The sequence below is a fragment of the Peromyscus maniculatus genome, chromosome 4 (assembly GCF_049852395.1).
Source record: "Peromyscus maniculatus bairdii isolate BWxNUB_F1_BW_parent chromosome 4, HU_Pman_BW_mat_3.1, whole genome shotgun sequence".
NCBI lineage: Eukaryota > Metazoa > Chordata > Mammalia > Rodentia > Cricetidae > Peromyscus > Peromyscus maniculatus.
This window is the reverse complement of record NC_134855.1, coordinates 65,082,087-65,226,265: the sequence shown is the minus strand read 5'-3', so window position 1 is coordinate 65,226,265 and position 144,179 is coordinate 65,082,087. Positions and strand designations below refer to the sequence as shown.

Below are 144,179 nucleotides of genomic sequence, written 5' to 3'. Positions count from 1 at the left end.
TTCCAAACCAAGAAGCCTGTTTTGTAAATCTTTAATACTATCTTGTAAATCCTAGTTATTAGATTCCAGACAAAGTATCTTTTTTATGAAAGCCTTCATTGCTGTCTTTTAAAGCCTCTATCAGTCACAATAATGACTCACCTTTGTTATTATTATGAAACCAGTATTTGAACGCTGTGTGAATAATTATGGTAAATGCCAAAATAGTACAGGCCAGATGCATCTTAAGAAGGTCGTATATTTCCAGGAAAATGTTGTTCATTATACAGGCAAAAAAGTTTTTAAATTCTTGTGAAGTAATGTTTTCAGCCATATTATAAGAATTACTCAAAATTTGTTAGTCATTTTCAAGGTGCAAAATTATAAAGTACTTTTACCTGAAATAAAACACTACCTTGCTCATCTTATTGTCCTTGCTATGTTTTTTTTTTTTTTTGGGGGGGGGTGTAGTAGTGCTTTTCAGCCAGCAGATGTCACCAGTGTAGATCTAAAGCAGGTCCTGCTGAAGGCCTTGGCTGGTGGCAGCTGCAGGCAGGAGTGGAGTGTCCCAAGTGCAAGTGGAGGAGCTGTGGGAGGCAGCAGCAAGGCAGAGTATACAGGTCCTCCTGTGACTCCCTGGGTCTTCAGGGCCTGGCTAGCTCAGTAGAGCATGGGACTCTTAATCCCAGGGTTGTGGGTTCATGCCCCACGATGGGCACCATATATTGTGGGAATTTATTAAGGAAACTCCATGTAGTTAAAAAAGGAGGTTTATTATGGGCTAACTTACAGCCAGAAAAGGGGTTGGTTACAGGATCCAGGAGAGGTGAGGTTTAGTCCAGTGGTGTTTTCTGGAGAACTCTGCTTAGTTTACCATCCAGCATCCAGGATTACAAGGAACCAAAGAGGCAGCACATCTGAATCCCAGATCTTAAGGGTTTCTGTCTTGGCCCCGCCCCAGTGGCAAGTCATAGGTAGAGGCAGCAGTTAGCAGAAGCCTCACTAGGGATAGTACTTCCAGGTCAAAGCTGGAACAGCTATCCACTACACTGCAGCTTTGAGTCTGCAGGACCAGCCCCTTCATGCACTCCATCAGATCACAAATGGGATAGCAGGTGGGGTGGGCCAACTCATAGTCCTTGTTCTGGGCCTAGGTGGTTGCATGATTGATCAGGCCACCAGCTGTCCCCTATCCTCACCTCCAGGGTGAGCTCTCCTTTATTGCTCTAGCTAGTTTCCTCTAGACTTCAAGGATCAGGGAGTAGGGCCATTTCTCCTGCTTTCCTGATCTCAGGGCAGGGGCACCCACACCTACACCACCAGGGCCAGCTCAACTGTGTTGCCAGCCAAGGTGCAGGGGCCGCTCTCTGGAGTGCTGCAACTGGTGAGGGCCATTGGCAGGGGCAGGGATAGCTCTCCAGCTCTCACAACCTAAGGACCAGCTCTCCCATCTGCTACAGGTAATGAGGAGTGGGGGAGGGGGAGGGGTGCTCTTTTCCTCACCCATGCCACAACATGGCAGAGAAGGGAAGCCGGACCAGCTCTCCCACTCTCACACCCTCAGTGCATCAAGCAGGGTCAGCTCAATTGTGCTAACCAGACGAATTACAGGACCCATTCTCCTGAGTGTTGTAGCTGGTGAGAGGCAAGGCCAGTTCTGTCTAGTGTTGCAGCCAGTGAGGGGTAGGGCCAATTCTGTGCAGCCCTATCCTGCCTGTCCTCAGTAGTAATAGAAACCACGGACATCAACAGAGACTACAGCTGCAAGCAGAGCCATGGACCCAGCCATGGGCTTTGGCAGTAGCCTAGGCCCAGACATCACCTTGGCCCCGGGTGGCAAGTTAAGTCACCTACCTCATCCCGCTCCTCATCACCTTCACCTCTTCAGAACTGCCTCTCTGTCTCACTCTCTCTCCCTTACCCCACAGTATTTGTTCACCATAAGAGTGCTCTAATGTCTGGCACAAAAAGGCACTGGGCATTTTCTCCTTCCTACTGGAGCATCAGCCCACGAAGGCAGATAGGTCTCCTCCATCTCAGTCTTACTATGGCCTGGAAGCATATTTTCAATGGCAACAATTTATCATAAAGTGGAAGAATTTTAGTAATTTTAGAAAGAGCCATATATAAAGATGTTACATTGTTATAATTAAGTTTTGAATTTAGTGTTTTACTGAATTGACCTGAAGGTACATGACCATTAGGACATGGGTTAGGCACCTGAAATTCTCAGTTGAAACACAGCAATGTTTAGTTTTCTTCTTTTTTCAGAGCAAAATAAAAAGACAGTGAGTGTTGAAGATGAGTCTTGTGGAATTTTCAACCAAATGAATGACCACTTTTACTTAAAATCTGCCACCTTAAATTCTATAAGAACTGTTACCACCCCACAAAAGAACAGGGAAATACATATCCTCTGTCTAACTTGTATCTTTTGTCTTATATCATCTATCTCCTCCTTTCCAGCCTGCTTCACTCGCTGAAGATTTTGGAAGCCAACATTCTATTCTTTGCTTCTATAAATTATATTTTTTAAATGTAAGAATAAGGGTGAAATAAAACAGTTATGAGCAAAGTTGACATTCACATTTTGCAATAGGGAAATTTTTAGTTTTATTACCATGATTTATTCCCCAATTTTCATTTTAGAATATTTTATGAAAATGGCTGATCTGGGCATTGGTGGCACACACCTTTAGTTCCAGCACTAGGGATGCAGAGGCAGATGGATCTCAGTGAGTTCAAGGCCAATCTAACCTACAAAGTGAGTTCCAGGACAGACAGGGCTACACAGAAAAACCTTGTCTCAAAAAAAGCAAAAAACCAACCAACTGAACAACAACAAAAGTAAGTAGCCATACCTATAGACCTTCTATGACCAGAAATTTAAGTGTTTTGGTCAAGCCTGGTTTTCATGTACAGTTATTGAAGATAATGTCTCATGTAACTCACAGTAACCTTAAACGATATAACTGCGTTTAATTCTCAGTCCTTCTAACTTCACCACCCAAGTGCTAGGACTGAAGACCTGTTTTTATCATTCTTTGGGGGTAATGGTGAAATTTTAATTGACACTTCTTTATTCTGACAGTTTATTTCTTTTTTTTTTCCTTTTATTTTATTTTACAATACCATTCAGTTCTACATATCAACCACGGATTCCCTTGTTCTCCCCCCTCCTGTCCCTCTCCCCTTCCCCCCAGCCCACCCCCCATTTCCACCTCTTCCAGGGCAAAGCCTCCCCCAGGACTGAGATCAACCTAGCAGACTCAGTCCAGGCAGGTCCAGTCCCCTCCTCCCAGACTGAGCCAAGCGTCCCTGCATAAGCCCCAGGTTTCAAACAGCCAACTCATGCAATGAGCACAGGACCCTGTACCACTGCCTAGATGCCTCCCAAACAGATCAAGCCAATCAGCTGTCTCACCTGTTCAGAGGGCCTGATCCAGCTGGGGGCCCCTCAGCCTTTGGTTCATAGTTCATGTGTTTCCATTCATTTGGCTATTTGTCCCTGTGCTTTATCCAACCTTGGTCTCCTCTTTCTCGCTATTTAGACTCCTGGAGCTCCACCTGGGGCCTAGCCGTGGATCTCTGCATGCAGATCCCTCAGTCCTTGGATGGGGTTTCTGGTATGACTATTAAGGTGTTTGGCCATTCCATCACCAGAGTAGGTCAGTTCCGGCTGTCTCTCGACCATTGCCAGTAGTCTATTGTGGGGGTATCTCTGTGGATTTCCGTGCTGACAGTTTATTTCTAAAATCTGCAGCTGAGAACCAGAACTCCTCTTGTAGAAAAATTGTGTGTGTCCTTATAGCTCTTGTTACTTATATATTCAATTCAATTTATTACTGTAAATAAGCTGCTCTGAGAATCCTGACCAGAAAGAATGTTGTTATGTGGTATACAGGTATACGTGTGTGTGTGTGTGTGTGTGTGTGTGTGTGTGTGTGTGTGTGTGTGTTTGTGTAACATACACAATGAGGAAATAAAAAATTATACAAGAGAAGAAATATTACTCTGAATGATTATGGTGTCCATGAGAGGCTGTAGAGAAGTCAATAAGCATCAGGATTGGATAGTGAACAATATAAGACAGTCTGGAAGCCATTTGCTAAAGATACTGGGATTTATTCCTCAATGTTCCCTACATGCATGCAGTTTGGCTATTTCAAAACTAAAGCCCCATGAATAAAGAGCAAACTTATTTACAAGCTTTGTTATGGTCATTGTGTCTTGCCATGGTATCATGTGTGCGGTGTGTTGCACTGTGGAATAATTAAAGAAAAAGCTGGGCGTATTAGAAATGAGCCATGCTAGTTACACAGGGAATCATACAAATTTAAAATAATTTATGATTTAAACACAGTAAACCATTACTTCAATATGCATGTTGTAGAAATTGAAAATAATTTCAGCATAATTTGAACCTAGGTGAATTTTTTTCTGATTCTAGGAGGAATTTTCTGGTCTCAAAATGTCTCTTGCTGAGAAACTGAATCTACAGATTAACTTTGACTCAGTTTGCTAGAAGTTCATATATTCTAATTCCTGTAAATTTGATGATATCAGGTATTTGAGGCTCAAATGATAAAGAAGGAAAAATACAGTAGATGATTATTACGAAGGTTTAGTCTGCTGGGGAAAAGCATATTGTTTTGGCCCCAGGGAAGTTCTCAACAATATCCCACACCCTGTAGCCCCACAACCGTGGAGAATACACTCTTACTGGAATTGGTGAATGGAAAAGTTTTGCATTCTGAATTAGCACCTTCATAAGTGTGTAGCAATGCTCAAGAGATCCACCTGGATGCAGCAAGTCTAGGTCTCATGTGAATACATTGTGTGCTTGCTTTCCTGGGCAGACACAGGAGGAGAATATAAATTTATGACATTCCTCTAGTTAAACAAAACCATTCCACCAACACAATCAATGGGAAATAGAAAAGGAACATGAAATGAATTGGTAAGTCTCCATTTGGATACTTCTTTAGCAATTGTTCTTAATTAGAGTGAATATAGATCCCCTAGTGACATAGGTAGGTTATTTACTATTAGACCCATTGAATCATGAAATATGTTAAATATTTTGTTCTAGTATTTATGTCTATGAACTTGACCAGGATTCATTAACTGGGTGACTTCAGATCTTAAAGTCTTCCCACACACTTAATAACAATAATCTGTAAACATTTCACTGGTGTTTGAACACTGTGAACAAGCTTATTTCATGGGACTGAAAGTTTGAAATTACAAAATGAAATTTAAAAAAGAAAGAAAAACGAAATAATCACACTTTAAATGGGGCATATCTGAGAACCTTTATTCATTCTTTTCTGAAAACATCTGCAGAAAGAATGCTTAATGAGCAATTTTTTATTTGGATGAGTATTTCATGAGAGAGCATACAGTTATTTTATTTCTGAGATTGGGTGATCTCACTTAATAATATACATTTGAAGTCCACCCATTTTTCTTACAAATTTTGTGATTTCAGATTTCTTTAGAATGAAATAATGTTCTATTTTATATTTGTTCTATATTTCAGTTATACACTCACATGTTCATGGACAGCTATGTTGGGCAGTCCCTAATGTGATTCCATAATGTATGGTTGCCTTACTGGGAGATCAAAATTTTAAACTGTTTTCCAATGTTTGAATATTCCTGTAAGCTGTAGTTCTCTATAGAACTACTCAATGAGTATATTTTACTTTTTGAAGATGAATCATATTTACCCAAATAATAGGTTCTAAAAAACTGTTAGAAATATATTTAAACCTTTCATAATTTTGAAGCTTCTAAAAATTACTAGGCATGCTGATTTATTGTTCCAAAATTTCAAAGAATAGCATGCCAGGAATTTGAAAATACAGATAAATTTGCTCCCAGCCTCAAACTCTGTTACAGATGTTTAAGTACAGAATTCTGCTCATTCTTTCATTCCACTCTGGATTTGATCAAGCTTCCTGAGTTGATGTATTTGTGCCATTTAGACTACTTTAAGAAATGAGCCAGATTCAGAGAAGTAAATGCTGATAAGGCTGCCCCTAAGAAATGCACCAGTGGCTTGGACTTTTTCTGATTTCATTTAATCTTTCTTTCCTTCCTCAGTCTCTGTCTTCCAACAGCTCCTCTCCTAGATAGTGTTCCCTTCTCTCTTACCTTGTTCATGTTTGTGTTTCTTCCTGTTTTTTACCCTCTCGTTTTATATTCTTTCATTTTTATTTTAGGTGTACATTTTCTGAGCCAGGTCTTATTATGTAGGCCAGGTTAGCATTAGGTGGATCTGTCTCATTCACCCCAGTGCTGGTATCACAGATGTGTGCCAGCTTTTTCACAATTTTAGGCCTCCTGGGTCACTTTTTCTTTTTCTCATTATTGCCTTTTAATAACAGAAAACATGGGATATGTTATTACCTTTGACATTTTTAATACTTACTAAATACTATGTAAGACTAGGTTTTTTCATTTAGAAATTATTTCATTTGTGAAATTCGTATGTTGAAAAAAACGCAGCTACTAAATGTAATAGTTTCTACTTGTGAGAATTACTACAGTGCCTGTGATGATGAAGGTTGCTATGGTAGATTGAGTAAAACTGAGCTTCAGCCATTTGATGATTGCAGTGATGCAGCAGCTGCTTTGGATGGCAATGTTCGTTTTCCTTTAAATTGGTTTTATACATTATAATTTCATGATCCCTTTAACCCTAATGAAGTTACTTTTGCTTCTAATAAAAATTCCTTAGTTTCATGAAACAAAAAAGGAATTGATAGAATATTTATTATATAATAATTATATTACATATAATTATTTATTATATATAGACATTTATTACAGGGATATAGAAATTTAGCTGTGATCTTGAATGATCACAGTGTCTCATAGAATGTGTAGACTCTAAAATTGTATCTAGAGAAAAAAATAACTCACTTACACACACACACACACACACACACACACACACACACACACACACACACACTGTTAGAATTGAGAAAGCAATGCCATCCACAGCTAGGTTTCCTATAATTCAAATGCTAGGGCATAGCACATTACTGACTCTGTTGCCCTGAAGATGGTACAATCAACTCACAACTAGAAATGCATGCTCACTATGTGGTTGTTTCTGAGGCTGTTAATGAGCTTACTTACAGAAAACACAATAGATACAGGCTTTACTACATGAAATGTTTTTAGGAATGTGTTTTGTAATATACAATGATATTAAAGATTAAAATGGTATAATTTATAAACTAAAAGGCTATAAAGAACAACAGGAAATACAGAAAGAGCAGCTGTTTACTGTATTAGTGATAGCAATACTGTTTTAGAAGTAGACTAGGTTAAAATTGACTCACAGGTGATTATTCATAGAATTAATTCTAAAATTCTATTTTAAGATTTTCTTTCAGGACTACTGAAGTCAAATTCATTAATCTGTGTGTTTGTACACCTACACACGTACACTAATTAACAAAGATATTAAAGTATTATTGAAATAACCGATAATTAAAATCGCAAATTCTCATATAGTCATAGTGACTGCAATTTGAACAAATATTAAGACTTTTTAAATCCATGTTATTAATCAGCAATTCAGTATTTCTAGATAAATTGCACAGCTAAAAGAATAAAACAGTGCTAATAAATTATACATCCAAGAGCTACTGAAGAAAACAACACTTACATCCTGGTGTTAATGACTAGAAATCCTTGTTTTTTAATCTGTGCTACAAACTGTCCCTTTGTCCCACCTGGGGACCATTGTTCATGTTGCTCACCTCATGGGGATAGTCCCTCATTTCTCTTCCCCACAGTCTTGCATGGAGCCTTAAGTCTTTTTTTTTCCTTTATATTTCTTTATTTTAGTTATTAATGTTGACATGAAGCTTATGAGTTTTCTCTCTTCTAAAGAAACAGGTCACAGCTAAAAAGATTATGAAGCACTTATCTTCATAAATCTTCAAGGAAAGTTAGGATAGAAATAGATGGCAAAGAAAACATTAAAAAAAACGTGAATTGAAATTATCCTCAACTTCATTAAAATAGTCATGTTAAGTGCTACTTTGAAGCTGAAGAGATTTCTTAGCAGTTAAGAGCATTTGCTGATCTTGCAGAAGTCCCAGGTTCAGGTGGTTAATCATAATCTTCTGTGACTCCAGTCTGGGCTTCTCACTCCCTCTTTGGGCTTCTGAAGTCATTGAACACATGTAGAGGACATATACTGATGCAGGTAAAACACTCACACTCATACAATAAAATAAAATGAAAATGTATTACCTCAGTGACACACACTGAAGGAAATAGCACAAAGTACTGCTAGAGCTGTCAGTGAGAACTAAATTGGAAATTCATGGTATCGTTTATTTCTCAATTTGTCTAAAATTTCTAAATATGTCTAAATATTCATATTTCTAAATATACTTAGGCATGTCTCAAAAGACCTTAGGGAAATGATCATGGACATTTGAAGATGGGCCAGTATGAGCATTGCATAGGCCATACAACTTGTAATTTTCTTTGAATGTATAAAATGTATTGAAGTATATTTCAAACTATTGTTTTCATACTAATTTCTTAGAAATTATGAGAAATGTGAAAAAGTAACAACCTTTAAGAATTTCTCTTTGAAGGCCATGTGTGGTGGTACATATCTTTAATCCCAATGCTCAGGAGAAAAAAGGAAGGGTTTTGAGGACAACCTGGTCTACATAGTGAGTTCCAGGCCAACTAGAGATGCATAGTGAAACACTGTCTCAAAAATAAATAAATTTTTTTCAAGAGATATGAAAGATAATGTAGTACATATTGATAAAACTACAAAACTGTAAAGCAATTCAGTGGGTAAAGTATTCAAGCTGCTGAAGGTGATGACAATCTCTTCACATAGCCAATGTCCAATCCTTAACACTGTGAGTGCTAAATGATAAGCTGACAAAAAAGACCTAGAGAAGCATTATTGATAGAAAGTATTCCATTTCAAGCTATAAATCCTGCCCTTACATTAGGGCTTTACATTGGGTGACATTACATTAGGGCCTTACATTGGCCTTATGTTACATTTGCTATTATGTCTAGGTGTCCTAGCTGTGGGTCCTCAATGTCTTTATCTGTCTCAGAGAAATCCAGTAATCTTGCTAGAAAAGAAATGTGTCACAAAACATTACATCATAATAACATCCAAAATGGTGGGAGATGGAGAAATGGATCGAGTTTATTAAAACTGGAGAAAAGTCACCAGGAAAACATGAACTAAGTAACTTTTAAATAATACTTTATATTGTACAATTTTTGACACCTAAAGCTTCGAGGAAGAATAAATGAATTAAAACAAATATGTTCTCTTGGTGGCTAGAAACACAAAATTGCAAACAACAACTAATTACAAACATATGGGTTTTTTGGTTTTTTTTTTTTTTAGGATTTAAGAGTTTCAGTTGGAATTCACCTAAAACAAGATAAATGGGAAATCACAACGTGACAGAGTTCATTCTTTTGGGTCTTACAAAGAACCCAGAGCTTCGGAAGCTGCTTGCTGCTGTGTTTCTCATCATGTATGTGGTCATGGTGTTGGGAAATGTGCTCATCATAGTGACGATGATCACAAGTCAGAGTCTGAGATCACCAATGTACTTTTTCCTCACATTCTTGTCCCTAGTAGATGTCACCTTTTCTTCTGTCATTGCCCCAAAGCTGATTGTAGACTCTCTTTCTGAGAAGACTATCGTTTCTTTTGAAGGATGCATGACCCAGCTCTTCGCAGCACATTTTTTTGGAGGTGTGGGGATTATCATCCTCATTGTGATGGCCTATGATCGATATGTAGCCATCTGTAAACCTCTGCACTACATGACCATCATGAGTCCTCATATGTGTTGCATGTTGTTGGGAGGAGCTTGGGTAGGAGGATTTGCACATGCAACCATTCAGCTTCTTTTCATGTATCAGATACCTTTCTGTGGCCCCAATATCATAGATCACTTTTTATGTGATTTGTTTCAGTTACTGATGCTAGCCTGCATGGACACCCATACCCTGGGTCTCATTGTCATCTTCAACAGTGGAGTCATGTGTGTGGCCATCTTCCTTATTCTAATTGCCTCTTACATAACCATCCTGTGTTCTCTGAAAACTCATACCTCTGAAGGAAGAAGGAAAGCCTTATCTACCTGTGGCTCTCACTTTACAGTGGTTGTATTGTTTTTTGTGCCATGCATTTTCTTGTATGTGAGGCCTGTGTCAACGTACTCCATAGATAAGGCAATGATTGTATCTGAGTCAATTGTCACACCCATGTTGAACCCCTTGATCTACACATTGAGGAATTCAGAGGTAAAAAATGCCATGAAGAAACTTTGCATGAGACAGTAGCTTCTGTTGCCATCATGTCAAAATTACATATGCTTTCCATAAGTATTCTTTCTTTCAAGAACTTATGAAAAGTATCACTGTCCATTCTCTACTGCCAACCACAGGGATTACTCATGTAGAAAATTGTTTTGAACATTTATAGAAACAAATAATGGAAAAACAGTATAGTCATATCTAGGTTATAGATGGTAAAAATAAAACAAAGTAAAGTGAATCTATAGTAGACATTGGGTCATTCAATTATGTGAAGAACTTTCAAAGTAATTCCAAAACATTTTTGTGGTGATATTTTATTTGTGCTGAAATGTGGTGATTTTTATTTGTATGTTAATAAATAGAGTTTGCCTGGAGCTCAGAGGAAATAGCAAGCCTTTATCACAAAAGTCAGGCAGTGGTAGCACACACCCTTAATCCTATCACTTAGTAGACAGGTTCTCTGTATATTCAAGGCTACAGTGGAAACAGAGCCAAGTATGGTGACACATGCCTTTAATCCTAGTACCAACCATAGAGACCTGCAGGTCTTTACAGAAGGAAAAGCAAGGCAACAAAGGCTCAGGTTAGACAGGAAGTAGCTCACATTTTGGAAGATACAGAGCTGATGTGGTAAGGTGGTTTGTGGTTCTCACTATTTCCCTGATCTCTAAGGCTTTCACCCCTATATATGGCTCCATGTTCTCTATTTAATAAGACTGCTTAGAAATTCATCTACATTTGGCACACAACATAGGGCACAAATTCACTAAAAAACCATTGGTGGCCTTACAGGCCATGGGTTACAGGCCCCCAGATCGGCTGGAGCTACAAGTGATCTGGGCTACATGCAGCCAAACCTGCACTGCAAGTGTCCATAGCTGCAAGCAGCCAGACTGCTTGTGGGGATAGAGAGCCCCTGGCTCAGGCCCAGTACATCTCAGGCCAGAAAACATGGTTGGACTTTCTTTCTCCTGGTGGCTAGTAGGCTCTCTCCTCTCCTCTCTCCTCTCCTCTCCTCTCCTCTCCTCTCCTCTCCTCTCCTCTCCTCTCCTCTCCTCTCCTCTCCTCTCCTCTCCTCCTCCTCCTCCTCCTCCTCCTCCTCTTCTTCTTCTTCTCTCTCTCTTTCTCTCTCTCTCTTTCTCTCTCTCTCTCTCTCTCTCTCTCTCTCTCTCTCTCTCTCTCTCTCTCCCCCCATTTTGGATTGCTACCACACTAGATAGCTGCTCCGAAATTCCCTTGGACTTTTACTGTTCTACACAGACTTGATAAGTCAAGTGGTAAGATTAAAAGGAGAAACTAGTTAAAAGAAATGAGAAATATTTTTACATTGGAATGAAATTGGTCCTTGTTTGATAACACATTAGGCAGTCTAAAAATGGAACAATTAAATGTGAGGACAATTAATGTTGATGGGATGTATGTAACATCAATTATGAATATTACTTGTTTAATTATCCTTATTTTAGTATTGAAAAGGTTGGTCAATTTAAGTATCAAGATAAAAGCTTTAGAAAAACATGTTAAAATGAATTATAGAGAAATTCAGACCCAGACAGAAGAATTTAAAGGTGAAATTATTTTAGGACTGAATTATACAGTTACAGAGAGACAGCCTGTTTTCAAACAATCAAACTAAATTTATCCTGTAGCCTTACAGAAACTACCTGCTCAAGGGCATGTACAAGCTAATTGAACTTCAGTGGAAATGTTAGATTTAAGAAGATATAAGGAAGCTATAGTATCATATGTCATGCATTCTACATTCATAAAGCAAATGTTAAACACGTGGTCAACTTGTAATAGGATTATTCCTCAGGACTGGAAAGAATTGATTAAAGCTGTCCTGGATGAATTACAATGAAGAACCTGGCTTAAGGAGGAGGCTAAGACAATAGAAAACCAATGTAAAACTAGAGGTGTGGAAGTTTCCCAGGATCAGCTTCTGGGAGAAGGCAAATATGCTGATATACAAAGACAATATTTATATGACAACCAACCCTTAATTCTATGCTACATGGCAGCCATGAATGCATGGGACATAATTGAGGAAGCAGGGGGAAAAATTGAATCATTCACAAAAGTTATACAGAGCCCCAGAGAATCCTTCATGGATTTCTTACAAAGGCTGTCTTCAGCAGAAAATAGAATGATACCAAATTCAGAAGCTAGACAGATAATAATTGCATCTTTGGCTTTTGAGAACGTGAATGCAGCATGTAAAAGAATAATCAGGCCATTAAAGGCAAGATCAACACCCTTGGACGATTGGAACCAGGACACAATTGAGTCTCATGGCCATGATGATATGTGGATAGGAAAAGTAATTTCAAAAATTTTGAGGAAAAATGTCAGATGTTTTGGGTGTGGTAAACAAGGTCATTTGAAAGGGAGTGTTAACAGGGCATTCCTAGAAAGAATGTTTATTCAAGGAGCAACAGCAACAGAATGCCCCTCCCTTCTGGATTATGCAGAACATAATTGTTGTTGTTGGTAAACATTGGACCAACTAATGTACATCAACAAGGGACAGACAAGGTAATCCTTTGCCTCTGTCCTCCGGAAACTCCCAGAGGGGCCTCATGCAGGCCCCCACAGCAAATTCAGTTTAGACCTTTCCTTCCATCATAGAAGAAACCCCTTCTCAGAGCAATTAAATAACCAAATGCCTGTTGGAATAAACCAGGCTGCTTAGGGTGACAGAGCAGCTGTAGCAGAGAGAACAGAAAAATCGGGAGAAACCATAAAGCAAATTTTTTGGCAAACTTCTACAAATGAACAAAGACCAAAATTAAAAATACTAATAAATGACCTTTTCTTGGAAGGTTTCGTAGACATAGGTGTGAATGTGACAATAATTGCATCAATTCAGACACACCACAACCATGTGAGGTGACCAGGCACTTGGCTACGCTGGTGTTCTAGAGCAGTGATTTTCAACCTTCCTCATGCTATGACCCTTTAATACAGTTCCTCATGTTGTGGTGACCTCTAACTGTAAAATTATTTCATCATTACTTCATAACAGTAATTTTGCTATCATAATGAATTGCGATGGAAATATCCGTGTTTTCTGATCGTATTAGGTGCATGTGAGGCAAATTGAGTGCTAATTGTATTTATAATGATAAATTATATGTAAATAAAAATGTGTTGATGTCACATTAAAGGATATTAATAACTTTAAGAACAGCCTATGCTATACCTCTTATAGCAAGTTTTGTTAATTTGCATCAAATTTTTAATTTTCACCTATAATCTACTGAAGAAGACATTTTTATGTTATCACTTTAGATAATTATAGAAAGTGAGTTACAAACTGAAAAAGAATTGGAAAAAGATTGTTATATTTAGTAATAATTATTGCTGAATTTGTATGAAGAAATTATTTTTAATTATTAATTTTATTTTTAATTATGCATATGTATGTATGTCTGTGTGTATGTATGACACTTGTGTACATGTGTACTCAGAGGTCAGAGGAGAGTATCAGATACTCTAGAGCTGGAATCACAGGCAGCTGTGAGCTTCCTAATGTGCGTGCTGGCAACCAAACTCTGAACCACTGAGCCATCTCTTCAACCCCAAGAAACACTTGCCAAGGAATTGCTCTATATTTGTGTATAGTAAATTAGCTTTCCCTGGGGTGAGCAATTTGAAGGAAAATTATTTTTCTTCTGTTTCAATGACATTTTAGAAATAGCAATACACAAAAATAGCAAACAATAGCTTATGATCAAGACTTCAGTGTGAATTTTTCAAAAATTGAAAAGTTGGTTTTGACATTGGGAATGGGATACAATAGGCCTAGAATTGTCAAAACCATTTAAAATCAAGAATGTATACTATTTGATGTCAAGATTTATCATCAAGAAAATGTCATGTTACTTTAATTCAGACATACCAATTGATTACAGAAAATGAAGAGTTCATATACTACTGTTGTCCTTACAGAACTGATAACAGCATTGAGAAAACTCAGGGTAAAATGACAGTATTTTTTTAATGAAAACATTATGGGAAAGTTAAACATATGAGGTAAACACTGAACACAAAAATCTTCATTTGTACCATTTATTATACACCATTCTCGATTGAAATTTAATTCTAAAAAAATAAAGCTATGAAGTTTGCAGAAGAAAATAATGATACATCCTTGTATTTTTGGGTTAGCTAAAGATGTTTAAGATTGTACCTAAAAGGCATAAGCCATAAAACATGAAAAATGATAAATGAGACTGTCATGATTCAAATAATTGTGCTTTTCAACAGACACTATAAGGAAATACAAAGGCAAGTTTCAGGATGGAATAAAAATGTAAAAACCTTTGTTATAAGAAGACTTGTATACAAATACAAAGAGCACACTGACACCTCCATTAGAAGAACATTAGTCAATAAGAAAGTGAAGAAATGTTTTGATCTTTTCTTTAGCCAAAGTTAAGTGAACTATAAACAAGTGAATGAAAGGATACAATGTCAATAGTACCTATCCAGTTAAAACATAAAAACATATCACTTGAAACTTTTGAGAGTGATTAAAATACATAAAGACTGTCTATATCAATAGTGGTGAGGATTGGAGTAAGGGGAATTCCTGTATTATTGGTAAGTATGAATGCATTATTAGAGGGTAATAATGTGGAAAGTGGTATTAGAGGGTAAGACTGTGGAAAGTGGGGCCTAGTCAGAGAATTGGGTCAGGGGATGTGTGTCCTTGAGGATATGCCTTGTCTTGGGCTTTTCTGATTAATGGCCCTCTGCTTTCTGTACATCAGGAGATGAGCAGTCTTTTTCTGCACATATTTCTCTTACCATAATGTTCTGCCTCTCCAGAGATGGTAATAAGAACTACAGAATAAAAATTTCAGGAACCAGAAGCCAAAATTAGTCCTCCTCACAAGGTTTTGACCAAATGTGTTGTCATAGCAGCCATAGGACTAACTTACATGGTAGAAGTTTTAAAGTATTCAGACATTTTGGAAAATATTTTAAATATTTTCTATTAAAGATAAATGTAAACTTATACTATATAATAATTTTATCCCTAGGTAATTTAAATGAGTTATGAAAAAAATGTATTTTCCAAAGTCATTTATATGAGTTTGCACAGTATTTTTTGCAATAGTTAAATCCATTTGATGAGAGGATAGAATGGAATATTTGTGGAAGAAAAATCATAGATATAAAAAGTAATTTTCAAAAATGCATGTTAGGTAAAAGAATGCACACAAACATATGGTATATTTTATGATTTCACAGACAGAAGAAGAGGAAAGTAGAAATGTTTCTATAACCAATATTTTTTGAGGCCTGTCAATAGAAGAGTTGTCTATAAGGATGACAATTTGCATCAAGATTAGATCATGGATATAGGTCATATTTCATTGTTAACTTACATTAAACATATTTTAATCAATGCATTGTATTGCTTATAGATGATAACTTCAAAAACTGAGAAGGTAAAAATATTTTTGCATTTTATCAGAATTACATTAATTTTCTTAGTTTAAAAGTAATATAATTAGCATATTGTTTCTGTTTGTATGGATAGTATATTTATTTCTTTGCTAGGTTGATTTATTAGACAGTGTTATAATGCATGGTATCTTTTAAAAATTATACTTGCTATTGGTGGCATACCATGATGTTATTTCAATTAATGTTTAGTAAATTAATTACATAGAGAAAAACTTAATTTCCATGAGTCTTTAATTTTGATAAACCACCTCACTTGTTATTGGTTTATTTAGTGTTATTGTTGTGATTGCTTTATTTATTCATCTTGTGACATAGCCCCCAGATATACAAATAATAATTGGTACAATTATATGGAGAGTACAAATCAACATAAATAGGTATTCATTTTGATATACTTTTATCAACTGATGGTCCCATCAGACGAAATTTAGCTACAGAAAAAATAAAAATAACATTCATTGTGTGACATGCCAGATTCAGTTCCACATCCAGTATCTGTATCTCATAATGGAATTTTCTGGGTCCAAAGACTCTGTATACTCACTAATTCAACATTACAACACATCATTGCTCATAATAGCTCATTATAATTGTTTTTTGCTCCCGAGGCCTCTATTCTAATTCTCTTACTTCATTTGAATCTTCTTTCCTTTCTTAGGTTAAGTAGGAGTCTTTGAACTTGTTTTTTTTTTTTTTAAAGAAACTTTATTTGCTGAATTTTGTTCTCTATGTTACTTATTTCTGTTTGATATCTATATTTCATTTCTTGTGATAATTTTAGATTCATTTGTTCTTATTTTAATGAATAATTGAGAGAGATTATTTTTTCAGATTTTTCTTCATTTTTTTTCCTTTTTTATTATTATTATTATTATTATTATTATTATTATTATTTTACAACACCATTCAGTTCAACATAATAGCCACAGAATCCCCTGTTCTCCCCCTCTCGCCCACCCCTCCCCCTAGCCCACCCCCCATTCCCACCTCCTCCAGATCAAGGTCTCCCCCGAGGACCGGGGTTGACCTGGTAGACTCAGTCCAGGCAGGTCCATTCCCCCCTCCCAGACCGAGCCAAGTGTCCCTGCATAAGTCCCAGGATTCAAACAGCCAACTTATGCAACGAGCCCAGGACCTGGCACCAATGCACAGCTGCCTCCCAAACAGATCAAGCCAAATGACTGTCTCACCCGTTCAGGGGGCCTGACCCAGTTGGGGGCCCCTCAGCTTTTGGTTCATAGATCCTGTGCTTCCATTCATTTGGTTATTTGTCCCGGTGCTTTATCCAACCTTGGTTTCAACAATTCTCGCTCATATAAACCCTCTTCTTACTCACTAATTAGACTCCCAGTGCTCCACCAGGGGCCCAGCCGTGGATGTCTGCCTTCAGATTCCTCAGTCCTTGGATGGGGTTTATGGCACCACTATCTGGGTGTCTGGCCATCCCATCACCAGAGTAGGTCAGTTCCTGCCGTCTCGCGACCATTGCCAGCAGTCTTTTGAGGGGGTATCTTTGTGGATCTCCGTGGGCCTCCCTAGCTCTCTGCTTCCTCCCCTTCTCACCTTCTCATGTGGTCTTCATTTACCATGGTCTCCTATTCCTTGTTCTCCCTCTCTTTTCTTGATCCAGTTAGGATCTCCCACTCTTTCCCTCGACTGTCGCCCTTCATTGTTCCCACTCATGACCAGTCTATTCATGTAGATCTCGTCCATTTCTCCGTGTCTTTTTTTGGGGTCCCGTTTTCCAGGTAGCCTCACTGGTGATGTGGGTAGCAGTCTAGTCATCCTTGTTCCACATCTAGCATCTTCCTATGAGTGAGTACATACCATATTTGTCTTTCTGAGTCTGGGTTACCTCACTCAGGATGATTTTTTCTAGATCCATCCATTTGCCTGCAAACCGTGTGATGTCATTGTTTTTCTCTGCTGAGTAGTATTCCATTGTGTATATGTGCCACAATTTATTTATCCATTCTTCAGTTGAAGGGCATCTAGGTTGTTTCCAGGTTTTGGCTATTACAAACAATGCTGATATGAACATAGCTGAGCAAGTGCTCTTGTGGTATGATTGAGCATTTCTTGGGTATATGCCCAGGAGTGGTATAGCTGGATCTTGGGGGAGATTGATTCCCAATTTTCTAAGAAAGCGCCATATTGATTTCCAGAGTGGTTGTACAAGCTTGCATTCCCACCAGCAGTGGAGGAGAGTTCCCCTAGTTCCACATCCTCTCCAGCATAAAGTGTCTTCAGTGTTTTTGATCTTAGCCACTCTGACAGGCGTAAGGTGGTATCTCAGAGTTGTCTTGATTTGCATTTCCCTGATGATTAGGGAAGTTGAGCAATTCCTTAAATGTCTTTCAGCCATTTGGGATTCCTCTGTTGAGAATTCTCTGTTTAGTTCTAAAGCCCATTTCTCAATTGGACTATTGGTCCTTTTGATGTCTAATTCCTTGAGTTCCTTATATATTCTGGATATCAGTCCTCTGTCAGATGTGGGGTTGGTGAAGATCTTTTCCCATTCTGTAGGCTGTCGCTTTGCCTTGTTGACCGTATCCTTTGCTCTACAAAAGCTTCTCAGTTTCAAGAGGTCCCATTGATTGATTGTTTGTCTCAGTGTCTGTGCTACTGGTGTTATATTTAGGAAGTGATCTCCTATGCCAAGGCGTTCAAGACTATTTCCTACTTTCTCTTCTAGGAGGTTCAGAGTAGCTGGATTTATGTTGAGGTCTTTGATCCACTTGGACTTAAGTTTTGTGCACGGTGACAGATATGGATCTATTTGCATCCTTCTACACGCTGATATCCAGTTATGCCAGCACCATTTGTTGAAGATGCTTTCTTTTTTCCATTGTACACTTTTGGCTTCTTTGTCAAAAATTATATGTCCATAGGTGTGTGGGTTAATGTCAGGGTCTTCAATTCGATTCCATTGGTCCACATGTCGGTTTTTATGCCAATACCAGGCTGTTTTTATTACTGTAGCTCTATAGTAGAGCTTGAAGTCGGGGATTGTGATGCCTCCAGAAGTTGTTTTATTGTACAGGTTTCTTTTAGCTATCCTGGGTTTTTTGTTTTTCCATATGAAGTTGAGTATTGTTCTTTCCAGATCTGTGAAGAATTGTGTTGGTATTTTGATGGGGATTGCATTGAATCTGTAAATTGCTTTTGGTAAGATTGCCATTTTTACTATGTTAACCCTGCCTATCCATGAGCATGGGAGATCTTTCCATTTTCTGAGATCTTCTTCAATTTCTTTTTTCAGGGACTTAAAGTTCTTGTCATATAGGTCCTTCACTTGCTTGGTTAGTGTTACCCCAAGGTATTTTATGTCATTTTTGGCTATTGTAAAGGGTGATGTATCTCTAATTGCCTTCTCAGCTTCTTTGTCCATTGTATATAGGAGGGCTACTGATTTTTTTGAGTTGATCTTGTATCCTGCTATGTTGCTGAAGGTGTTTATAAGCTTTATCAATTCCTGGGTGGAATCTTTGGGGTCACTCAAGTATACTATCATGTCGTCTGCAAATAGGGAAAGCTTGACTTCTTCCTTTCCAATTTGAATCCCCTTAATCTCCTTATGTTGTCTTATTGCTCTGGCTAGAACTTCAAGTACTATATTGAATAAGTATGGGGAGAGTGGACAGCCTTGTCTCGTTCCTGATTTTAGTGGAATTGCTTTGAGTTTCTCTCCATTTAATTTGATGTTGGCTGTTGGTTTGCTATATATTGCCTTTATTATGTTTAGGTATGTTCCCTGTATTCCTGATCGCTCCAAGACTTTTATCATGAAGGGGTGTTGGATTTTGTCAAATGCCTTTTCTGCATCTAGTGAGATGATCATGTGGTTTTTTTTCTTTGAGTTTGTTTATATGGTGTATTACATTGATGGACTTTCGTATGTTGAACCACCCTTGCATCCCTGGGATGAAGCCTACTTGATCATGGTGGATAATTGTTCTGATGTGTTCTTGGAGTCTGTTTGCCAGTATTTTATTGAGTATTTTTGCATCGATGTTCATGAGGGAGATCGGTCTGTAGTTCTCTTTCTTTGTTGCATCCTTGTTAGGTTTAGGAATCAGGGTAATTGTAGCCTCATAGAAGGAGTTTGGTAATGTTCCTTCTGTTTCTATTATGTGGAACAATTTAGAGAGTATTGGTATTAACTCTTCTTTGAAGATCTGGTAGAATTCTGTGCTGAAACCATCTGGTCCTGGGCTTTTTTTGGTTGGGAGACCTTTAATGACTGTTTCTATTTCCTTAGGGGTTATTGGACTATTTAAATAGTTTATCTGGTCTTGATTGAACTTAGGTATGTGGTATCTATCCAGAAAAATGTCCATTTCTTTTAGGTTTTCCAGTTTTGTGGAGTAGAGGTTTTTGAAATATGACCTTATAATTCTCTGGATTTCCTCAATGTCTGTTGTTATGTCCCCCTTTTCATTTCTGATTTTGTTGATTTGGATTCTCTCTCTCTGTCTTTTGGTTAGTTTGGATAAGGGCTTGTCTATCTTGTTGATTTTCTCAAAGAACCAACTCTTTGTTTCATTAATTTTTTGTATTATTCTCTTAGTTTCTAATTTATTAATTTCACCTCTCACTTTGATAATTTCCTGGCGTCTATTCTTCCTGGGAGACTTTGCTTCTTCTTGTTCTAGAGCTTTCAGATGTGCTGTTAAGTCACTAGTGTGCGATTTCTCCAACTTCTTTATGTGGGCATTTAGTGCTATGAATTTCCCTCTTAACACTGCTTTCATAGTGTCCCATAAATTTGGGTATGTGGTGTCTTCATTTTCATTGATCTCTAGGAAGTCTTTAATTTCTTTCTTTATTTCTTCCTTAACCCATTGGTGATTCAGTTGAGCATTATTCAGTTTCCATGAGGTTGTAGGTTTTCTGTAGTTTTTGTTGTTGTTGAAATCTAGCTTTAAACCATGGTGATCTGATAGAACACAGGAGGTTATTCTGATTGTTTTGTATCTGTTGAGATTTGCTTTGTGGCCAAGTATGTGGTCGATTTTAGAGAAAGTTCCATGGGGTGCTGAGAAGAAAGTATATTCTTTCTTGTTAGGATGGAATGTTCTGTAGATATCTATTAGGTCCAATTGGGTCATGACATCGGTTAAGTCCTTTATTTCTCTGTTAAGTTTCGATTTGGGAGATCTGTCCAGTGGTGAAAGTGGGGTGTTGAGATCTCCCACTATTAATGTGTGGGGTTTTATATGTGGTTTAAGCTTTAGTAATGTTTCTTTTACATATGTGGGTGCCCTTGTGTTTGGGGCATATATGTTCAGAATTGAAACTTCATCTTGGTCGATCTTTCCTGTGACGAGGATGTAATGTCCTTCTTGATCTCTTTTGATTGATTTTAGTTTGAAGTCTATTTTGTTGGATATCAGGATGGCTACCCCTGCTTGTTTCTTAAGACCATTTGATTGAAAAGTCTTTTCCCAGCCTTTTATTCTTAGGTAGTGTCTATCTTTGAATTTGAGATGTGTTTCTTGTATGCAGCAGAAAGATGGGTCCTGCTTTCGTATCCATTCTGTAAGTCTATGTCTTTTTATAGGTGAATTAAGTCCGTTGATATTAAGGGATATTAATGACCAGTGATTCTTCATCCCTGTTATTTTTGGTGGTAGAGTGTATGTACTTCTCTTCTTTGGGGTTTACTGTTGTGGCTTTATCTATTGCCTGTGTTTTCAAGTGTGTATCTGACTTCCCTCGGTTGGAATTTTCCTTCTAGTGCTTTCTGTAGGGCTGGGTTTGTGGATAGGTATTGTTTAAATCTGGCTTTGTCTTCGAATGTCTTGTTCCTTCCGTCTATGATGATTGAAAGTTTTGCTGGCTATATTAGTCTGGGCTGACATCCATGGTCTCTTAGTGTCTGCATTACATCTGTCCAGGTCCTTCTGGCTTTCAAAGTCTCCATTGAGAAATCGGGTGTTATTCTGATGGGTTTACCTTTATAGGTCACTTGGCCTTTTTCCTTGGCTGCTCTTAATATTCTTTCTTTATTCTGTACATTTAGTTGTTTAATTATTATGTGTCGAGGGGACTTTTTTTGGGGGTCTAGTCTGTTTGGTGTTCTATAGGCTTCTTGTATCTTCATAGGCATTTCCTTCTTTAAGTTGGGAAAGTTTTCTTCTATAATTTTGTTGAATATATTTTCTGTGCCTTTGAGTTGGTATTCTTCACCTTCTTCTATCCCTATAATTCGTAAGTTTGGTCTTTTAATGGTGTCCCAGATTTCTTGGACATTTTGGTTCATGACTTTGTTGGCTTTAGTGTTTCCTTCGACTGATGGAACTATTTCTTCTACTGTATCTTCAATGCCAGAAATCCTCTCTTCCATCTCTTGCATTCTGTTGGTTATACTTACATCCGAAGTTCCTGATCTTTTACTCAGGTTTTCTATTTCCAGCATTCCCTCTGTTTGTGTCTTTTTTATTTTTTCAATTTCCCTTTTCAGTTCTTGGACTGTTTCCTTTGTTTGTTTCATTGCTTTTTCATGATTTTCTTTCAGTGCTTTATTGTTTTCTTCCAGGACTTTAATGTTTTCTTCCAGGACTTTATTGTTTTCTTGGAGGGCTTTATTGTTTTCTTCTAATTTGTTTGCCCTTTCCTCTAGTTGTTTACATCGTTCTTCCAATTTTCTTGTCTTTTCCTCTACACAAGCCTCTACCTTCTTCATGAAGTTACTCATAAGGCTACTTTCTTCTGCTTCTTCCAATTTTTGGTGTTCAGGTCTAGATGTTGGAGGCGAGCTAGGTTCTGGTGATGCTGTATTGCTCTTCATTTTGCTGTATGTACTTCTGCCTTGATGTCTGCCCATCTCCTTGTGGTTCCTTCTTGGTCTTATCAGTGTACTTGTTTCACAAAGAGCTGACAGACTCAGGAAGACTCTCTTGTCCAAAAGGGAGTTCTCTTGTCCAACTCTTTGGTCCAGAAGGGAAGTCAGGGGCAAGCTCTGGTCCAGAATGGCAGTCGGGGACAGGCTGGGAGCTGGGGGCCGGTCTCTAAGTCTCAGGAAGTGGCTGGGGTCTTGGGCAGATGGGCGTGGGAGCAGGGCGCGGAGATTGCCGGGGCTTCCGGGGGGGCTGGAAAAGGGGATCCCTCCCGGTGGGGCTAGAAGGGGAGCTGCCCAGTGGCCAGAACCCGGCGCCAAGCTGTGCAGGCCTCCCCGCAGTGGCTGGTGCCCAGGGATGGGGTCCGGGCTGGACCCGGGTACTCACCTCTGGTCCAGAAGGGAAGTCGGGGGCAGGCTGGGAGCTGGGGGCCGGTCTCTAAGTCTCAGGAAGTGGCTAGAGTTTCGGGCAGATGGGCGTGGGGGCAGGGCGCGGAGACTGCAGGGGCTGCTGGGGGCTTGGAAAAGGGGATCCCTCCCGGTGGGGCTAGAAGGGGAGCTGCCCGGTGGCCAGAACCCGGTGCCAAGCTGTGCAGGCCTCCCCGCGGTGGCTGGTGCCCAGGGATGGGGTCCGGGCTGGACCCGGGGACTCACCTCTGGTCCAGAAGGGAAGTCGGGGGCCAGATTTTTCTTCATTTTTTAATGGTGACATTTATCTTTGTAAAATTTCCCTTTAGTGCTCTTTCTTTGAATCCTATCAGGTCTGATTTATTAAATTTTGATTTTCATTTTTCTCAAGACATGCATTTTTGATTTCTTCTTTGGCTCAGTCATTGTTGAAGAGAATTTCATTTAGTTTTTATGTGTTTGTGGATTTACCAGAGTACTTCTTGTTATTGGTTTCTTCACATTTCAATACACTGTGTTCAGCAAAAATACTTTAAAACACCAGTCCATGTCATCCACAAATACTGGTGAAAAGATCCTCAAAAAATAATCAGAAGATTCCAGGAGAGTTCCTGATTTTGGGTCCATATTGGAAGCCCAAAGCTGAGCCCTAATGTCAAAAAACAAATGCATCAGTGGCCAGGATGGGACAGTTGAACTTGCCAGCCAGAGTAATTAATGGTAAGCAGGCAAAAGCAGAGCTTCCTTCTAGCTTTTATCTGGTCTGCCCAAAGTTTAGAGGCTCTTCCTCTTCAAATAATCCCACAAAGAAAATGCCTAACAATTTGCCTTTGATTACAGAACTCATACAATTCTTGTGTATATTTTCCTCATTATATTTTCTTTCTCCAAATCCCTTCTTTCACTTATTATTAATATATCTAGTGTCAACATTTTTAAAGTTCAATTAATAATTTTAATATATGTGCTAGTAAATTTCTTCCAACATAAACCCAGACATATCTGGGAAGAGGGAATGTTAGTTGAAAAAATGTCTATGTAAGACTGGTCTGTAGGTATGTCTTGATTATTGATTGATATGGATGGACCCAGAACACTGTGGACAGTGCCACTGCTGGGCAAGGTGATCCTGGGTTGTATAACAAAGTGGGTTAAGCAAATCCCAAGGAGCAAGGCAGTAAGAAGGATTCCCCCATGGATTTTGTTGTAGTTCCTGTTTCTGTGTTCTTGCATGTCTCAATGACAGACTGTTAGCCTGAGAGTTACAAGCTATAATAAACACTTTCCTTCCCAAGTTGTTCTTGGTGGTAATGTTTATCAAAACAAAAGAAGCTTAGCTATGGAAGTATCTTAGTTTCTTTTCTAACCTTACTAGTAATTAAAAATAAAAGTTCAGAAATAACACTTCATAGATTGTGGGAGCCCGTTCTTGGGTTCCTCATGGCTTTACCCAGCAGGTGCGCATAGAGGATGATTAGGACCATGGGCCTGAGTGCAGATGTCTGAAGTGATCTGCACTTGGCTGTGCTGGGGGAGAAGGTCTTTTGCTCCACCCCTTTGCATCTCTATAAAAACCCTGGGACAAAGACAGTTGGGGCCCCTTGGAAAATGTTCCAGGCCCTCTCGAGGCTATCCTTTATTTTCTATCTGTTTATCTTCACAATAAATCCTTCTAATATTTCCTGCTTCTCACACTCAAAAAAACTCTGGGGAGCTGTGGGGTTGGTGGGTAAACGCCCCATAGAATGGCGCCCAAGCAAGGACTAAAGAAAAAAGAAAAAAAGGGGACTAAAGAAAAAGGGGGGACAAAAGGGGGGGGACTAAAGACAAATGAACAGGGACTGAAGACAAAGTAATAGGGACTAAAGATAAAGGAAAATAATAGTTTTAGTACAGATTTTTTTGCGAAAGTGTGAGTCAGCCCTACCAGTGGAAAGGCATGCTGGTGTTATGGAAAATATATATGGAAAAAATAGATGGAAAAAATATATGGAATATATATATATATATTGAGAGGCAGGGGTTTTATCCTCGAGAGAAAAGGAAAGCAGACTGGAAGGATGTCCGATGCTGCAGCGAAATTCTCTTCTGTCAAAATTTTCTATCTTCTATCCCTTTCTCAATTTCTATCTGTGAAAAATAAGTATAAGGTATAGGGTAGTAATATAGTATAGGAAAAACTTAGACACATAAGATCGTGTAGGAAAAAATAAGTAAGGCAACTAGAGAGAAAAACTCTTCAATTTTCTAACTTTGGGGGCTATGAACGCAAACTGGGGGAAAAAATTTTTCTTTGGGCTTTATGAGTAGTAAAAAAGCTATTCTCTGAGCTTATGGTGAAGAAAAAGTTTCCTATGGAAGCTTTTGTCTTGGGGATAGCTGAAATGCTAAATCCAAGTGGCAAGAGAAAGTGATTTCTCCCTGAGGCAAAAATGGGCGTGTAAAAAGCCAAAAAGTTTAAAGTTCAGAAGTTGTGGGAAAAGTTGGCCTTTCTCTTAAATTAAAAAGCTTTTCTTGGAAAATTTGGGGGGAAAAACTTTCTCAAAAGCTCTCTTAAAAAACTAAAGCCTTTAACTTTCTCTCTCAGAAGGGCAAATTAGAATCACCTGAAGATATTAGTATGGGGACCACCTGTGATTAGCTCTAAGGGAAAACAACAAACATCTTAAGACAGCAAAACCTCTAAGTTCTCTTTCAAGCTTTAAAAATCCCCCCTGCAATGCAGGAGGGAAGGACAAGTTCCTAAAAACCTCTTCTAAGCTCTTTTCAGATAGTAACAGCAGGTCAGAGTACCCTGAGGGAAATGCTTTGGAGAGTGTGGGTAAAGAGCTACAGAGAGCCCAAAAGGTCAGGAAACTTTACCTGAGAAAAGCAAAAAAGCCAAGTTTTTCAGTTACAACCTAGCAGAGGCATCAAGGGCTTTGTTTGAGTGAGCGTTTCAGAATGAAAAGGTGCTCCTAATCGTCCTAATGCAAAGATCCCCTGAAGCAATGCAAACTGTTAGCATTGTATCCTAGCTTCTGAACAAAAACCCAGAGGCGACTGGCCAGTGTCTCTGAGTTGGAGTGCATTCGGGGATACTAGGGTTCCTGCAGTTGTAAACTTTCTGAAGCACAGAGCTGAGGCAGGAAGGTGCAGGTAAGATTGCTAATGAACTACCAAAGCTAAAGCTGGTGGGAACGGCACAGTTGTCTGCTTTCCTACATGTCCGGGATTTATAGGTCCAGAGCTGAGACAAGAAATCTGAGAAAAGCTTTCCTATCAGAGTAAGGACCTTTCTGGGAAAACAGTAAAGCTGAACTGTGTCTGAAGCAGTTGTGCTGCTGAGTCAGAACGCTGTCTGGGGAAAGAGCCCAACCAGGGCAAAACAGAACTATCCAGGAGTAAAGCTTTCTTTTCTATGGGAGAAAGCATCTCTTTGAGAAAAGCTTTGTTTCAACTGACTCCCTGAGATGAGGGAGTGTAGCCCTAAGGGGTTATTGCCTCTGGCATGAGCTCTGTCCTTGAGTACCCAGACAAACAAACAACCCACTGGGGGACTGGGCCAGGTGAAGGCCTAATGAGGCAAAATACCTGTCCTAATGGAAGTTTAGAAATGGCAAAAACCTCCCTTGTTAGATTTTCAGTCTGTACGCAAACCACACAGATCCCCAAAACAGAAACGGACAAAAAGCCCTACCTTCAGTAGCAGGGAAAGCCACCACTGTAGTGTCAGAAACTGTTTCTTGGGTAGAGGGGATAAACTGAGACCAAACTGGGAACTGTCTGGGAGAAAGACTCTGAAGAAACAGAGGGGACAGAATTCTCCCAAGAAAATATATGACCTGAAAAAGCTGCTAGAATTTGAGGCAGATTTGCAGGGAGAAAAAAAAGCTCCTGCCTCCAAAGGCAGCTAGCAGGGGAACAGAGCAGCCTGAGATATCTGAAGCTCTGCATCTGGGGGGAAAGGAACAAGCAAAATGAGAATAAAATCAGTGGGAGAAAATCTCTCTGAAGGAGCTACGGAAAAGCTCTATTGTAAATGCTTTTGTTTTTCACTGACTGGCTAAGGCAAGCACAAGCCCTGAGGAAAGTTGCAATCAGAAATTGCCCACCTCCGTGCTTGCTAACGAAGCAGGTGCAGTTCTGATTTGGGGGCCAGTGTCAAATGAAGGAGAGACACCTGTTAAAGCCAGCAGAGGTACCAGAAACCTCCCAATGTCTCATAGCTGAAAATGTAAAATGCTTATTCAAATCTCCTGTTGCAAAAGCAAAAAACTTTGTTCAAACCTTCCGGGCAAGAATTTGTAAGCAAGTCTGGTAAAAGAGAACCAGTTGACTCTCAGACTCGAAAAGAACTATAGGAAATGACTGATATAAGGGAAATGATATAAGGGACTGATATAAGGGACTGGTATTATTATGGACTGATATAAGGGAAATGCATTCTGGGAAAGGTAGTTTTTCCGCTAAAGATGGCGACATTGCCCTGAAACACTTTTGTCAGCTCGAAAATATGTTCATAGTAAACTTAAAATACAGCTTTTAAAAGATTAAGGAGGAAAATAGTCTAAGAGTTTAAGTGTCAGTTCCAATGAAAAATTGAAAGGATACAGAACTAGGTGCTTCCCGGTTTGGGGCTCCATTGGTAAAATGCCTTATTTACCCTAATAGCTGTGCAAAGATTTTATGGTAGTTGGAAGACAAAAAGCTACCTATAAGAGCAAACAAGCCACTTTAAAATCCTTAAAACAAGGGAAAGCAGTTTATACACTGAACGTTGTCTTAGATATGAAGAAACTTATGTTGAAATTAAAGTTCTTTGCCTTTTGAACAAACTGCCTGCAATTAGTAATTCCTTTGCAAATCTAATAAGGATACAAAGGAAACAGGCATTCAAAAAGAAATTACTGCTTTATAGATGGGAAACAAACTTCAGAAAATCTATCTGTCTTACAAAAGAGTTGCTTTACCTGAAAGTTCCTTATAAGAAATCAATGCTAAATATCACAGCTGCTAATAACATCAGAAGTTAAAGCTAATGAAATGAAAATACTAAATCCTGAAAATGCTTTTTCTCAAAGTAAGCTAACCTTTCATGAAAGAACATCTATGTTTTTGACTCCTTTGAATAGTAACAGTTTTGGTGAAAATATTGGAACTAACAACAACCAAGTCAAAATGTTTCAACAAATTCAAGACTCTGTTCCACAAAAGGAAGCTGCCATGCTTTGTGGGCCATATTAGAGCTCACTCCAATCTTCCTGGTCCTTTAGCTAAGGGTAATGTAATGGTTGAGCATTATCCCAAGTGGAAATGGCTCAACAGTCACATGCTCTTCATCAAAATAGCAAAAGTTTAAGATGGAAAGATGCCTGCTTGGAATTATGGAAGTGTCCCGATCCTATGTTAATATGGGGTCAAGTACATGTTTGTGTGTGTGTGTGTGTGTGTGTGTGTGTGTGTGTGTGTGTGTGTGTTTTTACAAGAGGAGAATGAAGCTGGGGTGGTTACCGGAGCATCTGGTAAGAAGCGTGGAACTAAGGAAGGGTCAGCTCTAATGACATTTCCTATAAAGGAACCAGAATGAAAGTGGCTCAATTTGTATTTCTGAGGTTTTGTCACTGGTGAATGCAAACAGTGAGGAAATAGAGTTCGGAGCTGTGCCGCTTTTAGTTTTACTGGCTCCTTTAGAAAATACTTTATATCACCTAATAGCTGTGCAGTATTTGGCAAAAAGCTTTACAGCAGCTAAATACGGTAATTTCACGCTCAGCGTGAAGTGAAGTTTTTCTGTAGAACAAACCAAAAGTACTGCTGTAATAGAAACATTTGTCTGAATTGAAGTACTTAGGGGAGCTATTATGAATTTGGATGAAGGGCCAGCCTCTAGTTAAAAACCGTTTACCACTGACAGTGCATCTCTGCCGGTTCCGGAAAGGTTGAGAGAACTGGCAACTTTGGGGTGTGGCTTTGTCCTGAGAATGTTACAGTCCTCTAGCAACAAGTAACACAATTCTATAATGACAACACTCACTAAATCCCAGTATTGTATAGCAAAACTGACTATAAACTCTATACTTCAGAAATAATGTACATACTTCCTGTCTAGTTAAGAGAATCTTTCTAATAGAGATAGTGATAATAATTAAGAGTAAGAAGTAGAAAAAGATGAAAATAAGATAGGTGAGTTTGTAAAAATTCTGTCTTGTTAGATCTCTGTTAAGCCTTTAGGTGTTTTCTAAGTTAAATATATGCTAATGGTAGCCCTATATAAGTTTGTAAAATAGATCTATAGAGTTCCTCTAAGAATATAAGCTTGCAAGAAGTATCTAATGTAGTCTTAAGACATGTAGTAATAAGTTTGTAAGATGCTAGTTGTAAATGTAAGTTTAAATAAGAATAAGATGGAATAAATAATAAGAAATATATTTGCTAAAGTAGTTCTATAATTTCCTTAAGGAGTATAAATAAGTAGATGTCAATACATTATATGTGAGTTTGTATAATGTAAATGTTGAATGTGAATCTAAATGCTTTGCAAGGCAAAAAATGTTAAGTGTGAGTCTATTTTTAATGTATATGGTTGAAAGAACCTGAGACACAGAAGGAAGTGTCCTAGTAGACTGCAAAGTAGTCAGTCTGAGCGGTTTTCAAAAGTTCCAGAAGCCGCTAAGAAGCTAAGAATGGTGGATGCCAGAACCAGCACAGCAAGGAATCCGCAGCTGAGATCCGTGAAAAATCAATGCAACACAGAAAAACCTGAGCTAACATCAAAAACAGTGTGGTTTAGAATACTACTGCACATAAAAGGGTCTCTGGCTTGAGAATAAAAGTTCAGAGATGCTTGTTTGAACAAAAATTGTTAATTGCAAAAAGTTTTGGTTGTAAAATGTCTCTTCATATTTGGAAGTAAAAGTCTGTTGCCAGAATTTACTATTTTGAACTTTTTGAAAAAACTACAGAAAGATGTTGGTTATGAATTTCTTCATATTTGGAAGGCTAGTAACAGAATTTATCATTTGAATTTTGAGACTTAATAAACTGAACAATAGAGATTTCATTGCAATGGGACAATTTTGAGTTTATTTATAATAATGACCTAGGAACTGTTTGCTGGAGTTGGGTTAAAAATGGAACTGTTTAAATGAAGAAATTGATTGTTTCTACCTAGACTAAAGATGCAATTTTATGTATGCATATTTGCTTTATTAACTGGTGATTCATGAATTGTTTTGTGGAATTATTTATGTAAAAATGGAATTACTTATGGAACTGGTTTTGTGTTACAAATGGAACTGTTTAAACAAAGAAGTTTGGGTTTTATAACTAGGATTGAGATTTTGCTTAAAAAATCATAAAAGGGAGAGTTAATATTCCTTAGTCTATTTAATTTAAAAAATATTTTCTTTGAGAGGATTAATGTCATGTTTTGTTAGTAAGAAATGCAAATGGGGTATACTAAGAGACTACTTTTAAAGTGTGTAAAGAGTTTTATTAAGAAACTGCTTTTGGATGTTTTGCTAAAAGTTTTCAAAGTGTTAATGGTTAGATTGAAAATATTGCTTTTCAATATGGGTTTTTAGGAATTGTTTAAGTTTGGGTTCCTCTAACTAGGTTTGAGATTTTATTTAAAAAATTATAAAGAAAGGAGGAGTTGTGAGATTGAGTTATGTTTGCAGAAACCTATTAATATTAATGCACCCTGGTTTTGTGGAGGTAAGGAAATATTTAAGTTTGATGTGAATACATCAAAGTTTTTCCTATGTTCTGTTAGAAAGAAAATTCAAATGATTGAGTTAAAGTTGTAAGACGGAGAAAATTGTTAACTATATATAGCACCATATATGCTAATTCAAATGGTTCTGTTAAGAGTTTGCTTTGTGTTGTAAGATTGGGAGAATTGTGAGTATGTATAGCAATATTTATGTTAGCCTGTTAATGGTAATGATGAAGCTAAGGGATTCTTTAAGTTTGTAGTTGCTTTAAGAGTTTTTGGTTTAGAAAGGGCTTGAGGCAGCTAAGACTGTTATAGTCACCTTGGACCTAATTCAAAAGAGAAATGCCATCTTTATCATCCTCTACTCCCATACTGGGAGGTGTAACAGCTATGGAGATTGCTGTAAGCCATTAATAGTTATTTTTTATGTATTAAGAAAGGGGGACCGGTGGGAGCCCGTTCTTGGGTTCCTTATGGCTTTACCCAGCAGGTGTGCATAGAGGATGATTAGGACCACTGGCCTGAGTGCAGGTGTCTGAGATGGTCTGCACTTGGCTGTACTGGGGGAGGAGGTCTTTTGCTCCACCCCTTGGCATCTCTATAAAAACCCTGGGGCAGAGATAGTTGGGGCCCCTTGGAAAAGGTTCCAGGCCCTCTCGAGGCTACCCTTTATTTTCTATCTGTTTATCTCCTCAAGATTCTCCGCAACAAATCCTTCTATCTAATATTTCCTGCTTCTCACACTCAAGAAAACTCTGGGGAGCTGTGGGGTTGGTGGGTAAACGCCCCACAATAGATGATGAGACTATATGAACTGCTGAGACATGAGCTATCTGAATGTGCCTTAGACAGTGGACAATCTGGTTCATAATTTTGTTTTATAACTCATAATGGCTTTGTTATCTACTTGATAACCATCATAATGATATGTCTCCTAAAAAATTTAAAGGAAAAAAAAATCACATTTAGTTCTATCAGGTACTTTGGGTTGCTTGTTTTATTAATTAAAATTTTAGTCACTTGCTGTCACAGCACAGAGATAATTACTAAGTTTAAAGTCTTATTGAAATTTCTATAGAAAAGACTTATTATACCCAGAAGTTGAATCATTGATACTTATGGTGTATATATAAAATGGCTATAAAGATAGCTCAAATTAATTTTGAAGTTTACAATAAAGAAATGATAACTTCTTTAAGACACAAATAGTTTTACCCTAATTTAAACACAATACTATATATATACATACATACATATACCTTCAGCTGTATGTATTAACCAATACAGTGCTGCATTATATAAATTTTATGTTTCTATGTATTAATTAAAATCAGTCCCAAATGGACCATTAATTAAAAACAACTGCTGCACCTAAGTTTCAAGGAACACTGTTGAAAAGAGGGCAGAAAGACTGTAGGAGCCAAAGGAATTTGCTGTGAGACTGAGTCTTCTGGTCATTTCAGAAGTTAAACCCATAAAGTTTCATCAACATGGTTGCCCAAACCTGAGCTGAACAGGAACAACAATAGACATGCTAACGTGGAAGGGAGAAAGAATTCAAGGCTTCAACCCTTCACCAAGAACCACAGTGACTAAGGAATGCTAAGAGCAGGAGACACAGACTTCCTCAGGAAAGAGCACAGCACACTAATTGGTTATTCAATATCAAGTGATCAGCCCTGAAATTATTCATATAAGTAACATTGTATAGAAAGGACAGGTTATATGTATGAATACATATTTATACCTATATGCATGTAACAATATGGGAGGGTTTAGAAGGAGAAAAGGGAAGGGGACAATGATGTGATTATAATCTAAAAAATAAAATATTGAAAAAATAATTTTATTAAAATGCAAGCTGTAGCACGACTCTTAACAGGTCTTATTTAAAAAAATCAAACCTGAAGCCAGGTATTGGGGTGAATATTGGAAGATCAAAGAAGCAGAACAAGCCAGCTTCCTCACCTCGCCAATTTCTCAGCTGATGCTGTTTCCTCAGACTGGAAGCTTCTGTGTCCTTATCCAAATGGATCTCTGCTGAACTGTGGCTCAAAAGCCTAAAAGCTTAATCAGCTCTAGTTCCTGGTTTTCATGCCTTATATACCTTTCTGCTTTTTGCCATCACTTCCTGGGATTAAAGGCATGAGTTACCATGCCTGGCTGTTTCCAGTGTGGCTTTGAACTCACAGAGATCTAGATCAATCTCTGCCTCCCAAGTGATAGGATTAAAGGTGTGTGTGCCACCATTTTCTGGCCTCTATGTCTATCTAGTGGCTGTTCTGTCCTCTGACCCCAGATAAGTTTATTAGGATGCACGATATATTGGGTGACACAATATATCACCATAGCAAGCCTTTACTATACCTTTAATTAAAGTATTTTAAGTTGAAGTAGTATAATAATTGGACAGCATGTTCTACTTTAAAAATCATTTTATTTTATAGGGAATCACAATTTTATCAAGTGGAGAAGCTCTAGTGCTTATCCTGGTGGGTTGGTGAGGATGATTTTGGAATACTGCCGCTTGATCGGGAGAATACCTTTGACAGAGTTGAAGATACCTTTGCCAGCACTTTAGATCCTTGCTTGGAAATAGTGCTCTTGGAAGTTTCTGTGGGAAAAAGATAATATTAATGAACTGAGAGATAATTGAAGTACTTATATTACAGCAATGATTTAGAATTCAGAAGTTGGCATTTGTATATTAATCTGTGCAAGCACAGTTATGGTGTTTTCTCTTGACTTCTTCTCCCCAAAGGAAACGTGCAGAGTAATGTCCTCATTTATGGACTATGAATTCTGGTGAGGTCAAAGACATTGCTTGAGACCACACAGGCATATTGAGTCTAAGCTAGGAACATGCTTCAGTAATTTTATCTCTCATGGTGCAGTAGTACCCACTTGACCTTGAGGCATCTCCAGGTAAGTGTGCAAAGTCCACTTTTCGTCCCTCCTGAAAACTATTTGGAAATACTTAATGAGCTGAACATGGAGATACATTTCAGTGCTCTGTGTAGGTTTTATTTTATAGTGCTCAAGTGTAAGAAGAAATAATATTAAAATGCTGTAGTTCCTCTATTTTGTGTAAATTTCCTGTTGAAAGTCCCTAGGTATATTTCTTTGCTAAGTAAGATATGATGTATAGATAAAGAAACTGTCAGCATTTGGATTCAGTTTTCTGTATCAACTATTAATTGCCCGAGTCTTTTAGCAAATATCTCAATTTATAATAACTTGTAATAGAACTTGAAAACACATAAGACGTCAAAACTCAACATTTTTCTAACTGCAATATATAATTTCAAAAGTTAGGAATCTTTCCTTAAATATCTATATTTAGTTTCTCTTTTTTAAAAAAGAAAGAAAGAATGCTCTGAAAAGGCTGCTAGGAATCTAGCATTTAGTGACCACAGTCCTTATTCCACTTCTATTATATCATCCATCTTGCTCAGGAAGCCATACTTTCTTATGAACCATGCTGCTTCTGAATGACCATAGGCCCTAAAAATCCTGGGGTTCTATGTAGCTCAGCAGCTATGTGACTTTGGAGAACTCATTATGGTTTTTCTTCTCAATTATTCCCATTTCATTCTTTAATAACAAATGGATAATTGCAGCCTAACAAATGTTAGTTATACCATCTGTTACCCCTTGGTGTCCAACATTAAAGACAATTATGTAATAATCTATAGATTTTTATACAAATAGTATCATTATTGTATCAATCCCATATTAATAATGTACAAGACAAGGGCCACTCATCCTGGAAAGATCAATGATAAAAATGTCTACATTCACAATAATAAGAGTTTTATTTCATTTGTGTTTAAAAGTTACTGCATTTTGTACCTGAAATGTGTTCCTTTGAGGTACGTACACTGCTGGTCACTCTTTTTGATCCTTCAAAGATGGTGACAAACTGCCAAGACAAATTGGCATAGTTAGATATTTAGACAGTCAAGATTACATATGCCAAGAAATACCCAAATATATATCTACCATTACACAATTTCATACAAGTGAAATCTGTATTCTTCTGCTTCAAATAAGCCTTCTCTAAGACTCAGGCAGGTGAACTTTTTCATTTATAGTATTGAGGATTTGTCTTTGTGATAAGTGATGACCTTGGCTATAACCACATGACAAAGGTGAGCCCTGTTGACTCTTAGAAAATGTCTACCTCTTCTTTCGCATTCACTGCAATACCTTGCAAACATGTTTCTGAGACCGGATAAAATGATAAGGGAGAATCCAAAATGCTTCACTTTGCAATTCTCAATTTCTTCTGTGTAAAGTTTAGCAATTTATAGGTTCTGAAACAATAGAGTCACTTGTTTTGATATTTCTAGGACCATGCCAGATGCTAGTTTTTTTGTTTGTTTGTTTGTTTGTTTTTAAACATGTGTCATTTCTCTGAATAAATAAGAGTAACTGTTCCTGAAAGTCAAGATATGGCCACTACCAAGACTCAAGTTCTCAAAATCTTTTGTCTATATAACTTCAACTACTAAAGAGAAACTTCAGTCAGACATGTAGGTACTGCCTTGCTAAGTTTCTCTTTCTATAAATAATTTCCCTTAGCTTTTGACCCTTAACAGACCCTCTTCCTTTAATCAGCTGGATATAATGCCCTAGGGCTCTTGTCTCCCTGTGTGTTATGTTTCATACTCCTTAGGATTGTATCCACTTCCAAAGAACAGAAACAAAACAACAGGTCTACTCAACAGTTTTCATCAGCTTGGAAGCTTTATGTCCTCTGGTAAGAAAGAATAATTCTCTTTCAGAATTTTAGGTGGAATCTTATTTTCATGACTGACACTGTCATGGTAGAAGAAAAAAACAACCATTCCCTACCACTATGGGACAAGTATCAAGGCCTTCTAAGCAAACTTCATTCTATCTTTTCTTTCTATGAAGTTTCAGAATTGTGCCAGGAAATTGTGAAAGAATGTTTAAGAAATGGTATTGACTACTCTTTGAGATTTGATTTCCTATTCTGAACTTCTATTATTTATTTTCAAATCCTCACTATTGTCCACAGTTTCAGTTGTAATCAACTAGTGGATATGTGTGAGTGAAGGGTACTTATACAACTTTATTTAGAAATGCACCGAGTAACAATTTTAACAATAGTTTGGGTGTGGAAAAGTAACAAACAAGGAAAGTACAACAGTGGAAGAGTGTAGACTAGCTGGGAATTCAGCATCAGTCAAAGTCATGCTAATGACTTTCAGACTAGAACTTCATGGCCTCTCTTCCATTGACACATGATTTTATTTTTGCAATGTATAAATTAAATAAGGTTGGAGATTGCTAAATAGATGCTTACATTCATAAATAAAGATTATGTTGACTATAGAAGGGACTGGTTTCTTTGGAAAATTGGCAAAAATATCTTTATGTGTGATATAGGATTTTATGAATTGGGTCTGAAAATTGTACTATATTGTAATACTGGAAAGTTGCTGAGTGGCTGGAAAGTTTGTAATTCTGTATTAGTGAACATACTGTAAATAATGAAACTGGATTAAAATAAACCAGGAAGACACCGTGAAAAAGAATGAAACAAGAAGAATTATATCAGGATCTATTAAAAGAGTTCAGGAAAAGGAATGTTCCTCAGTCTACACCATGTAGTAGTTAGCTGTATGTGAAGAGTCAGTCTGAGTGGAAGCCCATGAACTGTGGACTGGTTTCTGTGGAGCCCCCATGGGACTGGACTAGGCCCTCTGGATATGTAAGATGGTTGTTTGGCTCCAACTGTTTGGGGGGCACCCAGGCAGGGGATTGTTATCTGTCCCTGGTCTATGTGCACGCTTCTGGAACCTGGTGCCTGTGGTGTGACACTTTGCACAGCCTTGGTGCAGTGGGAAGGGACTTGGACTTGCTTAGGCTCAGTGTGCTGGGCTCTGCTGACTCCCCATGGGAGACCTCGATTTGGGGGATGTAGAGATGTGGGGTGGCTGGGGAAAGAGAGCTGGGGGGTGGGAAGAGGGAGAGGGGGGGGATCCGTGAATAGTATGTGGAGTGAGTAGAAAATTTCTTAATAAAGAAAAATGAAAGAAAAAAAAGTGAGTCTGTAGAAACGTGGAAACATGGGTGAAACTAGGCATTCATTGCTTTCTTGACTCATCTTTGAAGTTACCCTAAATGTCCTGTCTCCATCTCCCACATCATCACTGGACTCTTAGCCCTAGGCAGAATCAAGTAACTCACCCTTTTAGGCTTTTCTTCAGAATCAGAACAAGCTATTAATGGAATTGTAGTTAGGTGTTGAGAATCAGTGGCTTACTCTACTCACCCAAACAATGACTTCTTATTAAAATCCAATGATCAAACACTTTCATGAGGGGTTTTTCAGATATTAAGGACAGGTCTCATTCAGATGAGGAGATCTGAGTGTGAAGTGATTGTGAACAAGGCAGTGTTTTCTGATGTTCCTCAATAATGCCACTCAGGCTCTGATAGAATTTAAAAATTGAGCTATTTTACAACTGAACCCCACTGTACAGAAACAAGAAGATATTGAAGAATATTTACCTGAACACAGCTTGAGTTTCCTGCTTGTGGTTGCTGAGAACGTTCTGGAAAAAATGGGAAGAAATATTTTTTTTCTTATACACACACACACATACATTCATAAACATGTACATACATATATTGTTGATACAAATCCAATATTTTTGCCTCAATTGATATAATTTAGACATACAATTATTATTATTTTTAATGGATAGACAGTTGGAACAAATTTGAAACAAAAAGAACCCTAAAATGTTAGAAGATGTATTTGCTTTCCACTTGGAAATTATGAAAGATGAGTATGATGTGTCAGGAGAAGCAAACTCTGTGCTTCAATAGCTATACATCTATGCAATGCCACTCAATCCCAGTGCCTATTTTTTTAACCTATAAAAGAGAGATTACTTTAATGATAGTCCCTAAGTGCCTTTCCAACTTTAACATGCTTTACATTTATCTAACTACAAAATGGTAAGTGAGTCAGACATGGTGGCACACACTTTTAATCTCAGCAGAGGCAGTCTGATCTCTGTGAGTTTAAGGCCAGCCTGGTCTCTATAACGAGTTCCAGTCCAGCTAGAACTACATAGTAAGACTCTGTCTCAAAAACAAAACACATAACAGAAATAAATAAGAAAGTGATGATGTTTTAAAACAGGGCATCTTTGTTGTAATACTCAGATAAAATCTAGTGGAACCGTTTCAGATCAGAAAGCTGCTGAAGGTTCCAAGGGAGATCAACAGCATCAAACACAAGGAAGCAGAAATAAATTGACAAGCAACATTTCTCAGAGACCCATTTTTAGTGAGGCAACTAATCTGCTAACACAGGATCTCTGTTGAGTCTTAGCTTCATTGTTTAGAAGTGGGTGACAAATTAAATGTAACTTTTCTGACTCATTATCCTCATACATAAAATGGGAATGAAACTATTTACTTCGACACTATCATAAGAAGACATGAGGAAATACAGCACATTCAAGTATTATGTACTCTATAAATATGAAGTCATCAAAAGCCATCACAAGTGAGTATTATGAATTATCATTTAGGAGCAATACAGATTCTGGAAAAATAATAAAGGAAAAACTTCAAGTAAATAAGAATGATAGAGCAATCTGACAAAACTAGTAACTTCATGATTAATTTATTGTATTCCTGAAGGATCTGATTCTACTTTAGATTGCACATGACTGCACTTACTTTTTCTTTAACATTATCGAGAATATTTGAATTCAATATGAGGACCAAAACTGTAAACACCAGTTTTTTTTTTTAATGTTTCTATAGTACATAGGCTTTGTACTTCCAGGACTATCTAGAAAGCTGTTTTGATTAAGAGGAATATAAAAATTCCAGTTATTTTAGTGGCTCAGCTATTCACACTTACTTGAAGTTTTGTTATATATTGTATGAAACAAGGAATAAATGTGTTCAGCCAGCCCTCCATTGAAATCTATATTGAAATATCCAATGGCTCACATGTTATCTCAGCTTAAATATCTAATGGATACCTTATTATCATAACCCAAACTGTTTTCACATGCTTCCTCCCCACTCCTTTAGCTACTTCTATATCCTATATAAGTCAATATTTTTAACATCTATATGCCAATATAGATGTTTTAGGCTTCAGTGGACATCAATTTAGGAGGCTTGCATTTGATAAAAAACAGTCATGATCAAATAATTAAAACATACCATCTTTTAGAAAACTGCAGAAGAGAAAAAGAAAGTGAATATGTGGCCTATGTAAGATCACAGAAGGCAATTAATTTCCATTTCGTGGTCTCTGATCACTAGAGAGCTCTCTGGGAAAGTGAAGTGGAAAAAATCTACAGGTGAGGGAAGAATAAGACAGACTAAAGGGAAAGAAAACTCCAGAAATCATGGCAAGTGAAAGCCTTTGTAGGATTGAAGGACAGCAAAGGTGTCAGGAATAAGAGTTTGCTGCAGTAGAGGAAGCCACAAGGAAAATAGAGGAAGAGTTAAGAAAGACAAAAGGGGCGGTATGAGCTAATGATGGAGGGTCTTGTAACCACTGCAATGTCTTGAAATTCTGTCATTAGTAAAATTGGAAGGGACTTAACAACCTCTAGATTTATCTTATATTCTGATCATTGGATTCTTTAACTCAAGTTACCATGTAAATTCCATAAGAACAAACTTTGTCAATATTGTTTACACATGGAATATTATAAAAACAAAAATGAACTGTTTGTTGAATCTTCAGATGAATGACTGAATAAATGAGTTGGTCAGTGACAATATCAGTTAAAAATATAAGAAATTTGCATAATCCAAAAATCAAAGTTAGACAAAACAAAAGAATACACAAAATTTAATCACAGGGAATGAGGCCTTATGTGGACTCTTAGACAAAGAGTTCGACATGTTGGACACTAATGTCCTCATCTCCTGCTTGACTGTCTTCAATAATGAAATCAAAGAATTGCATTAAGTAGTTCCTGGCTGCATATTACAACCCATGATTCATAACTCGGGAATCTTAGTGGTGAGTACCATTATACATACAAATTATGATATGTTGATGCTGTTCAAACAGAATTATTGCTAACAATGAAACTTATTTCTACATCCAAGTAAAGAGAAGTTGTTTCATGAGTAGGTTGCAGAGCAATAGTTGGGATAAAGTTGTGGCTTGAATTCAAGGGCCTGCTATAGTAAAAACAATCTCTATAACTCATGTATATTTGTTTATTATTTAATCAGACTGATCTCCTGAGGTCTGAACAATATTGAAGTAAAACATCCTAAAAATGTGGGAAGCACTTCATACAAGCTGATATTTAAAAACAAAACAAAACAGTCAGGCTAGCCAAATTTTGTTGTGAACAACTAAATTTTGTGTTTAAAAGGCCTTTTGCAACTTAGTAGGGGTAAGCTCTAATACAAGGAAAGCATTACTTTTCAATGAGCTAATTAATTCCAGTTCAAGTCCAGATATAATTTAGCATAACAATACATGCTTCTTTATTTATTAGAGGATTATCAATGTAAATTTATAATATCAGACTAAATTCCTATAAGCATTTGGCTTATTTTAAAGCTGGATGAAATGGTAACGAATCACTTCTTTAAAGTAGATATACTTAATGGATAAGTAAATTATCATCACTTTCAAGGTTAATGATTAACATTTCTAAGTAGGAAATAAGTTATCAAAATAGTAAAAAAAAGTTACTTTTTCATCAATTTCTAAAAGTTAAGAAAAATATCCAACCTTCTAGTGCATTAGCCTTTGGATCTGGTTTAAACTCTTCTGCTTCACTAAAATAAAATAAAAAGAATAATTTTTAATGTGTATATTTAACAAATGAAGAAGCTACTTGTTAACAACAGTCTGTCATTCTCTACATGGAAGCACACTTGGAATAGCATGTTGCTAAAATTCAAAATGGAATGAGAATGATTTATGAATTACTTTTCCCCACTTTTAAATTTATTATTAATTATACATAAAATTGGCAACCTTGGAAAGTTGTAATGTTTGATTTTGTGTCATTAAGCACATTTTCATTGCTATTCAGACATCACCATCTCCCACTTTTAGACATGTTTTGCGCTTAAACACTAACACCCATTTTCCTCCTGAAAAATCACTATTTTACTTTTTATCTTTAGGATTTTGAATACTCCAAGTAGAGTTGTAATTTTATTTGTTACTTTGTGACTTTCTCTAATTAGTTCAATGTCACCCATATTCATGCATGTTTTAGTATGTGAGGATTTTCTTTAAATAGTAGATAATATTCAAAAGAACGAGACATTTTTTCCTCCTGATTTAATCCAATGATGAACAATAATGAAAGGTTGCCTTTCTCATTGGTTTATTCTGAATCATGTTGGTATTGCACATTCACTACTATCTATGGTAGTACCTGCTTTCAATTCTTTGAGGAATATATTCAGAATTGCTGGGTCACACACTAATTCCATGTTAAATTCCTTAGGAAAGTGCCACACTGCTTTTCATAATGATTTCACAATTTTATAATTTACTATCAGTGCATAAAGGTTCCAGTTTCTCTCCATCCTTAATACTTCTTTTCTTTTCCTTTCCTTGATCTCTTTTCATGCTCCTTTCCTTTCAGTGACTGTCATCGTTTCAAATGGCATCTTCTGAGATTTTGATTCACATTTCCTTAGGGATTAATGATGTGGAGCACCTTTCACGTGCTTTTTGTGCAATCTTTTAGAGGATTTTTCTGTTCAAATAATTTGTATTTTTTTAAATTGTTTTTTGTTGTTTTATTATGAAGTATAGGGAGTGGTTTATATAGTGACCCCATGTATCTGTAAATGTGTGTGTGTGTGTGTGTGTGTGTGTGTGTGTGATGTATATAATCTGCAAATATTTTCCATTTCTAGTATTGACTTTTTTTCATTCTGTTTGTATTGCTCACATTGTCACAAAACAGTATATTTCTTAATGTATTTAATAATTTACAGTTTAACTTTATGTTTTTATATTACTACAGTTAGTTTGTGCTTTTAAAATTAATCTCTGAGTACTACAATTTAATATTTTTCTATGTTACTTTACAAAACTGAGCAGGAGTCTTTCTGTGATGACTGAACACTTTCTGCTGCTGACTCTGTGCCCATTCTTCAGGTTATAATAACAACCGCAAGCAACAACAGCACCCTATCACATTAGCAAATATCTGATCCATGACATTTACATGAGAGAGCAGGTATCTGAAAAATATGTAGAGGCTAGGTAACTAGAAATTCAGCATTGTATGGTAAGAGAAAACTTAAGACTTAGAGTCAAGGGATGAGAATCAGAAGTGAAGAAGGATTTGATACTGGACACTTTCTCATTTGCTAACAGAACCATTCTTTCATCTCAGATTTCTAGATTGGTTCTGCATTAAGTTTATTGTACCTAGAAAGGAGGTCTTCTTGGTTGTATGATGAAGTACTCATAATTCTGTGTATGAAGTAATGCGTTGGTTCAGTAGCAAGTCTTTCTTCTTTCTGTAAAATTATAAATCAGGTATTACACACACAGAACTTGATATGGACTTTCTCCCCCATTGATATTTTTGTATTCCAATCAATACTTTAATGAAAGAAAAGTTTTATAGAATACTTAAAAATATTATTTTAAAAGGTAAAAATAGAGATGGTCCCTATAATTCTAATTAAAATGTCTCTTCTAGTGTAAGTTTCTTGGAAATGGTTATGTAAAAATATTCTAAATTGTGGTACTAGATTTTGAACACATTTTAAATGTAAAGTACAGATACTGAAGAATGTAATATTCGATTTTAAACTTTAAAATATTTTAATTACAGTTTATTTAATTAAATGGAAGAGCAGAGATACAACTCTAAGCATCTCATAAGCTTGTATGATCAGACATTTTATCACATACTCTGATCTACTTGTTGGGAAATCTTGTGTTTCTGATTTAACTGAAATTAGATGTGTTTATTTTCTGAGGTTTACTGCAGATTTCATGTTAGTCTAAACACAGAAGTACAAAAACTGTGGTAGGATGTTTAATTAAGGCAATTGTCTCACTAGGAAATCTCACATTATATGTTTTCCAAAAATATGAATAGTACTGACTTTTGGACAGGGCAAAACCAGAAGAGTCATTGAGTCTCTTATCACCATTGGATGTACCTCATCATTGAACTGTACCTCATCACTATTAAGTAGTTTAATGGATGAATATATGTGATGTTTAAAATACTAGATATAACTTGTTACATTTAGGTAAGATGTCAAAAACTATGTAAGAAAAATATTCACCATATAATTTATGAAGGTAACATATCTACTAAGAGCAAGAAAGTCTAGATTCAGACCTGTTGCAGGATATTTGATCACATTGTGAACCCAATATTGCATTATTTATTGGAAAATCCTGTTTCTAGTTGTGATGTGGCTGAGGCCTAGCCCACACCTTTAATCCAAGAACTTTCTGCTTGAATATTGTGAACAGGATTAAATAAAGTCAACCATAGGTCAAGAGGCAGAGCTAGCAACTTGTTGATTGGAAGTGAACATAGGATTATTAAGAAAAAAAAGCCACAGAGAGTAAGAGGGAGTCACGGGATGGATAGAGAGATGCACAGGAAGTAGAAGGCAAGGACATTGAGTTTGAAGTTTTTGTTTGAGATGGCATGGGAAAAAAGTCTTTTTCTGGGATGTCAGAGGAAGAGGAAGGTCAGCCATGTGCTTTCTCTGCCTCTCTGAGCTAGTGGGATTTCACCCCAGCATATAGCTCCTGAGTATTTATTGATAAAACAAGGATTTGAGATTTAGTTAGTAAAGCAACATTTGGTGCCCAATGTGAGAGATGACCACAAGGACAGAGAAATCATGCCAGCTATGAAATAAACTGAGAAGACATATTTGGTAAGATACTTTGGAAGTCCTCAATGAGAGAGTTAAGTAACATTAAAAGGAAAAATATTTCCCATGTTAAGGATGGGAAATATCATAATATAAGGACATTAGGATCCTCAATAATGCTATTTTAGGTGACATGAAAACAGAACAGAAAATGAAAAGATAATTTACTTAACTGAGATTGACATAATATCTATTATAATTACTATCAGTCTGGTAATTCATAAATTAGCCTTAATGGTCATAGTGGGGTTTTGAGACAAATATGAGAAGTGGATTGATATCATACAAGCCTTAGAAAGACTTATAAATAAAAATAAGAAAAATATTCAGACACAGAAAGAGGAATTTATACAAGAGCCTATTGCACCACCACATGATGAAACTGAAAAAGCAGCAGCCCAAGGATGTCAGAAAATCAAACCTAGCTTACCCAGTTACTATACAAGAACTACCAGAAGATGATAGTCATCCCCAAAGTTATCAAGAAGTTAAAGGAATTCTGTAAAAATATTAGATTTGAGGAGATTTAAGGAAGTGATTGTTTCATATGGTATGCATTTACTCTATGTAAAACAGATATTAAATTCATGGTCTACTCAGACAAGAATTATCCCCTAAGACCGGAAAGGTTTGGCAAAAGCAATATTGGGATCTAGTCCTCAGCTACAATGGTAAACATGGTGAAAAGAGGAAGCTAGGGCCATAGAACAACAAAATAGAGCTGGGGGTATTAATATTTCCCAAGATAAGTTTTGAGGTAAAGGTCAATATGCTGAGTTACAAAGACAGCTTGATGAGTTACAAAGACAGCTTGAATTTGATGATCATGCTTTGGTATTAAGCTTTTTAGCAACTTTAACTGCTTGGGACAAGGTTGAAGAATCAGCAAAGAGGCCTGAATCATTTACTAAAATTATACAAGGCCCCAAAGAAGCTTTCATTAAATTTTTGTGAAGATAGGCTTCAGCTGCAAATAGAATAGTATCAGACCCAGAAGTTAGAGAAATGTTAATTAAATCTCTGTTCAGAATGCAAAAGGGCGATTAGGCCTTTAAAGGCAAGATCAGCACCAATAGATGAATGGATTAGAAATACAACTAATATTGGATCTCATGTTTATGATGTTACACTTATAAGAGAAATAATTTCTGAAAATTTTAAGAAAAGTCAAAATGTCAGATGTTTTAATTGTGGTAAGCGAGGTCATCTGAATAGGGATTGTAGGCAAGGCATTCCAAGAAACAATGATTATTCTGTAGATAATCCAAACAGAAGGCCCCAGCTTTCTGGGGTATGCAGAAGATATGACAAAGGTTGGTATTGTACTAATGAATTCAGATCAACAAGGGGCAGGCAAGTTAACCCTTTGCCATCAAAATGTCCTAAAGGGCCTCCCACAGGCCTTGATATCAAATTTGGCTTAATGATTCCCTGACAGCATTGGAAAAACTCATAAATAAAACAATTAAGTCTTAATACCTGTTGTTAAAGACAACACTGATCTATATGTAGATCATATAAGTAAGTAAAACAAAAATTTCAGGAGAGAGAAGAAAACAAGTATTTTGGCAAACTGCTACAAATAATAAGAGACCAAACTTAAAAATACAAATAAATGGCATTGTAATTGAAGGTTTACTAGACACAGGAGTTATATATAAATGATTCCACCAAAATGTTGGCATCAAAATTGGCCTCTTCAGGAAGTAAATATTCTGCTTTAGGGACTGGAACTTTACCTCAAGTGAAACAAAGTGCAAGATGAGGGGAGAGTATAGGGCTAGAAGGACAAATAGGAAAATTAAAGCCATATGTGGCTAACATAGCAATGAATTTATGGGGAAGTGAATTATTACAGCAATGGAAAACACAGGTTAACATTCTTCCAATCTCATAAACAAACCATAAAATAAAAGACACTTTGAAGAAAAATGTTAAAAGGTATTATCATGAGGAGTCACAGACCATTCAGGTTGTACATAAATAGGACACAGTAGCTGTTGGTCTTTTAAAAGTACCAACTACCCTATTTTTAAAATGGTTAAATGGCAAATATGTGTGGATGGAACAGTGGCCTTTGACAGAAAAACTTCAGGCAGTAGAACAGCTGGTACAGGAGCAGCTAAGTGCTCAACACATTGAAGAACTGGCTAGTCCTTGGAATTCTCCTTTCTCATTAAAAATAAATCTGTATATGGAAAATATTAACAGATTTAAGAGCCACAAATAAGGTGATTTAATTAAAGAATTTCCTTGTCTTCTTTATTACCTAAGGGAAGGTATTATAGTGATTGATTTGAAAAACTGCTTTTTTTAAAAATTTGCTATAACTTTACAAGAACAGGATAAAGAGAAATGTACCTTCACAGTGCCTACTTATAGTAATGCTCAGCCTGTTAAAAGTTATCAGCAGAACGTTCTTCCATAAGGAATGTTAACAGCCCCTCCTGTATCAATATTATTTACAACAGCCATTAGAAATAATTCATAAATAGTTTCCTCAATCTAGAATTTGTCAATATACTGATATCTTACTGGCTGATTTACAGACATATACCTTAGAAAAAAATGTTTGATGAAGTAAAGAGAATTTTGCCTTGCTGGGGATTACAATTGCTCCAGAAAAAATACAAAGAGGAGATTTTAGCAATTATCCAGGATATAAGATAATTTTATTGAAAATTTGACCACAGAAAGAAGAATTCAGGAGAAACCAATTACAATCTCTTAATGATTTTCAAAAATCACTGAGAGAACTGGCTAAGCCCCACAATTGGATTAATTACTCAAGAGCTAAGTATCTTATAAGGTGATACGGACTTAAATAGTTCAAGAAATCATCATCTAAGGTTGAGAGAGAATTTGGTCTGGTAGAAAAGAAATTACAGGATGTACATCAGATTTCTTGGAACCAAAGCTTAATTGTATTTTGGTTATTTTACCATCTATGATTCTCCCACAGGAATTCTTACTCAGAATATAATGTCTTAGAATAGCTATTTTAGCACACAGAGTGAAAAATTAAAGACCCATATATAAAATTTTTCTGCATTGATTCTTAAAGAAAAAAGAAGACTTTGTCAATTAGCAGAAATAGACCCAGCAGAAATTGTGGTACATTATACTAATGCTGAAATTGCCTCATTATGGGCAGAAAATGAACTTTGGCACAGAGCTTGCAGTAATTTTTTTCAGAAAGATTAACAACAAATATCCCCCAAAGAAAGAGACATCTGTTAATAAAAAGAACTAATTGGATTCATCCTCATATAGTAAAAGGGACACCAATTTCTGGATCTCCTATATTCTATACTGATGTAAATAAATCAGGAGAGGCAGGCCTTTATGATTCAGTTAAAAAATTCAGAGCTATATGCCATTCCAATGTATTTTTAAAGATATTCCTGGATTTCTTAATATAGTTACTGATTCTCAATATGCATAAAGAGTTGTTTTACAACTCATTCCAGATTATTCAGAATTAACTTCACTATTTATTCAACTACAACAAGTATTCAGAAATAGAAATCATCTATTGTATATAACACATAACACATATCAAATCCTATATGGACCTACTAGGCCCTCTAGTACAAGGTAATAATGAAATTGATCAGTTATTAATAAGAAATGTGCTAGAAGTCTCAGAATTTCATAAGAAAAAACATGTTAATAGCAAAGAAAAAGATTTTTCTATCACTTGGCAAGAAGCCAAGGAAATTATAAAAGCAATGACCTACTTGTTCTTTTTAGAGTCAAGCCCCATTACCTTCAGGAAGTAACCCAAAAGGTAACCAAAGAAATAAAACTTGGCAAATATGTGTGTTTCATTTTGCAGAGCTTGGAAAATTAAAGTATGTGCACCATACCATAAATATATATTCAGGGTTTCAAGGGGTAACTGCTTTAAGTTCTGAAAAGGCTGATTCTGTAATTACACATTTATTGGAAGTTATGACCACCATGGGGATACCTGTGCAAATTAAGACTGACAATGCTCTAGCATATGTCTCTAGTAAAATGAAACAGGTTTTTTGTTTTTTTGGTTTTTTTTTTTGTATATTACAACATAAAGCATGTTATAGCTATGCCACACAATCCTACAGGACAAGCACATATAAAAAGATCTAATTGTACCTTTAAAAGATATACTTAATAAAATGGGGGGCAATAAAGACACCCTAAGATAGATTACACAGTGCTTAAATAACTTTGAATATTCCAAATGCTAATGAAAAGAAATGATAGCTGTGGAGAGACACTGCGTAATAATAATAATAAAAACAAAACTATGGAATTAAATCAGTCTGTATATTTTAAAGATGTGTAGACCTCAGAATGAAAACAGAGATACGTGTTACATTAGGGAAGAAGTTTTTCCTTCATTTCTACAGGAGAAGAAAGGCAATGGAAACCATTAAGATTAATAAAGATTAGATTTGAACAGGGAGACCTCCTCAAATAGGAGAGGTGCTAGTTCATCAGACAGCTTGGTCATTCAATCTAAACTAACTTAAAAAGACTAATAAATACCTATCATTTAATTAGGCATGAAAAATAAAACTAAATAATGCTTTGAATGATAATTTACCAAAGGCACATTTGCCTGTGGTGATATTTTATTTGTGCTCTAACAAATAAAACTTGCCTGGGAATCAGAAGACAAAGCCAGCCACTATATGTTAATTCTAACATTCAGGAGGCAGAGATTCATCTCGATCTCTGTGAATTCAAAGCCATACTGGTAACAGAGCCAGGCATGGTGGCACATACATTTAATCCCAGCACTAGTTAAACATGGAGGTCTGTAAATCTGTACAGACAGACAGGAAATAACAGACTGGGGCAAAAAGAGGAAATGATGTAGCTGGGTGGAGAGAGGAAGTAAGATAGCAGGGCACAGGAAGGTATATAACGCATATATATATATATATATATATATATATATATATATATATATGCAGTATATAAGAAAATAGCTCTCTTGGGCTGAGGATTTTCTAGTGGTAAGAACTTGTGGCTGGCTTGTTCTATTCCTCTGATCTTTCAGCTTTCACACCAAAATCACGCTCCAGGTTTTCTATTAATAAGACCACTTAGCAATTCATGTTACACTTGCCTTACTGGCATGAAATGAAAAAAAAAATAGGTTTCTTAAACCACATGTCTTAATTCCATGTTAGAATATAGACTGTAGATTGCTATATGGCCCATGCCATCTTGGACATCATCTTCTTAAATAAAAAGGATATTTTTGTTGTTTGGTATTAAAAATACAGTTAAGAGATTGAAAATATTGTAAGTAAATTCAAAGGGGTCCTATGGTGATATTTTATTTGTGCTGAAATGTGATTTTATTTGTATGTTAATAAATAAAGTTGCCTGGGGGTCAGAGCTAAAGCAAGCCATTTAGCAGAAGTCTGGCAGTGGTAGCACACACCCTTAATCAAATTACATGGCAGGCAGAGTCTGTGTGTTCAAGGACATAGCCAGCTTGGTGACACATGCTTTTAATCAAAGTACCAACCATAGAGACCTGTAGGTCTGTATAGACAGGCATGTGATGAAGAAGTCATGTGGTTGGGTTTAGATCCAATGAGAAGGCAGAACAGAAAGTCAATAAAAAATACAGACACACAGGAAGCAGGTTTCTTTCTCAAGGGAAGGGTGGCACCGGCTGGTAAGCTAAAGGCTATTTGCTAGTGCTTTGACCTTTTGGGCCTTTAACTCTTTTTTTGGCTCCGTGTTTCTTATTTAATAAGATTGTTTAGAATTGCATCTACAGGCCTACAGTTCAAACTTGTTTTCTAAATCTCCAAGAGTTGGAGTGATTTGGAGTTCAGATAAAATATTTGGGCGGCACAGTGGTAGCCCCTGCCTTTAATTCCAGCATAGACCGATGAATCTCTATAAATCAGTTGTTTTCTAAATTCTAGAGTTACAATGAACAAGGTCATACATGCCTTTAATCTCACCACTCAGGGAAAAAACTCATAGACAGCTCCTAATTGGTATGTTTGCACACTATGGAAATCACATACCATGTTTCCAGAATATTATGAAAACTATGAGGTTTCTAGAAAGGCATCTAATTTCAAACGGGAACAGAAACAAAGAGCAGCTTTTGCAACTGTAAGCTCTTCTCCATGCATGCAACCCTGACCAGTATTGAACTAGTTGATATTCTAATTATGGATATCATATTTATTGTTGAATTGGCAACTGGAGATTCTTCATAAAGCAAAAATGTGTCCATCAACTTTTTCCTGTTTGCTTCTAATGGAAACACTTTCCATTAAGGAGAATAAATGTTATCTTGTTTGAGAGACAAATTTGGACATTTTTATGAGGTATGGAGAACCTTATACTCAATCATGCCAACCACCCTATGGTCGTAATGGTGCCGTTACAATGATGAATTGGGTCCATTTAAAGCCAGAGACCTTCACAGGCTTAGCTATGTAAGGAAATGTATTACAATGGAACTGGTACCTATTTGCATTCCTTTATGACCAGGGTATGGTAGCAAAGGGGTCTGTGCCTTCCCACACTGAGGAAATAGCTCAGTTGTCCATATCCTCATCCTTAAACCTATCACTCCTCCCCCAAAAGTGGCACCTATTGAACTGTGGGGACCAAGAGAATGATCACATTTGGCTAACACATGGTTACTGATAGTTTTCAACTACTGATGGACCAAAAACTATTGGAAAGTGGCAGCCTATAGACCAGGTATGGAATGGCCAATACTGAGGAAGGAACCACAAAATCAGTGCAGCACTATTGGCTATAAGACAAAAAACTAGGAAAGCAAAAGGAAAATCTCCATCTTCTCCAATTCATGGTGTATGTGCAATGGTATAGCTATATGATTATCAAAATAGAAAACCACTAACTCTCAGATAAATGACAAAGATATCCAGTCATAGGAGGCGTGAATGGAAATGGTATAACATGGAAAAACTTAGCAAAGACATCAAATTTTATGTCGTTCATATACGCAAATTAGCCAAAACATCTAAAAGTAATGAAATAGTGCACAATTTGGTATCACTGGAATATTAAAAGTTGCCAAGGAACAAATACAGAATAAATCAGCAAGAATTATGGATTACATATTTGAAAAACTTAGAAATTTACCCCTAAGTAATAGGGGGAAATGGAGAACCAAATTAAAACAAGACAACTGTATGACAATAGCTATTATAAGGAATCCATACCCAGGTGGTGGTTCACACCTTTAATCCCAGCTCTTGAGAGGGAGAGGCAGGCACATAAGAATTATAGTGATTTAAATTTAAAAGCCACTTACAAAAGGCAGGCTGAAATTCAAAGTGAATGTCCTTTGTGATCTAAAACTAAATACACTTAAACATTGAATTTATGTATAAAGAAAAGGGGGGGATATATGTATATTTATCCACACATACTGAGGTATGTTTAGTTTCAAAATGTCAAAATAATTATTTTAATTAAAAGATAATACATTTTCTGTTGCCAAAATCATTTTGCCTGGGAAAGATAGAACCTGAAAAAAAAAAAAAAGTACTCTCAGCATTTGAGTTGGGGTAGGGTTTTGATTTTATGCTTTCAGGAGAATAAAAACATCCAACTAAGGAATCCAGAGACCACTGGATAAGTGAAGCATCTAAAGAAAAAGGATGTATCATCAAGAGAAAATGTCCCAAGGAAAAGAATAAATTTGGCCAAGTGGTATCACCTACTTCGAGCTCACTGGCCTGAAATCCCAGCTCAGAGTCCCAGAGTGTGACCCAAAGATCAGCTTCAGACTATAAATTGCTCAGGACATTCAAATTACTGAGTTCATACCATACTGAGACAAATATTTTACAGAACTTTGAACACAAAAATGTTTAATCCTAAGTCTGCCAAATACAATCTAGCTGGACATGGTGGAAAGTTTGACAGATATAGCTTCATTATTGCAAATAGTTTTAATATATTAGAGTCAAAAACCTTTCCTATTTATTTAGACAAAAAAAAAAAGGGAAATTTTGCAGGATATTTGATCACATTGTGAACCCTGAGATTGCATTATTTATTGGAAAACCTGTTTCTAGTTGTGTGGCTCAGGCCTAGCACACACCTTTAATCTAAGAGCTTTCTGCTTGAATATTGTAAACATGATAAATAAAGTCAACCATAGGTCAAGAGGCAGAGAAAACAACCAGTTGATAGGATGTGAAGATAGGATTAAACCATAGAGAGTAAGAGGGAGTCAGGAAGATGGATGGAGAGATGCACAGGAAGTAGAAGGGAGGGACACTGAGTTTGAGGTTTTTGTTGGAGATGGTGGAAGACAAAGGTCTTTTCCTGGGATATCAGAGGAGGAGGAGGCTTAGCCAGGTGCTTTTGCTGCCTCTCTGAGTTAGTAGGCTTTCACCTGGCCCTTGAGTCTTTATTGCTAAAATTGGACATTTGAGATTTAGTTAAAAATAACACAGACAAAATAGTGTTTTTTTTTTATTGTTTGTTTTCAGTGCTGTGGATTGGACCTAGGTCTTAACACTAGTTACGCAACAACCTCACTTTCTATAGATCATCTCTAACTTCCATATAACTTAGCAGGCCCCTGGATCCATCCTATTGACATGAAGTTCTCTATGGATGTTCAACAAATATTTATAGCCAAATACAACATGGAATCTCTTGTTTAACAAATAAGGTTAAATTTCCTTAAGCAGTATTGATTTTCCATTTTCCCTTCAGCTAATAGTTCTAGGGTTGTTGGTTTTTTTTGTATTAAATACATAATTGCGTTTCATGCTTGGTTAATTTAACCTAATATATATATATATATATATATATATATATATATATATATATATATATGCTTATGCAGATGATGACTCTAGTATGCTTTGCTGAATAATCAAGGTAAATTCCAGAACAGAGTGTCTGTGGTTGGCTACTCTTCCAAGCTTCTGGGAATTATGTTTGTTACCTACCTTATATTGTAACTTGTCCTTAGAAGACAGTCCTTCTACTATGCTTTTGGAAGAGGGCATGTCAAGCTCAGCAACAGCTCTTTTAACATGTGTCTTGTTAAGTTTCATAGTCTGATTTCCAAATGATCCAATACTTTCAATATTTTCACCAGAAGTGGGCTGACAGCATTTGCTTAGTGCTAAGAACCTTCTCAAGCTGCTTGCACTCATTGTTGTCTTTGGAGAAACAACTTTGGTTTCTAAGGCTTTCACAACTTCTTCACCATGACCTCCATATATTCCTCCTAAGCACTGATGTCCAGTAACCTCTCCTAAAACGATTTCCTCTTCATCAGAAACGATGTCCTCTCTGAAGCTACTTTCTGAATCCTTTTGACTAGTATCATGAGCTACTAACCGAACAATCAGATCTTTTTTGTTATGAATATCTTTCAAAAGCTCTACTTTGGTGATGTCAGGTCTTCTTATATTTTGAAATGAATTCCTGCCGACAGCCTGGAATTCGAAGTACAATAAATATTAAAAATAAATATGTCAATATCTTTTCCAATATTACTTTGTGTCATGGCTATTTTTTATGATTTCTAACTTCAATCTAGCTAATATCTTCAAATTCCACTTACTGGTATATTTTCAATATTTTAAATGAAATAAATAGACAAAAATCTTATGCAATACTCATTTGTATCTAGCATTTATTTTACATTTAGATAATATTAATCTGTCATAATTTATTCCAAATATCCAGCCTAACAGAATCGTTTAGGTTTTATATTTTCTTATAAATTAAACTTATTGTCTTCCATTTTTGTAATTTCTCTTAAAAATTGTTATAGAACTACATAATTAACTTTTTTGTCCTTAGTAAGTGATCCTATAGACATCTAGACATTGATTTTTAAAGAAAAGGCAAGACTTTATAAAAGCAAGCCACATTGGAATTGTGATCTTCAGCTTACTTTTTTACTCTATAATCTTATTCTTTGTCTTTTGCCAAAATAAATAAATCTTCATTTCTTTTTCATATTCCACTTAAATCCCAATTGCTATTTTTAATACAGAAGAATCCAAGAAATGATAATTATAATTCAGTAACCAGATCACTCCACTTCAATAGCCTTTGCTATATCACAGAAATTATAAATAAATTTATAATTGATATTCAACTCAACCATTCTTTGCAACTTTCTAAACTACATTTTCAAGTGACAATGTCTTCAAAACAGATCTTCTGTGGAATAATCTATTTAGAACCAACTCTTGAAAAATTCAAAGCAATCTATTATATGTAAAAATTAGTAAAATAGAAATATATGCAATATAGTTTGGGGATTTGTGACTGCAGGTGATTTAAATATGTCTTATTAGGTGAAAATTATGGCATTCCTAACCATAATATTAAGCCATGAGGCAAAGTCAAGTGCCTGAAGTACCTGACCTAACCTATAGACTTTTTTCTGTCCTTTTGTTGACAAAAGACATAGTCATAATCAGATTGGCATGTAATATTTATGTTCTCTGAATTCCACATGGCTGCTGACTGTTTATTGTTACTTTTGTTGTTATCACCGCTACTGCTATTATTATTATCAAATGTATTTTTTCACATCAAAAAGAAAATCGTATTTGTGTTTAAAAGTTCACTGTGACCTAAATAAAGTTGGTAAGCAGGAAAAGAATTTGTTATGGATAGTTTTATAGATAAGCAAAATTTATTTTAGTAATATTATTTTATAGGATATTTATACTAATTTTGCACTCAGGGAATTGCTTATATATAAATGAATACTACACAAAGTATATGATAATATAGCAATGGGAACTCAGAAGATAGGAAATTTTATGATGGCAAGGAGCATCATATGTTCTTTAAAAAAGATAAAAGAGATTAGAGGAGTATAAATGCATAATAATTTTAGTATTTCAGTTTGAAAACATAAGCACCTGCAATTCTAGCACCAAGAAGCAGAAGCATCATAGTCAGAGGGAGCTAGAGAAATCCTTGGATAACTTTTTTAGGGGATACATGAACAAATGTCTGTTCATCTCAGACAGAACTCAAGGATAGACCAAAAAACAAACAACAACAACATCAACAACGACAGCAAAACAATTTTATCCAACTCTATCTTACTAGTCTTACTGGAATCAGTGAGTTTATTGAGGTTACTTACAGGAACATGAGTGAGAGATTACTTTTAGAAGGGTAGATGGCTCAAAGGTAGCTTTATCTGTAAAAATCGTAACCAAATGTGAATGATGGCTCACTAACTTTGCATCTCTTGAGCTCTCTGTATAATTTCCAGTCATCTTTCCACTTTCTAGTACTTATTACTGCTGAAATGACCTCAAGGAGAGTCCTGTGAATCTTATATGGCTTAGGAATTTCTTGAAACTTGTATGTTGTATTTTATTCTTGAGTCTTAGTGAGTCTTTGTCTAAAAGTCAATGTTATACTTTGGAAGAAACAACTAAACATCACCAGCCTTTGTAGTAAGTTCCAGGTTGTCCTGGGCTAAACAGTGACCTAGTCTCTAACTTAACAATCAATCAATAACTAATTAACTTATTTTATTATCAGCCTTAAGACTTAATACAATAATTTTCAGAGTCATACTAGAAAAAAATTAAAGTATTTATTTTCCAGAGAATATAGTTTTATACTTGAGTCAGTGCCATAGCACAGAGTATATCCATGAAAATAGAAATCCTACAAAAAATGCACACATTCAATGTTAGGAATTTGAATAGGACCCCCATGTGCCAAGAATGGGTTACATTTTATTGAACTGCTGATCAAATGGGTCCTATAGAACCCCTCAAATACCACAGGCTATTCATAAGTCTATTAGTTACCCTCTGCAACTTGACACTAAATGTTATTGCTCTATATTTCACATACTTAAGTCTTCAAACACAGAGAAATAGAGCTGGTACCTAACTAGAATCTTTACCCCAGTGACTAGCTTTCATGGTATAGGAAGGCATTTTGCATGCTACCAGAGGAGGAAAGGAGTTATCAATATCATTCAGCTATAAACCCTGAAAACTGCAACAGTGAACTGACTGCAACAGATACAGTTGCAGTAGTGGACAAAGGTTATAGCAGTAATTAACCAGTTTTTGATTGGATGTAAACCCAATCAAATGAGATAGAACCTGTATCTGACATTGCTTAGGTGGCTAATGACCTGAGACTAGAGAGATCATTGGCCTATGGAAAATACAGTTAATTCAGAATTCAGAAATTCTCATAAAGGAATACAACAATAAAATGATTTCTCATCACATATTGATATAGCCATAAATCAGTGCCTCATTCATTCCTCACTAGAAAATAATCTTTTTGGTAATTAACACAGAGATCCACAACTAGAAATGTGCAGAATCTAATAGACTCTGTGCCACTCAGCACTAAAAGGGATGTCTTTAGCAAATCTCTACCTTAAGGCCCAGGTATCTCTAAAGAAATCAGATGGAAAGACTGTTAATAGCCACAGGTGGTGGATGGTTGCAAGGCAATGCATCTTCTAGACACAACACAGCAGGTCTGTTATACATATGAACTCACAGAGAGTGTGACAGCATGTGCATTCACACATTCAAATCAAACAAAATTCTAGCAGTGAGAAGAGGAAGCAGATGCATAGTACCACCCCTAAGCACGAAACTATTTGCAATTGATAACATGCTGGGAAAGGGAAAATCAGTTTTCGCTAAAATAATGTCACCAGGTATATAAATCATACTCCAGGGCAGGCCTCAAATCCAATAGTAATTGGCCTACAAAAACTGAACTTTATGTATTTCTGCATGTCTTTTGTTGTTTTGTTTTGTTAAGTTTTGTCTTTCTGTTTCCTTTCTGTATCTTTGTTCTGATATTTTTCTTTTTTTTTAAGAAAGAAGAGAGAGGGAGAAAGAATATGAAGTAGGGTGCATAGGGAGGTAGGGAGGACACAAGATGAATTGGGGCAGGGATATGATTCAAATATATTACATGGAAAAATTTAAATAAAAGTGAGGGGAAAATAGTACTGTAGTGCCTTAAATAGATGGCGTTTAGTACATGTTCCTATAAATTTCTAAATGAAATTATATTCCAGTCATTATGATGTTAATCAGGAACCATACTTACATTTTGGTTCAATGAAAAATAGGTTTAGTGGATTATCTTATTAAAAACTAGCCTTAGGCCTTTAGTGTGGAACATGGAAATGATATGGCAAGTCCCTGAAAATCCTGACTATGGAGATGAACCGTTGCAAACAATTGCCTGTTCAGCTGGCAAAATAACAAGCATATGTTTGCATGTAGCTAGGAAAGGAAGGAAATCACAGAACTGGCTCACTGCTTTCCCCCTTTTCTCCATTGTCACGATGCTTACCTCTAAGGGTTTTACATCCAGTCGTCCTGTCCTATCCAATGAGATACGCCTTTCTTTCTGTCTTGCTCCTAGTTCAGACACGTCTGGGGAAGAGTGACCTTTTCCACTTATGGAAGCTCTTCTCAGCTCTGTTATGCTATAACCAGTTCTCTTTATGCAGTCCATATTAAGTGTCTCCAGAGGCTGAGTCTTCATAGAAATAACTGCTAAGTGTTCTGAGATGATATTTGGATCTATTCTCAGTGGTTTATTCCCGACATGTGGAATTATTCTAATGGGAAGTTCATCTTCCAATATATCATCTGGCTCTTTATCAGAGTCAGAGTTCATTTGTGAAGCATGCTTTTGTGCCTTTTCAATGATTCGACTTGTGTCTAGATCTCCAAAAGCAGCAGTATAAGAACTCATTGTGTTAACTCTACATGGTGGAACATTTGAAACACCATTGACAATTAAGCTAGCCACTTTCTTAGGCAAGGCCTTCTTTGTACCTTTCATATCATAGGGCTCATTACAGGTTTCAGATTGGTTTATTATATTATCATAAACAGATTCAATAACCTGAGAAATCATTTCAGTGTTTTCTGGAGCTAAAGATTGTTCTTCAGGATTAGAATCCACAAGATTTATATTACTTCTGGAAATTTCAGCTGTTACAGATTTTGTCAACTGAGATGCAATTTTATTTAACTCAGGCTTTGTTAAACTGTCCATATCTTTGCTTGCAACACCAGGCTTCTTTACTAGTTTAGCCAAGAATAAGGCCAATGCTTCCTCTAAAACTCTGGAGTCTAACACTAAATCTTTTACAGATGAAGATTTTTCCTGGGACTTTAGCTCATCAATAATTTTCACCACCTTTTCCATAATTTTGACAGCTTCAAGAGCTAATTCTGAACTTGAAAGTTCTTCTTCTGCTTGAGGTTGAAATTCAGAATTGGAAATCTCCTTCACCATTGACGAACCTATTATGTCAGAAAGGTCATTACTCTTACCCATTAAATCTTCCAATACAGACGTAGGAGAGCCAGATTGTTTTAAAAGATTGCCATAAACGGAATTAACTACTTTGTCAATAGTTGCATTGTCAGCTACAGGCACAGGTTCCGATTCCTTGGCAGGTTGTACAACTTTGATCTTACTTTTGGAAAAACATTCTTGGATTGACTTTAATATTTTTGAGGTTATTTTTTGCATTTCAGTTTCTTGAGATTTAGTTCTTTCTGTATGCACTTTTGGAAAGCCAGATAAAAGTTTTGATAAGAATTTTACAGCAATTGCTTCTATTATATTATAAGATAGTTTACGGGGACGTGGTGGCTGTGATGGAGTAGTTAAGGCAACATTGGTGAGGATATTTTCAACAACATTGTCAACTTCTGCACACTGATATGGAGTCAACTCACTGCCAAAATAGTTCTGCAACTGATTGCCAGCCACTTCTTGAAGAACTAAATCAACTATGGTTTTTGAAAGGAATTTGCATCCACTAACTACACAATTTTGTATGGTTTCCTGTGATCCAAACTGTGGCAAAAGATTATTATAAATTGTCTGAACCACCAGCTGAATAATTTCATCATCATTTGGATTCAAAGAGTCTACATACTGTATATTCAAATCTTCATTTTTGGCAATCTCTGCTGCAACCATACTTACTAACTTCATTTTAAGGAAGTCAAGTTGTGTCAACAAATTCTGTTGAGATATTTTTGTTTTGGCATTGGATAGTTTTGAAAAAACTTTTGCTAAAAGAGCAGAAATCACATCATCTAAAAATTTGAAAGGCAGCTTTATGGTGTATGGAGATGAGGTTTGACATTCTTTACTGGCTGTGTTACATTCTTTACTGGCTGTTTGCACTGCCTTTTGGAACTTTTCCTCAACATCTTTTGATTCGAGAGGCACACATCCTGAAGCTGGTATCTCATCAGAAAATATCAAGTTAAGCTGATGCTGAAAAATTTCATTTATCACTGTGCTAGTTAGCCTTTTTGCAAGATTTTCCCTATTGTTGTTGATGGTTTTGCAAACAGACTCTTGAGATGTACATTCCTTTAAAACATCGCAAACACAAGAGTGAACAATTTTATTGACAACTGATTTTTCAATTGATAGCATTCTATTTATGGAGGGTATCTTGTCAGAAGAGGATTGTTCAACTGTTTTATGCTCATGTGGCAATTTATCCACATTTTTAATATTCATGCTGGATGATGGTTCTTCTGTAGTTGCTTCTTTAAGCCCAGGAGGTACCGTATTAGTTGATGAGTCTTTGATTGCTTGTGAGGAAATCTTATTACCTTTATCTGTCCTAAATACCTTAGTTTCTGGATCTGAAAACTCCTTAAACATTGAATCAATGAGTTTCAAAGCTGTGTCATAAAGTTCACGTTGATTTTGGTCACCACTTGCATCTGGAGTTCTATTGAACGTTTCTGTTTCTGGTGAAGATGTAAATATTAGTTTGTTCACCATTTCAATGATCACATCTTCTAGAAACTTAGCAGAAATAGTTCTAGGTTCACTTTCTGATAAGGACTGTGGATGGTCTGTTTTACTAGGCTGACTTTTAATCTCTTTCTCTCTTTTTATCTCACTCTCTTCTTTTCTTTTAGTTTCAGCTTCTTCACTTGCTTTCTGTTTAGCAGTGATGTCTCTATTAACTGTTGCGGATGAATCCTTTGTTGTAACAGGCTGTGCAGAATCTTGAAGTTTAACTGAAGCTTTATCACTCTGGAGGCTTTTGTTGTATATTGGTCTAGAAAAATCCAATGGCTCTTGAGAAGATATTGTTAAAACATTGTCATAAATATTTTCAATGACATTTTCAACACGTTCAGTTTCTGTGTATAGTTCCTCATCTATATCTGTTTCAGCTACAGACTGTGTCTTCTCTTCCTTGACTGGCTGTTGGGCTATTTTTAAAGTTTTTTTTGTTATGTTCTCTTTACTCTCACTCTTGGGCTTCTCATCTATTTTCACTAAACTTTGACTAGCACTGTCAATTTTCTTTTCATTGTCTGTTATGAAATCTGATTCAAGTACCTCCTCAGAACTGTTATTAACAGTAGCAACTGCAAAATGGGTATATATTTCAATCGTCTGCCCCTGCTCATTGATGAAAACTAAGTTCTCTTTCCCAGTTTCAGTACTTTTACATTTGTCACTCAAATGTTGAACCTGAGGATCTTTACTTTTCACACTAGTAGTTGGAGAAGTAGCCTTTGAGACATTCTCATATTTTAAGGTGGCAGATTTCAGTTTATTATCATCATCTTTCTTAGTATCTGTGACACCTGTAGTTGATCCTGATATCAGGTCAATGATATTGCTTTTCATGAAGGTAGCTACAGAGTTAATTATTGGATGATGGATATCATCTTTTTTCACTGATGTGTCTTCAGACAAAGCAAGCTGGCTCTGCTTTAAGAGTCTACTAGTCTGCATGGAGGTTTGCTGTGGTAGGAGCTGAACTCTTTGGGTGATATTTTCTGCATCTAGAAATGAAAAGAAAGTTGAGCACCAGTCTCCTGAAAATAGTGGCTGAATCTTGAATGCAGAGATTGCCTTCTGGGCTAAAGAAGAAACCATTTCTATAATAATGTTACCAGTATCATCCTTTTGAATACCATCAGATCCCAATTTCCCTATGAACTGATCATATACAAAATTAGATATCGCATCAACTGTCTCCTTCCCAATTGGTGGTAAAGAAAATATTTCTTCAGCATGTGGTAAAACTTTGATTTTACTTTTCCTAAAGTCCTGTATGAGAGAGTTTGCAAAGTTGATAGCTAAGCTTACAATTTCTGGCTCCGGAATATCCTTTTTCATAGAATCTTTAGCAAGAGTTGCAAAAGAACAAAACTTGTGAGCAAGGTCAACAATTACATCTTCTAAAAATGCAGCTGAAAATAGAGAAGGCTGTGCCTTTTCTTTCCCAGACTTAGCAACAACAGAAGCATGGCCATACTCAGGTAAGTTACTAGAAGGAGAGTCTTCACCATATAAAAATGGTTGCAAATGATGATCCATGATAGCTTTAATAATGAAACCAGCTGTTTTACTGAGAAATGAACCTCCCTTTTTGTGTGCATCTTTCTGTACTTCTGCTTGGAATTCAGAGTTTTTCAAAATATTATTACATACAGAATCAATGAAATTCTCAGTAGTTCCTAATTGCATACTATCTTCATTCTCCTCTGCAGTGGCAAATCTGATCTCATGTTCAGAAATTTCTTTTAGAATTTCATCAGTCAGTTTTGAAGCTGCAGCCATGAACTCGTCATCATCATCTGGCCCAACCTCTTTTTCCTTTAGTTTATCTGTAGTATCATCTGAAGGGAAGATATTTACTAAAAGCTTGTAAATCATATTTTCTATCAGAGAACAGGGGAGCACTGTAATGCATGATGGCATGGCATTGGTATCCTTCAAGGTGACATTGAGCACATTTTTGATGATATTTTCAGCTCGAGGGAAAGAATAGGAAGAAGGCATTAATTCACCTGAAACTAATGACTGTACCTGATAATCATAAATTTCTTGCAGTAGAAAATGATATAATTTTCCTCCAAAACAAGTAGTGTTGTTTTGTACAGTCCTGTGTAGTTGAGTCAGTGATTTATATTCATCTAATATGTTTTCATAAACTGAGTTGACTGTTTTTTGAACCATTTCTTTATATGTCTCTGAAAACCATAGACTCTCATCCAAATTTTCTGCAAGTAAAATCTCAGATGTAGTGAACTCTAAAACAATTGATTTTACTAATGTTGTAGCGATATCCATTATTTGGGCTATTGCTTTCTCTGGGGTTTCAGCAGCCAAGGAATCCTGTATGAATGTCTGAAGAATTTTGCATAAAAGCTCAGAAATTACTTCCTCCAAAAAGATAGCTGAGTTCATAATAAAAGACAGTTCTCTTTGCTTAGGGTTTGTTGCCTTCTGCTTGTAAGGTTGAGCAACTGAAGCTGAAAGAAAACTTTTATCTCCTGATAAGAATGAATCTAGATGATGATTGAAGATCTCCTTTATTATAAAACTTGCAATTTTTGAAACAGGCATGCTACTTATACCTTTTTTATCCTTTGTAAGATGCTGGTATAGATTTGAATGAGAAAGATCAGCATAAATGGAGTCAACCATTGACTGTATGTCTTTTTCCGAAATCATACTTTGTTTTTCATTTCCATGTTTTACAATACATATTGCATGTTTTGAAATTATGGACATGATTTCATTTATCAGTTTCATGACTGTGTTACTTAACTCTGATTGTGGAGTATCAGAATGTTCTACACTGGAATGCGATGGACTTATCTGAGACATAAGCTGAGTGGCTATTTTTTCTAAATGAATATGTGAGAGCATAGTAGTATATATTGTTGATGCTTGTCTTCGGAATCTTGACTTGCTAATTTCATAATGGACTCTATTTACCAAAACATTTTGACTAAGTTTGGAATGTAAACTTAGAGGCAGATTTGCTAAAAGAGCTGGTGGAATTTGGAAATCAAAAATTTCAGTCAGAATGATTTTGGTTATCCGGCCAGCCAATGCCTTTGTGTCATTGAGAAAATCTTTATCAGGCATGATTCTCATTTCATATTCTTCTAAAACTTTGCTGTACACAGTGTCAATAATGTTTTTGAGTACATCTTTCTCTACTGGGGAAAAACACAACTGTTTCTCAGCATTCTCTATAGATGTAACCTGGGCTTTTGAAAATTCCTCTGTTATCCAATATATAAGATTTTCAGCTTTATCAAACAAAACATCTTCTGAATTTCTTGCTGACTCCACTTGTACAATGCCAATCACCCTGTGAAATATTTTGCTCACTACTCCAGAGACTACATCTTCCAAAAAAGTTGAAGAATAAGCACTAGCATAAATTAATGGCTGTCTGTCATCAAAACATTTGTATGGTGATGTAGATATTTGCCTTTTTTCCACAAATGGCTGAAGATGCTGCTCACAGATATATTTAATAATAAAACCTGCAATTTTATCAATGAAAACTTCATTAGTTTTTGTGATATTTTGTTCCACTGATTCTTGAGAACTGGTGTTTTCTAAAATATTTGTGAAAACAGAATCAACAAGATGGCAAACATCATCTTCTGAGTAAAAAGACTTGGCTTTATCTTCATCTTTTGAAAATCTAATTTCATGCTGGGAAATTTTTCTCCTAATATCACTGATCAGATTGGAAGCAATTTCATTAAAATTTACTCCTTTGTCTTTTGGAGCTCTTATATTTAAAACCATTTTAGGAGAAGGAAAAAATTTAGATAATAGTACTCTGATCATATCTTCTAAAAATGTATATGGTAGCAATGTATTATATGGAGGTAAACTCTGCTTTGACTTAGTAGAATTATCGATGTTACCAAGAATATCATAAACAATATCATCAGCCATTGAATTAGAACAGGGAGCAGCTGACAAATCACCAGAAAACAGTGGATGAAGAAGATAGTCTGAAATAGCTGCTATGATTAATTTGGCAATATTTTCCACAAAAGCTTCACCATTTCCAGACTCGTCAATGTCAGGATCTAGCCCATGCTGCTTCAAAACATTTCTGTATACTGAGGTGACAAGTTCATCTACAATATCTGCATCACTAAATGGAAAGGACGATTGCTTATCACATAGAATAGGAATCTTAGTTTTGTCTAGATGGTTATTCACTGAGTTTATTATTTTTTGGGTCATATTTTCCAGCTCAACATTAGTATTAGGCTTAGGGCTAAAAATCTTTGATAAAACTCTGGTAACAATTTCTCCTACAAATTTATCAGGGTAAGTGTGTAAAGGTGATGGCTTCTGGAGTTTGTGAGACTCTACAACTTCATTGAGAACTTGTTTGACCATATACGATACCTCATCCAGTGGAGTTTTGGGGCGAGGTAAAGTCTCTCCACACAAAAATGGTTGAAGGTGGTTCTCAATAATCTCTTGGATAATGAAACTGGCTATTTGATCAATCATAATTGGACTTCTGTTGATTATATTCTTCTGTATTAAATCAAGAGAACCAGACATTTGTATAATATTACTGTAAACAGAATCTACCATCTTTTGGAGGTTTGTATCTGTGTGGAGACATTGATTATCATAGATGGTGAACCAGATTTTATGTTTTGAAATGGCTGACATAACCTTATTTGTTATACAGTTGGACATTTCATCAAAATCTGAAGTCATTAAATATTGTTTTTCTAAAGATGAAGGCTTAATAGGCAGGGGCATAAGCTGAGCTAAAAGTCTTCTGATGACATATTCTAAAAATGAGTGAGGTAACATGGTGCTATAACCTTTTGAAGATATGGGTTCAGAAATAAATTTTCTTAGATTGTTTTGAAGTTTATACAGTATGATTTCAGCATTGAGAGTATGATATGAATTTGACCTGAGCTTTCCCTTGAAGCAAGATGGAAGCTGATAGTCTATGACCTCGAACAATATGCTATTAGACATTTGTTCAGCTACTGAAGTATTATCATATGGCAGATTACCACCACAGGTTACTTTAAATTCATACTTCTGTAAAACATCATAATAAATGGAATCAACAATTTTGGTAACACATCCTTTATGTGCTGATGGAAAATATAGCCTTTCTTCAGGATACCTTAGAACAGTAATTTGAGCATTATTTAAGCCATTCACTACATTGTTGATAAGTGATGTATTTATCTCATTGAGCCAGGTTTCAGTGATGTTTATATTTTTCCTCCACAATGAAGTAGATAGCTTAAAAAATAATTCTGAGATTATGTCCTCCAAAAATGTAGCTGAATAAACACTACCATTTGCACCTCCTGGACATAGCTTATGAAAGGCTACTGTGTTCATTCCTCTTGTCTCTCGTCTTTCAGGAAGTAGCAAAGAGAAAGGTTTTATTGTATGTTGTTTGCCAAATGGTGTTCGCATTTTAAAGCTAGTTGCTTTGGAATTATTCAAGGACTTGGTAAAATAATTATTGTCATAGCTCATGAATCCTACATGGGTATTAGTTTGTCCCAATTCTATTAATTCTCGCTTTTTTGCTTCTGGGGAAAAAGGTTGTGTTTCTCTTGTTCTGTAGTTCATGCATTTGTTTTCAAAAGGAGCTTGTTGAAAATCATGAGATAGCTTATCCATCAAAGATTTAACCAAGGTGTGGGACATAACATTAAGTATACAGTCTGATGATAATAAATCTTGATCCATGTCTTCAAGATTTTCTGAAAGGTCTGACATGTAATCTCCTTGAAATTGTTCACAGTTCATTGGTGCCTTACAATAATCAAAATTTCCACCTTGAACACTTCGAAGTAATTTTACATGTTGACATTCTTCTGCTACTTCACGAAAAAGAGAACTATCCTCAAGAAATGCAGTGCCCGTGCATTTTTCTAGAAGTGTTCTAATAAGTTTCTCACACACAATATTGAGAAGAAAAATTGATTTAGGGGAAAGCCCTAGATTATTTGCAAGTATTCTGTCACTTTGTTGATTATTTGAGGTGAAAGATGTTCTTGCCGATTTACCAGAACTCATATCCCCATCTGGGAAGTCATCTGGTAAAAATAAATCTAAAACAATATTAAAGACTTCATTGATGACTTCTTTGGATTCATGAGATTTTAAGTTACCAACCAGACCATTTAACCTACGTGCTAGGTAATTTAATTTATTTCTTTGAGCAAGGTGATCAATTAGGCGAGGAGATGATTCCCAGTCCCTGGAGCCTATCTGACTTTCTGTGGTATTGACTTTGTTGAAAATGGGTACACTATTTCTAAATGTAGAATATGATTTGTTTCTTACATTATTTTCAAAATGATTCATTCCTAGTACTTCGGACAATACAAAAATCACTCCTTTTAAGAGATCTTGAAAGATATCATCAAAGTCAGAAGAAGTCACGCTTGGACAGAACCTATACTTAGTTTTTATGGGAGTCTGATGTGCCTTGTCAGCAATTATAATGTTACCATTAGAAAGAATTTCAATAATAACTTCAAAAATACTTAAAGCAAGTTCTCCAATGGAAATAAATCTGCTCTTATACACTTGAGAATGAATTGATATGTTTCTGTTAGAGATTGCTTTTTGGATTTCCCATGCTTTGTCTTTGCTACCCTCTTTGGTGCCATCAGGAATGTTTGAAATTAAGTAGCAGATGACTGATTCAGAGAGATGTTCACAAAACTGAAACATTGAAGAATTACTATATATGCTTTTGAGAGGCTGTTTTGAGTCATAATTTTTCTTTGGGAGTGAAGAAACATGAGACAACTCCTCAGTTGAAACTAAAAGAAAATGTAAGAAAGAAACAAGCATTTTTAGATTGGATTAGAGGAAATTTGGAAAATTCAACATTTTGGCAATGTATTTTGTCTGTGAGGCCCCTTACTAAAGTAAAAGGTAAAACTTAATAAAAAAGAAATAGGATTTTCCTTTAATACTTCACTTCTTAGTCTTAGCCAATATGTTGAGAAAACAGGTCTTCCATATTCAAATCTACAAGTCATAGGTTGATGTCTGCCTTGACTGTATAGTTATGGACACTAAGAGATGAGATTTTTCATGTTTGGTGAAACATCCTGCCATAACTCCAGTGAAATAATTATTTAAAACTATATTAAATCAATATATTTGATGCTATGCTGCATTTTACTTCTAAGTTTAAAGATTTGTGTTACTCTATCATCTTGAATAAAATACAAGTGTATCAGTTTCAGAAAGTTAATGATAGACTGCAGCAGCAGAGGCATACACAAGTATTTGCAACTTTTTGATTCACAGTGCATATTCAACCAAAATTCCTTACTTTAATTTTTTCATTTTCCCCTTATCTATAGGTCTAGAGGGGAAAAAACCCACATCTTTTTTACTTAATACATAAAGAGTTAACTTAGTAACATTTTTATGCATCATGGGAGTTTAAAAGTAATCAAATAGTTATTCACGTTTCTAAAGCTATTTTCAGAAAAAACAAATTGTAGACTCTTGGACAGGAGATCTTTTAAATATACCTTTTACTGTTTTCCAAAATTATTCCAACTTAAAAACTAACTTATCTCTTGCTTACCTGCAGCTATGGCATTCTTCAAATGTGTGATCACAGATGTAGTAACATGTCTTGCCAACAAATGCATTTCATTTGGACCCAGTTCATGATCAACAAAGGCAATTGTGTCAGTTTCCTCCAAAGTCTCCACTGTCATTTTGGAGTTTTTATTTTTCCATTTGTGTAATAAAGAAAAATCCTCTTGGCAGGCTTCAAGACCTTCACTTTTTTCTTCATTTATACAGGTCATTCTTTTACACCACATTCTGAGCAAATTTTTCTCATTCTTTTCTCCTTCACTTACCACAGACAAAGGATTTTGCCTTGGCATAAAAAATGGTTTCATGGTCTCCAGGCTTTCGTCTGATTGTGGCTGATGGGAAAAGCCATAGCAGGACAGTATTGTGTTAACAATATTATCTGCAGCTAAGCATATTTTGAGTGGGGAAGCATTTGTCTTAATTTCATTTGGCTCAATTGGTTTGGTGGTCTCATAATGAAATACTCTTGGATTTTCACCTTTTCCCATTTCTATGAATGACATGACTTGTCTTAGTGATTCTTCTGTGGAATCATTTGCTTTCTTAAACAATTTTTGTAACATACTGCCTTCAGGAAGAGAATTGTTACCTTTTGTGGCTTCCTCAAAAAGTCCAAAGTTTGGTTTCCTTTGACTCTGGTCTTGTGCTTTGTTTCCAGAACATGATGGCACAGCTTTTGAATTGGGTCTTCCCATTGGCTCTGAGCTTGTAATATTGTTTTCGACACAGGAAGTGATGTGTGAGGGTGAATTGGATGTGATCCCATACTTTTCTTTTGTATCATCCTCTGAATTAAACGTCAAGCCAGATACACTCCTTTGTGAAGTATTACTTCTCACACTAGTGTTTCTCATCTTTGATGTAGGCATTTTCACATGAGATGCAAATTCAACCTGGTTAACAATGTAAACATTCTCAGTTCTTTTGAAATAATTTTTGTTTGGAAGCTTTGCGATCAAAGACTCACTGAAATGAGTACATTGATCTATCAGTCTACCAATGATCTCACTTGCAGCAATATTCTCTTTCAGTATGCTAACTGGATATGGTTCCATTTGGCTTATTTCTTTGTCTAGCTTATTCTTGATAATGCTAAGCATGTCACTGACAGTAGTGACAGAATATGAAAGTAATTCTGAATGGAATGAATGAACCTGTAGGAGTGTGCTCTGTATGTTTTCCTTGGATATACTAGTACTTGACTTGGGTTCATCACCAAACTTTCTAAATGGTTGTAACTTTGGCAACATTTTTTTGCTTAATTGTCTCTGTTGCACTTGAAAGAGATTGTCTATAGGCATTTTCACTATTTCAGAAAACTCATATTTAGAGATATGCTTAAACTTCAAGTCCACAAATGACTCTAACATGTTTAAGACTCTTTGTACGATCTCCTGCACGATTTGGTTGCTAGGACTCGTGGACACTTTTGTCTTCATATTACAGGTCTGCACACCACTGAGGATGTGCTTGCTTGGAACACCATGCTTACTTTTAGCAGCAACATATTCTTTCCTATTTGTTAGCATTCCCTTACCGTCTTGAATAGGCATCTGAGACAAGAAGCACAGCTGCAATTTTTCAAATAGCATTTCAACAATTTCTCGTCCAAACATATTGATTTGTGCTTTCGTATCCTCAGCTCTGGTAGATCCATCTTTAAAGTGATCATAGAATCTGTTTCCACAATCTTCAAGTGGTGGTAAATTTAAAAGTGAAAGCGAATACTCCAAATCCTTCACTTTTATTGAAATTTCAGTCAAAATGCTTTCAGCTACGGTTAAAAGTTTAGACTTTTCATTTTCTGTATCACTTGTTTCTGCTTGCCATTTGTCAAACATTTTTTTAAATATACCTTCTTTAGGAAAAATCTGTTCTAGCTGTGAGGAAACATTCTCTAAGTAAAAACATGCCTGCTGCTCAGTAGGGGAACCTGCACCCAGATTTTGCTTTGACACATGAAAATCACCCAGATTTGAGACATTAATTGGAGAAGCTGAATTGTGGTTGTTTGTAGCATACAATTCTTGCAACACCGCATTAACAATTTTACTTGCTTCCAGAATTTGATCCGATGGCAAAGCTTTTGTATTTAACATGGCTCTATTTTGTGCCACTGTTTCAAGTTCTTTCACAGTTATTTCTAAAATATCAGTTATTATGTTCTTGGCGTAAATTCTTAATTCTGAAGCTGGCAGTTTTGTTTTCAGTAGGGTTTTGGCATCCTCTTTTGGTGGAGTTTGTGGCAGCCCAATGGCAGTTTTGGATCGATTCTCTCTTGAAATCTTCTCTCCAGTACCGAATTTGTTCTTGCTTTTGGACTTAGTACCACTAATGCCTAGATGTGGTTTTGTTTTAAATTTAGAGAGAGAGGTAATTTTTGATCTTGCTTTTAAACTTGTTTTACATCCTGGCCTAGGGCTATTCTTAGGGCTAAGTTTAGAATTATGTAGTCTAAGAAGGTACATGTCATCATAACTACCTTCAGGGGGAAATCTCTCTTCTAGATGAAGGGAAACAAAATTTAACAATTTATCAAGAACCATTTGAACTAAATATCTTCCAATTTGCAGTGGTGAATAAGGCAAAAAAGTGTTTTCTAACACAAGGGCATTTAAATTGTCAGCATTATGATGCATTTGTGGTACCCCAAGTCTAAAGGGATTACTTCGTTTTCTTGCTGGCTTATTTTCTCTAAAGCATGATGGTTTTACTGATGAGGTATCATTGTTGTCATACATTTCTACCTCTCTTCTGCTTTTAGTTTTTTTGCATAATGATGTCACAACCACAGAGTGCATTTCTCCCAAAATGTTTTCAAGTATATCATTTGATATGTTGTTAATATGAGACTGAAAGAATTTCTTCCGTGCTATAGCTGATGTTTTACTCTTAGATTTAGACACAATGTAGGGAATCTCATTAAATGGGAGCAAGTGGCCTATGATTTCCATTATATTTTGATTCAGCTTCTTCAAAACCTCTTCTACTGCACTGAATATTTTGTTTTTTTCTCTTGGTTTTGATCCTCCTTTTTTCATAAATATTTCTTCCAAAACAACTCTCTGGCTTTCCTTTTCCATTGTTGTCTGGTTTTCTTCTAAAGGGTCATTTGTAAACTGTGATAATGTGGTAGTTTTTTCCCTCTCTTTGTATCCTGGCAAAACTTCATTTGATATGGTTAACTGTGAACAGCTAGAATTCTCTGGGGAGGATGAAAAAAAATCCTTTTCTGATCCTTTATTGTGCAAAATATTTAAGATACTATTAACAATTTCACTCACAGTATTTTTTTGAAATAAAATGTTATTTGAACATGTGTGTACACTTTGTATTTCTAAGTCTAAATCATTTTTAATAAGCTTCAAAATAGCACTGGCAATGAAATCAGCATAGTCCTTAAGACTAGTTTGTGATAAATGGACTGTAGTTCCAAGATTTTCTCTGCAACTGGCAAAAATGGGTTTTGCAAGCTCTTGGCTAGGACCTGTTTTGGTTGTTGATAATTTTAGGACATTCACATCAGATTCAACTTGGCCTGACTCATGAAAAATGCTGTCATCTTGTTTACCATTTTCAAATTCTGGGCTAATAAATACATTTTCTTTATTAGACTTAAAGGTTGGAGTCATTAATGAATTTATTCTTTCTGTGGCAAAAGACTGTAATCGATTGAAAATAGTTTTAGTAATGAAGTTGGCGTTTTCCTCGCATGGGTCAGGTGCAGGTTCCCTGGTATCTTCATTTCTCTTCACAGGCATCTGATAAACAGCAGCATAAGCTAAATTCATATTTTTTGAATGTGAAAAATGCCCTGGTTGTTCCTCAGTACTTTGTGTTATAAAAAGAGGCTGTTGGCACTGAGATTTTGGAAACATATCATAGAAGTCCAATCTTGAGGAAGCAGGATCATTGGCCTTTATGGCAAGCATAACCAAAGAAGTAAGGTTATGAAGCACAATATCCACTATATCTTTGGACACCAAAATGACATCTGTTTTAGGAACTGATACTTTCGGGATAATATTTGTACCCATAACAACTGGTTGTAAATTTGCTTCTGAGTGTTTGCTAGGTATATTATATTGCAGAGTGGGTGTGGCAAATGAGAGATTATTCTGATACATAATATTTTCATAAATATTACATAAGATCCCTTCAATGGTATCTTGAATTTGAAACTCGAGTATTTTTCGATATTCTGTCTTATTGACTAGCCTTTCAATAATACCATCTTGCTGTTCTGAATAATTGTCTTTGTCACAACTGTTTTTGTCACACTTGCTTTTGCTTGACACAATATCGAGCACTGTGCTAACAACCTGACTTGCAATATTCTCGGAAACCACAATGTTATTTGTCAGGGACGGACTCTCTTGTTCTTTATCTAACTCATGCTTGATGCCTTGTAAAATTTTCCTAGCCACTTCTTTTGCATAAATATTTAATTTGGACAAAGACAGTTGGCACCACGAGTCCATCTTTCCTGGGTTGCTATAATCCACTGAACAACAGGGAAGTTGCTTATCAGAATATGAGTCTTTGCCTGACAATGCTTTGCTTAATGTTGCCCCTTCCTGCTGTACTGGCAAAGTCACTGGAACTCTGAAGCTGACTTGGGGATGAAAGAGAGATTCTACTTTGGAAGCAGCAAAAGTTTCTAAATTTTCTAATATTGCCTGCACAATATCTTCAACTACATTTATTTTTGTCTGTTTGTCAACATTCCAGCTCGACTGAATGTCACATGGATTTCTATTTAAGACACTTAGAGGTTGGTTTCCTGGATAGGTATGCTCACGATAAGAAACATTGGTGGAAAAGATGATTGTTTCACATCTGTTTCCACTTTCATGTTTTTCTGTCGTGGCAGCTGAATACAGTTTGTGAAATACAGTCCTAACAACATCATTCACCACCTTAGTTACATCTGTGTCAGACACTAAAGGGCCCATCAAAGGATCCATAAATTGAGCAGACGTTTGAGTAGTTGACACAGGGACATTATAAGGCATACTACTAAAATGAGAGTGTGAGAGAGAAACAACATTTAATTGATTGATTAATGCACTTTGAAAAATTTCATTCAAAATATTTCTTATAATGGGAACAATTGGAGATTTGTGTGGTTCTTTGAGTTTTACTTCAATTTTGTTCAAGGTTCTTTCTAGAACCCACTGGTCAGTAGAAAGGGTTCTAGTTTCTTCTGTGGGTGATGTTCTATCTCCAATGAATTCTTTATTTTGTGTGTCATCATCTAGAAATGACCCTGTTTCAGCTCCTCCAGGAAGAAAATTCCCATAAATTGGTCGATATCGATAATTTTCAATGTCTCTGTGCTCAGATTCAGGTTCAGTAAACATATCTGAAGATACTACATCCAAAATTAAATCAACTATATTTGTAAGCATTTTTGTCTCCTGTGGCGAGTTCTTTGTATTTTTCTTACAATCTGATGGGTTAATATTTAATTCTGTTTGAATGGCTTTCAAAATAGCACTTGATGCCTTCTTTGCATGAGTGTATAAAGTAGATTGCAATGATTTATCATGTGAATCTGTGGGAGAATTTTTGCTTTCACATTCCCAATCCATTTTATTCTCTGTTTTATTTTCATCATTAAGAACACCAATATTTTCTACATTTCCATTGGCAAATCCTTCCAGTTTAGCAAAAACCATGTTAAGAATATCTGATGCAATGGTTTTCAGTTTATTTGGGCACATTTCTTTTGAGTTCTCTGTTTTGGGAGACACTGGGAGATCATTTTTTGCTTTATTTTTCGTAATCTCTTTATTACCCATCATCATTTTGGAAATTATATTAGAGATGATGTTGATGCATTTGGCCATTTCCTCCATAGTTGAAGCAAATGATAGGTTGTCAATGTCAAGTGACTCTGCGCCAGTTTTCAATCCAGAATTTACAATGCTGGTATCTATGTTAATATCACATAATTTTGCAAGGACATATTCCAGAATTGCATTGGAAATTAGTTGAACATTAGATAGTGTTGGAGGATCTTTACGTAAGTTCTCTGTGTTTTGCTGACTACAAGATGGCTGAGAATCAGGGTGGGAACCTGTGAGTTTGCTTAACATTTCATGCAGTGTTTCTCCAATTCGATCTAATACCTGCAACTTGGAACTATCTTTCAAATCCTTTCCATTAACGATACTGTGGTGAATACAAGGTATAGCCAAATATTGTCGAAAAGAATTTTTATCCTGTTTACTTGACAAAATGTTTTGTTTATTAGCATTTTCAGACCCGCAGAACATTGTAGAAACTGCCTTATCTGTAGAGGTGGAAGTATTTGTTTGATCTTCATTTGCACTTGATATCAGTTCATAAATACACGTCAGTAATGGACTTTCCATAACATCACTGAAGCCGGTGACATGGGAGTCTACTGCTTCATTGAAATCGGCAAACCACCCTTTGCTTGTATGACACTTGGTCTGGTCTGTCTCCCTAGGATTTGGGTTTATCTTGGTGAATTCTAGTTCGTTCTGTATAGCATCTAAAACAATGTTGACTATTTTCATTGTGTAAGTACTAAGTTGAGAATGTAATGATTTCCCTACCAGTGAAGACTTTTTACCTGTCTGTAATTTTGGACAAACAAATAACTTCAGACTTTTAAAAATTGTATTAATGATCTTATCAGTAATATCATTTACATACTTAGGTTCACATTCTCGAGATCTTAATGGGGAAGTCTTTTCAAGCTCTATATTGAGTGAAGATAAATATTTCATTTTCTTTTCACTGTCAAACCATACTTTGAATGGCATTTTACTTGATTTTTCTTTGGTTGTTTGGGAAGTATCAGGATGATCTAGACAACTTTGATGAACTGATGAAATGGTGTTTTTAATGGCGTTAGGAATGCATTTCGAGGCCTTATAAAGTATATTTATCACAGAATCAGTTATTTCATGTGCAAATGCACAAATTTCTGACTCAGAAAACATCTCTTCTATCCATTCTTGATCTGATAATCCTTTAGATTTTTCTGAGATGAAAGCAGAGGTCTCTTGACCAATTTTTCTTCCTGAATGATGAGATGAAACAAAAGACATATCATTGAGCATTTCTGTTAAAATGTGTTTAATTATGTTTTCTGAAGCCTTTTGGATTTGATGTTTTTGATCTTGGCTGAAAATTGAAGCATCATTGGTCAAGCAATGTTTTGTCTTCATGATGTCTTCACTACTAAGAGATAACTTCAACTTTAATCCACAGTCATGAGATCCAACTTTGCTTTGAGAAGTAGGTTTTGTTGGTACTTTATTGCTCCTTTTAGATTCAAAACAAGTGTCTCTCCTTGTAGGCCAATGAATAGGAATCTGCTCTTGTGGTTTTATTTTTTCATCACTGAGGGATGAATCAAGCACACTTCTCACAAGGTTATCTATTTCCTCATCATCATCTTCAGAATAGAGAACCATGCCTGGGACATTAATAGGGGGAAATGGTCTTCTAGTTCTAAGACAATTAAATGTGCCAGTGCTAGTGAGTCTATACTTTTCTTCAGCATCAGGAAGATTTCTTACTCGAGGTTGTCTATGTTTTTTAACACCTGCTTTTGCTGGCCCCTGGTGAAGTTGAGTTAAGACATCATCCAGTAGCTGAAGAAGTACTATTGTTTCTTCAGATGCAATTAGTCTCTCATTATTAAGTTCAGTTTGTACACAGCCTAGTATAGTGCTTATTGCTTCTTCTACATAACCAACTAGATAGGACTGTGAAAAAATATTTGATATTAAGTTTTGTAATTCTTCTTTCACAATTAGATCAGCAGCATCAGATTCTGGACCAGATTTCTTTTGTACAGTTTTTTGATGAAATTTATCAAAAATTGGCTCTGTCTTAATTTGTTGCTGGAAATGTTTAGTTGTGTCTTCAAGAGGAAGTTCACTTTTCTTATAAGACGTAAGAGTCATCAACTTATCTAAAATGGCGTGTACCATATCATCTGCAATATCACACATTGGCTCCAAGGTAGACGTCAGTGTATCTTCTGAAGGTTTTGTATCTAAGGATGAGAAATAGTCAGCACTACCAGAGAAACTTGTTTTAATATCAACTGTCAAATCTTCTTGTGAAAACATCTGCACACATTGTTTCTCAACAGCGGACTCCAGTCTCTGCAGTATATTTTCCACAATCTCTGAAGCTACTGAGCATATGTCAACATTTGAGAACAAGTCTTCTCTCTCTGTATCACATTGGTCAACAAAAACTTCAGCAGTCACAGAAGAAAGAGAAGGAATGGCCTGGGTTAAGTCAGATATTATTTCTTGAAAAATACTTTCTAAAATAAGTTCTGTTTCTCCCTTCAAGTGACATTTAAAGTTTACAAAAACATTCTTTAAATTTTTTATCTGATCCATGGCCTTTGGTTTTTTGTCATATAGGAATGGAATCTCTAAACTATCTGTTTCTGTGGTAACATCTTTCGATTTTTTGGTGCTTGTTTCTAATGATGTTAACAGGTAACTATCAGATTTACTGCTTCCTATCTTAGGGAATGGATATTCCAAGCTGGTTTTGTGGTAATTGACTTGTGAAGATGGAGATTGTCCCCTCACTTGATATTTTGTGCCGGTAACTGTTTTTGCCACATGTGCAGAAGGAGGTTTCAAAGGTGTGGGTGGTTTCTTCACTGTCCTGTCACTGGCAAATACACATGGATCTGCTTGAAATGCTTTAGGTATGTAGCTTCTGTATGTGAAGCCCTCACTGCATGTACTACAGAAACTTGAACTATCTGAAGAAAGGTCTGAGTCATCAGACACTGGATGAGTATTACTCTGCACTCTTTCTTCATATTTTGTGATGGCTGGATATAATATACTGGTTACTGTAGCTACAACCCACGTCATTATATTTTGAATTATGCTATTTAGTTCTTCAGAAGTTACCTAAAAAGAGATAATCAGATAAAAATTAAGTCATATAAGTATTTATTCCATATTTGGGAAATATGGGGTTAGCGTTCAATTTTTTATATTAAACAATTATATAATAATTTATAATATAAGTAGAATACCAGCATGATTTATAAGAAAATGAAAGAAGGAATCTGTTCAGAATCTGTTCAGACTGTTTTAAGCTGGTTTATTTTATACTAGAGAAAAAATATTTTGAGCATAAAATTTCATTTTATGTAGAAGAAACTATATAAGAAACTATAGATTGTTTCTCAACATTCATAACTTGGGTAAATAAGTTTAAAATTAAAGTTATCAAATTGTTATTTAGTCATATCTCATAAAAAGTTTTGGGAAAAACCCAGTGTGGTATTCATAACTCTGCTATATATTTTGAAAACTGATTCAATTATTTCAAATTATTTCTCCAAACAGATATAATAAACATATTTTGGAATCCTTCAGAAGTATTTGTCTAGCTTCTATATGGGTTTGAAAAATAAATCATCTTCATGTCTACTCCATGCTACAACAGTAACCACACAGTCTGTTTTTATGGAATACAAAAATTAGTGTATTTTAGAGTGACTTTGTAGCTAACATGACTAATCAGAACAAACTATGAAAGCATAAAATAGATAGATGAAAATACAAGACATGACAAAAAGGCTGACAGGTTGTTCCTACTCAAAATACACGGAGGGTAAACAGAAATTACTCATGTTTTAAGTCAACATTACATAAAAATCTAAAATCTGTGTAACACCCTCTCTGATGATCAATTTTGAAGCTCTTAGGGAGCACCTAATGAAAATCCAATAGGCTGTAATTACCCAATTTTTTAAAATATCTTTTCACTACTATGATAGATGATGGCTAATGCTTTGATAAGCACAGATTGAATTGACTGCAAGTATAAAATTCTTGTTTACATAAATATATCTTTAATTGAAAATTCTAATAATAAATCATAAATTTTAAAGTATTAGATAATTATTCTAAATGAACAATACTGAATGTATATATTGAAATGTCTACAATATTTTTATACAAGATATAATGAACAACAGAACCATACTCCTGTTCTTAAACTAGGTGAAGGATAAAGCATTTCCAATTGAAATATAAAAAAGAGGGCAACTTCTAAAGTTTTGAATGTAACAAAATGAGGTTAAAGGAATCTTAGTTTTTCAATTTCTTTCAATTATGATATTAAACAGAGAAACATTCCTTAAATTGAATCTTTGTGTGTGCTTCGTGCTTTATTAACTGAGTAAGATTCAATGAAAAAAGGCCCACTGCTATATTTCTCAAGGACTATACAGAGTTTGATGTTATTTAACTATGCCACTTTTTCTTTTCTTGCTTCAAGTCTAAGCTCACAGGTGAGCAAGTACTTTTGCCTGTGATCTTTGGTAGCAGGTTCTTCCCACAAGAGTTGCTGGAGACAGAATCAGGCATCTTAACTAATTTTCTACGGAGTTAGCCATCAATATCTGCAAAGCTATACTGATTAATAATATCTCATTAGGATGAGATTCTATTATCTCATGCTGCTCATCAATGCCAGGTCCCTGGATGTTTACTCTGTGGTACACCCAAGAGGCCTTCCTAAAGTATCAAGGGTATTTTTTTTTTTTTTTGGTTTTTTGAGACAGGGTTTCTCTGTGTAGCTTTGTGTCTTTCCTGGAACTCGCTTTGTAGACCAGGCTAGCCTCAAACTCACAGAGATCTGCCTGCCTCTGCCTCCCGAGTGCTGGGATTAAAGGCTTGCACCACTACCGCCTGGCTTTCAAGGGTATTTTTGATAACAATTTTAGACTATAAGGAAACTATTAAAATTATCTAAAAGTAAACTTCCATTATAATAAAAGGCATAGGGTATGAACAACAAATATCAATAGATGATTGTTGGTATCTGATTTACATTTTTTCTAGAATGGCATATGGTAATTAATATACTGTCTTATCAGTTAACTTTGTGATACATACTTTATTTTGCAAGCAATTTTGGAGATTTTGCTGCCTGTAAAGTTAAGAAATAGTTATGATTTAGTTAAGTTAGGACAAATAATTTATGAACATACTTTCAAAATTCATATTTTTATTGTTTCTTATTTATGAGAGGTATTCTACATAAATACAGAATACCCTAAAATTTATTTTGCTTTCTTGAATGTTCTATTTAATGTTCTGCTAAGATACAGTCCTGTAGACTCAAAATTGTGCTTTGTTTACTCAGGAGAGTACAATCACAGTACGCAATATATCACGTAAACAATGCATGATTTTGGTGGTTGGAACTCTGATATACCTTTGACATGTCCATTTTGTGATTTTCTGGGGAGTGACACAGGATAAGAAAGGAAGGAACAGATGATTACTCTAGTCTATCTGCTAATAGAGCTGATGGAATAGTAAATTTTCTGATCATAGCTCTCTGGTAGTCCTCTATCTGCATTTTAAGATCCTATAGTCCCAACCTCATTTTGCTACATCTCACAGTAGAGAGAGAGCATGCAGATTTCTATTCAGTAACTACTGGATAGAATCCTGGGTTTCTGATTACTTTCAATGCTAACTTCAATCATTTTTGTGTAATGATGTGATGGACACATATTTTCATGTGTTGTAATTAGATTTATTATTACATACTAATGAAATGAAGGGTAATTTATGAATTATAAAACAGTATAAGAACTCAGTAATTAAAAATTATAATAAATAAGTCTGAAAACTGAGTTCTGATTGTCCCAAACATGGACTATTTAAATGCCTAAGCTCTTCCTACTTCCTTAGTCAAGTTAGCAATCTTTAATTTTCTTAAGCCTATACATTCCAAAATTATTTTTTCAAAAATATAAAACAAAATTTTGAAAAAAGTCTAAATATTGCAACTTACTTGTGCAGAAGCAAAACAAAACAAAACACTTCAATTTTTGTAGCTCAGAAATGAGTTTGGGAGCCTGGCATTATGGCTGGGCTTTCAGTTGTGCAGAAAGATTTAGTTCATGAGCTACCATGAGCTAGGCTGGGACTATGACAGGAGAGAAGAGAGGAGAAAAAAGAGAAAGAAGTAAGAGGTGAGGGGGAGGCTTGAAAAGAGAGTAAAGAAGTGGGAGAGAGGAAGGGAGAGGTAGGAAACAATAGTCTACAGACTAGAACTTTTCTCAGATCTAGTTTGTTAAATCAACTCAAAGTTCCACACTTTTATTTATTTATTACTTTGGATTGTCTAAACTTAACTTTAAGTTTTTTCTGTCTTAAGGCATAGAATAGAGTCCTACTGCTCTCTGCACTGACAGTCTGCCATATGTCCAAACAGACAGCAAAGACCTATGAAAGACCTAAAGAAATAGATGAAAAGTTGGCCTTAGGTATTGACTCTATTAGCTGCCAGCATAGCTCAGTGAGTGCTGCAGTGCTTGCCTAGTATGGTGGAGGCACTTCACTAAATCCCCAGCACCCTCCAAGGGAGCAATTGCTTTTTAATGCCAGCCATAAGAATAAAAAATAATGGAAGAGTAAAGACCTTCAAAAATTCATTCTTTTCATTAAAGAAATGAACACTGACTAAAAACAGTCAGGAACATAATTCTACAATTCTTAAAAAAATGAAGGCTTGCACCATTTCATACATATTTATTTTAGAAAGATATCTAAATGTATATAATGTAGGGAGTTTTAAATTGGTCTATACTGCTTCCTTAAAATAATTCATCATAATCGCAAGGAATTAATTCTGTAAATCTTGATATTTACCTAACATCTGGCATTGTTCCTTAAACACAGTGCATTTTCAATAAATGCTTGATAAATAGGTTTTAAAGATGTGCCTACTTACATCAAATCTCAAATGAAGACCATTAGTGAATGGTTCTTTGCCTTCAGTTTTACTGATGTATTGCTAACAAAGCAATTAATTATATGCTAATTTGATCACAATATTATTGTTCCAAACTATTGGACTAATAAACAATTAGTACAGGCTCTAAACTTCAGTCTGTATGGCAGAGTATTTCAAACTTAATTGTCTAATGCTTAGTTTTTACAACTCTCCTGCCACTGCTAACACAATGTATCTCAATTTACTGTCATGAATTTTCATTTTTACATTAGCAATCTTTTGCATTTATACTTTTAAAAAGGACAAATAAGTATTTGAGGGGGGTGAAGGGTGGTTGACATTAGAACAAATGTAGGGTCCCCATGGTAAAGTCTTTCATGATACATAGTTAAATTGGTACGTGTGATGAGCAGGAGTTGAGCAGACAGTAAAGGGGGTTATAATGTTCTTCCTTTAGCATTTATTTATCCCATAAATAGAAATAATCACTATCTGCACTTGGTAGGCATCTTTCTGCCTCATTTTGCTTGTTTGGATAAGACTCATTCTTTCTGGCTGTAACACAATGCTATGTATTCTGTGAACATTCACTGAGTTCTACATATTAACACCCATCAACCTCACATTGTAACTCTTCATGGACAATACTTAGTCTGAATACGAAAATTATTTGTCATCAGAGATCTTTTCTTTTATATAGCCATTTACACAGGAATCTAGGTTTGTAAAGTGTATAGTTTAGTTTGTATTTCATTTGCTTTGCCAATTTCTTTTTAAGTTTTTAGCATTGGGTCACTGGGAAGACAGTCTTGTGTAAATAGCTTGCTGTGCATGAGAACTGGATTCCAATCCTAATCACACACACATAAAGTCTTCATTAGGTTCAGAGAGAGACTCTGCCTAATAAAAATAAAATATCAAAGAGAAGATGAAGACAACCAGTGATGTTGACTTCTGTCTTCTGTCTGTGTACATATGCACACACACATACTAGCCCCATATAAACATTTTTTAAAAGATCACAATTATTCTAAAACAGTAGCTGCTTCTTTTCAAGTTGAAAAAAAATGCTAAAATATCTTCTCCCCAATATTTGTTTGAGAAATGAAAAAAATTCTACTAAACATCACTAAAGGTTTCAGTTTCCAACATGGGTATTATTCTGGACAACACTGCAATTATTTTTAAGGAGAAAGATGGTCAAGTCATTGAAATGGTATGATGAACTACTTTATCATCTTTTAGAAACCAATAATCTCAAAAGTCATAGGTAAATATTTCAAAGAGAAATACAAAGAAACCCTGGAGAAAAGGGCAAAGATCATGGGTACAGAGAGCAAAGGACTGGATAGCAGGAAGGAGGGTGGCCTTCACTATGTCTACAACTCAAACTCAGTTTTGAAAGTTTTTAAGTAATGAGGTTTCAGTAAATCGAAGTAGAACTACAAAAAAAGAGGAAGATTTCATGTAGTTATGTACTTAAGCAATTATCAAAATATGAATACATGATTTCATGTTAATAATTTGTATACTTACATATTTGAGTAAACAGGAGAAGAAAAAATACCCGGGGGTGGAGCACCACCCTGAGATCCTAAGCATCAGGAAAAGAAAACTATAGTTTATATTCATCCTCAGTAACTTTTAAAATGGCAGTATCATTGTCAAATAACCTGTTCTCACTTGTAACTGACTCGTTCACAAGCTTTTCAGGACTTTCATAGCACTTCCAAAGTTCTTAGTGCACATTTCAATATACTGTAAAATCTGAACTCTGTATTTACCTCTCCAATGCCTGTTGAAGCCTAGGTCTTCTGTATTTATTATAAGGCCTACAGACATAGAGTAAAATTTAATGTCCCACTGTAACATGCTTTCTATGCCTCTGGACTATTAATACAGCCATTTCCTTTGGAGAACTTTGTATTTATACTTCTTATTTTTAAAGGTTTGGCTGAGTCTCTGTTGAGTCTTTTGAAATATTTCCTTGAAACTCACCTAAACAAATAGATATCCTTCCTTATCATTTCTAAAACACTCTACAATGCTCATATTAAAGACTTAAAATGGGCTGGAAAGAGGGATCGTCAGGTAAGAGTATATACTGCTCTTATAGAGAACCCAAGTTCATTTGCTGGAAGCAATGTCAAACAGTTTACAAAGTCTTGAAATGCCTGCTCTAGAGGATCCAATACTCTACTCTAGTTTCTTCAGGCACCTGAAATTGTGCACATGCACACACAGACATACACACAAATAATTTTTTAAAATAAAACATGTATTAAAATAATAAATAAAAATCTCATTCCTATAATCACACATTTACTCATATATCTTAAAAATGTAATAGCTTTACCACAATATTCTCACCAATAAGTATTTGTGGAATATATTATATGGTTTATGCTTTCTTGGAACTTGTTCATCAATTTGTTATTTATCTTATTCCATTGAAATGTCTGACTTACTTAGGATATAACACAGTGAGATTCTGCCTCTTACTGTGGTTAATAAAGACATAGACAAGGCCTTTTTGCAGAGCATCTCCACTGCTTTACTGGATAAGATGTGTAGATATATGTATGTTAATTACACAAATAAACAGGAAACAAAAGTCTTAGAATGGACTATCAAGAAAAAATTTGTGTTTTTATTTAGGATCATTTCAAAGTCAATTTAATCAGTAATTATTAATTTTTTTCAAATAATGAATAACAAACATATATATACAAAATATTTAAATCTGTACTTTTCAGTTTTTGTGGATATCTTTTCATATTTTTGGTTTTGGAGAAGAAACTGAGATTAAGAATGCACAGAAAGAAGTCACACATGCTAGTATATGCTTATAAACCCTTTTCTAGGGAGATGAACAAAGGGAGATGCTTTGAACTTTATGGTGAGTCTGCTTAGCCTGTTTGTCAAATATCAGGCCAATGTGAATATCTGAAAAAGAAACACACTTCGTCTCCTCTCTCTCTCTCTCTCTCTCTCTCTCTCTCTCTCTCTCTCTCTCTCTCTCTCTCTCTCTCCACACACACACACACACACACACAAGTAATATGAAATTTTTCATGAACAATAATCATTACAGCAAATCACTTTTCTGAATGGGCAGGAAGTAATGATTGACTGGGCCTTTTTCACAAGCCCAAGAGCTGAAATTGTTGAGACACTGGGTCCTGTTTCAGGCTGGGTAGTTTGTTATAGGAACAAAAATGTACTAATACAAAGAAATATATATTGATGGATGAGAGGATAAAGAACATTAGTGTATAGAGTTATCCCTTGGTATCATTAGGATATTGGTTTAAAGATCAAGTCCATGGATCTGAAAGTGTTTCATACAAAATAGCATAAGATTTTCACATAACCTTCCATGTCTCCTCCATATTGTATTCTCCAGATAATTTACAGTAGTTAATACAAAATAAACAGTATAGAGTGTATTATGTAAGTAGTTGTTATTCTGTAAACAATACAGAATAACAACAGGATAAATATACACATACTGAGTATAGATGCAATCAACATTGACATAAACAGTGTACTATTCAGCTTTGTGGATTTGCTAATACAAAATATGTTGTTATGGGCACTTAACTGTACATTGAAAGATAGATCTTCAGGTGAAGGCAGGAGGATATAAAGTTTAAGGGCATTCTTGGAAGGAAAAAGAAAAAGGAACATGCACAATCCTGAAGAGCATTATGTTACATGAAATATGTCCAAAGTGCAGAAAAGCAACTCTCGCATGTTTTCCCTTACTTGTCAAATATGGATTGTCAAACTTGTAACAACAGAACATAATGGATTTGAAGGAAAAGGACACGGAGTGATATTTTTCACAGTTTAGTCTTTTGTAAAATTAATAAATATTACAGATCCAATACATAGTGTGACAATTGTAAACAGTATTTTGTTGTGTACTTTAAAAATTGTTAAGAGAGATGACCTCCAGTGTTCTAACCATGCACACATTCAAACTCACATGCACAAGTGTAACTGTGAGGTTAAAAATATGTGAACTTGCTTATTATATAGTATTTTTATATATGTATGTATATCAATTGTTTGGTACATCTCAAATTACTAAGTAGTTTGTACTAAATTCATACTATTTTACTTGTAAACTTTGCTTCAAAGTCTGGAAGACAGGAAAAGACAAGCTAATAGACAAGTAAAAAGGACATAAAATATAAGCATCCATAGGAAGTTATTTCAATTTTGATTGTGATCATTAGAAATATCTCATTAAAATAGCAGTAGAAGCTGGGCGGTGGTGGCGCACGCCTTTTATCCCAGCACTCGGGAGGCAGAGGCAGGCAGAACTCTGTGAGTTTGAGGCTTGCCTGGTCTACAAAGTGAGTTCCAGGAAAGGCACAAAGCTACACAGAGAAACCCTCTCTCAAAAAACCAAAAAAAAAAAAAAAAAAAAAAGCAGGAGATTAAAACATAAAACATTTGAAGTCTCAGGGGACATTGAGAAAGAGAGGGAAGAAAAACAGGAAGAGGCAGTATGCTGTGCCACTGTGTCTCATAGGAATGTCAGGCACTACACCCATAAACTCTCACTGACACAACTGCCTAGACATAAACAGAACAAGGACAATATAATAGATATTCTAAAGTGGGAGGTGGGGGTGGGAGAAGTCCAGGAACCCTGAACCCTACACAAAAACTATGGGCACCTGGTAAATGTTGACAGCAGGAGAAACAGTCTTCCTCAAGAATGAGCATATCAATTGCTCAACCCTGAGAACATACATACAAGTAACATTATACAGAGTAAGCATATTGTACTTATGTACTTAGAATTATATCTGTATATTTTAATGAGAGGAAGGAGGGGTATATGGCAGATTTTTGAAGGGAGGAAAGGAAGGGGGAAATTATGTAGTTATAGTCTAATCTAAAAAATAAAAGAAATAATAAGAATCATAAAACTCTCTTTCCTCATGACTCAAATCACACAGTTCCAGGTATTGTCTTCATACATTATATGGCTTTTATACATTCATTTATAAACTTGGTTTGTGTGTTTGTCAAGACTATTTCTTCTGTTATAGGGTAAAAGCTCTGGCTAACATCCTGGCTACATTTTCCTTCAATGTTCAGTACTCTGTACAAGATCTAGCAGAAATCGCTGCATTAATACATTAACTGGCAGAGCATTTGCAATGGGCATAAGTGACAGGTGAAAGAATGTTTTAATAGCTGCATGAGTTCCTGCTGACGTTTACCTGGTTCACCAACATAACTTGATTTCTTGCTTGGCTTTCCATTCCAATCACCTTTCATATCCTGCTACATAAACAACAAAAAGAGAGATTTCTCTAAATTTTGATCATCAACTTGTATTTATATCTTTATTTAAAAAAATCAATAATGTTAAATTTCTCAAAAATCTCCATTTGTAAGAATATTCAAGTTTTGTGCTTATGTTATACTTATTATTTATACAATTAAAATTAATATATTTATCAAAAATGTTTACAATACTCACATCTGACCATTTTCCAACTTTGATACTCAGCATGTAGTTGTATTCATGTCAAATACAGTATCATTATACAATTTAATGAAATTATATATAGTTGGAATTGGTATTAGGAATGAAAACTGAAGATTTAGATAGTTAAGAGGAAGGTTTTGTGTTCCTGCTATGATACCATTTCCCTACAAATATAGAGAGCATTTTCTGGTAACCCTAAATTAACTCCATGAAGGCAAAGAAATCAATCAACTTAAGTAGCACTACAGGATATTTTTGAAAACAGCAGCTCAGTGGTACTGAAAAAGACCATGTACCCTCTATGAGTGATTGTGAGTTTCTCTACTTTTCTGGGCACTCAACCTGATTGCAGAAAAAAGAATCATAACAATAAGTATATTCATTTTTCAATATTTGAAATGTGAAAGCAAGCAATGAGAAAAATGTCTGACAGTTTCAGGCTTTGCACAGTGTGCCAGAGAACCATTCAACATTTTTTAAGATTTATTTATTTATCTATGTATTTATTTTTTTATTATTTATTTATTTGTATATAGTGTTCTGCCTACATGCCAGAAGAGGGCACCAGATCAAATTGTGGATGGTTGTGAGCTACCATGTGGTTGCTGGGAATTGAACTCAGGACCTCTGGAAGACCAGCCAGTGCTCTTACCCTCTGAGCCATCTCTCCAGCCCACAATTAAACTTATCATAAATTTGGTATCTGTGAACATATGCTACCCATTTCGGAGTAATATGGAAAGTGAGTAAAGCATGTAATACTCAGAAAGGTCAGTAATGCAGTTTACACATACTGTTTTTGTGTCCTGATATAAATTGTTTCCTTGTTCTTTACTGAACATTATCTGGATGTAGCACAGTGATGTTCTCATTTTACAGTCTGGAGTATTGCAATAATCAACCTACAGAGTATATTATCATGCAATTTTTTTTTTTTTTTGCAATCCCATGAATAAACTTGACACATGCTTTTTGGCCTCTTGTTCCTTGTAATGTTTTGAAAATGTACAAAACAAAAATGTATGCTACAGTGTGCTTTAAGATATTGTTTTAACAGGCCTTCTTGATTTCTTAAATGTTAAAGGTATTGAAATATGGTAAACAATGTTACTATTCCAACAGTTAAAATTTTTCCTGATTGTTAGCATATTTAACAGAGCTAGTGACACAGCAGATTAGTGAACTAACTATGCAAAATTACAGTTAACAAATATTTATTTATAATAAAATGTGTCACAGAGACATATCAGTATGGTAAGCATAATACAGTTTAGATATTCTGCATACTTTTTATTCTGCATTATTTGATGTCAATTGTTATGTATTGTAAGTCACATAAAATGATATCATTTTCTACCTTTATATGAAGAATTCATTTGGAGATAATCTATTAAATATCTATTAAAATTGTTGAAAACCATGTAAACTCCTTAGCATAGTGAATCACTTATTACCATGATATTGGAACTGAGGATATTGATTTTATTCCTAAGATAACAGGTTGAAAATTTATAGATAATATTTATTTCATGTGAAATGGCTATATACTTGGACACCCACTGATAATTTTCCATAAGAAGAAACCTGATTACTGATAAAAATGCTAAATCAGTGTTATAAGAAGCCACCAAAGAAGCTCAGCTGATTCCTCTGTGGGTTCCATGAATGCAGTAAATGTTACACCTTGTGGATTATATTTAGACACCCTGATCTTGAGTTATTACATTTTTACAATTGTATGATAAATTTCATGGAATGCAGTTATACTGTAAGTTTAAAAATTGGCATTTTCATATATTAAAATGACCATAAGTTATCTCATTTATTGAATTTAAAGTAAATTAAATGTTACATACCTCTTCTTTTTGAGGACACAAAGATGTACGTGAAAGTCTATTAGCCTTTGTGGGTGAATTTTGTGCTGAAATAATTGAATCTCTAGTTGATGTGTTTACAGGAACTAGAAAGATAAGAGATAGCTTTAAGTATGAATGTACTATAATTCCAAAGGTGAATCATGACTTGCCCGCTTGCTCTAGCATTCTCTTCATTAAGCTGCCACACTGATTAGAATTGGTAATCTATTTAAGCTAAGCAAATTTCTTCAAAGATAGTATCTTTTTTGGATGTTCATTGCCTAAAAATGTCACTTCTTCCCAGTTGCATCCATCGAAAAATCTGAAACCCTTATCTTTTGATGACCACAACCATTTAGTCTCATGAAACTAACAGGGCCCACTGACAAACTGGACTGTTTTATTTGTATTCAGTCTGCAACAACAACTTATTGCTTGTATAAAGAAATAAAGCTGTATTTTAAATTATTTTAGGAAAAGGGAATAGAAGTGATAAAATGCTGTTTTAAGAAGCTTTTTTTCACAGCAAGATTTATGGTGAACTAAAAAAAAGGAAGAAGTGATTAGAGGAAGGGTACTTCAATATTTAAAAAGTCAAACTAATCATTCCTTTTAAAATTAGGAAAAACAGCTTTCAAAACCATGTAATGGAGTCCAACTATGTATTTAATAACAGAATAATTAGTACTGTTCATAACCTTACCTCTTTCATCACTTATTTTTTTCGTTACTCCATTTGTCTATATGGCAAAATGTTAAAGAGAAAAATATTCATTAGTAACACTACTTCAGGAAGAGATTCTGTCTTCTGTCAGGAAACCACATGAATCTAGATGCTTTTCTACTCTTCATGCCCAAGTTTGTCATAAAAAGTGTAGCAAGCACAGTAAATATACTTAACTTCCCAGGATACTTTTCGCCATCTCAAATTTCATTCAATATTGAGCTCAATTTATCACAATATAGGTCTTACTCCTCTTCTGTCTGCCCTTTATTTAAAGGCACAGTGAGCCACTTAATGGATAGTTCTCAAACTTAGTCATTTAACTGTATACAGAGAAATACAATTCTACCAATTCAAACCCCAGGCAACACTATAATGCTTATTTAAAGTACTCCTTTGAACTAGAGCCAGAATAAAAATTAGTCTCCCCAGATTAGTGTAACATTTTCTATGTTTATCCCTAATTAGTCAATGTGTCCTCAAGATGGGTGTTGCCTCACTAGCCTTTGCATTCAATTGACTCAATTTGCATTCAATTGACTCAATTTGCATTCAGTTGACACATTTTCTTACTTTCTCAAGTTTAGCTTATACCAGTGCTTGGTCAAACACATGAGCATAGATTTCTTATATTACTAGTAAATAGCAATGTTATTATCACTATTGGTAATGGGCCTTGGATTTGTTTCTGTTAAATTTCACAGTACATGAATAATAAAGTTTGCCCCTGAATGGGATCACTTTTTCTGGCAAGCACTCATTTCCCCTAGTAATACCAGGTGAGTAAAAGTGATAACACATGTGAATAAAACTTAGGCAGATGAAGTAATACTAACAACATAATTTGAAATATTTTTACCTTTTGTTCTGAGCTACTGTTCTGTATCCCTGTCTGATACGCAACTGAGGATCCTGATATTTTTGTAACGTTCTTTGAAGTACTCTGAGAATGATTAACAACAGTCGATACTTGTCCTAGGAGAAAATGAGAACGAAAACCTTTGGTTTTGGACATATTGTTAAGTGTAGTAGCAAATTGTGTTTTCTTAAACTAATTATTAAAATTAAAATATTCATGAGTAACAATACTTCCAAAAGAAATACAACTGAAAGCATCATTCAATCAGTAATATATTAGGATTATTTATATATGTCCTCCCCTGGATGGTTGTAATCAATCCATCTTTCTAGTCCCAAGAGTACTGATTTTAACTCTTAAGGTTAGTTTGTATTTTCTGAAATTCTACATGAATGCAATTATACAGTGTGTACACTTTTCCTTTATTTTTATTTTGGGGGAAGTAAAATCATTTTTTTTATGCAGCATATTTTTTTTATACACCACACTTTGTAGTCTACCGTGAGCTCATGGAAATCTCAGTTGTTTTCAATTCCAGCCATTTCTAAAATGAACTTCTGCGAATTTTCATGCACAAATACACACACACACACACACACACACACACACACACACACATATCAAACATATCTATATATATAGATCTATTAAAGTATTGATCTGTCTCTAATCTATTTCAGTTAAATTGAATAAAGCTTTATCACAAAACCTGCCTTACCATATGGTAAATATAACTAAGTAACCTCAAAAACTTTATCAAAGTGATCAGCTTATTTTAATATCAATCACCAATGGATCATAATTTCTCTTCTTTCTTTTTCATATATTCCTGTAAATACTTAATAAGCAGAGAAAACCATTCATTTAAATACATATTAAGAAAATAAAAAAGTAATAATACCAACAGCAATTCTAAACTCAGTAAAAATGAAAAACAAGACTGACCAGGGAAAAAAAAAGGTCATAAATGCCGGCCCCCAGCTCCCATCCTGCTCCTGACCTCCCTTCTGGACCAGAGACTTCCGGTCCTGATAAGAGCTTCCATCCTGCCCCGGATTTCCCATTTGGACAAGAGAACTCCCATCTGAACAAGAGAGAGAGACTTCCTGAATCTGTCAGCTCTTTCTGAAACAAGTACACTGATAAGACCAAGAAGGAACCACAAGGAGATGGGCAGACGTCAAGGCAGAAGTACATACAACAAAATGAAGAGCAATACAGCATCACCAGAACCTAGCCCGCCTCCAACATCTAGACCTGAACATCAAAAACTGGAAGAAGCAGAAGAAAGTAGCCTTATGAGTAACATCATGAAGAAGGTAGAGGCTTGTGTAGAGGAAAAGACAAGAAAATTGGAAGAACGCTGTAAACAACTAGAGGAAAGGGCAAACAAATTAGAAGAAAACAATAAAGTCCTGCAAGAAAACAATAAAGACCTGGAAGAAAACAATAAAGTCCTGGAAGAAAACAATAAAGTACTGGAAGAACACAATAAAGTACTGAAAGAAAATCATTTAAAAGCAATGAAACAAATAAAGGAAACAGTCCAAGACCTGAAAAGGAAATTGAAAAAATAAAGAAGACACAAACAGAGGGAATGCTGAAAATAGAAAACCTCAGTAAAAGATCGGGAACTTCAGATGCAAGTATAACCAACAGAATGCAAGAGATGGAAGAGAGGACCTCTGGCATTGAAGATACAGTAGAAGAAATAGTTTCATCAGTCGAAGGAAACACTAAAGCCAACAAAGTCATGAACCAAAATGTCCAAGAAATTTGGGACACCATGAAAAGACCAAACCTACGAATTATAGGGATAGAAGAAGGTGAAGAATACCAACTCAAAGGCACAGAAAATATATTCAACAAAATTATAGAAGAAAACTTTCCCAACTTAAAGAAGGAAATGCCTATGAAGATACAAGAAGCCTATAGAACACCAAACATACTAGACCCCCATAAAAGTCCCCTCGACACATAATAATTAAACAACTAAATGTACAGCATAAAGAAAGAATATTAAGAGCAGCAAAGGAAAAAGGCCAAGTGACCTATAAAGGTAAACCCATCAGAATAACACCCGATTTCTCAATGAAGATTTTGAAAGCCAGAAGGACCTGGACAGATGTAATGCAGACACTAAGAGACCATGAATGTCAGCCCAGACTAATATACCAAGCAAAACTTTCAATCATCATAGATGAAAGGAACAAGACATTCAAAGACAAAGCCAGATTTAAACAATATCTATCCACAAACCCAGCCCTACAGAAAGCACTAGAAGGAAAATTCCAACTGAAGAAAGTCAGATACACACTCGAAAACACAGGCAATGGATAAAGCCACAACAGTAAACCCCAAAGAAAAGAGGTACACATGCACTACCACAAAAAATAACAGGGATGAACAATCACTGGTCGTTAATATCCCTTAATATCAACAGACTTAATTCACCTATAAAAAGACATAGGCTTACAGAATGGATACGAAAGAGGACCCATCTTTCTGCTGCATACAAGAAACACATCTCAAATTCAAAGACAGACACTACCTAAGAATAAAAGGCTGGGAAAAGACTTTCCAATCAAATGGTCTTAAGAAACAAGCAGGGTTAGCCATCCTGATATCCAACAAAATAGACTTCAAACTAAAATCAATCAAAAGAGATCAAGAAGGGCATTACATCCTCATCAAAAGAATGATCCACCAAGACGAAGTTTCAATTCTGAACATTAATGCCCCAAACACAAGTGCACCCACATATGTAAAAGAAGCATTACTAAAGTTTAAACCACATATAAAACCCCACACATTAATAGTGGGAGATCTCAACACCCCACTTTCACCACTGGACAGATCTCCCAAATCAAAACTTAACAGAGAAATAAAGGACTTAACTGATGTCATGACCCAATTGGACCTAATAGATATCTACAGAATATCCCATCCTAACAAGAAAGAATATACCTTCTTCTCAGCACCCCATGGAACTTTCTCTAAAATTGACCACATACTTGGCCACAAAGCAAATCTCAACAGATACAAAATAATTGGAATAACCTCCTGGGTTCTATCAGACCATCATGGTTTAAAGTTAGATTTCAACAACAACAAAAACTACAGAAAACCTACAATCTCATGGAAACTGAATAATGCTCAACTGAATCACCAATGGGTTAAGGAAGAAATAAAGAAAGAAATTAAAGACTTCCTAGAGATCAATAAAAATGAAGACACCACATACCCAAACTTATGGGGCACTATGAAAGCAGTGTTAAGAGGGAAATTCATAGCACTAAATGCCCACATAAAGAAGTTGGAGAAATCCCACACTAGTGACTTAACAGCACACCTGAAAGCTCTAGAACAAGAAGAAGCAAAGTCTCCCAGGAAGAATAGACGCCAGGAAATTATCAAAGTGAGAGGTGAAATTAATAAATTAGAAACTAAGAGAATAATACAAAAAATTAATGAAACAAAGAGTTGGTTCTTTGAGAAAATCAACAAGATAGACAAGCCCTTATCCAAACTAACCAAAAGACAGAGAGAGAGAATCCAAATCAACAAAATCAGAAATGAAATGGGGGACATAACAACAGACATTGAGGAAATCCAGAGAATTATAAGGTCATATTTCAAAAACCTCTACTCCACAAAACTGGAAAACCTAAAAGAAATGGACATTTTTCTGAATAGGTACCACATACCTAAGTTAAATCAAGACCAGATAAACTATTTAAATTGTCCAATAACCCCTAAGGAAATAGAAACAGTCATTAAAAGTCTCCCAACCAAAAAAAGCCCAGGACCAGATGGTTTCAGCTCAGAATTCTACCAGATCTTCAAAGAAGAGTTAATACCAATACTCTCTAAATTGTTCCATATAATAGAAACAGAAGGAACATTACCAAACTCCTTCTATGAGGCTACAATTACCCTGATTCCTAAACCAAACAAGGATGCAACAAAGAAAGAGAACTACAGACGGATCTCCCTCATGAACACTGATGCAAAAATACTCAATAAAATACTGGCAAACAGACTCCAAGAACACATCAGAACAATTATCCACCATGATCAAGTAGGCTTCATCCCGGGGATGCAAGGGTGGTTCAATGTAATACACCATATAAACAAACTCAAAGAAAAATCCACATGATCATCTCACTAGATGCACAAAAGGCATTTGACAAAATCCAACACCCCTTCATGATAAAAGTCTTGGAGCGATCAGGAATGCAGGGAACATACCTAAACATAATAAAGGCAATTTACAGCAAGCCAACAGCCAACATCAAATTAAATGGAGAGAAACTCAAAGCAATTCCACTAAAATCAGGAACGAGGCAAGGCTATCCACTCTCCCCATACTTATTCAATATAGTACTTGAAGTTCTAGCCAGAGCAATAAGACAACATAAGGAGATTAAGGGGATACAAATGGAAAGGAAGAAGTCAAGCTTTCCCTATTTGCAGATGACATGATAGTATACTTGAGTGACCCCCAAAGATTCCACTAAGGAACGGATAAAGCTTATAAACACCTTCTGCAACATAGCAGGATACAAGATCAACTCAAAAAAATCAGTAGCCCTCCTATATACAATGGACAAAGAAGCTGAGAAGGCAATCAGAGATACATCACCCTTTACAATAGCCACAAATGACATAAAATACCTTGGGGTAACACTAACCAAGCAAGTGAAGGACCTATATGACAAGAACTTTAAGTCCCTGAAAAAAGAAATTGAAGAAGATGTCAGAAAATGGAAAGATCTCCCATGCTCATGGATAGGCAGGGTTAACATAGTAAAAATGGCAATCTTACCAAAAGCAATCTACAGATTCAATGCAATCCCCATCAAAATACCAACACAATTCTTCACAGACCTGGAAAGAATAATACTCAACTTCATATGGAAAAACAAAAAACCCAGGATAGCCAAAAGAATCCTCTACAATAAAACAACCTCTGGAGGCATCATGATCCCTGACTTCAAGCTCTACTATAGAGCTACAGTAATAAAAACAGCTTGGTATTGGCATAAAAACTGACATGTGGACCAATGGAATCGAATTGAAAACCCTGACATTAACCCACACACCTATGAACATATAATTGTTGACAAAGAAGCCAAAAGTGTATAATGGAAAAAAGAAAGCATCTTCAACAAATGGTGCTGGCATAACTGGATATCAACATGTAGAAGGCTGCAAATAGATCCATATCTGTCACAAAACTTAAGTCCAAGTGGATCAAGGACCTCAACATAAATCCAGCTATTCTGAACCTGCTAGAAAAGAAAGTAGGAAGTAGTCTTGAACACATTGGCATAGGAGATCACTTCCTAAATATAACACCAGTAACACAGACACTGAGACAATCAATCAATGGGACCCCTTGAAACTGAGAAGCTTTTGTTTAGCAAAGGATAGGGTCAACAAGGCAAAGCGACAGCCTACAGAATGGGAAAAGATCTTCCCCAACCCCACATGTGACAGAGGACTGATATCCAGAATATATAAGAAACTCAAGAAATTAGACATCAAAACAACCAACAGTCCAATTGAGAAATGGGCTTTAGAACTAAACAGAGAATTCTCAACAGAGGAAACTCAGATGGCCGAAAGACTTTTAAGGAATTGCTCAACATCCTTAATCATCAGGGAAATGCAAATCAAAACAACTCTGAGATACCACCTTACGCCTGTCAGAATGGCTATGATAAAAAACACTGAAGACACTTTATGCTGGAGAGGATGTGGAACTAGGGGAACTCTCCTCCACTGCTGGTGGGAATGCAAGCTTGTACAACCACTTTGGAAATCAATATGGCGCTTTCTTAGAAAATTGGGAATCAATCTCCCCCAAGATCCAGCTATACCACTCCTGGGCATATACCCAAGAAATGCTCAATCATACCGCAAGAGCACTTGCTCAGCTATGTTCATATTAGCATTGTTTGTAATAGCCAAAACCTGAAAACAACCTAGATGCCCTTCAACTGAAGAATGGATAAATAAATTGTGGCACATATACACAATGGAATACTACTCAGCAGAGAAAAACAATGACATCATGTGGTTTGCAGGCAAATGGATGGATCTAGAAAAAATCATCCTGAGTGAGGTAACCCAGACTCAGAAAGACAAATATGGTATGTACTCAGTCATAGGAAGATGCTAGATGTGGAACAAGGATGACTGGACTGTTACTCACATCACCAGTGAGGCGGCTACCTGGAAAACGGGACCCCAAGAAAGACACGGAGAAATGGATGAGATCTACATGAACAGCCTGGACATGAGTGGGAGCAATGAAGGGCGAGGATTGAGGGAAAGAGAGCGGGAGAGCCTAGCTGGATCAAGAAAAGAGAGGGAGAACAAGGAATAGGAGACCATGGTAAATGACGACCATGTGAGAAAAGGAAGAAACAAAGAGCTAAAGAGGCCCACAGAAATCCACAAAGATACCCCCACAAAAGATTGCTGGCAATGGTCAAGAGACAGCCGGGACTGACCTACTCTGGTGATGGGATGACCAAACACCCTAATAGTTGTGCCAGAAACCCCATCTAAGGACTGAGGAATCTGGATGCAGACGTCCACGTCTAGGCCCCTGGTGGAGCGCTGGGAGTCTAATTAGTGAGAAAGAGGAGGGTGTATGTGAGTGAGAATTGTTGAAACGAAGGTTGGATCAAGCACAGGGACAAATAACCAAATGAATGGAAACATATGAACTATGAACCAAAGGCTAAGGGGCCCCCAACTGGATCAGGCCCTCTGAATAGGTGAGACAGTCGATTGGCTTGATCTGTTTGGGAGGCAACTAGGCAGTGGTACCAGGTCCTGGGCTCGTTGCACGAGTTAGCTGTTTGAAACCTAGGACTTATGCAGGGACGCTTGGCTGAATCTGGGAGGAGGGGACTGGACCTGCCTGGACTGAGTCTATCAAGTCGATCCCTGTCCTCGGGGGGAGACCTTGATCTGGAGGAGGTGGGAATGGCAGATGTTCTGGGGGGAAGGGGAGGAGGGCAGGAAGGGAGAGAACAAGGGAATCTGTGGCTATTATGTAGAACTGAATAGTATTGTAAAATAAATAAAAAAATATGATAAAAAAGTCATAAATGAACACAGCAGAGTCTACAGAGAATCACCAAATGATTAAGAAAGGAGTACAATACAAAATGCATGATATGAAAACATGCATTAAAGACAATGATCTTGAAAATTCACATATCCACTCCTACTTATGAACAAGTAAAAAATAGGAAAAAATTGTTGTCTAATAAATAAATGTAATACTAGTCTAAAAACATTTTCTACAAAACGATCCCAGACACAAATTGCTTTTTGGGTTTAAGTGACTTCATAGAATTGAAGCCAATTTCCAAGGGAAATTAAATTTACACAAACTTTCAAGACACTGAAGTGCAAACATTTCTCAACCCCCTTGTTTTTAATTGGCGTGTACACTTTATACTGTGCTGGGCTTCATAAAGTCATTTCCATACAGGCATATAATAGACTTGCCTGGTCTTTTCCCTTTCTTTCCCTTACCATTACCATTCGTCACCTTTAATCTTACACCATTTCACTTATAAATTCATGTCTTATAGGAATATATAATTTTATGTATCTGCATAAAATCTAGGATCCACAAATGGGCAAAAACAAGCAATATTTCTCACTGAGTCTAATTTAATTTGCTTAATATAATTTTCTACAATTGCATATATATTTTTGCAAATGACACAATTTTGTTCTCTTTTTGACTAAATATATTTCTGTTGTACATATACACCATATTTTCTTTATTCTTTTGCTGAAGGACACCTATTTTGATTTCATAATTAATTATGAACTGTACTGAAATAAACATTGATGTGCAAGTTTCTGTATATGTTTTAAGTTTTTAGGGTAAATATCCAAAAGGGATTTATCTAGTTAACATGGTAGAATTTATTTATTTTTTTTTAGAACAATCCATACAGATTTTTACAGTGACTACATTAATTTATATTTCCACCAGCATGTAAAGACATACTTTCTTTTATTTTTTATCCACATCCTCATCAGCATTCGTTATTTGTTTTTTAATGATTGGAATTGTGTCTGGAGTGGGAAATAATGGCAGTGTTTTGATTTGCACTTCTCAAGGTGTTTTGGCTTACATTTTTCTAATGATGTTGACCATTTATTTCATCAGTTTCTTGGCCATTTATGCTTCATCTTTTGAGAAGTGCCTATGCATGAATTTATTTACATGTTGTATTGGTCAACTTCCTGTTGACCTATTGTCTAGAATCATTTTTTTGGAGAGTGAGGTCATTTAATTCTGTGCAAATACATTTGGTAATTCTTGCTAAATCCTTGTCTATGCCTATGTCTTTAAGCATATTCCCTAATTTTTACCTAAGTTTCAGATATTTTACATTATTTGATATATCTGGAATTGAATTTTGTATATGGTAAGAAATAGACATCTAGTTTATTCTTCTACTTGTAGATATCCAGCTTTCCAGGAACCATTTGCTGAAGACAGTATCGTTTTCTCCAATACATATTTTTAGCTTCTTTGTAAGAAGTCAGTTGGCATCTGGTAGTGTGGGCTTATAGGGTCTTCTCTTTTATTCCATTATTCTACATGCCCTTTTTTGTAGCAGTGTCATGTTGTTTTTGGTATTATGGTTATCTTAGGTTTCTACTGTTGTAATAAAAACCATGACCAAGAGAATCTTTGGGAAAAGGGGTGTATTTCATCTCACCACTGTAGTTCACCAGGAAGGAAAATCAAGGCAGAAACTCAAGGCAGGAACCTGAGGGCAGGAACTGAAGCAGAAGCCATGGAGGAGTGATGCTTATTGGGTTGTTCCTCCTGGCTTGCTCAGTTTCCCTTTATATACACCCCAGGATCACCTGCACAGGGATTCACTTCCCACAATTAGTTGGGCTCTTTCACATCAATCACAAATCAAGAAAATGCCTCATAGGTTTGTGTACAGGTTAAAATAATGAGGATATTTTCTCAATTGAAGTTTCTTCTTTACAGATTACTCTAGCTTGTGTTCAGTGGACAAAAAAACAACCACAACAATGGCTCGACTTCAAATTTAGTATGGTGATACTTTCAGCACTGTTTTTTTTTCAGGTATTGTTTTGTATATTCAGGATCTTCTGTGCTTACATTTGAATTTGGGGGATTATTTTATCTATTTCTTTCAAGAATTTCATAATAATTTTGATAAGAATTACATTAAACTTGTAGATTGATTTTGATAGTATAGCCATTTCCACAATATTAATTATGCTGATCCATAACTTGAGAGGTCTTCCAATTTTCTTGAGTCATCAATTTCTTCAGCATTTTAAAGTTGTCATTGTAGAGTTCTTTTGTTTTCTTGATTATGTTTACTCCCAAATATTTAATAAGCTTTTGTGAATGGCGTTGTTCTTTTGGCTTTCTCAGGATGTTTTATATTATGATAAAGGTATGTTAATTATTAAGAAAGGTCTTCTGGAGAAACTATGCTGACCATACATCCCTCTACATTCTCAAAGGTGTCCAAAGAGTTTGTTGTTAGAGCTTTTTTTATCTTCTTGTATACAGAATAACACTGACGACAAATAATGAGGATGTTCCTTCTTTCTTTACCATTTATATTCTTTTTTGTATTCTTATCTTTTCCTATTGTTTTAGGTAAAACTATAAGCATGATATATTGTATATACGGGATTAGAGTGTAGGCAACATGTCCTTTATTTGGTGGAAAAGATTTGAGCTCTCAACTCAGCATAATGTTAGGTACAGATTTGCCACACATAACCTTTCTTGTGTTAGGCGTGTTTCTTCATAACTTTTTCCATGAGGGTATGAGGGATTTTTGTGAAAAATCACATTTTTATCTATTAGATGTTATTATATGTTACATTTATAATAAAAATCATAATGAATCCTATTGTTTTATAATTACCATATACTAATAAAGAAGACAAAAACAAAACAGAGCAGAAAACTAAACTGGACTTCATTCAAAGAGGGCAGGCAAAGGCATAACAACCTAATAGTTATTCTGTTCAATATAGATTCAAACTAAGTTGAAAAGTCTTCTGACATTTGATACTGTCGAAAATGTAAACAGTGCTTAATTATTTGATGATATGGAATTATGAAGTATTAGTATGTGTGATGTAATAATGGTATTTTTATACCATATTTGTAAAATGTTCTCTATTTTTTCAGAATACATATTGAAATACTGATGATGATGTTATAAGTGCAATGGGCTTCAAAACAATTTGGCAACACATAAATGTTGAAGCCATAGTTAAAGTGGCTCATGAATTGTTGAAAATGATAGTCATGGCCATGCAAAGCTTCACTGCCACCTCCTCAGTTTTATTTGTACTTGAATTATTTAATAGAAAAAGCTTAAAATTATTTAAAAACTATAAAAATATCTGCCAAAGGGAAAAAATCAATGCTGATTTTAAATAGCAATGCACAGAGGAGTGTATATAGCATCATATTAGAAATATTATATAAACAGTAATTAAAATATTTTGTCAGAATTATGAAAAAAATTAACTAGAATATTTTGCCTGTGTGTAGGCATGTGTGTGTTGTGTGTACATGCCCATGATGGTGTACATATGTTTACAGTGTGTGTATTTAAGTGTATGTACAGGTATGTGGAGGTCTGAGGTCAATGACGAGTGTCTACTTTGATCAGGTTCTACTTTAATATTAGGAACCAGAGCTTCTTACTGAACATGGAGTTCATCTATTCAGCTGGCCTCTGAGGCCTAGGCATCCATTTATCTCTGCCCCCACCCCATCCTAGCACTGGAGTTAGGAACTCAGGACTTTAACATAACTGCTGGGACTCTGAATTCAGGTCCTTGTATCTGTGTGACAAAACTTCAAAGACTGAGCCATTTCCCTAGTCCCAGATGGGTTTTTTAAAATATAAAAACAATCAACTGTCAACCTGAAGTCTATTTTAAATGAGAATAACAAATTTCAGGAGTAAAGATCAAGAGATTATCATATTAAAAATAACAGCAGCAGCAAAATCTAGGCTCATGTGCTTCTAGAAAGGCTGGCATATATGAGACACTACAGAAGAAGACTGAGGTGGATGATAGGACACCAGAAAAATATCCTGGAAAAATGTATTAAAGGGAAAAGCCATGGTAACTATCATGGTAAACAATATTTTTCCCTTAATAAGTTTACAAAACATATTTCATAATTAAAAGGAAAATTTACCACGTTATCTAATCTGACATTGGATGTATGTAGATGTAGTACATGAGAAAATTCTGAAGGAGAAGAATATTAGGATATAGTAACAGGAATGCTATATTCCAGTGAAGGAGGTACAATGATGACTCACTTGTTTATTCTAAAAAAAAATAATATTATAACCTAGAATATCTCTGACAAAACTGCTCAGAAAGCATAACAACAATAGCCAGGCTGTTAACGAACTTGCAAATAGGCATAGATGTCTGGTCGCTTATGTTTGTATTAACAGGCCAAGGGAAGCTGAATCAGAGGGACTGCTACAAGTTTGAGGCCAAGCTGGACTGCAAGATGAGACTCTGAAAACAACAACCATAATGACAAAAGACATGTTCAATAGTATTAAAGAGTGAAGTAGCCATAGTTAGCTGTAATAACTGTTGGTAGAGGAAGAGGAAGATTTCCTTAGGGGCTATGGTAGGTTGCCCAAACTCTAATAGGAGGTTGAGAAAAGCTAACTGGAGGTGGGGTTAGCTTTTGCAACCTAAATGCTGCCCCACCCCCAGTGACACTTCTTTTACAACAAGGCCACACCTACTAACCCTTTGCAAACTAACTAGGGACCAAGCATTCGAATACATGAGCCTATGGAGGTCATTCTCATTAAAGGCATCACAGAGAAGGACAAGCTCATATTCAGAGGGTCCTGTGACAGACTAGACAGGTAAAGATTACTAGCATTGTCCTTTTGTGGGGTTTCTGGATTTTATAAAAAGCAAACAGATTATACACAGTGGGGAAAAATACTTGGAGTCTGTTTTCTTTAGGTTTTAACCAGTAAGGTATGTTTCAAGGTTATTCCAAGTTTACACATTAACTGCAACTTGAAAGCTATTAGTGAAAAAAAAAATGTCATAGCATTCAGTTTTAATGTTTTTCATTTTTATCTTTATCATTAGAGTACTTCTTGTTTTGGGGCTCATGGTATAATCTGGTGAGCTTAAATGAAGAACAAACAGTGACACAGCCTAACAATGATAGAAAGTGATACTTCAATAAATGTTCATTTTATCATGGAGTCAATGAATTTAGCTTCTGAAATATTCCTGAGTTTTCTAAAATCATTCTGAGAATATAAAGTACAATCAGTCAATTTGTATCTCTAATTAATAATAATAAATCCTGCATCAAACTGTTCTTAAGTGAAAGTTCAATAACCAGTAAAAAAAAAAGTGAGTTATCTAGAGATTAAATTCTGAAAGCAGTACATGAGAGGCAGCCTCAAAAATCAGCAATTCATCAGAATAAACTAAAGCTTCATGTGCATTCAAGTGAAGATTACCACCAACTCAGTTTTCTCCAAAATCACTACTTTAAATATTTGATATTTACTAAAATATTCAATTACCTGATGTTTCTTTTAATGCTTCCTGGTCACCACCAGGATAAACTACTTTTATATCATCAAACTCCTTCTTTTTCTTCTTTATATAGGCTTAAAAATGTAATAAGACATATTATTAGTAGTGATAATTGAATTAGCCAAGATCAAATATCCATTTTTGCTCAAGAGGAAATAAGTCCTTGTTAATCTATATTTGGTATTTAGAAGATATAAGGGAGAAGATGGAGAAATGTCAAATGGGAGGAGATAATTATTTCTGAAATAATATGCCTTTAACTTAAATGATACTTGGAGAGACTTTTTTTTATTTTTGAAAGAAGGAAACCTGCATCATAATCTACTGGAGCATGTAGTTTCCTTTCTGAAGGAATGCATACCAGCATAAAGACATTGATGAGGATTTATCAGCCCACAATGCCTATGAGATTCTTGAATTTGACTTAGAGATGAATAAAAGAAAAAAAGATAGGTGTGTGTATATATCTATACATATGTTTTCTGCTTGGTAGAAGAAGACATTACTACTGTGATAACAAGTGTGAAAATGATGTCTTAATTCCGTGTCACTTCAATATTATAGAAATATTATTAGTATACAATTTTCTAAGGAATATCTGATGTAGCAGTGTTTAAGAGTGCTACTGTTGGAGCTCAGCAGATGGTTCTGAAGTTAAGAGCACTTCCTGCCCTTGTGGAAACCCTGGGTTTGGTTCCCAAGGCTCACATGATGGCTCACAACCAACCAGTTCCAGGGGTCTGTTGCCCTCTTCTAACCTCCAGAGATATCAGGTATGTACCTGGCATACAGGATAAAATACACATAAAATAAAAAAAATTAAATGTTTAGAAATGTTGACAATTCACATCAGTTCCCTATTATATGACAACGAGATGTTGGGTTGTACAAAGCTATTAAAGTGATTTGTAATCTGAAGCACAGGGCTGAATCTACCAAACTTATTTAGTAGATTTATTTTTCTCAAAATTTTATGACATGCAAAATTAGACGTTTAGTATTAGAGCGACTGAAATTATTAGAAATCTGTAGCTATATAGAGTATTGCAAGCTTCCAGTGAGTCAAAGAAGAGGGATCATGCAGCTTATGGTTATCAAGAAATACCACACTGAATGTATATTGAGTGTGAACGATTAGAAAGAAAAAGTGAATAGGCAATAGTAGGTTGAGAAAAAGAACACAGGGAGGCAACAAAAGGGAAACAATCGGTTTAATAATGGTCAGTACTCCTATATGACAGAGCTATCAATGAAGACTTATTATGTGCCAAAATTTTAAAGGTCTTCATAGATGTTGTTTAGTGTAATATGTTCAGTTTTAGAGGGGAAAAGTGTCTGTGAAATGTTAAATAACTTACCAAAACCATTAACAGGTATTGAAAATTATAAAGGAGAAGTTAGAGGAAGAGTTGGACAGTAGTAGTCTGGCTCCAGAGCCTGTACACTGTCCCAGTAGAGGACAGTTGTCATCCTCAAGCACATAGTGCAACATGAAATCTAGAACTTTAAATAAGGACTGGACTCCGTGTGTGATGGATGCTTGCATACACCATTTAAACTGAATTTAATGGGAAATGGCTTGGGCAGCAGAAGACATTATCAGAATTACATAGATGCACAATATGGGTGGAGGAAGGTAAAAGCAGCATCCAGTTAAGAGCAGTTAATAAGGTAATAAATAGAGTCACATCAGGAGAATCTGAACTGAAGTGGGATTGAGAAGAAACAAGACTGATGGCCATGTTCTTCCTCAATAGTATGCATTCCTAAAACTTTTTTAGAATTCTGTGTTAACCAATAACTAATATAGATAGTTTCACTGTAATATCTTAATGTTACACATAAAATGCAGCTGATGTGAATTGGACTTGGTCAAGTCATGCTGTTACTTTTTTTTTTTTTTTTTTCCAAAACAGGGTTTCTCTGTGTAGCTTTGTGCCTTTCCTGGAACTCACTTGGTAGCCCAGGCTGGCCTCGAACTCACAGAGATCCGCCTGGCTCTGCCTCCCGAGGGCTGGGATTAAAGGCGTGCGCCACCACCACCCGGCAAATGCTGTTACTTTTAAACCTTCTTCTATTCTTTTCCATTTTATTTCTCCCTTCCTTTCTCTACACGTTTTCTCCATCTTTATTTCTCTAATTTCCCAGGTTCTTTTGATTCTTATTACTTGACAATATACCAAAACACAATGTTGATGTATATAAGCAATTATTTTACATATTAGTTTTAATGTGTTAGTAAACTATGTGTTATCTTACGTACAGGGAAATTGGTGCAAAAACTGTAGGGCAATCAAATTTGTCTCTTGAACAAGTTGATAAGATTATTTTAGTTTAGGAGCGTGTGTGTGTGTGTGTGTGTGTTTGCACATGTCATCTTTTCAACTTGAACAATAATGTGGAAATGGTTAGTTTGGGACCACAGATAAAGTGAGTAGCAAGTACAAGTATGTAAGATATTACATTACAGTGATCAATGCTTCCTTCTTAGTGCCATAATATTCTCACATTCATAAGCAGTTCCATTTTGTCCTTTGTATTCAAATGCATTTCTTCCCATGTCATCTTTAATGTCAGTATCCTGCATATTTTGTAAATGATAAGCCATTTTTTTCTCTAATATTGCTTGTTTCTAAAATATTAAAGAAAATATACTGATTAGTATTAATTTGGCATTTATAAATTCAAAACAAATATTTAAATAATCTAGTATAGTGGAAATAAACACTTATTCTTGTCTTGTGACTTTTAAATTTAGAGTATTTAAAGAGCAGTAAGGAGTCGATTTCTATTTCTGATCAAATACTTAGGTACAATTTACCTCACTGTATACTTTGGTAGAATTATTGAAGTTTTTGAAATGTAACTTTTTGTGAATCTCTTGTATACTACTGATCATGGATGTGGCAGAAGAGAGATAAATGTACAGAGAGAGTCCTAGACATTTTATTTAGCATTCTGTAAGAAAAAGGATTAGTACACATAGAGAAGCACCCAAGATAGCATAAAGGAACATCCTGAGGGGTAAGAGAGAACAGAGCTTTGCATTTCCATAAAGATGAAAATTATATGTATTTTCACAAGCCCCGATATAAAGGCTTCATGATTCATACTGGCTAGAATACTAAAATGACCCTTGCTTCAATAATAGGGAATAACTAGTTCAGATAACTGGTAACACTAACCTCAGCTAATAAATCATAAAAAATTCTGATTAATCAAATTGTTTCCAAAGTTATAAAAAGACTGAATACAAGAAGTCAATATATGGCATGAAGTTCAAGACACTAGGCCTATAAAGACACAGGGCCATGTGACCTATAAAAATATATCATTCAATTATAATTAACCGAGGAAAGACAGAGAAGTTAGACTTCAAGCCGAGAATATCAATGCACCCAGCATAGTTGCATTTTGTACGGATTCAATGATAGAACGTCTCTTAAAGGAAGCACTGAAAGGGAAATGACTCAGATATAGAGACCATTTAATGTAGTTAAGGTCCTGGAAAGAGGAAAACATGGATGTGCATGTGCAGTTGATCTACACTGCAAACTTGTTGGGATTAAGAATAACCATGGGAAGCCGGGTGGTGGCGCATGCCTTTAATCCCAGCACTCGGGAGGCGGAGGCAGGCGGATCTCTGTGAGTTCGAGGCCAGCCTGGGCTACCAAGTGAGTCCTAGGAAAGGCGCAAAGCTACACAGAGAAACCCTGTCTCGAAAAAACAAAAGAAAACAAAACAAAAAAAAAAAAAAAAGAATAACCATGGGTATATACCACATGGTGGATCTGTGAGATTGTTTACTGAAAAGAAAAGACACACCCAAAATGTGGGCAGTACTAATCCAGGGGCTGGAACCTCAGAATAAATTAATAAAATGAAGGAAGGTGAGCTGAGCACAAACAATTCCAGACTGTGGCTATAATAGGAACAGCTGTCATTATCCTGCATTCTCTTTTTCCTAAAATGACAGATAGACTGGATCCTCTCAGACTAAAAGCCACATTTAACTCCCCCTTTCTTGAATAAGAGCTAGAACAGAAATATTTTAAAATTACTACCTAAAAAAATTCCAAAGTTGTTACAAATAGTGAACTCAGAGGTTCAGGAGAAACCCGAGCAAAATTACAAACAACTGAATGAGATCATGCTACACTGATATCATATCTAGACACTGACTCCACAAGATAAAACAAACAAAAAACACAAACAACAAAAACAAAAACAACAACAAAAAATCCATGCTAACATTTCTTCTGCAAAATTCTACACAAACTTTTGGCAATTTGTATCTAACTGCATGCCATATAAATTACAGTACAATCTGACCAAATGAATTGATTTAATGACCATGAATTCCAGATTTATTGAACATTTATTATTTGATTAATATTATACACTTCCTGAGAACCATAAATATAAACTCAACAAAATCATAAAAGAAAATATTCAACAACCTACCAACATTCCTTCCTGATAAAACTTTTGGCAATCTAGTAATAAAATTTTCTAAAACTGTTGAAATGTATGTATGAAAGTCACAGAACCTCATAGCTAATTCTAGAAAAAGTAAAGTTTTACTTTTGAGATGTGTATCAATGAAAGTTGCTATGCCTACTACTATTTTATTATTAAAGCCTACTGTAATTAACTATTTTTATGTATGTATGTGTGTGTGATATCTGTAGGTGTTTATGGAGCTATTGAAACATTGAATATCAGGTGATATGCAGATTATACTAAATAAGACAAGCCTACTTATTCATAGGAACAGTGAATCTCAAACAAGACTAATATGCACTGTGAGAAGAAGAATGGAAAATAAAATGCAAACTTCAATTTATAATATTTTATAGGAAAATAAAATAGACACTTCAATTTCCAATATTTTATTAAGTTTAAGTATAATGATATATTGTAATACAAATCAAACTTTATAAATTTTATACCTAAATTTGTCAAGTATAATTTACTCAAAATTTAATTCTAGACCTACATTCATTAACATGAAAAATCATTTAGTGTTGTTTTTATTAAATGAAGAAGCAACCTACAAAATAATCTATAAGATGTAAAAGTAAAACCAGGAGAGGGGCCTTGGGTGTTAAGAGCACCTGCAGTGAACTTGGATTCGGTTCACAGTACCTACATGGTGGTACAACATGTAATTCAAGTTACAGGGGACCTGATTGCCTCTTTTGCCTCTGTACACATAATGTACAGTACATATATGCTGTTAAATACTCATAGACATAAGCTAAAAATGAATATATCTTTTTATAAAAATGTAAAAGAATGTGCTTGCTTTAGGAGTAAATAAATATTTATAAGAAGATTGTATGTTGTGTGTGTGTGTGTGTGTGTACTTAGCAGTTGGTAAGCTCATAAAGGGATTCTATAAACTGCTGTTTCTCCTTATAAGGCTTTATATTCTAAATCACAAAGCACAACATATTATTAAACTTAAAGGGAGTAAAACTTTTTAAAAAATGAAGGAAAAACAAAGAATTTTTACCAAAAACTTAGAGTTCTCTAAAAGAACATTTTTATAAGAGTAAGATTTTTATGGGAATTAAAGCTACTATTGTATTGTGAAGATAAATCCAAAAGTGGTTACATCAAATAATGGAGCAGTGCTTTTTACATTATACAAATGCATTAGACAGGACATGTAAAAGTGCGCGTATCTGGGTCTAGTGGCTATGGCAGTGGGTGCAAAGCCTGTCCGTCTGCTCTCAGAAAGCTGAAGCCTGCAGGTCTCTTGGAGCCTGTCCAGGAGTTCATAAACAGGCCATGCACTTAGCAACAGCCAGGTTTTGTTCCTTAAGTTTTTAACATTTAGTTTTGCAGAATACATGTTTTTTGAATAATTGGTCACTCAAATATTTACTCTGAAAAACCAAGCTTCTCTTCCACCATCCCAAGAAAGAACTTAGAGCTCCCACTACCTTTCTGTCACTCTCTTCTTGGCTTCTGCGCCTCTGTTCCTCCACCCTCTGCTCTTTCTTGGCATCTTCTCCAATCTTCGAGAGCAGCAGCATCTCCTTTGTCTTCCACTCCTAGAGACCAAAGAAGTACCATGCAGGTGAGAGTGTGTTTTGTTTTCACGAAAGATGCGTTTTGTTTCCACCACCAAGAAAAAACCGGCAAGTCATGGGCCCAACAGTTACAGGCCAGATATGTGCAAGTCATCGGTGCTTTTCAAATGGGCTTTTCTTAGGGCACGTGTATTAAGAAAGCAGCCACGAGGCTGGGAGGTGCTCCAGGGGTGAGGTGCCTGCTGTCAAGCCAGTTAACTTGAGAACTTTTGCCAGAAACCTCGTACAGGAGGAAAGAACTGACTCCCATAAGCTGTCCAGACTTCACTGCACTGTGCGATGTGCACACATGAATTAATAATTTTTAATTAAAATAAATTAGCTATGGTTAAATTTTACTAAAGATAACTTAAAAATTATTTCCCATGCACACACATTCAAGTTTAATGACACGTGAAGCCATGCTTTGTAACTTTTTTACAATGATCTTTAAAAACAAAAATTGTGCCGGGTGTTGGTGGCGCACGCCTTTAATCCCAGCACTCGGGAGGCGGAGGCAGGCGGATCTCTGTGAGTTCGAGGCCAGCCTGGGCTACCAAGTGAGCTCCAGGAAAGGCACAAAGCTACACAGAGAAACCCTGTCTCAAAAAAACAAAAAACAAACAAAAAAAATGTTTCATTATGCAGTTATATCTGCCCCTACCATTAAAATTATTTACAAATGGAAAAACTACACATTTTTATTCCTCATAACATTTAATTCACCTCTTACCTCTTCGATTTTTCTACGAAGATTAAGTTTTTTTCTTGTGTATTCCCGCTGCCATCGCTCTTCTCTGTCCATGCGGAGCAGGCGCTGCTCTTCTGCTGTGCGGTCAAGCTGTTCTAATTCTCTATTGATCATATCCAGATATCTGAGTGAGAACGAACATTTGATTGCAGGTGAACTGCGAGCTTTATCATCATACTCTAAGTCAAGCCCTGCCTGGCTGGTCATGAGAATTTTCATAGGGGTTATGTATTTTGATGTTGTTTTATCAGTTCCATTCATCATTCAGATCAGACGTACTCATAATGTCTGCCTTGTTTTTAATTCTTCGTTTTGCATGCATATTTGTTATCAAGGTCAAAGAAAGAATGGGATGGGGAACAAACTGATTCAGTGCTTTACACAGTGAGCAGTAAGTCAGTGGGTTTAGAATCTGGACTTACAAACACAACAGAAAACAAGCAAGGCTTCAAATGCATTCACTGAAAGAATGTTTTCAGAACAAAGTGAGCACTAGGCTCTTGGTAGCAACACAAACTCCCACTGAAGGCCGGGGACAGCAGTGTGTCTTATGGCACTGCTGGGAAACAAAAACTGCATAATATCAAATAATGTAACATAAAAGACTCACTCTTGGTAAAGCGAAGAGTGGAACACTGTTTTGCTTTCAGAAAGATAAATTTGTTAATGTAATGCTAATTAATGATTATGAATGAGAAATAGCTGAATAAATTTGCAGTTATTTCAGAATGTTTATATTTTCTTCAGATATACTTCAGAAAAACTTTTTATTTGGACTGATTTCTTCAAATTTAATGCTGTCAGTCTTTAAATGGTGATTATATAAAGTTGCTTTTCTTTTTAGCTGCTGTTAAAATAATTTCTCTTATAGAATGGCTCTGAGATCTGGTGCTTCCTCCAGCTCTCACTTCATTAGCTCTTGGGTTCCCAGAAAATTCAACTCCTGTGGAAGAAGTTTCCACTCACAACTGTAGGACCAAGATTCCTTATTTCTTTACCTCTTTGATTTCCCTTCCTTTCTCTTTCCACTCAGGAATGAAGGGGAATTAAACATTATTTACTACTTAAGAAAATGAAAGTCCTGCTTACAATGCTTTTTAATGTAATTCATTTCACAGACACAGACACACACACAGACACAGACACACACACACACACACACACACACACACACACACACACACACATACACACATTATGCTATAACTTCAGGCTCACCTGTGTCTTAACCAACGCTCTTGGTCCTTGATAGACTGCGTGTTGCCCTGTAACAACCAGTTCTGCAAGCGTGTGACATCAGAACAGGGAGGAAACTGACTGGTTTCTTGCAGTTTATGTAGTTGTTTTGCAATCGATTGCTGTATTTTTTTTAATAAAAGAATGCCAGAAATATATAATGTTTTTACATTTCCCCAAAATATAATCATTAAAATTCCTATATTTTATAAATGGTAAATTGTTTATCTGCATTTAATTCTATTTTGAATCCTTTTCAAATGTGGAGAAAAAAAGAACTACAATAAGACTTCTCTCTAACAATAAGAGACAAATGTTTTAATTGTTCATCAATACTACATTTTCTGTCTGCCTATTTTTCTATTTATTTTTGGTTTTTATGACACAAGGTCTTACAACATATAACCCAGGCTAGCCTTGAACTCACAGTTCTCCTGTTTCAGCTTGTAGAGTGCTGGGATTTCAAGTGTGTACAGATCTTAGTCATTCTTATTTTTCTCTAACATTCTCGCTTGGTAATATAAAATTGGGAGCACACAGTTGCCTCATTTTGAGCTTTCTAGACTCTTAAGAAAAATATGAATCCAGTTATACATCTCTCTCTCCTCTCTCTCTCTCTCTCTCTCTCTCTCTCTCTCTCTCTCTCTCTCTCTCTCACACACACACACACACACACACACACACACACAGAGAGAGAGAGAGAGAAGAAATGCATGCTATACACAACTTTGATTCAAGACTAAAAGAAACAAGCATAATCTAAGAATTCTATCTAATTTTTGTGAAATTTTGTGAATGAATACAGAGTATGTATATAGATACAAACACACAGTCTATTTGTTTCTTCAGTGTTATGTAGGATATTACAAGTGTAACAAAGGAAATCAGCTGTTCCTAAGACTGTTTTGGTTTTTGTTTTGGAATTTTTCTAGTACTACAGACAGCTTCTAGTGCCAGCGAAGGTCTAAGTAGGTTATCTGACTTACTGAATTTTTGGTTTACTGAACTGTTTACTAAATTAACAGCTAAATATAAATAATAGTATTAAATATTAATGTACTGATGATATATTCTAATCCTTTTTCTCTTATTGGGCAAATGTTGCAACTTACAAATATTCATTTCTGCCAAAATTTCACATAGAATATCAGCAATTAAACTTCAAAATATAAGACAATATCACTCACACACACAGAAAAAAAACTTTTATATTCTATTTAAACCAATAATTTTAAATGCACAGCTTACCTGTTCTCTTACATAATTTCTTTCAAAGTCTATTTTTAAGTTCGTAAGATATTGCCTGTATTTATTCAGTTCCCTCAAGTTACATACAATCTAAAAATAAAACAAAAAAATTAATAAATATTTAAAATATATAAAGACTGAAAATCATAACCGTTGCTTATTAGAGGAAAAAAAGAACAATGACAATTTTAATGACAGTGTGAAAAGTGAAAACTTATTAATAATTTGATTGGTGATACCTCTACATTTTTAAGGAAGGAATTTTTATCTAGAAATAAAAGTTTCTTATTATATTATAATAAGGAATTAATTATTCATGTATAACTATAGTTATTAAAATAATAATTATAATTAATTATAATTAGAGTATGATTGTAAATACAATGTTCAAATGCAATAAGAATATCATCTCAGGATGCTAACAAACTACAATTCCTACATTTTTATTTCAAGTTTTTAAATTATAAATCTTACAAGAACACAGAACCATTACAGACAGAAAATAGAGAACTATGATTCAGCTGGAAACATTAATATACTTTTGCCTATTCAAAATAGTTGACAATATTTTTTATGTTAAACATAAAGGGTAATGTAAACATAAAGGAAATAATCACGTGTGGAAGCACTCATTTTTTGATCTCTGAGTATTCTATAAAACTGACCAAGAAGTATCCTATTACAATAATGTTAATAGTGCCACTACAGAAAGACAGTTCCTGAAAAGATACAGTACCTGCCAAGGCTGACCTACTAGGACTTCAGGGATGTGGTGAGGATGGAGTGTTGCAGATCAAGAACATAAGTATAAATTTATCTTAAGATAAAGAGACATTACTTACCCACTTGTATTGTAACTAACAGATTAAAAACTCCCTTTATTCTATTAACAAAACCCTGTTTTCTACTCATCAAAGGGCTAAGAAAGCTGCTCACATAGCATCCAACACATATAGCTGAGACTTCTTTGCTTGGCTATAACCACTTCTCTGATGCTTCCACCAACATATTTTAAAGGTCTCTTGATTTACGATTTTGTTTAGTTTTATAAAATTTCATGGTGTTACTTCCACATTAGATCATGGAATTTGGGGTAACCTAAGTCTGTGTTTCAGTGCAAAGGACACTCATTTTTGACTCTAGAAGAAATTATTTCTTATTCTTTTAGGAGAACAATGTTTTTGCATCAAGAGACTGGCTTCCCCTTAGGGTAGGGGAGCAAACACAAAATAGTCTAAGTTTTCATTGATTAAGAAAAAAAAGCAACCTTCAACTTACTTTGTTATTGCTGGTGATGTAGCCACCTTTCTTTAGCCTTCGCAGAATATCTTTGCGCTTATAGTATGTTCTTAAATGTGGATCGTGGAGACTTTTATATTGGTTTTCCAAAAGTCGACAGTAAGGATCACTCAAGTTAAAATCATATGAAGGTTGAAAAAGCTGCATACACAGATATTAAATATTACAAATATAAATGAATGTATTTAATTTAAACAGTCGGCCCCACTCAATCAGTTCTTTCCTTGATGTGTCACCTTATGAACATGAGAGAAGGGAAAGAGAAACAGAGAGAAGAGAAAGAATGGGAATAGTGTATGACTTGCTTTAAGAAATAAAGCCAGTGCTTGGACACGATCTTTTCTTTCTCTCCTTATATCAAGAAACTATACACAAAAGGAAAAGGGATAATATTAATTATTCTGTTTTAATCATCTGAAAGTGAAGAAAAATAATGGAAAAATCTTTTACCAAGATTAAATGGAAATGATGCATGAAAACAGTGTAGAACTTAGTTGCTAAATACTAAGGATAAAGAATCATAGTATCTTGGGACTTTTAACAAACCTGAAGCACTTTGAGTATTATAGTCATAAAGAAGATCAATGTCTATGTTACAAAATTCCACATATTGAAATTGTAAGGCATATTTACAGAAAATGTTTTTTGTCCTATGTTAACAGCAAACACAACCTCACACAATAAAATGTTAACATATAAACATAATTTTACCATGTAAATATAAACATTATCATATAAATAGCATAATAAACATAACCATATAAAAGAATGAATGGAAAGATAGCCAACTAATGTTTGTGATTCCCTATTATATTTTTACTCTGAAGGAAACACCTAAGTTATTTAATCTCATTTATTAACTAAAACATTATCAGAGTAAAGTTTTGGTGTGAGTTCTCAGTTACTTTTTCAAAGGGATACTAATAATAGCTTGTACAAGCACTTCTAAAGATGAAAAGATAACTGAAAGAAGAATTTGTAAAAATGTGCTAATGTTGTCTTTGCATTCTTTCAGCTTTAATGCTTACTAATACAATGCCAAGTCAGGTGATATGTTGGAGTATGTGGGGGGAGCTGAAAAAGCAGAGGTCATGTGCCCTTGTTTGTAGGCTTTTTAATTCAATTTACACTACCACATAATATTGTGCACCAATCCAGAGGGTCCTGAAGGTACCAGTTTGTGATCTTTGTTCATTTTACAAGTTCAGTTCATTCCTTGAATCCTGGAGAATCAGGTGGAGTAGGGGGTCTAAAAAGAACTAGAAGGCAGAAGGCAAAAAGGAAAGCCTAAGGGAGCAAGATAGCAGAGTAGCTCTTCCTTTTCATAAAACACATAACATTCTGTTAAGTCACTGAGGTCTTCATGCCACAAGTTTAATACATTTCAAAAAGTCTAATCATAAAAGTGGATTGAATGACTACCAAAGCTTCCCAGAGAACACTAGTCTCCCTGTAGTTTAAAGTCTAATTTAGTGAGAATTGGACCAGATAAGAGGTACACATCATTAAGAGAAATATTGTCAAGAAAAGAATTATCTCTCTTAGATGACATTTGACTGTCAACTCTTTTTAGATGTTGACTTTTAGCAATGACAAACACATTTTTCAATATTAATTAAAGTACCCCGTTAACAAAAATATAAAAGTCTTCTTCAGAATTATTTAGTCAAGAACTGGAGGAGGTTAGGGATGGGACAAAAATCAAAGTATTTAAGGGAAATAGACAGTATCATAGATTTTAATGCAAATGATGAGTATAATCATTCAACCTAAAGAAATGTAAATTTTAAGCAAAAATATATTGGTGATACTCTAGAATGATTCAGAGTAACAAATTAGGAAGAAAGAAGAGTAAGTTTGGAGACAAACTGAACAAAAATAATGAGTGATGGATGTTTGTTTGCATGGGCTTAAAACATATTGACTGGAAGAATTCATTCTGAAGCTATGAAGGAAGGAAGAGAGCTAACCTGATCATGGGGTTTCATCATCATAGAAGCAGGACATTTTTCTATCTACAAGAATTATAATACTAAACATGAAAAATAATTTCAATTCTATTTTTAACTTACTGCATGAGATAGTGTTTGATTCAAAAGAAAAAAAAAATGTCTTTCATTGAGAGGTTAGCACCAGTTAGTACTAATTAAAATCCTAGTACTAATTAATAGCAAATAGTAATAGCCTTTAAATCAAATGTTTCTAAGAAAAAAACCTAATACATAGGCATATAAGGGTTTATAATTAAATGTTAGTATGTTGCTATGTAATATAAATTAAAATAGGGCTGAGGATCTAAATCCTTTTGATCATGATTCTATAAAGCCATGCTGGATGAAATTGCTTTATCCCAATCTAAACAATGCCTGTGGTACGATGTCTGACTGTTAGTACACGTTCTCCTAATATACTCTGTATTGTCTAACCGCAAGGAGAGGACAGCATTGTAATGTAAGACGATTCATGTAATTATAAAAGTCGCCTTACCTTTTCACCGATATTCGTCGTAAAATATACAGTATCAGTTCCTGGGATCACGGGCAGCTTGACTCCAAGAGGAAGATCTAGTAGCTGAGCGGCTCCCACCCCTGGAATTCGGACTTTGTGTACCCCCTGTGAAATAGAATAAGATAATTTGTCTTTTCTTTCGGTAACAGTCTTTTGCTTTGGCCCATCTCTTCCCACAACAAGGGTAGAAATCCAAGAAACAAAAGATAAGGTCTGAAGGGCTCACCCTCACAGTGTACCTCTCTTTAGCCAGCCTAGGACACCACCCTGCTATAGCCAGACCAGAGCTGGTGAGATGATTCCCGTTCCCAGGCCCGAGGCCCACAATGGCTGCTCCCAGGCCTGAGACCCAGGACGTCCACACTGGCCTGAGGCCACTCCACTTACATCTCCGCATTGCTGACTGCTCTCAGCCAGGCTGCCGGAGGCTGCTTTGTTGGCAGCCAGTTTGGCAGTCTTGTAGCAGGCGCTGAGGTACTGTTCCATGACAGCCTGAGCCTCACGTCCTCCCTTGACGCTTCCTGGCTTCCTTCACCGCGGTCCCTCAGTTCCGAATGACCAGTGCCAGCCCTCTGCGGCCCCACGAGCTTACGTTCTACGTGGAACTGTGGAGGCCACGCAGGAGATCGAGTGCCTCAAATCGGGAAATTCGGGCCCAGGGAAGCAGACTGTGACGACCTCGATCTAAAGTCTGGATCTCTTGGAAACCGTCACCCCTTAGGCAATCCAAACAAAGCAACGAAAAATGTAAAATTGTGCTGGGTGGGAGGCTGAGAGAACAGAGCCAAGAGGCAGCTAGTTTCTTCACCAAAAAAACTACAAGCGCTTCCACATACAACTAGCGTCTAAGGCCTGGCTATGTATCCATCTTCTGCAAGGAAACATTGTAACCCAGCTCTCATAACTTTCTGTGTTTCTGTCTTTTTATTGACTTTGGCTGAGCAAAACACTGATATAAGAGATTAGCAGAATGTCATCAGTGGTCATTTTGTTGCTCCATTTCTTTAGCAGAAACAGTAGTATTTGGTTTTCCCTTAGTTCTATGGCTTATCTAGTTTCAGGTTCTTGGCCACCCAAGCAATGCTGGGGATGGGTTCCATCTCATGGAGTGGGCCTTAAGTCCAATCAGATGTTGTTTAGTCCCACAACCTTTGTGCCGCTATTGCACTAGCACATCTTCCACGCAAGCCATCATTGTAGACTGAAGTGTTTGTAGCTCGGTTATCCTTAACTTTACCCATTGGTAGCATGCAGAGTACCTAGGGTAGTTAGAATGAAAATGGCCACTATGGGCCTATGGGCCTATAGGGAGTAGCACTATTAAGAGGTGTGGCCTTGTTGGAATAAGTATGGCTTTTTTGGAGGAAGTGAGTCACTGGGAGTGGGCTTTGAGGTCCTCAGTTGTTCAACTTAGTTCCGTTGACTCACTTTCTTCCTGCAGCCTGCCAATCTGGATATAGACCCCTCAGCTACCTCTCCAGCACTCTATCTGCCTGTGTGCCACTATGCTTTCTTTCCACCCTGATGATAATGGAATAAATATCTGAATGTAAGCCAGCCTCAAATAAATGTTTCCTTATAATAGTTGCTGTGGTCATGGTGTCTCTTTACAACAATAAAAAAAAAACTCTAACACAGTACCATGAACACTAGTCAGCAGGGATGTAGGTTTTAGATAGACACCAGCTCGACTTCTCCATATTCATTGAGTTATATAGATGCTGTCTTCAACACTAGGGCTTACCATCAGTTTTTGAAGAGCAACCAAGTGCCTTGGAAATAGCCTGAGTTATTTGGGAGTTTTCACTGGGTCCCTTTGGTCATCAACACAATTATTTGTAACCCATTCCTAGAACTGGTTTCTTCATTTGACAACAAGAGCTCTCCAGCTGGGGCTCTGACTCCCCATTATTCTAATAAGATCACCTTTATATATGTATGTTTTGTAGGAAGCTTCTATTGCTCTAGGTTTCCATTGAATCCCTCAATTGGCCCTTAGTGTTTGCTGTACCCCCCCAACTCTCCCCTCCCCTTTATTTTCCCTCCCCTTCCCATTTGATCCTCACATTCCAGTCCTGCTCCAATCCATCTATAACTACCTATTTTATTTCCAATTCTTCGGGTGATCTCATCCTCCTCCTATTCACTTACTTTATACCTAAACTCCGTGGTTATATGGATTATAACTTGCTTATCAAATAAGGGGATATATAAATATTTGTATTCATTAATCTAGGTTAACTCACTGAAATGATTTTTTCTAGCTCAATCCATTTACCTGAGAATTTCATGATTTCATTTTTGTTTGGTTGGTTGGTTGGGGGTTTTTTTTGTTTGTTTATTTGTTTTGTTTTGTTTTGTTTTGTTTTTCAAGACAGGGTTTCTCTGTGTAGCTTTGCACCTTTCCTGGAACTTACTTGATAGCCCAGGCTTGTGGTGATATTTTATTTGTACTGAAATGTGATTTTAATTTTATGTTAATAAATAAAGTTGCCCTGGGGTCAGAGCTATTAGAGCCATAGTAAGAGCGTGGTGGTTAGAAGAGCTAGGTAGATTTCTGTGTGTTCAGGGATACAGCCAGTATTGGAGACATACGCCTTTAAGACCTGGAGGGCGGTACTTACAGGCAGTGATGAGGCAGTCATGTGGTTGGGTTTACAACCAATAAAAAGACAAAACAGAAAGATTATTTAAACAGAGACACAGGAAGTACCTCCCTCTCTCGGGGAAGCTAGGAGCACTGCAGGAGGTAAGATTTTATCTCTGAGCTCTGACCTCTCGGCTTTCTCTTTTACATTGGCTCTGTGTTTCTTATTTTAAAAAGACGATTGGTTACATCTACACAGGCTGGCCTCAAACTCACAGACATCTACCTGGCTCTGCCTGCTGAGTGCTGGGATTGAAGGCATGTGCCACCACCGCCTGACATGATTTCATTTTTTAAACAGCTGACTTAATATTCAATTGTGTAAATGTAACACACTTTCTTTATCTGTTCATTCATTGACAGATGTCAAGGCTGTTTCCAGTTTCTGGCTATTATGACTAGAGCAGTAATAAACATGATTGCATAAGTTATCTCTGTAGTAAGATGTAGAGTATTTAGGATAAATGCCCAAACGTGGTATGGCTAGATCTTACGATAGATATATTCACATTTTCATGAGCAACTTCCACACTGATTTCCACAGTGGCTGTACAAGTTTGTACTCCAACTGACAATGGATGAATGTTCTGCTTATGCTACATCCTTGCCATCATGAGCCACTATAGCTGAAGTTTTCCTGATCCTGCCTTGCCAACAGGCAGAACAAAGCTCTCCCACTCGCATCCCCCAAGTAAACACACAGAGACTTATATTACTTAAACTGTTTGGCCTAATGGCTCAGGCTTCTTGCTATCTAGTTCTTCTATCTTAAATTAACCCATTTGTATTCATCTTTATCTTGCCACGTGGCTTGTGGCTTACCGATACTTCACATCCTGCTCTTCATCGTGGCAGCTGGCAGCGTCTCTCTCCCTTAGCCTTCTACTTCCCAGACTTCTCCTCTCTCTTTGTCCTGCCTATACTTCCTGCCTGGCTACAAGCCAATCAGCATTTTATTTATCAATCGATCACCCACAGCAAGCCGCAATTTGTTTTATTGATCTTGGCCATTCTGAATGGTATAAGATGAAATCTCAAAGTGCTTTTGATTTACATTTCCCTGATGGCTAAAGGTGTTGACCGTTTCTTTAAGTGCTCTATGCCACTTCTGTTTACTCTTTTGAGAATTCTGTTTAGATCTATATGCCATATTTTTATTAGATTCTTTGTTTTCTTGAGTTCAGTTTTTAAAAGTTCTTTATATATTTTATATATTAGCCTTTTATAGGATGTGCAGCTAATAAAAACATTTTCTCGTTCTGTAGCCTGTCTGTCTGTTTGACCTTTGCAATATAAAACCTTTTCAATTTCATAAGGTCTCATTAACTAATTGTCCTCAGTGCCTATGCTTAGAGTGTTCTGTTCAGAAAATCCTCTCCTGTGCCAATGAGTTCAAGACTGCTTCCCACTTTCTCATCTATCAAGTTCAGTGTATCTGGTTTTATGTTGAGGTCTTTGATCCGTTTTGTTTTGTATAGTGCAATATGTTTGTATCTGTTTGGATTCTTTTACATGCACTCATTCAGTCCCTATTATCTACTTCTGGCTTCTTTATAAAAAAAATCAGGTGTCCATAGGTATGTGCATTTATGTCTGCATCTTTAATTGAATCTATTGATTAACATGTCTATTTCCTGTGCCTCTTCCATGCTGTTTTTATTACTATGTCTCTGTAGTATATTTTGAAGTTAGGGGTGGTGATACCTCTAGCAGTTATTTTATTATTTAGGATTAGTTTATTTATCCTGGGTTTTTTGTGTTTGTATATGAAGCTGAATATTATCCTTCCAGTATTTTTTAAAAGAATGTGTTATCGGAGAAATGGACGAGATCTACATGAACAGCCTGGTCATGAGTGGGAACAATGAAGGGCGACAGTCGAGGGAAAGAGAGTGGGAGATCCTAACTGGATCAAGAAAAGAGAGGGAGAACAAGGAATAGGAGACCATGGTAAATGAAGACCACATGAGAAGGTGAGAAGGGGAGGAAGCAGAGAGCTAGGGAGGCCCATGGAGATCCACAAAGATACCCCCGCAAAAGACTGCTGGCAATGGTCGCGAGACAGCAGGAACTGACCTACTCTGGTGATGGGATGGCCAGACACCCAGATAGTGGTGCCATAAACCCCATCCAAGGACTGAGGAATCTGAATGCAGACATCCACGGCTGGACCCCTGGTGGAGCACTGGGAGTCTAATTAGTGAGAAAGAAGAGGGTTTATATGAGCGAGAATTGTTGAAGCCAAGGTTGGATAAAGCACCGGGACAAATAACCAAATGAATGGAAGCACAGGATCTATGAACCAAAGGCTGAGGGGCCCCCAACTGGATCAGGCCCCCTGAACGGGTGAGACAGTCATTTGGCTTGATCTGTTTGGGAGGCAGCTGTGCATTGGTGCCAGGTCCTGGGCTCGTTGCATGAGTTGGCTGTTTGAATCCTGGGACTTATTCAGGGACACTTGGCTCGGTCTGGGAGGGGGGGACTGGACCTGGCTGGACTGAGTCTACCAGGTCAACCCCGGTCCTCGGGGGAGACCTTGATCTGGAGGAGGTGGGAATGGGGGGTGGGCTGGGGGGAGGGGTGGGCGAGAGGGGGAGAACAGGGGAATCTGTGGCTATTATGTTCAACTGAATGGTGTTGTAAAATAATAATAATAAAAAAAATGAGAAAAAAAAGAATGTGTTACACTTTCGATGCAGATTGCATTAAGTCTATAGATTGTTTTTGATAGGATAGGCATCTTTACCATGTTAATCCTATAGATCCATGGGGATGGGAAATCTTTCCATCTTGTAAATTTTCTTCAACTTCAAGTATTTTATTTGCTTGTTCAGAATTACCTCAGGATATATTTTTAGTCTTTTGTGAAAGGTATTGATTTCTTAAATTCTTTCTCAGTACATTTGTCATTGGATATAGAAAAGATCCTGACTTTTGTTTATCGATTTTGTATCCTGCTATTTGCTGAAAGTGTTTATCAGTGTTAGGAGTTTTGCAGTGGAATCATTAGGGTCACTTATGTATACTGTCATATCATCTGCAAATAAGGATATTGTGACTTCTTCCTTTCCTATTCATATTCCCTTGATCTTCTTTGGGTGTCTTGATTCTCTAGCTAGAACTTGAATTACTATATTGACTAGGTATGCAGAAATTGAATAACCTTGTCTGTTTCTGATTTTAATGGAATTGCTTTAAGTTTCTCTTCATTTAGGTTGATGTTGGCTTTGGGCTTGCTGTAAATTTCTTTTATTATTTATGTTTAGATATGTCTCTTGTATCCCTTTTCTCTACTGGACTTTTTTTTTATCAAAGACTCTCTCTATGTCTAATAAGATGATCATATGGATTTTATCTTTAAGTCTGTTTATATGGTAGATTTTACTTATCAATTTACATATGGTGAACTATCTCTGCATCTCTGGGATAAAAGCTACATGTTTATGGTAGGTGATATTTTTTATTTTTAGGTGTTCTTGCATTCGGTTTGCAAGTATTTTAATGATTATTATTGCATCTCTGTTCATAAGGGAAATCGGTCTGTAATTCATTTTCTCTGTTGAATCTTATTTGATTTAGGTATCAGGATAGTTGTAGCATTGTTAAACAGATTAGACAATGATCCCTCTGCATAAAATTTAATAAAAAAATCTAAGGAGAGGGTATCAAGTACAACTAAATAGTTCAAGACACCTCACCTAGCCATTATTTTGTGGAATAATTGCAAAAGCTGATTGACTGATTAAAACATCAGTGATGTGAAGAGGATGGAATGCTACAAGTTCATAGCTAAATTATTTGGAACCATCTTTCTCCTCCTTAATAGCCACTCATTACCCACCTCTGGATGTGGTCCAAGCCCTTGACTTCAGAATTCACAAACAACCCCCCCCCCTAGCCTCATCCAACCAAATGGCTAAGAACGCCATCAAGAAATGTCTGAGGCCTGTAGCTGAGATGTCCCTGCATTACTCTCACTGTTACCTAATGTTTTCAACAACATATTAGGAAAGTGACTTGATTTATGACTTTCTTTGTTCTATTACTATCAGACTTCATGAAACTATTGTCATGTTAAACTATGGAACTTGGGGTAACTCATATCTGGGACATGATCACTCATATTTGGCTCAGAATAAAATAACTCTAATCCCCTTTGAATGTTTCTTGCCTAGTTATCTTTGAAATAAAATATTTTGTTTCTTCTCTGATCTTCTTATGCTCATTGCCTTTAATTTGACCTTTTATCCTATCAAATACTTCAAGTGCTGCATTAACTATTGGTAATGACAGCAGCCTCATCTTATCTCCACTCTTAAGAGGAAATCCTCAATATTTTAATAATGATATGATATGATACATGTCAAAGGATTTCAAATGTAAATTTCATAGATAAATTATTCTCTTTTATTCCTAGTTTGCTAAATGTTTTACTTTAAGTAAATGTTGAATTTTACCGACTATTTCTCAGTCTATTTATATGATTATATATTTCTCTTTTATTCTATTTATTATTAATTTTCCAATTTGAATTAATTTATTAGCCGAGATCAGGCTAACATTTTCATCCTTTTGAAAATGGCTGTTTTTTTAAATTGTGTTTGATATTTTTAAATTTATTGTCATGAGCAAGATTTTGGTTTATCACCATGTAACTATTCCTGCATCTTCACCATCCTGCTAATCTTAGTTATGTTACATGTTTTCCATTTAATGAAATGGACACTGTAGTGATTTGGACAATGTAGTGATTAGTGACTCACACTGTGTTACATTGTAGAACATGTATTTGACATAGTTAAGGGTATATATGTCCCTACTGGCCCCAGTGTCAGTGGGGGATGGGGGTGGGGGACAAAGACTTAGTTCCACATGGACATCCTCACCAGCCTAGGGAGTTCCTTTCAGCTTTTGGTGACATGACCTTCACTCAACCAAATCTGGAATTCCTGACTTTGTAGCTGAAAAGAATTTGGGCTTAGGGAGTTAGATGAAGCAAAGATGGTAATTTCATTAAAGATATTCTAATGTAGGTTTAAGCATGAGGATTAAGAGAGAGGCATTCAGATAAACATAAGACACAACCAAGAGAAGGTGTGATTTCCAAGGGAGAGTAGAGGGAAGTAAGAGATGTGAGGAGATACAGGCTCCTCAAGGGAGATCAAGCAACTGTCTTAGCATTAGTCCTATATCATGCTAGAGGATCTCAAGCTACTTCTTTATTCCCTTTTTTTCCTCTCTCTCTTTCAGTGAGAAGTTTAGATGCAGCAGCTGTGAAGTTGCTTGGACAGAAGTATAATCTGATGAGGTAAAACCAGAAGCTATGAAGGTTGTACAAGGATTTTGGTACATGTCTTTTCCTGATAAATGGGCTTTCTGGTGAGAGTTTAGAAAATTTCAGATTTTGGAGTGGGAAGGGAGAAGTGCTTTGAGCTGAAATTGTTCTAGAATTTTTCCTCTGCTGTGGGTGAGAAATGTCAACTAAATTTCTGGGTAAGAATTTCTTCACTACTCTTATACCCCAAATTCCCCTGCTTTTTTATCCCACCTTACCACTAATTTAAAGATTTTATTTTTTATTTTTATTTGTTCATTTATACAGGAATTATTAAGAAAAGCATATTTTAGTTTCCAAACAATGAGGCCTTTTAATTCATAATTTTGCAAGTTATATTTCTGTTTAGATTCATATCCTCATGTAGTGCATAAACTTAGTTTATGTGTGGAAATGTGGTATTTGACTTCTTAACTTCATTTTTTTACATATTGAAAAGGAATGAATGCCTGCTTGCATAAATCATTTAGTTTGTCAATATCATTCACATGTTCTAAATAATTATTAAAAGTTTGCCTACTTGTTTGATCATATATACTATGTTATATACTATGATTATGGATTTGTCTGTTTAGTATTTTTCACACTCATTAATAGAAGGTTATATCTTTCTTAGGAGTTCATCTTTGCACTTAGTTTTTCCTTTAGCCTTTGTGGTGTTCCCCTTTCATTAGGTGACAATTGATGTTATTGACACTAGAAAGCGTTTCTATTTTTTTCATGTTCAATCTACTGTCTTATTATTTTGGATCATTGTTTCCAGTAAGCAGAATAGAGATGGATTTATTTCTTATCCATTTTGAAATTGCCTGAGATCTTATCCCTGATAGAAGCTAGATGAAAAACCCTCCCACACGAGTGACTTCCTAGTCTCTTGGTAAAGAATGGAGAAAAATAACCAACCCATTCTCTTAAAAGAGGTAGGAGAAAATCTTTTATTATTTTAATGAGGAATGGAAAGGAAGCTGGGGTCTTACACCAATCTTCAGGTCTAAGTCTTTATAGAAGATAAAGACATCTACGAGCTCTGGTTTTGTGACTACTTCCAACTTTCTCTTCTAGCAGGTTCAGAGTAGATGGATTTATGTTGAGGTCATTGATCCACTTGGATTTAAGTTTTGTGCACGGTGACAGATATGGATCTATTTGCAGCCTTCTACACGTTGATATCCAGTTATGCCAGCACCATTTGTTGAAGATGCTTTCTTTTTTCCATTGTACACTTTTGGCTTCTTTGTCAAAAATTATATGTTCATAGGTGTGCGGGTTAATGTCAGGGTCTTCAATTCGATTCCATTGGTCCACATTTCGGTTTTTATGCCAATACCAAGCTGTTTTTATTACTGTAGCTCTATAGTAGAGCTTGAAGTCAGGGATCATGATGCCTCCAGAGATTGTTTTATTGTAGAGGATTCTTTTGGCTATCCTGGGTTTTTTGTTTTTCCATATGAAGTTGAGTATCATTCTTTACAGGTCTGTGAAGAATTGTGTTGGTATTTTGATGGGGATTGCATTGAATCTGTAGATTGCTTTTGGTAAAATTGTCATTTTTACTATGTTGGTCCTGCCTATCCATGAGCATGGGAGATCTTTCCATTTTCTGACATCTTCTTCAATTTCTTTTTTCAGGGACTTAAAGTTCTTGTCATATAGGTCCTTCACTTGGTTGGTTAGTGTTACCCCAAGGTATTTTATGTCATTGTAAAGGGTGATGTATCTCTGATTTCCTTCTCAGCTTCTTTGTCCATTGTATATAGGAGGGCTACTGATTTTTTTGAGTTGATCTTGTATCCTGCTATGTTGCTGAAGGTGCTTACAAGCTTTATCAGTTCCTTAGTGCAATCTTTGGGGGTCACTCAAGTATACTATCATGTCATCTGCAAATAGGGAAAGCTTGACTTCTTCCTTTCCAATTTGTATCCCCTTAATCTCCATATGTTATCTTATTGCTAGGGCTAGAACTTCAAGTACTATATTGAATAAATATGGAAAGAGCAGACAGCCTTGCCTTGTTCCTGATTTTAGTGGAACTGCTTTGAGTTTCTCTCCATTTAATTTGATGTCGGCTGTTGGTTTGCTGTAAATTGCCTTTATTATGTTTAGGAATGTTCTCTGTATTGCTGATCACGCCAAGACTTTTATCATGAAGGGGTGTTGGATTTTGTTAAATGCCTTTTCTGCATCTAGTGAGATGATCATGTGGTTTTTTTCTTTGAGTTTGTTTAAATGGTGTATTACATTGACGGACTTTTGTATGTTGAACCACCCTTGCATCCCTGGGATGAAGCCTACTTGATCATGGTGGATAATTGTTTTGATGTGATCTTGGAGTCTGTTTGCCAGTATTTTATTGAGTATTTTTGCATCAAAACAACTCTGAGATACCACCTTATGCTGGTCAGAATGGCTAAGATCAAAAACACTGAAGACGCTTTATGCTAGAGAGGATGTGGAACTAGGAGAACTCTCCTCCACTGCTGGTGGGAATGCAAGCTTGTACAACCACTTTGGAAATCAATATGGCACTTTCTTAGAAAATTGGAAATCAATTTCCCCAAGATCCAGCTATACCACTCTTGGGCATATACCCAAGAAATGCTCAATCATACCACAAGAGCACTTGCTCAGCTATGTTCATATCAGCATTGTTTATAATAGCCAAAACCTGGAAACAACCTAGATGCCCTTCATCTGAAGAATGGAAAAATAAATTGTAGCACATATACACAATGGAATACTACTTAGCAGAGAAAAACAAAGACATCATGAGGTTTGCAGGCAAATGGATGGATCTAGAAAAAATCATCCTGAGTGAGGTAACACAGACTCAGAAAGACAAATATGGTATGTACTCACTCATTGGAGGATACTAGAGATGGAACAAGGATGACTGGACTGCTACTCACATCACCAGGGAGGCTACCTGGAAAACAGGACCCCAAGAAAGACTCGGGTATCACCCAATGATGGAGAAATGGCTGAGATCTACATGAACAACCTGGACATGAGTGGGAGTAATGAAGGGCAAGGGTCAAGGGAATGAGAGCCTGTGGGAGCGGGAGATCCCACCTGGATCAAGAACAGAGAGGGAGAACAAGGATTAGGAGACCATGGTAAATGAAGACTACATGAGAAAAGGAAGAAACAAAGTGTTAAAGAGGCCCGCAGAAATCCACAAAGATACCCCCACAATAGACTGCTGGCAATGGTCGAGAGACAGCCGGAACTGACCTACTCTGGTGATGGGATGTCCAAACACCCTAATAGTCATGCCAGAAACCCTATCCAAGGACTGAGGAATCTGGATGGAGAGATCCACGGCTAGGCCCCGGGTGGAGCTCCGGGAGTCTAATTAGCAAGAAAGAGGAGGGTTTATATGAGCGAGAATTGTTGAAACCAAATTGGATAAAGCACAGGGAAAATAGCCAAACGAATGGAAACACATGAACTATGAACCAAAGGCTGAGGGGCTCCCAACTGGATCAGGCCCTCTGAATAGGTGAGACAGTTGATTGGCTTGATCTGTTTTGGAGGCATCTAGGCAGTGGTACCAGGTCCTGTGCTCATTGCATGAGTTGGCTGTTTGAAACCTGGGACTTATGCAGGGACGCTTGGCTCAATCTGGGAGGAGGGGACTGGATCTGACTGGACTGAGTCTACCAGGTTGATCTCAGTCCTTGGGGGAGGCTTTGCCCTGGAGGAGGTGGGAATGGGGGGTGAGCTGGGGGGAAGGGGAGGGGGGCAGGAGGGGGTAGAACAAGGGAATCTGTGGCTGATATGTAGAACTGAATGGTATTGTAAAATAAAACAAAAGGAAAAAATAAAGTTAATAAATGATAGAAAGTGGATAAAAAAAAAACCAAACCAAAAACAATAACAACAACAAAAAAGATTTATTTTTATGTGTTTCTCCCTCTACTCCCTCCTCCACAGAGGCCAGCAGAGGGTGCCAGTTTTCCTGGAGATGGAGTTCCATGCAGTGATATGGGTATGGGTGATTGAACTTTGGTGGTCTGCAGGAACAGCAAGTGCTCTTGAGTACTGAGCCATCTCTGAAGCTTTTGTACTATTCAAACTGTAAATACATAGGGAGCTAATGATTTAGTTTTATGCATGTCTGAATTAATCAATAGACTAATCAATCCTGTAACCATTAGTTTTGTTAAATAAAAGTAATTAAATATGTGGTTAAATGGCTACAGATCTAGCTCTGATGGAATGTGAAAATCTACTGCTTCTAGTGGAAATGTGAACAAGCATTCTGTCTGCAGCTTGTAAGTACTCCCTGTCTGGAAAACTTAGAGCTTTCCTTATATGATCATTGAGAAGTTCTAGTTTTCCCATGTTTGTATTATAATTGATATATTTAACATTAGTAAAACTACAGTAGCATTTGTTTTCAGAACTTCTGATTGCTCATTTGATAGAACAGTAATATGACATTTTTCTTTTTCTTTCATTTCTTCTTAAGCAGTGTCATCCAATATTTCATTTAGCTAGAATGGTATCTATATCTCTTGGAAATTATGTGCACTATTAAATTATTGGGGATTGATATAAATGACTATCTATTGACTTTATGGAGGAGCACTATATGCAAAATTACTGTATTATTTTTTCTTGATTTTTGTTCTTTTGCCATATATTTATGATTATATAAATACTTAAAGCCTGTACCCTTGTATCTCTGCTGAGTTAGTTTATGCTTAGTTAATTTATCTTTGTGATGTTCTACTTATTATTACATGCATCTGCTTAGTTCTATATTTCTATCTCTCTGTCTCTGTCTCTCTCTGTCTCTGTATCTCTCTTTCTCGCTGTCTTTCTCTCTCCTCTCTCTCTCTCTCACAAACACACACACACACACACACACACACACACACACACACACACACACACTTTTGTTCCAATAATCATTTTCTTTCTTTTTTTAAAGGTATAGGGGAAAGCAAAATGATTTGGTTTACTCTTATACTGTAGACTGCCCTGAAAAATAACTCGCTCGTGTTTGTGCACAGGTCTTTTGATTTGTCTTAAATATACCACTTCAGAATTATTTCGGTTCAAAGAAATATTTTCAGTGCCCTGGGATTCATGTTTCTACCACTTTCCAAAGTCTTTATTTGAAACACCTATGAAGCAAGTGTAAAGGTTGTTGTAACTTCTTTTACCTCACTTATACTAGACATGTTCTAATGTGTTTGGTTCACTACAGTCCTAAAAATCAGTTAGCACATAATGAGTTCCTCCCTGTATGTGAATTTAGATGTTACTAATTGTTTGACTCAAATGAAAAAATATTAAATATGATTACTTAGTTTTTCCAAAAATCTTTCCTAGACATGAGAATTTTTGTAACTTTTACTTTGAATTTCATATTCAACTGGTCTAAAACAAATAAATTTTGGAAGTTAATGTTTAGGTACTATTTGCCCTGTATCAGACATCTCATCTTTCTGTTGTTCACAGTACAAGCTAAAGCATTAGATCGAAAATGTGGGTTATGAGCCTTTGTAATTAATTGATTAATTGGTTTATTAATTACTTTGACACAAGGGTCTAATATATCTCACACTAATGTCAGACTTGTTATGCATGAACTTGGCTTGACCCTACTGCCTCCAATTCTTGTTTGCTAGGTTTATAAGGGTGTTCTACCTTGCTTTTTGTGCTCTGCAGGGGCTGAGACCCAAGGCCTTTTGACAGGTCTTTAAAACACATCCCTCCCTTCTACTATATTTTAAATATATTTTTGCTCTAATTAAAACAGCACTGTTACCATTTTATTTTTTGTGTCTTCATTCATAACTGTTTTTGCTTAATATTATCACTGGGAGCCTTTGTAGTTGTTTCTATTTTCTTCATTTGTTGTAATCCCTGCTCTTTTACCTCACTCCCCATGACACTGTCCACCTCCTTTCTGTGTTTCTTAGCTGGATTTCACTTTGATTGCCAATTTTAGCTTTCCTTTTCTTCTTGTACTTCTTGTATTTACTATTCCTGTATCAAACCTAAATCAGCCTTTCCTTTTATTGCAAATAGATTTTTTTCCTGATTATAGATTCCCCTCCCTCTACTCTTCCCATGACCTCTCTTCTTCCCCTCCAACCTGGATCCAGCCCATTCATTAGAAAACAAACAGGCTTCTAAGGAACAATAATAAAATAAATTCTAATATAATAAGATAAAGCAAAAACTAACACATCAGAATAGGACAAAGCAAATTGAAGGAAAAACAGGTCAAGAAGAGACATAAGAAACAGATATAGACACAAAGACCCAATCATTTGAATACTCAGGAATCTCATGAAATGCTATGCTGGAAGTCATTATATATACATAAAAGACATGTAAAGTAAAAAGAGAGCAAATTTGATAATATATATTATAATATATAATATATATGAATAAATATTAAACAATAAAATTAAGATCAAATTGGGGGGGGGAGCCCTGACATGACATTATGAGACAAGGAACTGCCAAGATTTTGGCCAACTATCATTTTCTGTTGGCTATCCACTGCTGGGAATGCAGGAGGAGAAGGGAGATTGCAGCAGGTGGTCTGCTACAGAGTTGGGAATGAGACTAGGAGATTGGATTGGAAGGAGCTGAGGAAGAGCTGAAGATACTTGCCTCCCTGGCTGGAGTCATTATGTATATTTGAAGAAGTAAGATCTGAAAATTTTTACACATTTTCTTTTCTTCCTGGTAGAATTGAATTCTCTTACCATTATTTCCATTAATAAAATCATATTGGTTGAAATATATTTAAGGTATTAAAATACAATGTAATCTTTAAAATTCTGAATTTTCATGCAAATAACATAATACAAATAAAATTGAAAGCAATTACCTTGGTAAAAGGACATATTCCCAAAATCTGAAGAAGTTTTATTCCAGAACCTTTGTTACTTGGTGTACCAAGGATACTAATGTAGAGTTCTAAACCTGAATTGTAAAGATAAGTTTGAAAGAAAAAGCGAATTTGTAAAACCACAATCTAGGAAAACATTTGTTTTGTGATTAAATCCTGTTCATCCACAAGGATCTGACGTGCTAGCCATAATGTTGTATATAGGCTTCTTGGACTAATTGTATATACATAATAAACATTTAGGATATATTTATTCCTTTACAGGCAGAATCATCAGTCTCCTTTAATCTACCCCATTCTTTCTGTAGGCTTGTATTCCTTTCCTATTTGGACTTTAAGTAGTTATTCTAACATGCTTTGACTAATAGAATGTTGTAGTCTGGAACAGACATCTAGACCTTGTGCACTACTGTGTGCAGAAAAGGAGTGGAAAGAAAAGGAAAGGGAATAAAAGAGAAAGGAAGAGAAGTTAATGGATGAAGTTAGGAAACAGGTAAAGAAGAGAGAAAAGAAAGGAGTATCTCAGGAAGCAAAGAAGGGAAACCTAGATAAAAAGGAGGAGAGGAAGAGTGCATATTTGGCTAGAAAATTATTCTGAGTAACAACTAATCACCTGAAAAATTAAGCTTTCTATTCATAAGTGTAAAAGTACTAATATTAGTATCCACAATTTTTTTCCCCCGGGGGGATTTATTTTGCAATTGCTTCGCAGCAGGACATGCTACAAGAGAAACTGACCTACAGTTTCCAACCATAGTTAGGATACTGAAGAACCAACAACATCTATTCTTGCTGTGTGGCACTGACAAGACTCCATATAAAGCAGGGAAACCACTGGTGACATCAGTTGTTTATGGTGGGTCCAACCCATTATTGTGTGATATTTAGAATTAGCACCCTGACACTTTGTGTAGGGGTCCATGTGTGTATGAACATAGGATATGAACAATGCTCATTCAATTATAGATCCATAGTGAAATTTCTATTTATTTAAAGTTTCCAAGAGCATTTTTTGTTAGATACATGGATAGAATATATATATATATATCCCATTTATAGTGAGATATTTATCTCCTTTCTCATTATTCACTTTTGGATCTATGTTTAAACTTCTTTTTCATGCCATATATTCCAACCCCATCTTTCCACTTCCTACATATCTCCCTTATCCTACCCACCCACTCAACTTTATGCTTCCCATACCCAAAAAGGAGAAAAATGATAATCAAAAGAGATAAACTACAAAGAATGAAATCAATAAGATAAGAAATAAAAAAAAAAAACTAGAAATGCACACATACACAAAATGCCCTGTGTGGACTAACAATTCCTACACATAGGATCCAACCTGAAGTTTGGTTGATATACTCAGTGACATTGGAGAAAGCTGATGTTCCCCTTTCTTGCAGGTATCAATTATAAATAGTTTCTTGTTTAGAGCTGGAACACCATGCTGCTTCCCCACTCATTGCTAGGACCCTGTTTGTCCTGAATCTGTAGCAATCTATGTTCATTGTTATAGTTTTCTTGGGTTTACATGTGTATAAGTTCTATAAGAGCTGCTGTAATTGAAGAAACTTTTTTTTTTTGGAGTCATCTCTCACTTTCATCTCTTGTAATCTTTCCACCTCCTCTTTCACATGGATCCTGGAGCCTTGAGGTGGGGCTTTGACAAAGGTATCCTATTTAAGGCTGAGTGTTCCATTGTCCTTTACTCTGCATCTTGTCCATCTGTGGGTCTTTGTTATTCCCATCTATTGCAAGAAGTAGCTTCTCTGATTAGATCTGAGCCAAGCTCTGGTTGACAGGTATAGCAATATGTTATTAGGAATCATTTTATTGCTTATGTTCTTAGCAAAATAATAGCAGTAGGTTTCCCCATAGGCCAATGACCTATCCAGTCTCAGGTTCCTTGTTACTCCATGGACACTCCCTGAAGGATATTGGTTGTTTTCCATAGTCTGATGGTGAGGCTCTTTTGCTGAAGACACAGCTTGTTTATATCATTGAACACTGAGAAATAAATCTAATCCCCAACTAGAAGTCTTGCCTCTCCTGACCAGTGCTCATGGTGATTGAAGGTACTTTGCATCATCCTGGAGGAAAAAAGTAATCATCAATATCACTGAAGTACAAACCCTGCCACCTAAACAGAACCTGCCTGCAAGCTATGCTGGTGTAATGGTGTTACAATGTGATGGGAACAACCAATCACATTTTTACTGGATTTGAGGTCCATTCCATGTAATACCTCATTGGATAGAAGTTTGGTTACAAGCTGTAGTTAGTGTGATTCGGGTCGTTCTGAGATTAACTTCAGCAAACTTATGAAACTACCATAATTTGTTTCTTTGTGTAATTTCACCAAATTTGACCCCACATATAAATATCATGCAATGTTTACATTTTAAAGACTTATGGACTATAGAAAATAATATCAATTCATGAAAGAAATTCTCAAATTTTTGGAAAACATTAGTAGATATTAAGAAACATTTATATTGTAATAATAATTTTTGATGCTAGCTGTCAATATTGATATTGTTCAGAATCCATCATCCTAAGTGAGGAAAACCAGGGGCTAGCTTATGCTTCTTGTAACTGTAAGACACTCGTCATGGATGAGAAACTATAGTAAATGCCACTTTAACAAACTGTTCCTTGGAAGCATATTTTCTTATTTTCAGAGGGGGGTGTTATATTTTTTATTTGCAAGTGCTTTTTATTTATTCTTTGTAACTTTCACATCATGAATCTTGATCCCAATCATCTCCCTATCCCTTCATATCCACCCTCTGCTCTTGCAATCTCCCCCTCAAAATATAATATAAAATTTAAGAGAGAAAAAAATGACAAAAAAGGAAAGAAAAACATGTCCTGGAAGCTGTAGTGTGACACAGTGAGTTACACAATATACCCTTTAGTTTATATATCTTTACTTGCATATGTTTATTTTAAAGAGTCATTGGTTTAGTTCAAGGCCTCTTCTGGTTTCAGATACAGTATCTATACTGGGTCTTCCCTGGGACTCCTTTTGGATAGCCTATTTTTGCTCTGTGTTGTGGAAATCCTGCAGCTTTGGGTCTGCAGGATTAGCCCCTTCCTGTACTCCAGCAAATCATAGATGGGGTGGATGCTGGGGTGGGCTAACTCATAGCCCTTATTCATGGTTGATAAGCCCACCAGCTATCCCCTATCCTCACCTCCAGGGTGAGCTCTCCATTATTGCTCTAGCTAGTTTACACTGGACATCAAGGAGCAATGGGTCGGGCCGGGCCATTTCTCCTGCTTTCATGACTTCAGAGCAGGCTCACCCACAGCTACATCACCAGGGCCAGTTCTACTGTGTTGCCAGGTGAGGTGCAGGGGTCACTTGATGGAGTGCAGCAGCTGGTCAGTGGCAGGGGCAGGGATTGCTCTCCAGCTCTCATGACCTAAGGACCAGCTCTCCCATCTGCTACAGGTGATGAGGAGTGGGGCAGGAGGGGAGGGGTGCTCTTTCCCTCACCCATGCCACAACATGGCAGAGAAGAGAAACAGGACCAGCTCTCCCACTTGTAACATGAATCTTAAAAGGTTTTATTAATAAAAACAAACCCAGTGCTAGTTATTGGGGTGAATGCTGGAAGATCAGAGAAGCAGAACAAGCCACAGCCAACTCACCTTGACAGTTTCTCAGCTGATCCTGTTTCCTCAAACTGGAAGCCTCTGAGTATTCATCCAAATGGATTTCAGCTGAACTGCTGCTCAAAAGCCTAAAAGCTTAACCAGGCTCTAGCTCCTGGTCCTCACGCCTTATATACCTTTCTGCTTCCTGCCATCACTTCCTGGGATTAAAGGCGTGTGTCACCATGCCTGGCTGTTATCATTATGGCCTTGAACTAACAGAGATCCAGACAGGATTAAAGGCATGTGTGCCACCATTTTCTGGCCTCTGGTGGCTATTCTGTTCTCTGACCCCAGATAAGTTTATTAGGGTACACAATATTTGGGGGAAGACAATATCACCACAACCACTCTCACGCCCTCAGTGCCTCAAACAGGGTTAGCTAAATTTTGCTACCCAGAGAAGGTATAGGACCCACTCTGGAGAGCGTTGCAGCTGGTGAGAGGCAAGGCCAGTTCTCCCTAGTGTTGCAGCCAGTGAGGGGTGGGGCCAACTCTGTGCAGCCCTATCCTATTGCTCTCCAGTGGTAATAGGAACACAGATATAAACAGAGAACACAGCTGCAACAGAGCCATGGACCCAGCTATGGTGATATTTTATTTGTATTGAAATGCGATTTTAATTTTATGTTAATAAATAAAGTTGCCCTGGGGTCAGAGCTATTAGAGCCATAGTAAGAGCGTGGTGGTTAGAAGAGCTAGGTAGATTTCTGTGTGTTCAGGGATACAGCCAGTATTGGAGACATACGCCTTTAAGACCTGGAGGGCGGTACTTACAGGCAGTGATGAGGCAGTCATGTGGTTGGGTTTACAACCAATGAGAAGACAGAACAAAAAGAATATTTAAACACAGACACAGGAAGTAGCTCGCTCTCTCGGGGAAGCTAGGAACACTGCAGGAGGTAAGATTTTATCTCTGAGCTCTGACCTCTCGGCTTTCTCTTTTACATTGGCTCTGTGTTTCTTATTTTAAAAAGACGATTGGTTACATCTACATCTGGCGCCCAACGTGACAAGAATCCATTAAAAACTGCTTGGGGCCGGCTCCCTAGCCCGAGCAGCCGGCTCCCTAGCCGGAGCAGCCAGCTCCCTAGCCCCTGCCCAAGGTCTGCTTGGCCTCAGGCCGGACTGTGAGCTGCTTGCTTAAAGCCAGTGCTACAAACACCTCAGGCCTGCCCTGCTAAACAGGGCCCCTGCCTGTAAAGCCAAGCCTTGACTGGGCTCAAGAAGGAACAAGTGGCTGCTTTAAGCTTTAGCCGGCTACCCCTTCGCTTTCACTTTCACTTTCACTTTCTCTCTTGCTTTCTCTCTGTCTCTCTGTTTCTGTCTCTCTCTCTCTCTCTCTCTCTGGATTTACACCTAGGACTCTAGGTGGCTGTTTTGAAATTCGCTCGGATTTCTACTGTTCTAAACAGATTTGGTAAGTCATAAAGGAAACTATTTAATAGACAAATTTTTTCCACATTTGAAAAAATGGGTTTTCTGTGTACATTAGGTGACTGTCCAGGCAGCTGGCTGTTTCTGTCAACTCACAAAATTTTTGAAAGCTGCTTTGGTGCACTTCTTGTTTTTATTTTTGTTAGCTAATATTATTTCCTTCTTGGGTCTCTGAGGGAGTTGAAGATTAGTTAGTTATAGTTAAAGATTAATTAGGATAAAAAGTGAATTAGATACATTTTGAACTTACTAAAATAGGATAGATAAGGGAATTATTTTCTCTGATTTGTCAAATACAAATGGACTAGACATCGTTTAGGTATTTGTTACTTGTATATATTGTATATAGTTATTGTACTTTTGTATATAGTTTTTCTTTTGTTAGTTATAACCTTTTGCCTTTTTTCTTTTATTAAAATAAAAAAGGGGAAATATGGTGATATTTTATTTGTACTGAAATGCGATTTTAATTTTATGTTAATAAATAAAGTTGCCCTGGGGTCAGAGCTATTAGAGCCATAGTAAGAGCGTGGTGGTTAGAAGAGCTAGGTAGATTTCTGTGTGTTCAGGGATACAGCCAGTATTGGAGACATACGCCTTTAAGACCTGGAGGGCGGTACTTACAGACAGTGATGAGGCAGTCATGTGGTTGGGTTTACAACCAATGAGAAGACAGAACAAAAAAAATATTTAAACACAGACACAGGAAGTCACTTGCTCTCTCGGGGAAGCTAGGAACACTGCAGGAGGTAAGATTTTTTCTCTGAGCTCTGACCTCTCGGCTTTCTCTTTTACATTGGCTCTGTGTTTCTTATTTTAAAAAGACGATTGGTTACATGTACACCCAGCCATGAGCTTTGGCAGTAGGCCAGGCCTAGACATGACTACGGCCCTGGGTGGCAAGCAAGTCACCTACCTCATCCTGCTCCTCATCACCTTCACCTCTTCAGTCCATCTCTCTGTCCCACTCTCTCTCCCATACCCCGCAATCTTTGTTCACCATAATAGTGCCTGAATGTCTGGCACAAAAAGGCATCAGGTGTTTTCTCCTTCCTACCGCAGCCCAGGAAATCAGATAGGTCTCTTCCATCTCAGTCTTAATATGGCCTGAAAGCATATTTTCAATGGCAGCCATTTATCATAAAGTGGGAGAATTTTAATAATTATAAGAAGGACCGTATATAAAGATGTTACATTGTTATAATTAAGTCTTGAATTTAGTGTTTTACTGAATTCATGGCTGACCTGAAGACACATGATCATTAGGACATGGGTTAGGGACCTGAAATTCCCAGTTGAAACACAGCAATGTTTAGTTTTCTTCTTTTTTCAGAGCAAAATAAAGAGACAGTGAGTGTTGAAGATGAGTTCTGTGAATTTTTAAACCAAATGAATGACCACTTTTACTTAAAATCTGCCACCTTAAATTCTATGGTGATAAGAACTGTTACCACCACACAAAAGAACAGGGAAATATATATCCTCTGTCCTCTCCAGCTTGCTTCACTCACTGAAGATTTTGGAAGCCAACATTCTATTCTTTTCTTCTATAAATTATATTTTTTAAATGTAAGAATAAGGGTGAAATAAAACAGTATGTGCAAAGTTGACAATATATAAACATTTTGCAATAGGGAAATTTTTACTTCTATTACCATGATATATTCCCCAATTTTCATTTTAGAATATTTTATGAAAATGGCTGAGCTGGGCGCTGGTGGCACACACCTTTAGTTCCAGCACTAGGGATGCAGAGGCAGGTGGATTTCAGTGAGTTCAAGGCCAATCTAACCTACAAAGTGAGTTCCAGGACAGACAGGGCTACACAGAAAAACCTTGTCTCAAAAAAAGCAAAAAAACAACCAACTGAACAACAAGAAAAGTAAGTAGCCATACCTATAGACCTTCTATGAACAGAAGTTTAAGTGTTTTGGTCATGCTTGGTTTTCATGTACAATTTTTGAAGATAATGTCTCATGTAACTCACAGTAACCTTAAACGATATAACTGTGTTTATTTCTTATTCCTCCTATCTTCACCACCCAAGCTAGGATTGAAAGCCTGTTTCTATCTTCTTTGGGGGTAATGGTGAACTTTTAATCAATGCTTCTTTATTCTGACAGTTTTTTCTAAAATTTGCAGCTGAGACTCAGAACACCTCTCATAGAAAAGTTGTGTGTGTCCTTATAGCTCTTGTTAGTTATATATTCAATTCAATTTGTTACTGTAAATAAAATGCTCTGAGAATCCTGCCCAGAAAGAGAATGTTGTTGTGTGGTATACAGATGTGTGTGTGTGTGTGTGTGTGTGTGTGTGTGTAACATACACAATGAGGAAGTGAAAAAATAATCTAATAGAAGAAATATTGCTCACTGAATGATTATGGTGTCCATGAGAGGCTGTAGAGACGTCAGTAAGCATCAGGATTGGATAGTGAACTCTGGCAAGCCACAGGAATGTGAAATAGAAGTCCAACTGTATATTTTAAGCTATACCTTGACAAGACCAAGGGTCTATCGAGTGGGAAGCCAATCAGCAGGGACTATTGGTGTTGTGTAGCTTAATATTCCGTTGTGCCTTCCTATGAATTTCTTGTGCTCATAATTCTCCTAAAATGTATATGTGTGTGAATCTCCTTTTCAAAGCACATGGATTAGACCTAACCTTCTGCCTCTGAGCTCCAGGCTCCCTCTTTAGCATTTGTTTTGGGTATCTGCCTTTTGCACACACCCTCCTTGAGCTATTTCCTAAGATAGAGTCAACCCCAAACAAAGCCTTAAAAGACAAGCAAGGAACAGATAGCTACCAGGCCATCTGTTAGACAGCTGAAAGTCCCCCTCCCCTGAACTAAGGTAACCTTAGTTCAAAAGGGTTTCCTCTCAGCAGGTGCTTCTAGCTGTGATGAAGATTGACTAGCTATCCTGCCTGGTCAGGAAACTGGCAGCAGAGGAAAAAAGTGACAGTTTTAACTTTTAGTGACCTACAGACTTTCCCTACCCTCTCACCTGTAAGTTTATAGTTGAACACATTTATGATAGACTTGTAATGCCTTTACCTAACCACAGTAAGGATATATTTCTAGCACATACATTCCTTTTCTGATTTATCCCAATGGCTAACTGACTCCACTCTTATCTCTCACCTTTTGAGTTGCAAATAAAGTTGCCTGGAAGCCTCAGGGACCCTACAATCTTGTGTTGCATACAAAACATGAGGTGTTGCTGCTTGGGAGAGGATATAGACCAGCCCCCAGGGAAGGAGGGTAGAATTGAGGGGACTAAGAGAAATGGATGTAAGGGGAATTAAAAAAACTAAGGGAATTAAGAGAATGGAGAGAGCTGAACTGGTGACTGAATGATGGTGACGGAGGAATAAACGAATTGGACCAAAGAGCTTTGTGCATCTGGATTTATTCCGCACCGATGGGAGCTTCTACCCTGGTCCCCTGGAATTGTATACTAGGGATGGACCCTAACATATTATACAAAAGTGAAAAATATAGAAGGATAGTCTGGAAGCCATTTGCTAAAGATACTGGAATTTATCCCTCAATGTTCCCTACATGCATGCAGTTTGGCTATTTCAAAACTGAAGCCCCGTGAATAAGGAGCAAACATATTTACAAGCTTTGTTATGGTCATTGTGTCTTGCCATGGTATCATGTCTGTGGGGTGTGTTGCACTGTGGAATAATAAGATAAGGAAAAAGCTGGGTGTATTAGAAATGAGCCATGCTAGTTACACCGGGCATCACTTGGATTTAAAATAATCCATGATTTAAACACTGTAAACCATTACTTCAATATGCATAGGATAGAAATTGAAAATAATTTAAGCATAATTTGAACCTTGATGAATTTTTTTTTCTGATTCTAGGAGGAATTTTTTGGTCTCAAGTGTCTCTTGATGAGAAGTTGAATCTATAGATTAACTTTGACTCAGTTCGCTAGAAGTTCATATATTCTAACTCCCGTATGTTTGATGATATCAGGTATTTGAGGCTCAAATCAAAAAGAAGGCAAAAAACACGGTAAATGATTATTATGAAGATTTGGTCTTCTGCTGGGGAAAAGCATATTGTTTTGGCCCCAGGGAAGTTATCAATAACATCCCACCCTCCATAGCCCCACAACCTTGGAGAACACACACTTACTGGAGTTGGTGAATGGAAAAGTTTTGCATTCTGAATTAGCACCTTCATAAGTGTATAGCAATGCTCAAGAGGTCCACCTGGATGCAGCAAGTCTAGGTCTCATGTGAATACATTGTGTGCTTGCTTTCCTGGGCAGACACAGGAGGAGAATATAAATTTATGACATTCCTCTAGCTAAACAAAACCATTCCACCAACACAATCGATAAAAAATAGAAAATGAACATGAAATGAATTGGTAAGTCTCCGTTTGGATAATTCTTTAGCAATTATTCTTAATTAGAATGAACATAGATCCCCTAGTGACATAGGTAGGTTATTTACTGTTAGACCCATTGAAACATGAAGTATTTAAATATCTTGTTGTAGTATTTATGTCTATGAATTTGACCAGGATTCATTAACTGGGTGACTTCAGATCTTAAAGTCTTCTCACACACTTAAGAACAATAATCTGTAAACATTTCACTAATGCTTGAACACTGTGAACAAGCTTATTTCATGTGACTAAAAGTTTTAAATTACAAAATGAAATTTAAAAAAGAAAGAAAAATGAAATAATCACACCTTAAATGGGACATATCTGAGAAACTTTATTCATTCTTTTCTGAAAACGTCTGCAGAAAGAATGCTTAATAAGCAATTTATTATTTGGATGAGTATTTCATGAGAGAGAGCATACAGTTATTTTATTTCTGAGATTGGGTGATCTCACTTAGTAATATACATTTGAAAAATACACCCATTTTTCTTGCAAATTTTGTTATTTCAGCTTTCTTTAGAATGAAATAATGTTCTATTTTATATTTGTTCTATATTTTAGTTATACACTCACATGTTCATGGACAGCTAGATTGGACAGTTCCTATATGCGATTCCACAACGGATTGCTACCTTACTGGGAGATCAAATTTTTAAACTGTTTTTCAATGTTTGAATATTCCTGTAAGCTGTAGTTCTCTGTAAAACTACTCAAGGAGTGTATTTTATTTTCCCAAATAATAGGGTCTAAAAACTGTTAGAAATATATTTAAACCTTTCATAATTTTGAAACTTCTAAAAATTACTAGGCATGCTGATTTATTGTTCCAAAATTTCAAAGAATAGCATGCCAGAAATTTGAAAATACAGATAAATTTGCTCCCAGCCTCAAAATCTGTTACAATTCTAAAATGTACCATCACTGTTAACTCAAATGTGCTTCAAATAAAAACATAGTTTATACTAACAGAAGTCCTATAATCTGTAAAAGAAACATACAAATGTGTGTGTTCATCTAAAGGTGAAATAGCACTTTGGCCTCTATTCCTCTCTACTTATTTGTAGGTGATTCTTTTCCTATATACAGAATATGGGACATTTACGTACAGAATTCTGATCATTCTTTCATTCCACTCTGGATTTGATCAAGTTTCCTGAGTTGATGTATTTGTGCCATTTAGACTATAAAAAATGAGCCAGATTCGGAGAAGTAAATGCTGATAATACTGCCCCTAAAAAATGCACCAGTGACTTGGACTTTTCTGATTTCATTTAATCTTTCTTTCCTTCCTCAGTCTCTGTCTCCCAACAGCTCCTCTCCTAGACAGTGTTCCCTTCTCTCTTGCCTTGCTCTTGTTTGTGTTTGTTCTTGTTATTTTTCCTCTCTCATTTTATATTCTTTCATTTTTATCTTATGTGTACTTTTTTTCTGAGCCAGGTCTTATTACATAGGCCAGGTTAGCATTAGGAGGATCTGTCTCATTCACCCCAGTGATGTTATTACAGATGTGTGCCAGTTTTCTCCTAATTTAGGCCTCCTGGGTCAATTTTTCTTTTTCTCATTATTGCCTTTTAATAACAGAAAACATGGGATATGTTATTACCTTTGACATTTTTAATACCTACTCAATATTATGTAAGATTGGGTGTTTTCATTTAGAGATTATTTCATTTGTGAAATCTGTATGTTGTAGAAAGCACAACTACTACTGGGCGGTGGTGGCTCACACATTTAATCCCAGCACTATGGAGGCAGAGGCAGGCAGATCTCTGTAAGTTCAAGGCCAGCCTGGTCTACAGAGTGATATCCAGGACAGGCATCAAAACTACACAGAGAAACCCTGTCTCAGAAAACAAAAACAAAAACAAAACAAAAGGACACAGCTACTAAATGTAATAGTTTCTACTTGTGAGAATTACTACAGTGCCTGTGATGATGAAGTTTGCCATGGTAGATCAAGTAAAGCTGAGCATCAGCCATTTGATGATTGCAATGATGTAGCAGCTGCTTTGGATGGCAAATTTTATTTTCCTTTACATTGATTTTATACATTATAATTGCATGAACCTTTCACTCAAATGAAGTTACTTTTGCTTCTAATAAAAATCCCTTAGTTTCATGAAACAAAAAAAGAATTGATGGAATATTTATTATATAATAATTATGTTACATATAAGGGGATATAGAAATTTAGCTGTGCTCCTGAATGATCACAGTGTTTCATAGAATATGTAGGCTCTAAAATTTTATCTAGAGAAAAAAAATAATTACACACACACACACACACACACACACACACACACACACGCACTGTTAGAACTGAGAAAGAAATAGCATCCACAGATATGTTTCCTGTAATTCAAAAGCTTGAACATAGCACTTTACTGACTCTGTTGCCCTGAAGATGGTACAATCAACTCACAACTAGAAATGAATGCTCACTATGTGGTGGTTTCTGAGTCTGTTAATGAGCTTACTTACAGAAAACATAATAGATGCAGTCTTTTCTCTACTACATGACATGTTTTCTGAAGTATTTTCTAATATATAATGATAATGAAGATTAAAATGTAATAATTTGTAAACTAAATGGATATAAAGAACAAAAGGAAACACAGAAAGAGCAGCTGTTTACTATATTAGTGATAGCAATACTGTTTTAGAAGCAGACTAGGTAATTTGACTCACAGATGATTATTCATAGAATTTATTCTAAAATTCTATTTTAAGGTTTTTTTTTTCAGGAATACTGAAGTCAAATTAATTAATCTCTGTGTTTGTACATCTACACACATATACTAATTAACAAAGGCATCGAAGTGTTATTGAAATAACAGAATTAAAATCACAGATTCTCATATAGTCATAGTGACTGCTATTTGAACAAATATTAAGATATTTTGAATCTATGTTATTAATCAGCAATTCTATATTTCTAGATAAATTGCACAGTTAAAAGAATAAAACAGTGCTAATAAATTATGCATCTGAGAGCTACTGAAGAAATCAACACTTACATTCTGGTGTTAATGACTAAAAATCTTTGTTTTTTTTTTTTTTTTTTTTTTATTATTATTATTATTATTTTACAACACCATTCAGTTTTTTAATCTGTGCTACAAACTGTCCCTTCATCCCACCTGGGGGCCTTTGCTCATGGTGCTCCCCTCATGGGAATAGTCCCTCATTTCTCTTCACCACAAACTTGCATGGAGCCTTAAGTCATTTTTCCCTTTACATTTCTTTATTTCATTTATTAATGATGACCTGAAGCTTATTAGTTTTCTCTCTTCTAAAGAAACAGGTTCACAGCTAAAAAGATTGTGAAGCACTTATCTGCATATATCCTCAAGGAAAGTTAGGACAGAAATAGACGACAAAGAAAACATTAAAAATATAAGTTGAAATTATCCTCAATTTCATTAAAATAGTCACGTTAAGTGCTGCTTTGGAGCTGGAGAGATTGCTTAGCAGCTAAAATCATTTGCTGATCTTGCAGAAGACTCAGGTTCAGTTTCAGCCCTCAGATGGTTACTCATAATCTTCTTTGACTTCAGTCTGGGCTTCCCACTACCTGTTTTGTCTTCTGAAGTCAATGCACACATGTAGAGGACATATATAGATGCAGGCAAAACACTCACACTCATACAATAAAAATAAAATGAAAATGTATTACCTCGGTGACACACGCATATTTGCCCTTGCCACTGAAATGACTATTTATTTTTAGGTCTCTGCTCCTTGCTTTGAGAACAACAATATTTATTTGTGTCATTATATATTGGAAATATAAAGTATATACTTTAAAATGTATGGTAGATCATAGCTAAGAGTTTGCCTTGACTATTAGAAAAGATTTGGATCTTGGGTTTTTTAATAGTTTTGTAACTGTAAAGACTCTGGGGGATCATGGAGATGGACTTAATGCATAAGAGATTATTATGAGCTGGGATAATGTAGCAAGTAGAATGCTATATTTTATTTTATTTATTTATTTTTATTAAGAGTTTTTTTTATTCATTTTACATACCAACCACAGATTCCCCTGTCCCTCCTCCTCCTGCCCACCAGGCTTTCTCCCCACCCACCCCCCTCTTCCCACCCCCTCCAAGGCAGGGTCTCCCATGGGGAGTCAGCAGAGCCTGGTACATTCAGCTGAGGCAGGTTGAAGCCCCTCATTCCTGTACCAAGGCTGTGCAAAGTGTCTCATCATAGGCACTCAGTTCCAAAAAGCCTGCTCATGCACTAGGAACAGGTCCCGATCTCACTGGCTCGGGGCCCCCTATACAGTTCAAGCTAAATAACTATCTCATTTATCCAAAGGGCCTAGTCCAGTACCATGGGGGCCCCTCAGCTATTGGTCCACAGTTTATGAGTTTCCACTGGTTTGGCTAGTTGTCTCTGTACTTTTTCCAGTCATGGTCTTAATATCTCTTGTTCATAGAATCCCTCCTCTCTCTAATGTATTGGACTCCTGGAGCCTCACCTGGGACCCAGCCATGGATTTCTGCATCTGCTTCCATCAGTCACTGGATGAGGGTTATATGATGACAGGATATTCAGCCATTCGATCATCAGAGTATGCCAGCTCAGGCACCCTCTTGACTATTGCCAGTAGTCTATGGTGGAGTCATCCTTGTAGATTCCTGGGAACCTCCCTGGCACTCTGTTTCTCTCCTATTACCATGGTGTCTTCATTTATCATGGTAACTCTTTCCTTGATCTCCCACTCTGTTCCTGTTCCAACTTGAACCTCCCACTCCCCTAAGCTCTCATCCCCTATCCCTTGACCTACATTACCACCCCCACCCCCAGTTTGCTCATGTAGATCATCTATTTCTCCAACACTGGGCAATCCATGCGTCCTTCCTAGGGTCCTCCTTACTAGCTAGTCTCCATGGAGCTGTGGGTTGCTGTCTGGTTATCCTTTGCTTTCTATCTCTTATCCATTTATGAGTGAGGACATACTATATTTGTCCTTCTGAGTCTGGATTACCTCACTCAGGATGATATTCTCTAGTTCTGTCCATTTGCCTGGAAACCTCATGATGCCATTGCTTTCTCTGCTGAGTATTATTCCATTGTGTCATAATTGTGTCATATATGTGTCAAATATGTGCCATAATTTATTTATCCA

At 36.1% G+C, this 144,179-nt stretch overlaps 2 protein-coding genes across 3 annotated transcripts; one reads left to right on the top strand and one right to left on the bottom strand.

The window, feature by feature from the left end:
- Positions 1–9,441: 9,441 nt before the first annotated feature.
- Positions 9,442–10,350, top strand: LOC102918442 (olfactory receptor 4C6-like). The gene has a single exon (XM_006995012.2). It carries the CDS (start codon positions 9,442–9,444, stop codon positions 10,348–10,350), a length of 909 nt encoding a protein of 302 aa, XP_006995074.2.
- Positions 10,351–33,169: 22,819 nt separating this feature from the next.
- On the bottom strand, positions 33,170–115,257 carry LOC102909794 (fibrous sheath-interacting protein 2-like). Of its 2 annotated transcripts, XM_076569852.1 has the most exons (23): positions 115,055–115,257; positions 114,647–114,772; positions 112,139–112,300; positions 110,861–110,950; positions 109,595–109,734; positions 108,359–108,500; positions 107,497–107,607; positions 104,054–104,177; positions 101,533–101,619; positions 88,877–88,992; positions 87,997–88,033; positions 87,294–87,397; positions 85,166–85,229; positions 81,459–81,516; positions 78,068–78,101; positions 67,117–76,066; positions 57,024–66,334; positions 52,640–53,134; positions 42,190–42,281; positions 40,522–40,568; positions 37,296–37,339; positions 34,605–34,674; positions 33,170–33,366 (listed from the first exon to the last, which is right to left on the bottom strand). In XM_076569852.1, the coding sequence occupies exons 1-23, from the start codon at positions 115,151–115,153 to the stop codon at positions 33,230–33,232; spliced, it is 20,640 nt and encodes a 6,879-aa protein (XP_076425967.1). In that variant the 5' UTR covers positions 115,154–115,257; the 3' UTR covers positions 33,170–33,229. The 2 variants fall into 2 exon arrangements, with proteins under 2 accessions (XP_076425967.1, XP_076425968.1); XM_076569853.1 differs by lacking the exons at positions 33,170–33,366; positions 34,605–34,674; positions 37,296–37,339; positions 40,522–40,568; positions 42,190–42,281 and adding an exon at positions 54,814–54,870.
- Positions 115,258–144,179: the final 28,922 nt, after the last annotated feature.

Bases quoted from the DNA above. Each gene is read 5' to 3' on its own strand.
- LOC102909794 (XM_076569852.1), bottom strand. From the start codon at position 115,153: ATGGAACAGTACCTCAGCGCCTGCTACAAGACTGCCAAACTGGCTGCC. The intron at 112,301-114,646 runs GTAAGGCGACTT...CTGTGTATGCAG, and splicing joins CGACGAATATCGGTGAAAAG to CTTTTTCAACCTTCATATGA. The intron at 53,135-57,023 runs GTAAGCATCGTG...TTCGAATTCCAG, and splicing joins TGGATGTAAAACCCTTAGAG to GCTGTCGGCAGGAATTCATT.
- LOC102918442 (XM_006995012.2), top strand. From the start codon at position 9,442: ATGGGAAATCACAACGTGACAGAGTTCATTCTTTTGGGTCTTACAAAG.